Source organism: Mirounga angustirostris, unplaced genomic scaffold (assembly GCF_029215605.1).
Source record: "Mirounga angustirostris isolate CCGP_5_RB_7025 unplaced genomic scaffold, mMirAng1.0.hap1 SCAF_4, whole genome shotgun sequence".
NCBI classification, from domain to species: Eukaryota; Metazoa; Chordata; class Mammalia; order Carnivora; family Phocidae; genus Mirounga; species Mirounga angustirostris.
Window position 1 is genome coordinate 85639424 of NW_026991712.1, and position 131049 is coordinate 85770472.

General features: G+C 43.3%; 2 protein-coding genes, 9 non-coding genes and 1 pseudogene across 11 annotated transcripts; 6 read left to right on the plus strand and 6 right to left on the minus strand.

Annotated features, from left to right (window-relative positions):
* Positions 1–4653: 4653 nt before the first annotated feature.
* On the plus strand, positions 4654–13884 carry LOC123860264 (neuroblastoma breakpoint family member 6-like protein). Its single transcript, XM_045899024.1, has 5 exons — positions 4654–4831; positions 6942–7041; positions 9423–9658; positions 12894–12945; positions 13659–13884. The coding sequence occupies exons 1-5, from the start codon at positions 4654–4656 to the stop codon at positions 13882–13884; spliced, it is 792 nt and encodes a 263-aa protein (XP_045754980.1).
* Positions 13885–15466: 1582 nt separating this feature from the next.
* LOC123860262 (thymidylate synthase-like) lies at positions 15467–77750 on the plus strand (annotated as a pseudogene).
* Positions 37312–37384, plus strand: TRNAV-CAC (transfer RNA valine (anticodon CAC)). The gene has a single exon. It is a non-coding gene; the product is annotated as a tRNA-Val (tRNA).
* On the minus strand, positions 39218–39291 carry TRNAN-GUU (transfer RNA asparagine (anticodon GUU)). Its single transcript has one exon. It is a non-coding gene; the product is annotated as a tRNA-Asn (tRNA).
* On the plus strand, positions 45010–45083 carry TRNAN-GUU (transfer RNA asparagine (anticodon GUU)). The gene has a single exon. It is a non-coding gene; the product is annotated as a tRNA-Asn (tRNA).
* On the minus strand, positions 47897–47969 carry TRNAV-CAC (transfer RNA valine (anticodon CAC)). The gene has a single exon. It is a non-coding gene; the product is annotated as a tRNA-Val (tRNA).
* Positions 51709–51780, plus strand: TRNAE-UUC (transfer RNA glutamic acid (anticodon UUC)). Its single transcript has one exon. It is a non-coding gene; the product is annotated as a tRNA-Glu (tRNA).
* Positions 77751–78951: 1201 nt separating the features above from the next.
* LOC135364034 (myomegalin-like) lies at positions 78952–88665 on the minus strand. The gene is made up of 5 exons (XM_064587513.1): positions 88390–88665; positions 87067–87118; positions 85995–86239; positions 79474–79611; positions 78952–79061 (listed from the first exon to the last, which is right to left on the minus strand). The coding sequence occupies exons 1-5, from the start codon at positions 88565–88567 to the stop codon at positions 78952–78954; spliced, it is 723 nt and encodes a 240-aa protein (XP_064443583.1). The 5' UTR covers positions 88568–88665.
* Positions 88666–114045: 25380 nt separating this feature from the next.
* On the minus strand, positions 114046–114119 carry TRNAN-GUU (transfer RNA asparagine (anticodon GUU)). The gene has a single exon. It is a non-coding gene; the product is annotated as a tRNA-Asn (tRNA).
* A 2064-nt stretch (positions 114120–116183) lies between these two features.
* Positions 116184–116255, minus strand: TRNAH-GUG (transfer RNA histidin (anticodon GUG)). Its single transcript has one exon. It is a non-coding gene; the product is annotated as a tRNA-His (tRNA).
* Positions 116256–122792: 6537 nt separating this feature from the next.
* On the plus strand, positions 122793–122864 carry TRNAE-UUC (transfer RNA glutamic acid (anticodon UUC)). Its single transcript has one exon. It is a non-coding gene; the product is annotated as a tRNA-Glu (tRNA).
* A 6163-nt stretch (positions 122865–129027) lies between these two features.
* On the minus strand, positions 129028–129098 carry TRNAG-CCC (transfer RNA glycine (anticodon CCC)). Its single transcript has one exon. It is a non-coding gene; the product is annotated as a tRNA-Gly (tRNA).
* Positions 129099–131049: the final 1951 nt, after the last annotated feature.

Here is a 131049-nt window from a genome sequence, read left to right on the forward strand (position 1 = left end):
CAGCGGGTGCGGGCTGCGGGGGCCGCGAGGGCAGCGGGTGCGGGGGCCGCCAGGGCAGCGGGTGCGGGGGTCGCGAGTTCGCCGCCCGCGTCGGCGCGCATCGCGCACTTGCGCGTCGCCCGCCCGACTCACTGAATCGACGCCGCCCGGAGCTGGTCCGCAGGCCGCGCGCAGGGGTGCGGGGCTCGCACCGGCGAGAGGGGCCGCGCCGAGGGGGCCCGGCGCGGCCCCTGCCCCTCGAGGCCGGGCCCGGAAGGGGGGAGTTGGGCGCGCAGAGCGCAGGGGGAGTGTCCACGGCGGCCCAGGCCCGGTCCCGAGGTTAAAGGTCCCAAAGCCTGAAGTGTTAGCGGAGCGGGGGTCGCGGGTGGAGTCCTTCTCCCCGCCTGTACCGGGAGGGTCGTTTGCCGAAAGCGCGCAGCAAGGAGAAGCGTGGCTCCAAGGCCGCGGCCGACGAAAGAAGACGCACGAGCTTCTGACAGGGCGGCTGTGTGGCGGGAGAGAGGCCGGCGTCCAAGAGGACAGTTCGGCCCGAGCGTGCAGAGCATCGGCGGCGGTAGGGTGGAAGCGCAGGGCGGCGGGTCGTAGGGGGAAGGCCCCGGGTCCAGTTCGGGGCCGCCGAACCTTCCCGACAGCGGTCTCGGGCCGCGCCGCCTCGGTTGCTGCGTCCCCCGGAGTCCACTGGTGATGTTGGGGACCCCGGGTCTCACGGGCGCCTCTCCTCGGCAACCCCTCCCACTCTTTGCTGAGGAAAGGAGTTGATGAAAACAGGCCTAAACAAACGATTTGACTCCAAGAGCCTTTTCCAGAGTCTCCTCCTGCAGTCCTCCAGAGCCAGCGACTGTCATGACCCTCCCCCACATGACCCCCATGACCAAAAGTCTTGCTTAGGGGAATGTAAAATAAGCAGGGGTGATAATGCTTCTCTTGTACGTGCTGCTCTCTACTTGGGGCTCACTCTTGTCCTTAATTTTACCAAGACCACCAAAGTCGAGGGCCTACTTCCACTTCCACAGAAAAGTCTGAGGCCTTCTCTGTAGCTTCCCTCATCATGTTCACGCTAATTCTTCCACACAAACCTTTCCTTTCCTTAGGCGGCTAATGCCTCCCCAGTCACCAGGGTGTCTGCTGGTCTCCAGTTTCCCTCCTTCCTGGACCTTCATTTCTTGATCCTCACTCCAGAGTGAGACGCTGCTCAGTGGTCAGACCAAGACCCAGCATGCTAATCAGTGACCTGACGACGCCTAAAATTCCAGACATCTGCCCACGGAAAGATCAGAAGTAGCAATGGCTTTGGTTTCAAGTATTCAAAATGACCCACCATACTCACCTGTCCTTTTAAAGACAGAGAGCTCTGAAAAATCCCTTGTTTGGAGCCTGTTCTGCTTTGGAATTAACCTAAGGGGTATAGTTGCCCTTTTTCCTTTTTAGCGTTGCCTCCTGAGACCCACAACCCTGTAATAACCTGTCCTGCTAGTGCAATAGATAATCCAACAGAGAGCACTGGACACGAAAAAGTGCAAGGAAAACCCTCCTTTGACCAGCAATGGAACCCAGACCTCCCACAAGGAAGGCCAGAATTCTGCTACTGAACCACTGATGCTTGTTTCTCAACTGCTGGAGTAGGTCTAATCAGAACGAGTCTCTGGAAGGACTTTGAAAAAGCAATTCTAAAACAGCTTTACACAGCTGTTCTCTTTGGAAAACAGCACATAGAAAACACTTGCAGCAAAGACTTGCAGAGGGGATTTATGTAAAGTAGCACTATAAAGTAATGGCACTCAAATCAAAATATCTGATTTGAAAGAGCCTAATTCTGGTGGGGCGGGAATCTTCCCAAGTAGATAGTAGACTTCTAGAAAAATATCAGAAAATGGGGCACCTCGTTGGCTCAGTTGGTAGAATATGCAACTCAATTTCAGTGTTGTGAGTTTGAGCCCTATGTTAGGTGTAGAGATTACTAAAAATCTTTTTTTTTTTTTTTTTGACAGAGAGACCCAGTGAGAGAGGGAACACAAGCAGGGGGAGTGGGAGAAAGAGAAGCAAGCAGGCTTCCTGCAGAGCAGAGAGCCTGATGCGGGACTTGATTCCAGGACCCCGAGATCATAACCTGAGCCAAAGGCAGACGCTTAATGACTGAGCCACCCAGGCGCCCGAGATTACTAAAAATCTTTAAAAAAAAAAATTAGTTCAGACTCTTGTGTCTGGTCCTAAATCTAGTGTGGACCTATGGAAAGCTAATTTCCTCCCTGGCTGAAGCAAACTCTGCCCTTCCATTGCTTGGTGCCTCCCAAACCCTTTCCTCCCATTTTTTTTCACCAGTTCATTATACAGTGAAAGTTCAAGAGGCTGGCTCTTTGCGTACCCGCTGAGTTACTCAGGAAAATTGGGGTGATAATTGAGTTTCTCACCTCTGAAGCTTCTTTTGAGTGTCTAGAAAAGACCAAGGAAAAAATAGCCCAGCTTTTAAACTGTGATGTCTTGCAGAGACCTATACAGGATGGATAAAAAGTGAAAATTCCAAGATTTCTTTCCTTCATCACATCATCTTGGCCACAGAAGGCAGTCAGTGAAAAACAATTTGACATTTCATGTAGACACTAGAATATCACTTCTTCAACCAATTTAAAAGCATCCCCCTGCCCTTTGTCTTTGTATGAGAGTCATATCTTCACTTACAGTGCCTTACAATTAGCCTGGTACAGACTTGTACTATTCTTTTTTTTTTTTTTTTTTTGAAGATTCTATTCATTTATTTGACAGAGAGGGAGAGGGAATACAAGCAGTGGGAGTGGGAGAGGGAGAAGCAGGCTTCCCGCTGAGCAGGGAGCCCGATGCCTGGCTCTCTGCTGGGCTCCATGTGGGGCTTGATCCCAGGACCCCGGGATCATGACCTGAACCGAAGGCAGACGCTTAACGACTGAGCCACCCAGGTGCCCCTAGACTTGTACTATTCTTAATATATAGCCCTTTTCTGTCTAACACACTGCCATAGCTGGAACTTACTTTTATACCCAATTTGAGAGGATTTGAATCCATTGTAATTGGTTGTATTTAGTGTTGGTTAGAGATTGCTGACAGTTGTTTTCACTTCCACCACCTCATTGTGTGATTTCTGTTGTTAAAAAAAAATTTCTCCCTGCCGGAGTCCTGAGATCGAGTCCCACATTGGGCTCCTAAGGAGCCTGCTTCTCCCTCTGCCTGCCGCTCCCCCTGCTTGTGCTCTCTCTGTCAGATAAATAAATAAAATCTTAAAAAAAAAAAAAAAAGAATAACATTAGTTTATAAGTCATCCCAAGGTGGCCACTACATGTATTCAAAGACATATACAAAAACTCTTTCAGGGGCGCCTGGGTGGCTCAGATGATTAAGCATCTGCCTTTGGCTCAGGTCATGGTCCCGGGGTCCAGGGACCGAGCCCTGCGTTGGGCTCCCTGCTCAGCAAGAGCCTGCTTCTCCCTCTCCCTCTGCCTGCCGCTCTGCCTGCTTGTGCTCTCTCCCTGTTTCTCTATCAAATAAATAAATAAAATCTTAAAAAAAAAAAACTAAAAAACTCTTTCAATGACTTTGACAAATGGGAAAGATACCCTGTGGAGCTAGAAAGAATTTTGTAAGTGACAATCACAATATATGTATATAGAGATTAAAACACAAAGCGATCCACACATACAGGAGGAGGGCGGGGCTAGGAAATAGGGATGTCAAACTCGACTTCCAAGTTTAATGAAAAGCCAATATATTTCCTCAATGAGGGAAAAGAAGCAGACATAACCCTGGGCTATGGCAAGAAGAAAATTCAGACACAGGATAGAAATCTTTATAAATTAATTATTCACACACTGAATATTATACTCAGAATTTTTCTTATAATATTAAACTGATGTGGAATAAAACTAGAGAACCAAAGAAGAACACCAAGACTACCAAAAAGTTTTAAATTTTTCCTGACGGAAAAGTGAAGTGACTTCATGACAGTCCTTAAGACAATGAAAGAATCTGGGAAAATATTGATTCCTTCATGTTTTCTATGCACTTACAAGAATAAACAATGAAAAATATGCTTAAATTTTAGAAAGAGGTGTGGTATCAGCACATGGGCACACAAATACTGAGAGTGGCTGCTGGGGGCTTGGGGGGACTTCACAACAGACCAGGTGACCTTGTGTATCAGCGAGGCCTCAGCAACTGGAAGACAGGGGCTCCTAAGATTCCATGACACCCCCCCACTTTCCAGTTCTGTTATTGTGACTCCAAACAGTTACCTGGCAGGCTGGGTACTCCATCTGGCACTCTTGCCAGAGCCTGAGTTGCAGGCAGTGCCCCAGGCTCTGAGCTCTGGTATCTTCTACCTTGTTTTTGTGGTTAAGAATTCTTACAGTTGTGGAATGCTGAAGAAGTTTGGCCCCAAAGTAAGTATGAATTACATCTGCAAACTTTAGACCTGTTTAAGTCCATTTTTTCCCCACCTAATGAAATTTTGAGGTATAATTTACAAACTATAAAACTCACTTATTAGGATTGTACAGTTCAATGATTTTTAGTAATTTACCAGGCAGTGCAGCCATCACCATAATCTATTCACTTGTTTCTAATTATTTATTGGGTTTCTGCTCCCCAGGTCCTGGCTCTACTTCTTCTACCACCACAAGCTTCAGCATGGCAGAATCTCCCACCACTTTCTCTGATCCGAGGACAGAAATGAGCGTCCTGGAAACCAACCAGTACTTGTGCTCCCAGCTGGAAAAAAACAAACAGAACTTCCGAGACCTCATGGAGAAATTCCTCACATCCAAGGCTACTGCTTACATCCTGGCCAACCAGCTGCAGAAATACAGTAAGCCCTATGGGTTCACAGTCACCAGAGTGATAAATGATTGTCTAACTTCCCTATGAGAAACTAAACACTCTCCAAACTTTATTCTTCTCTCTCCATCAAAATATATCTCGTCCTGACTATACTCCTGGAAAGGTAGAAGTGGGTATTTTACCCTCAATTTGCAAAAGATGGAGACACTGAGGCACAAAGGAGTAAAGTTTACAGTGAGAGGTAGGGAGGCAGAGAGGCTAAAACCCTGGTTCAGACACTGAACTATCTTTTCTCTCTCAGGAACATGTGTCAGATTCTAGAAACATATAGTATCACTTTTATTAAGTACCCTTTGCAAAGCATTGTGCTAGCTGCCCTGGGAGTGTACTAGTATTCTCTACCTGCCTTATAGGAGCTTAAAGCTGTCTGTTCCCCGCTGAACCGCAGATACCTGGAGATCAGAACATCGATTGCAGACGCAGAGGGAAGTCCTGATGCCTGGAGCAAGATTTTTTTTCCCATATGAGTTTTAAGAAGCTGTTCCTCACACTCTGGTGAGATTGAAAGTATTTCCAGGAAAATCAGAGACTCTGTAACACCTTTTCGATCTCTCCCTGAATATGAACTTTGCAGACAGCAAGCTAGTCCAGGATCTGGGCTTTGAGACGTGGAGCCAAAATGAGAATGGAGGAGCTGACCCTTCCCTCTCCATGCTCAGCTCTCACATTTGGAAATCCTTGGACAATCCCAAACCTGTGGGTAATGGGGGGGCCAGAGGGGAGGCGGCAGGAAGCTGTAGTGACTGAAGGAATCATGATGTAAGTGAGGACACATAAGAGACAGGAATATTAGAGGAGGATTCTTGCTGATATTGAAGTAGAGTTTGCTTTCAAATTTCTACAGTTATTTTTCAATAAATCAATGGGGGATAAAATTTGCTATCCAACTTACTAGACATGGAGAAAAAAGCTAAAAAGCCTACTTTTTCAAGAAGGAAAGGGGCTTCTGGGTGGTTCAGTTGGTTAAGTGACTGCCTTCAGCTCAGGTCATGATCCCAGGGTCCTGGGATTGAGCCCCTCATCAAGCCCCGCATTGAGCCCCACATCGAGCTCCCTGCTCCCTGGGATCAAGCCCCGCATCGGGCTCCCTGCTCCTCAGGGAGCCTGCTTCTCCTTCTCCCTCTGCCTGCCACTCCCCCTGATTGTGCTCTCTTTCTATCAAATAAATAAATAAAATCTTAAAAATAAAGAAGGAAAAGATGAGCTTTGGGATGTGGAAATATAAGGGTTTTTTTTTTTTTTTTTTTACATCGCTCATTAAAATCACAATTGTAAGACAAATTTTTTGAAGCTAAAGAAGAAAAGAGATATCACCCTAGATCTTAGTATAAAGATAATACAGTGCAGTGATTAAGAGCATGTATCCTGGGCCAGACTTCTGGGGTCAAATCCAAGTTATCCTCTTTGTACCTCAGTTTCCTCATCTGTAATGGTAATAATAATATTTACCTTTTTAGCTAGTGGTGATGATTACATGATAATAATTCTTGAAAATCTACTAGAACAATGCCATGGAAGCACTATGTATTAGTTCTCCTCTATTCTAACACAACACCTGGTAGCATTCGAACATATATCTTTCAGATTTTTTTCCCCTCCTTATACATATTACACAGTTGTATCCAAATAAACTTGGAAATTTTTGAAATATTGGGGGGATTATTGAAACTCTCAACATGGGAGAACTATCAGTCCTACAAACTTTGGCGCCTTCTCCAACACACAGGAAATCACTACTTTATGTCCCAGGTTAATGCTTTACCTAAGAGGCTACAAGGCTTGGTAAAGTGGCCCAAGATTTGGAGTCAGACCTCAGGGGATATGAATTCTGACTTGTCTCCTTCCAGTTCAATTATCTTGAGTAAGTTACCTGCCCATGAGCTTCTCTTTCCTCATATCTAAAATGGCATGTAATCTGGGAGATTGAGGAATGAGATGTGGAGCTCCCAGCATGGAGCCTGGTTGCCAGGGTTCCATTTGTCCTTGGGATGGACCTGGACCCTGCCTCCTCCTTTGAAGGCAGCGAGCACAGCAGCTTGTCCAGCATTCCCCTGAGGCAGGTGTGTCTGTTTTCTCAGAGAGTGAAGAGTACAAAGGCCTCATCGAATCCGTGCTGGAGGAAGAAGTACAGTTTGACAGGCAACTGGCAGAGAAGATGAGACCAGCTACAAGGCTTGGGTAAGTAGGTACCTGTGTGGGAATGTGTGAATTACTGTTTGAAGTGGGGCAGCCCAGGCTGCTAGTATAAAGAGCGCATTTGTCCAAGGAGAGGGATAGAAAAGTACGTGGCAGGCACAGAACTAGGTAAAGACAACTGGCGGGGCTGTGGGAATTAGGGGGTAGTGTAGTTAGGTCTCTGGGGTTCTCCCTTAAATATCATAGGAATAAAATGGAGACAGACACCTGAGATGGAGTACTAGCAATGTGGCTTCTAGCTGTGTGACCTTGGGCAAATTTACTTAACTTTCTTTTTTTAAAAGATTTGATTTATTTATTTGACACAGAACCAGAGAGAGAGAGAGACAGAGCAAGCACAAGCGGGGGAACGGCAGGCAGGGGAGAAGCAGGCTCTCTGCTGAGCAAGGAGCCCGATGTGGGGCTTGATCCCAGGACCCTGGGGCTCGATCCCAGGACCCTGGGATCATGACCCGAGCCGAAGGCAGCCGCTTAACCAACTGAGCCACCCAGGCGCCCCAAATTTACTTAACTTTCCTGAATCTTAGTTACCTCAACTGAGGTACAACTTCATCTGTAAAATGAAAATACTAACAGTATCATAAACCCTCAGAGGGCTATGAAGATTAAATGCATTAATACAAGTTAGAACCATCTCTGACACATATGAAGCTCTCAACAAATAGTTTCTGTAATTATTATACTTTTATTTATTTATTTACTTATTTATTTTTTAAAAGATTTTATTTATTTATTTCACAGAAAGACACAGCGAGAGAGGGAACACAAGCAGGGGGAGTAGGAGAGGGAGAAGCAGGCCTCCCGCCAAGCAGGGAGCCCGATGCGGGGCTTGACGCGGGGCTCGATCCCAGCACCCTGGGACCATGACCTGAGCTAAAGGCAGACGCTTAACAACTGAGCCATCCAGGCACCTCTATACTTTTATTTTTTTATAGGTGTGGTGGTTGTCATTAATGAACTAACATTTTCTACTACAAGAAATATTTTCCAAGCTTTCCAAAGTGCCTTTTCATGACAAAAATGTTTCTCCTTCTCAATCTTGATTTTTTTTTTTTTCTAAGTATTATGCTATGTGGAGTATTAACTGGTAGGGCTATTGGGTATATAGATAATCAAGCAGCTGTTGTCTGGAAAATAGTTTATTAATAATTTAGTACTGAGGACTAGCATTGTTTATCCTCAGAGAGTTTCAAATATAGGGTAGATTGTGGCATTCAAGATGTCTTTTAACCCTTTGTTGAAATGAAATCTGAGAAGCTCAAATATGTAAAATCTAAAGCAGAGATACTTGATTGAAGGAAGCCTAGGTCTAGAGCCTCTGTTGTTCTCTAGTCTATGTCTTCACCAGCTCTGACACTTTACAGGAGCTCTATGGAATAGAGTTTGAAAGACAGTCTGTAGACTATCACTTAGTAGGACAGCAGGGAGGAGATTCAGGCATCAGATGAGGTAGATGACTATAAATGTCTAGTCCAGCTTTGGGATTATGTGGTTCTATGTGGTATTAACTGAATACCTACTTGTGTATGTACACTCCGTTGGGTACTGTAAGTTGCATAATATGTGGCACTATCTCCAGCCTCAGGTGGCTCAGTTGGTTAAGCGGCTGCCTTCGGCTCGGGTCATGATCCCAGGGTCCTGGGATCGAGCCCCAGGGTCCTGGGATCAAGCCCCACATCGGGCTCCTTGCTCAGCAGAGAGCCTGCTTCTCCCCTGCCTGCCGTTCCCCTGCTTGTGCTTGCTCTGTCTCTCTCTCTCTCTGGTTCTGTGTCAAATAAATAAATCAAATCTTTTAAAAAAAGAAAGCTCACAGAGAGCTTTCTGAGGCTCACATTTTAGATTGGAATCCATGCAAAATATTTGTATAGTCATTAGAAAATGGTGAAAACCCACTTAGAATGATGTAATTGTTGTAACTCAGAACTTTATTTACTCTTTAGTGTCTCCTTACGGATTATGGCTTATTTGCATGTCACCGAAAAGAATGCTATGCTTCTTGACCCTTTCATTGATTTTTCTTTTCATTCTTTGAATCAACACCACGTGTACCCACCCAACACTTCTATATCTGGCTTGTGCATATGTGCATGCCACTTTCTGCATAATGCTTGATGATATATAATCCATGGAAGTGGATGTGGGCTGAATTGAGGAACTGAAGGGGCATCTTTTCAAAGTAAAGTTAATAAAAAACAAAGAACCAAACCCAATGCTGTTTCCTCATTCCCTCTGCCACAGGCAAGTCATACAACCTGTGTAAAAATTCAACTTGGGAAGTTCCTTAGGGGCATTCTACGAGATGTCTCTGCTGAAACTCCCATAACCTATGCACTGTTACATTTTACTTGTTTTTCTTACTTTAGGAAATATGATCCCCTAATTCAGGCTCAGGCACAAGAACTGACCCACTTACGACAGAGGATACAGGAAGGGAAAGGTGTCTGTTATCTTTTCATTCAGCATACAAAGAGCACGGTCAAGTCTTTTGAAGGCCTCCTCAGGAGCACTGACATTGCCCGCTACCAGGGACAGAGATTCTGTGAACAACTGGCCCAAGGAAGCCAGCTGGCAGAGAACCTTGCCAGCAAACTCACCACTGGTAAGTTGGCTTACAGGCCATGGAGACCCTTAGGTCCTCACAAAGATCCTAGCCTCACGTAAGTCTCCAGGACTTATGCTTCCAGGACTCTACGAGTGACTTTTTAGCCAGATGTCCTACTGTTTTGTGCCCTTCTCAGCCTATTGATAGTGATACTATCAGGTGGAAATACCTACCATCGTTGCTCACCTGGGCCCAAGGGGAGCCCCCACAGACATTTCCCCTTTCTTCTAAGGATAATTGATTTACAGTAAAATGGCTCCCTGTAGTGTCAGTGCTGTGAGCTTTGAGAAATGCATATAGGGTGGTGTAAGCACCACCACAATCAAGATACAGAATAGTTCCATCACCACTAAAAGTTCCTTTGTGCCTCTATGTAGTCAACCATTGTCTCCCGCCCCAGTTTCTGGAAGCCACTGGATCTGTTTTCTGTTCCTACAGATTTTCCATGTCCAGAATGTATCAGTAGTTTGTTTCTTTTTCTACTGTTGAGTACTATTCCATTATATGGATATACTACTTTTATTTATCTATTTACCCATTGAAGGACATTTGGATTATTTCCAGTTCGGGGCAATTATGAATAATAGCTAGAAAGATTCACACACAGGTTTTTGTGTGAAAATACATTTTCACTTCACTTCACTTCAATTGGGTAAATATGTAAGAGTGGGATTGCTGGGTCACGTGGTATGTGAAGAGGAAACTGCCACACTGTTTTCCAGTGTGGCTATACCATTTCAGATTCCCACTGGCGATGTGTGAAAATTTCAATTGTTCCCCAATATCAACTTTTGATAATTTCAGGTTGTTGTTCTTTTGCTTTTTGTCTTTTTAGCAATTTTAATAAGCATGGGGGCAGGGAAGGCATTGTGGTTTAATTTACATTTCCTTAATGACTAATGATTTTAAGGATCTTTTCAAATACCTGTTGACTCTCCTTATATCTTTGGTGAAGCCAGTGTTCAAACATTTTGTCATTTTAAAATTGAGTTGTTTGTTTTCTTATTATCAAGTCTTAAGGGTTCTTTACATTTCTGCATACAAGTCCTTTATGAGATATTAAATTTGCAAATATTTTCTCCTGGACTATGGCTTATCTTTTCATTCTCTTCACAGTGTCTTTCAGAGAGCAGAATTTCTTAATTTTAATGAAGTCCAACTTACAGATGATGCTTTTGTAGTTATATCTAAGAACTCTTTTCCTAAAACAAGATCCTTTGCCTTTCCATATAAATTTTACAATCAGCTTGCCATTATCTGTTAAAAAAAAAAAAAAAAAGCAACAGCAACAAAATCCTCTTGGGATTTTGAGTGGCATTGCTTTGAATTTATGAAAAATTTGAGGAGAATTGACATTTTTAATAATACTGAGTTTTCTGGGGGCACTTAAGTGGCTCAGTTGGTTGAGTGTCTGACTCTTGGTTTTGTCTCAGGTCATGATCTCAGGGTCCTGGGATTGAGCCCTGTGTGGGTTCTCTCCCTCTGCCCCTCCCCTACTCTCTCTCAAATAAATAAATCTTAAAATAATATTGAGTTTCCTAATTAATGATCATAGTGCCATATTAGGCTGAGGAAGTTCCCTTTTTAATTTTTTTTGTTTTATTTATTCATATTTGAATGAACAAACAAATCTTTTGTTTTTTGTTTTATGATGGTGACTGCTGACAACAGGGAGAAAAAATTATGTCTCCTAATGCAAACATGAGGAGTCATGGTCCAACCAAGAAATGTTTCCACCTTATTTGAGGAAGTTCCTTTTTATTCCTTATTTTCTGAGAGTTTTATTTTGAATAGATGTCAAATTCTATCAAATGCTTTTTATTCATTTATTGAAATGCTTGAATATTATATCGTAAGACCCTGGGTCCTGTTAAAACCCTCCAGAAATTATTTTTTTTTAAGATTTTATTTATTTATTTGACAGAGAGAGACATAGCAAAAGAGGGAACACAAGCAGGGGGTGTGGGAGAAGGAGAAGCAGGCTTCCCGCTGAGCAGGGAGCCCAACCTGGGGCTTGATCCCAGAACCCTGGGATCATGACCTGAGCCGAAGGCAGACACTTAACGACTGAGCCACCCAGGCACGCCTGGAAATTATTTTTTAGCAGGCAATCAACCCCATTAGGGTCAGATTCCCAAGTTCTGTCTCACCTTCTATAGGCAGTGGTTCCAATATCAGGTGAGCGTTCAGTACCTTTGATATGCTGTTGTTTGGGTTGGTCCGGCAAATATGTTACTCAGGTTTAGTCTGGAGTAGATGGTGGTTTATGTGGTAATTCAGTTATTTAATCCTTTGTCATGATCTGTTGGGCCAATTCCACACATATTCGGTTTGGGGATGAGTCCTGGTACTTTTGTCAGCTCATAGACCGTTTTCCAGCCTCTCTTCTCTCTGGTATTTCTTCTATACTTTCAAGTTCCCAAGGGTCCCTTTTCCAAGTTCCTCTGTTTAGAAAGATTGAGTTTTCTCAGAGATTTCTCTTCTCACACTGCATTGCAGTTCTGCATGACTGGGGCTACTTTGAGAGCAAGGAGGCAAGAGAATTGAGAAATAGAAAATAAAAGGGAGCACTCTTCACACTTTTTAGGCAAGAGGTTCCTTTTTCCTGGTTCTTTTGATGAGAGAAATTCTCTTTTGTGGTTCAGGTCACTGTCCAGTTGCCTTGACAATACAGTTCAGCAACTGTGCTTGTCTCTAGGTGGGGTCAGGAAAAAAAAGGGGGAAAAAAAAAGAGGGAAGATTCTCTTCACACACTCTGGCATGCACAAGTGCCTTTGTCAAGTCATTTGGTTAGAAAGGTTAAGTGGGTTCTCCTGAAGTTGTTGCTTCTCAGAGACTGCAGTGGGTTCTTTATGAGAGCCTAAAAGGACATACAACCATGGTCTAGCCACCAGCTATGTGGCAAAAATGAAGATTACAGCTGCAGAAGTCCAGAAGGCGGCTGAATGTGTATTCTGTGCACTGGACAGAAGACATTTTCAACTTTTTGCCTTGACTTGGTAGTAGATGTCATGGTGATGATCTGCCACACCAGGAAGAGACCGTCCGGTGTTGCTCAGGAAAGCTTGCCAGGCTACTTCTCTGAAGACACAACCTAAGCCCTCTCTCTCAGAGTATTCTGAACAAACATGCAGAGTATTACGCCTCCGATCATATAGGCCCTCATATTTGTAATGTGTGAAATGGGACCTGCTCAATTTCTGACTAACTGTTTCTATTTTTTGGTTTGTAGAAAATTACAATGATAAGAAGGATGAAGATGGACAGGAGCCCCTGGCACCCAGGTAACTGAATGCTGAAAGGGCCAGTAATGGAATGGTGAAGTCTAGAGAAGATTCCAGAAGCAAGACACCAAGAGGCCAAAGTCCCAGATCCAGGAAAAAAAACTCAGAAACTGCTGATTTTACCTATTTCATTCATTCATTCATTCATTCATTCATTCATTCATCATACAATGACGTGTCTGTCCTTTTAAACAATGTTGTCTGTTTTCTGTGCAGTTCTTGTATTGGTTACCATTTCCTAGTAATTCATCAAGGTTAATTAGCTAGAGTCAGTCTGACATAAAGGCCAGAGATCCCTGGTTTCTGTAGTCTAAAAACCTGTATGGTAAAAACAAAACAAAAAAAACCCAGAGTGAGACATTGTCTCAGGAGCCACTAATTCAGTGGACCACTTCATATTTTTTAAACAAAAGTTGTCCACAGCATTTTAAGGTCTCTGTGTGTCATAAGTGTTTTTGAGAGTAGTTGAGTCTACTTCCTGATCCACGTTATGTGGCCAGCACACTGAGCAGCTGCTGCTCCCTTTTACCAAACTCTAGGCACAGTAACCCTAGTCACAAGTGGATTGATATGCTTTCTCTCTCATCCAGATGGCCTTTTTGGTTTCTGGGGTCTCTTCCAGGAGCTTGAGATAGGACCAGCTGTGAAGCTGTGGTTCCAGGTTGCCTTAGTTTAATCTCCTGTCTTACCTCCCTTCCCTGCCCCCACCCCAGGCTCTGCAGGGAGCTCCAGGAGGAAGAAGAGAATGAAGTCTCAGAAGACTCACTAGATGAACGGTATTTGACTCATTCCAGTCACTGTGACTCTCACCAGCCTCCCAGCAGCAGTGCTTTCCCCTCTGATGTGCAGGAAGCCAGCTCTGTTGCAGAAGTCACCAGTGAGTACTCCCATTATAAAGAGAATAAAACTCCACCAACACTGGAAAAATGTGGAGAATAAAGCTCCAGTAGCTTCTACATGCTTACCACCTCTGTCTAGGCTGAATGAGATCATCTCTGCAGGCAGGCCCTAAAGATTAACCTTGAAAAAGTGACCAGGCTGAACACAGCTCTGGGACCAAGTTTCAAGTACAGGTCCCTGGTGGGTCAGGTAATTTGCATTGTTCCTGGTCCATACCTCACCTCAGTCACTCTAGTCCCCACTGGCATGTGCAAGCGGATGGACTCCAGGCAAGTCAGATTGAGAGTGAAGGGATCATGGCAGACTCTCTGCTACCACTTCAGCATGTATACAGAATCTAATAGACCTCCTCTAAGATGAAGCATCTTAGCTTTCTGGGAATGTTCTTGCTAATTATAGTTCCTGAACAGTGTCCCTTAAGCTTTTCTAACTGCCTGAGAAATACTAGCAGTCTTGCCCATATTTTTGGAGGTGCATTATCATGGTTCCAGTCTCCAGTCTTCATCTCCCCTCAGATGACTTGCTTCCTTACAAGGTTCCATCTTAGTACCAGAACATCAGGTGGTTTCCCTAAGGACAAGGCTCAGCTCTTGGCAACCCTTGGGTAAATGGCTAGGGTTCCCATCCTTTGTGTGGTACCATTTTTAAAAAATGTCTGTGGGTTTAGTCTCAGTGCTTTAAGAGCCCCTAGGAGTAGAAGCCTCACTGGTGTGTGTGTGTGTGTGTAGATTAAAACCCCAACCTTCATCTCCTTTCCCTTTGTTTGACTTTCCTTTGGGGATAAAAGTTTGGATTGTTAGAGAATTATATGTCTTATGTCCTCTTGTAGGCATGAGAAAGAAACTTTTTAAGATTTTATGTATTTATCTTTATTTGAGAGAGAGAGAGCACGCAGGGGGAGGAGCAGAGGGAGAGGGACAAACAGACTTTGTCCTCACCACTGAGCCCTATGAGGGTCTCGATCTCACCACCCTGAGATCATGACCTGAGAGGAAATCAAGAGTCAGATGCTCAACCAACTGAGCTACCCAGGCATCCTAAGAAAGAGACTATCTTAATCCAGTCAGTGTTAGCTGAGTTTTTAAATAGTGATGTAAGCTATGTCAGGTTTTGTCTTTTTGCCAATGGTGGGTGCTTTTTATTACCCAGGCAGTCCCCTTACAAAGGCTTCCTCATTCCTATTTCCCATTTCACCTTGAGATGTAGAGGGAGGTCTTTGTCATCTATTAAAGATGTCCAGTCATAAATCATGTGGGAGAGGTATTTAGTAGAGACATTAACTAGTACCTGAAAGTCTTAAATAAGAAGTGGCCACACCTCTCCCAGTGCTAGATAAGCCCTACTCAGAAGGCTTATTTGGTATTTTCCCACCTTGTGTCAACCTCCTTTATACTTCCCTTATCCTTGTGTGAGAGGTGGTCCTGTGGAGTTTGCTTAGCACTGGAACATGCTTTGTTTGAAGGCCTTTAAGGGCTGTTAAAGGAAGTCCCCTGGTGTTCCCTGATGAAAGAGGAAGTTGGCAGAAGAATGGCGAAAGGCAGGAATCTTGCTGAGAGGCCCTTGGCCACCCCATTAGTGATAAGAATTCTCCATCTTCTACCTCATTCCCTGTCCTGGTGGAATGGCTGCAGAAGATGAGATCCAGAGCCTGCACCGGCACCTGAAGGAAATTATTTTCATCAATGACTGCCTTCAAGAAAAGCTGCAACATCATCTCAGCGTTTCTGACCAAGGAAACGGTAGGGGCGGCCCAAGTCTGCCTGCTTCTGGCAATATGTATCTTTCTAAGGACTTGTGTGTTTCAGGGCTTCACAGATTATAAGAACTTAATATACCTTACTTCACTTACTCTTAGAAATGGCCCAACTAGGGAGAATAGGGCAGGTATGAATAGTCCTACTTTTTTTTTTTTTTTTAAAGATTCCATTTATTTATTTGACAGAGAGAGAGAGACACAGCGAAAGAGGGAACACAAGCAGGGGGAGTGGGAGAGGGAGAAGCAGGCTTCCCGCTGAGCCGGGAGCCCGATGCGGGGCTCGATCCCAGGACCCTGGGATCATGACCTGAGCCGAAGGCAGACGCTTAACGACTGAGCCACCCAGGCACCCCTGAATAGTCCTGCTTTTTAGATGAATAAATAAGCTCAGATAGAGGTTTGCCCCAAGGTTGAGCTATCCCTCTATCTTCGAGTTGTCTGACGTCCAAAGCCCTTCTTGTGACTCCTCTGCTGTATGCTTTCTGCTGCTCCTCTCCTCTTGCGTGGTAGTCATTCAGTAGAACTCAGGTTGCTGAGTACCACGTTCAGCAGAGCGAGGGTCCCTGCTGCTGCCATCCTCATCCCCCTCTCTAATGTCTTGGTTACTCTTCATTGTCCCCAACGTGGTTCTTCTCCCCACATCCTCCTCCTGGATTGCACTCACACAGAGGCCATCATTCCTCAGTCTTGGGCTGGGCCAGAACAGTGACTGGGTCTCTTTCCACATCAAAGCAGCAGCTATGTCATGAGAAAAGTCTCCTTCATAATTTCAGCCATTGGATGTGATAATACTAATGAATGAGCTGGCATTTGTTAAGGGCCTTGTGAAAATTAAGCTTCTGTCCCATTACACTAAAGTCCCAACCTTTGAGTACCCAGGGTTTTCTTCTGGGCTGAGAAAGAAGGGGAAAAGGAATTGCAGAAAGCATTATCTCAAGTGAATGTGTTTAAGTTGCCTAAACTGTAATTATTTCCTGGAATAGGATGCACGTCTAACCTCAACAGGCAGAGCTTGGAGTCTATTGCCCAGCTGTACAATGAAAACAGAGGTATCAGGGAAGAAAGTCTGAGCCTTCTGGCTCACCTGAATCGTATTTCCAGAGGTAAGTGGTCAAAACCCCCAAGAGAAGGTCACTCTCAGAGCCTTCTTTTCTCTTGCCATACCCAGCTATAAAAACAAAAGGTGATGGGGAGGCCACAGCTACCCAAAACCTCCTGACTCCTAACTCTCCATGTAGAGAGGGCTACCTCGTAGGTGCTCCCTCTACAGGTCCCCAGTCTCCAGGCTCCAGGAAGGAGTACCTCTGGGAAATCCACCCTTCAGGTACAAACCACAGCCCACGGATGCAAGCCTGAGAAGAAAAGAACAATCCTCAAAGGTGAGAAGACATAAGAGAACAATTATTTTAATTGAGTAAAATTTGCCAAGATTAGATAAACTCTGTCTTAGAATGCTGAAAGAACAAGCAAACAGAATTTAGATTCTAGGTCAGTAGTCTTTGAGGAAATGTGAGGACCAGAAAGGTACCATGAGCTTAAAAGGAGCAAAACCCCAATTTTCAAACTGATGAAAATAAAGTACTAAAAAATTGAAATAAGTATAGCTTATATTGATCCTTGGCAAAATACAAATTTATTGCAATCAAACTATAATATTCCAATCGCCTTATGGTTCCCAGCTCTTCCTATTGAGAAAAGCCAAACCAAACCAAATTGCCTTCAGATTGGCAAAAATATTTACAAACCTGCAAAATATCTTCAGCCTATCCCCTATATACACCAGACTCAGCATTTACTGAGTTTTTGCTGTGTGCAATGCCCACCCCAATAGACATCCCTGCCTGATCTGGTAGGTGCCATTAAGAAAGGTCACCTAAGATTCCTTTTACCTTTTTTTTTTTTTTAAGGTTTTTATTTATTTATTTATTTGACAGAGAGAAAGCATAAGCAGGGGGAGCTTCAGAGGGATAGGGAGAAGCAGGCTCCCCACCAAGCAGGGAGCCCAACGTGGGGGCTTGATCCCAGGACCCCGGGATCATGACCTGAGCCAAAGGCAGAAGTTTAACCAACTGAACCACCCAGGCGCTCCTACCTTCTTCTTCTTCTTCTTCTTTTTTTTTAAGATTTTATTTATTTATTTGAGAGAGAGTGAGAAAGAGAGCACAAGTGGGGGGAGGGGCAGAGGGAGAGGGAGAAGCAGACTCCCTACTGACCCACTGAGCAGGGAGCCCCACGTGGGGCTCAGTTGCAAGACCCTGGGATCATGACCTGAGCCGAAGGCAGATGCTTAACCGACTGAGCCACCCAGGCACCCCTTCTTTTACCTTCTTGTACCTACGTTGCTTTTGTTTCCAAGGACTCTTCTAAATAGGACTGTCCTCAGATTACTCGAACCAGTTGCCTGGTGGCTCAGAGAATGGAAGGACCTGAGAGTTTATGTCAGTCCTACAGCACCCAGTGACCCTACCTGTAAATCATTATCCATGATTGACAGGTACAGGCATAGGAAAGCCCAGCTACTTGACTTGAGGGAGCCTTTGTGGTGAATTAGCTTTCGGAAAAGGGAATCTAGAGGTGAACTTAGTAAAGACCCAGGTAGATAAACAGAAGGAAATCGTTGCCTTGGAAATCCAATTGAGAAAGAGAGATTCACCTCAGATCGTAAGAAGGAAGATTAAAATCTTTAGGTCCTGGGGCGCCTGGGTGGCTCACTTGGTTAAGCAACTGCCTTTGGCTCAGGTCATGATCCTGGAGTCCTAGGATCAAGTCCCGCATCGGGCTCCCTGCTCGGTGGGGAGTCTGCTTTTCCCTCTGACCCTATCCCCTCTCATGCTCTCTCTATCTCATTGTCTCTCTCAAATAAATAAATAAAATCTTTAAAAAAGAAAAATCTTTAGGTCCAATGGGAAAGAAGCCCATGGTGGGACAGCTAGAGAGAAACAAAGAGAACCATGGGAAATAGGGCAGGTCTCCTAAGTAGTTTTAAATCTGGCTGTCATTATAAGAACCTGGTAAGGTTTTGCCTAACACAAATGCCTAGATATCACAGCCAGAGATTCTGATTAAAATGGTTTTACATGTGTTTGGGGTATTCATTTTTAAAAAGCTCCTAGGTGAGGGACACCTGGGTGGCTCAGATGGTTAAGCATTTGCCTTCAGCTCAGGTCATGATCTCAGTGTCCTGGGATCGAGTCCTGCATTGGGCTCCCTGCTGAGAGGGAGCCTGCTTCTCCTTCTCCCTCTGCCCCTGCTGCTCCCCCTGCCCCTGCTGCTCCCCCTGCTTGTGCTCTCTCTTTCTCTCTCTCTCTGACAAATAAATAAATAAAATCTTTAAAAAAATTTAAAAAAGAAAATAAAAGCTCCTAGGTGATTCAAATATGTGGCTACCAATGAGAAGGACCATCAATCTACCAAGATCTCAGCTCACCAATATAGAAGTATCTCAAATGTGCAGTTACTTATGAAAGGCCGACACTAGCCATTGATGGGATTTGCATTCCTCTCTCAACAGTCTTGTTTGTATAGCATGGAAAAAAGAGAAAAGGAGAGGTAGATGGATGGATTAGATCTATAACCAGTCTATCTGGAGCAGTTTCTCAGATTTTTTTGACCACAAGACACAGTAAAAAATACAATTCTTTGTAACCCGATGTTATGTTTAAAACAAACAAAAAACCTTACTATATGTAATAGGTCCTATGTAGTATTTTCCTTCCTGATTCTTTAAGTAAAACCTGTAGTAAACAGTCTACTATATTGATTTCACAACCCACTAGTGGTTCCTGATCGCAATTTGAAAAATTTTGCTTTTGATTAGTCTTTTCATTAAACAAAATCTTAAAAGAGTATTGGGAGCAAAATTTTTCCTCCACCTATTTAGGTTTGAATGATCCAGGACCTTTGAATTAACTAATGATAGATAAACTAACGATAGATAAACAGGAGAAAAGACAAGATTCCTTTACATATGCATGTGGGAGTTGCTTTGTAATGAGTAACTCCCAGAATACCCAGAGGTAAAAGTTTGTATACCAACTTAACAAAGGGTTTCAGGGCTTCAGTGAAAGAGTATGGAAAATTCTATCGGACTTTTGATGCTATTGGTAATGGACAGTCTGTATCCATGCAGCTGAATTCTCAGGAAACTCCCTTGGAAGGGGTGGGAGGGCAGGTTTCATGTGGCACCTGTGTTTTTGGGATGTTCTGCTCTAGTCAGATAAAGGAAATTCAGATAAGATTTTATTTTATTTTTAATTTTTAAAAAAATTTATTTATTTATTTATTTGACAGAGACACAGTGAGAGAGGGAACACAAGCAGGGGGAGTGGGAGAGGAGAAGCAGGCCTCCTGCAGAGCAGGGAGCCCAACGTGGGGCTCAATCCCAGGACGCTGGGATCATGACCGGAGCCGAAGGCAGATGCTTAACGACTGAGCCACCCAGGTGTCCCCAGATAAGATTTTAGATGTTTCCCCCATCAAAATACCATCCACTTTTTTCAAAGAAATGGAACAAATAATCCTAAAATTTGTATGGAACCAGAAAAGACCCCGCATAGCCAGAGGAATGTTGAAAAAGAAAAGCAAAGCTGGCGGCATCACAATTCCGGACTTCCAGCTCTATTACAAAGCTGTCATCATCAAGACAGTATGGTACTGGCACAAAAACAGGCACATAGATCAATGGAACAGAATAGAGAGCCCAGAAATGGACCCTCAACTCTATGGTCAACTAATCTTTGACAAAGCAGGAAAGAATGTCCAGTGGAAAAAAGACAGTCTCTTCAACAAATGGTGTTGGGAAAATTGGACAGCCACATGCAGAAGAATGAAACTGGACCATTTCCTTACACCACACACAAAAATAGACTCCAAATAGTTGAAAGACCTCAATGTGAGACAGGAGTCCATCAAAATCCTAAAGGAGAACACAGGCAGCAACCTCTTCGACCTCAGCCGCAGCAACTTCTTCCTAGAAACATCGCCAAAGGCAAGGGAAGCAAGGGCAAAAATGAACTATTGGGACTTCATCAAGATAAAAAGCTTTTGCAAAGCAAAGGAAACAGTCAACAAAACCAAAAGACAAGCGACAGAATGGGAGTAGATATTTGCAAATGACATATCAGATAAAGGGCTAGTATCCAAAATCTATAAAGAACTCATCAAACTCACCACCCAAAGAACAAAGAATCCAATCAAGAAATGGGCAGAAGACATGAGCAGACATTTTTCCAAAGAAGACATCTAAATGGCCAACAGACACATGAAAAAGTGCTCAATATCGCTCAGCATCAGGGAAATCCAAATCAAAACCTCAATGAGATACCACCTCACACCAGTCAGAATGGCTAAAATTAACAAGTCAGGAAACGACAGATGTTGGCGGGGATGCGGAGAAAGGGGAACCCTCCTACACTGTTGGTGGGAATGCAAGCTGGGGCAGCCACTCTGGAAAACTGTATGGAGGTTCCTCAAAAAGTTGAAAATAGAGCTACCATATGATCCAGCAATTGCACTACTGGGTATTTACCGCAAAGATACAAAAGTAGGGATCCGAAAGGGTACGTGCACCCCGATGTTTATAGCAGCAATGTCCACAATAGCCAAACTGTGGAAAGAGCCAAGATGTCCATCGACAGATGAATGGATAAAGAAGATGTGGTATATATATAATGGAATATTATGCAGCCATCAAAAGGAATGAGATCTTGCCATTTGCAACGACGTGGATGGAACTGGAGGGTATTATGCTGAGCGAAATAAGTGAAACAGAGAAAAACATGTATCATATGACCTCACTTATATGAGGAATTCTTGATCTCAGGAAACAAACTGAGGGTTGCTGGAGTGGGGGGTGGGGGGGGAGGGATGGGGTGACTGGGTGATGGACACTGTGGAGGGTATGTGCTCTGGTAAGCGCTGTGAATTGTGCAAGACTGTTGAATCTCAGATCTGTACCTCTGAAACAAATAATGCAATATATGTTAAGAAAGAAAAAAAAGAAGAAGAAGAATGTAGCAGGAGGGGAAGAATGAAGGGGGGGGAATCGGAGGGGTAGACGAACCATGAGAGACGATGGACTCTGAAAAACAAACTGAGGGTTCTAGAGGGGAGGGGGGTGGGAGGATGGGTTAGCCTGGTGGTGGGTATTGAGGAGGGCACGTTCTGCATGGAGCACTGGGTGTTGTGCACAAACAATGAATCATGGAACACTACATCTAAAACTAATGATGTAATGTATGGGGATTAACATAACAATAAAAAATTTTAAAAAAAAGATTTTAGATGTTTTAACTTGAAAATAATCTTCACACCAAATCTATGATACCTTCAAAAGCTTTTAGATATTACTGTCCTAAAGAGAATATAACAGCAAAAAATTCTAAAACTTTAGAATTTAGAACTGAGCACCTGGGTGGCTCAGTTGGTTAAGCATCTCCCTTCTGCTCAGGGCATGATCCCAGGGTCTTGGGATCGAGCCTCGAATCGGGCTCCCTGCTCAGCAGGAAGCCTGCTTCATCATTTCCCACTGCTTGTGTTCCCTCTCTCGATGTTTCTGTCAAATAAATGAATAAAATCTTTTAAAAAATAAAAATAAAAAATAAAACTTTAGGAAACAAATTTATATTTATATTTGCCTTCCCTATACTGAAGTGAAATACTTAAAAATAAAATCTTCCTCCCCCAAAAAAGTCAAATAAATAAATAAAACCTTTAAAAAAAAATTTTCCCAAAGAAGTAGTTTGGAAAGAATTAGGTGATAAGGAACACCTAGGAATGAGAAATTATTTTTTTCAGTTTTTACTTAGGAACTCTGTTAGTTGATCCAGTGGAAATATTCCTACAAATGTTCCTAAGTAGCAACTGTGTGTTGCCGTGTGAACTGGAGAGACCTCTGGCCCTGGTGCTTCCACCCAGCCAGACCCGAAGGAGTTACTGAAGGTTCTTGGTCTTGTCACGAGAAGAAATTCAAAGATAGACATGCAGCGCAGTAGATGAATAAAGCAGCAGGAAAAGTTCATTAAAGCAAAAAAGTACACTCAAGATGTGAGAGCAGGCAAGCTCAAGAGAGATATGAGAGCAGCATTCCCTGGGGGTTGGGTGTCTTATATTCACAGTTGTTAACTAGGGGGCGGGAAGCAGTGTTTTGGCTTTTTCTTCCCAATTTGGTCAGGGGTTTCCTGTGATAGCATCTGCCATCTTGGCTGGTCTGGTTTGATCCAGCTTCTTGTGGAGTGCTCCAGGGACAGGCCTTTGACCTTCCCAGTATCTGCCCATGACTTCCTCATTGTTGACCTTCAGGTATCCTGTCAGAACCTAACTGTCTACGCTAACAACCTGATGTAGAATTAACATTATAAGATATTGGTCTCTAAAGGGTGTAAATGGATCAGTCCCGGGTTTAACTTTGCTCTTTATTTGCTAATTTTCTCTTTTCTCTTTCTAATGATTCCTTTCTTTCTCTGTAATCTCTTAAGAAGAATACTTAAAAGAGACTTCCTATAAGGTCTTATTCCTGTCCCAGCCAATACAGTGTCGGAGCCTGTTGGCTTCCTCCAGACTGGAGCCTTTCCTCTCCCTTTGCTTAAACTTTGTGACACAGTGAAAAGGCTCAGGGCATGGATTTTAGTCTCAGGATTTTCATTTATAGGTCTTGTGGCTTTAGTTAATACTTTGCCTGTTGATACCACTGTTTCCTCATGGCCAAAGATGGAACTGTACTTGGATGGTAAATTAATTCCAGTACCAATTCCAACTTTGCGGGGGGGGGGGGGGTGTTTCCCACACCAACAAGCAAATTTTGGGACACCACCTGGATGTCCTACAATTCAACTCAATTCTGACATTACCTACTAGGTTTACCTAGTAGAAGATAGCATCAGATTCCAGAGGTTAAGGGTTCAGTCCTGTGAGACTGTCCCCCACCCTGGCTCCCAGTTCAGATGCTAGCAGCAAATCTAGGTTGTCACCTCTATATCTGAGTATAATTCAGAGTTTCCTGAGAACCCCCTCCTAGGGTTTGATTAATTTGCTAGAGTGGCTCAGAGAACTCAGAGAAACATTTTACTTACTAGATTACTGGTTTATTTTTTCCATGTATATATGTGTGCACGTATGTATGTGATCTCTGCACCCAGTTTGGGGCTGGAACTCATGACCCAAAGATCAAGAGTCACATGCTCTACTGGCTGAGCCAGCCAGGAGCCCTGATTTCTGGTTTATTTTAAAAGGATATAACTCAGGAACAGCCAGAAGGAAGAGATGCATAGGGCAAGTCATGGGGAAAGGGTGCAGAGCTTCCATGCTCTTTCTGGGAGCTCCACTGTCCCAGCACTTCTATGTGTTCACCAACCCAGAAGCTCTCTGAACCCGCATCTTTCAGGTTTTTAATGGAGGCTTCATTACATAGGCATGATTGAATAAGTCATTGGTAGTTGATGACTGAAGTCAACTTCAGCCCCTTTCTCATCCCCAGAGGTCAGGGGGATAAGACTAAAAGTTCCAGCTCTCCAAATCATATGGTTGGTTCCCCAGGTAATCACATTCCTTCCTTCCAGGACTTTCCAAAAGTCACCTCATTAACATAACAAAAGACTGATTCCAAGCATTTTAGGAGTTCTGCCAGAAACTGGAACAAAGACCAAATTTACATTTCTTATTATAAATCACAATATTACAGATGGTGTCTAAGGACCTTGCTGGTTTTCAAATTCTAGGACTCTTCCCTTGGCACCACCCTCCTATTAAAAAAAAAAAAAAAAAGGACATGTATTTAGGAGCAGGATTTCCATGCAAAATACGCTCTCATTTCTAGAACAGACTGCTTCTGAATGTGCATGTTTGAAGCAACGCACATCTCCTGGGAGGTGTGAAAGGCCTTCCTTTTTCTCCAGAAGAGTAGAATGTAGAGTAAACTGATCCCAAGGGAGGAGGTGGTAGGGATTCGGCTAACCCACTTGCAGCGGCTTTGAGCAGGGCTATTAGCATTATGAGGTGGTGGGGCCCTGTATTCCACACCACAGGGCACATGGTATATTTCAGAGGCCTTTCCGTCTAATCTGCTAGTATAACTCTTTCCAGACTGTAGTTTACCACCATGACTTATCCACTTTTCAGGTTGCACTCAGCCTCTTTTCTTTCTTAGCTGTCACTTCAGCCTCAGGTATCAGCAGAACCAACAGAAGATTCTCATTTAATCTAGTTTTTTGTCTTTTCTTCTATTTCAGGTAAGAACTAATAGTGGAAATATGAAAAGTTCTTATTTCAACAAAGCTTAGTCATAAATAGTTCCCCCATTGATGAGAAAAGCTAAGACAACAAAACAGTGAAATTCCCAAATCTGAAAGCAAGAAGGCTTCATCTCTAAGAATCAAATTTCACAGCCACTCTGGATTTTTACTCCAAATGGATAGTTTGATAGCAGAAATCACAGCTCTTCAGCCTGCAAATTTGACAACTACGTAAGAGACACCAATACCTAGATTCACGGATGATCTTGAGATGCCTAACCCTTTTTTCTCCCCACCCCCATCCTGTGGATAACTGGAGTCAGCAGCAGCTGGAAGAAAATGTCAAGGACTTGGGTCAAGAATAAGTCAGAATAATGTCATGGCAGACTATTCATCCGCTCTTCAGCACATGTCCATTTCCTTGAAGGATGAAAGTTTAGAAATCTCAAAGAATAAAGTTTATTTTATATACATTCTGTTGCCTGTCATTTTTTTTTTAACAAATCAAAATTACAAAGTTTTCTTTCTCCAGCTAACAACAGGAAACTCAATATGTCCACTATATTTATATCCCAGAGTGACAGCAACCAAGTCTGGGTGCATCACTTCATTCCAAAATTAAATGTTATTGAACACCTGGTATTAAATACAAAAATTACGTTGTGTCTCACACTCTGGGAACTGAGATAACTCAGGCAAAAAAATCTGCCTTCACAGGCATCTGTAAGCAGAGCAGCAGTCTCAAACATGTCTACCTGTGGGGGACCCAAAAAAAGGATGATTGAATCACTGCCAGAGAAGGATCCTGAGGGTTTTTGTGCACTCTTGTACTTCCTGTATAGGTCTAGCAAAAGTTGCATCCTAGAGGTCTCTGTTTAGAATACACAGGGAGAAATAGTGTATCTGCAGGAACTGGTAGGTTTCAGATAACTCCATTCTCATTTGGAATTTTTTTTCTGAGAATAATTTCTGAAAATAAGTACCCATTGATTTGTCTTTTGCAATTAAATATAAAAGCCAGACATCTTATTCTGAAGCTTTGAAACATACGAAGTAGCCTCAAACTTACCAGATTTCCAGGCTTGAAGGCTGATAATGTAAGAAGGACAAATCCTAGATGTCAGGAAAGGATCCTTTGATGGGTGTATACAGCAAACTAGTGATTTAACCTTTTCTTGTACTGGTAGGTAGTATGGAGGACTGCCATACTCTCCTGCAAGCAGGAGACACATAGAGGGCCAATTTTTAGTCCAGGACTCAGATAGCTGTTCAGTCTCACATATTTTACAATCAATGTCCCTCAAAATTATTTACTTTGAAACATTTCAAACCTCCAGAAAAGTTGGGGCGCCTGGGTGGCTCAGTTGGTTAAGTGACTGACTGCCTTCGGCTCAGGTCATGATCCTGGAGCCCCGGGATCGAGTCCCACATTGGGCTTCCTGCTCAGCAAGGAATCAGCTTCTCCCTCTGACCCTCCTTTCTCTCATGCTCTTTGTCTCTCATTCTCTCTCTCTCAAATAAGTAAAATCTTAAAAAAAAATTAAAAAACAAAAACAAACCTCCAGAAAAGTTGAAAGAATACAATTATCACCTTTATTCTGTTCATCTCAATTCAACAATTAACGTTCATTTCTCCTTTTCTCTGTCTACATAGACCCACACCTGCATTCTTATTACTTTAGTAAATGCAAGCCCACTTCGCCCCTAAATACTTCAGCACGTATTTCCTGATATTAAGAGTATTATATATATAACCATAATACAATTCAGTTATCAAATCTAAGAACAATATTAAATCAATAACATCTAATATATGCTGCATAAATTTTCCCATTGTTTAAAAAACGTCATAGGTATATACACATGTATGTATATAGATAGAGATGCATTTAATATCTGTGTCTATATCATATATATTTGAGAGAGATTAAGGATTAGCAGTGTGTTGTGATACTGATATTTCCCCAGGCTCTAATTAAAGTTCCTAAATTTCACTTCAGTCCTTATTACCTGGAACTCTCTCCTGATATCTTTGTTTTTGTTGTTTCTGATGATACTACATTTTTAAAGAGGACGGGCTAGTTATCTTGTTCAAGATCCTACTTTCTGACCAAACAACATTTTTTAAAAGAACAACACATAAGTATTTGTGTTTCCTATTGCATGCTGTCAAGAAGCAAACTGTCCAAGAACAAAGCTACACAATACTGTGAACATTTTTATGTTGAAAATATTAAAGGAAATGCAGCATCTGCCAGCAGGGTTAGTACTCTGTGTTGTGGCAGCAGTAACCTTGGTTCCAATCCCAAACCGTAGTGCCTGGCATCTATCTTGACAGGGACTGATTCTTTCAGTTTGCTTTTAATCCCAGCACTGACTGTGACCCTGTTTTGCCGCCAGAGATTTACTGCTGACTTGCCAGCACAATGTGGTCAGAAGGGAAGGAAAACCCACAGTAAGCACTCCTAGCACCAAGTGTTTGGGAAACTTGGACATGCCCCATCTATGAACATGTGCAGAAACTACTCCAAAGTGCTTCCTCTCAAGGAGACTTGTCTGTAATTTCCACTGCTGAAACTGTGCCGTCATAGCTGTTTTTCTGGTTGAGATATTTAAAATAGTGGAGGCTTTTTAGGAGAAATGAGGATGACCTTAGTATATTTTAAATAAAATCCAAACTCCTGTAGCCATAGGTCTACACAGGTTTATCTCCATTCCCCATCAATATGGACACTAGTTGTTCTAGCACCATTTATTGAACCTCATTGAATTGAAATTTTTACTGAAAACCAGTTGACCAAATAGTTGTCAGTTTTAGGACTCTCAATTCAGCCTGTTTATTGGTGTATCCTGCTGCCACTAGCAATTTGCCTTGCCTGCCATAGCTTATAATAAGTCTTTTTTAAAGATTTGTTTGAGAGCGAGAGCAGGGGTAGGGGCAAAGGGAGAGGGAGAAAATTTCAAGCAGACTCCCAGCTGAGCATGGAGCCTGCTGCCAAGGGGCTCCATCCCATGACCCCTGAGAGATCATGACCTGAACCAAAACCAAGAGTCGGATGCTCAAGCGACTGAGCGCTCCAGGCGCCCCAGTAAGTCTTAAATCAAGTAGTGTAAGTCCTCTAGTTCTCTTCTTTTTCAACAGCTCAATTTTGAAAAATGTGAAACTCTATGTAAACAATTACATAGATTAAGATGTGTTGTCATTTTCATCCTTTTCATTTCAGTGTAGGACACATGCCCACCTATGTATTGGTTGACCCCTGTGGTCCAAGGTTCTCTATTGTACCCTCTAGGAAAAATAAATCTCCTATTGTCTGCAGGCTGAGGAAGAGGCAGAATGTCTGCAACACTCAGCAGAGTCTGGATTTTTCCTGAACAACAACAACAAAAATTTAGATCACTTTCTGGCCTTTGATCTTAGGAAATGTTTGCTTTACTTCTTTCTGAAAAATTTCCAACTGTGAAATAAAGCCTTGTGTTATTTATAATTTTTCTTTGTAGGAAAATAGAGTCCTATGGAAGATCCCTAATTTGTTAACCTGATTGTAAGATCTGATGTTGCAAATTGGAGATTAAGGAAGACTTGACTTTTCTCTGCTTATGAAAGAAGATGGGAGAGAGGCAAAGATGTGAAGTGGGAAGAATAATCTGGAACCTGAACACTAATGTTAGGATTTGGCAGTGAATGTCAGAGTTTGGAAAAGGGAAGTGACTGGATGGGTATATCTAGGGGAAAAAAAAAAAAAAACTTTAGTGGAAACAACAGATAGCTGGGGCGCCTGGCTGGCTCAGCTGGTAGAGCATGTGACCCTTGATCTCAGGGTTGTGAGTTCAAGCCCTGTGTTGGGCATGAAGCCTACTTAAAAAACAAACAAACATATTTAAAGTCCCTTTTATGACATTGCTTATTTGCTAATATATAATTCTTTTCTATCTTTGTAAATGTGGTATAGTTGAGCTTGATGTGTTACAGGTTTTTTTTAGAATGTATATTTTTATTTTTTTTAAAGTATGCTCTATGCCCAATGTGGAACTTGAACTCACGACCCTGAGATCAAGAGTGGCATGGTTTACTGACTGAGCTAACCAGGCACCCCAGGAATGTATATATTTTTTTAAATGACTATTCAGATATTCATCTGTGAACCTCTTAACCACATACATGGCCCTATCAGCTGTGCACTGAGAGTAAAATGGGCCCAACCTGGAGATCTACCTGGGAAAGTGCAATTAAAATTAAGGAGAGGGGTTGTGACTGTCTCAGAAATAGTAGCTTTCCGGGCGCCTGGGTGGCTCAGTTGGTTGAGCGGCTGCCTTCTGCTCAGGTCATGATCCTGGAGTCCCGGTGTCGAGTCCCGCATCGGGCTCCCTGCTCAGCGAGGAGCCTGCTTCTCTCTCTGACCCTCCCCCCTCTCATGTACTCTCTCTCATTCTCGCTCTCTCAAATAAATAAATAAATCTTTGGAAAAATAAAAAAGAAATAGTAGCTTTCCCTAATGTAGCAGTTTTCCTTCACACCTGATCCTTTCTTCTTTATTTTTTAAAAAGTTTAAGTAATCTCTACACACAACATGGGGCTCGAACTCACAACCCAGAGATCAAGAGTCCCATGTGCCTCCGACTGAGCCAGCAAGGCACCTCCTTTCTTCTTTAAATAAGGGCAAATGAAAAATAGAAGTACTCAGTTGCACCCTTGAAATCCAAAGAAATCTGGCTGAGGAAGTTCAAGGCAAGATTAGAGATTGCCTCCTCACTGGTAACCTGGCCAAGGCTGTTTCCCTTACTTTGGCAAGGAGACTCAACTCACTTTCACCAGCCATGGGAAGACAAGGATCCGGATGAGGCTGACTTAGGGTAACTTTAGATCCTGAAATCTCACTGGATTTCTTCCCTTCTCTTTGAACTACCTCTGGCCTACCTAACGGGAGGGATTCACTGCCTTTCTTTCTGGTCAGCACTCTTTTGGGGTCCCTCATGGACATGTGCGAGGTAGGCAGCTGGCTTCTATGTGTCTCTCCCAGTCTGGTTGTTTTTCAATGACCAGAAATGACCCACGACATAACTCCCTGCCTGTGGGACCAAAAGGATCTGGACACCAGCGCAAGCTGTAGACACTACGTACAATTAACTCCCGGGTGCCCGAAGTGCACCGCTCGCTTGCTCCCTGGATTTCCGGTAAAGAAGAAAATACTATCTCAAAATCTTCTCTGCAGGCTAAACTGAATGAAGTGTGAGGTTCCAAAAAGGTCAAGAAGAACCTTACTGAGTCGACCCAAACCCCAGCCTGGCCTTCCAGGACAGGCTTGAATGAGGCTGATTTTAGGATAAACCCAAAGAAAAGGAGCAATGGTAGCACAACCCGAGGATAGGGAGACTAAAGACCCAAATCATAACCTCTGAATGAGGTAAGAGCCATGAGTTGAATCGGTTTCCCACATTTATGAAGAGACTCATTAGCCCAACTTCAGGGACCAGGACGGCAGGGAGAGCGCACATCAGTGGTTCTCAACAGAGGACGGTCTTGCCCACCCCCACCCCCTTGCCCACTAGGACATTTGGCAATGTCTGAAAACTTTTTGCTTGTCACGACGTGAGGGTGTGTTTGGCTTCTACTGGCATGTGGTCCGCAGACGCCTGCGAAGCCCCAGCCTACAGTGCAGCCAAATAGCACACAATGCACGGGAAATCCCTCCGCAACGAAGATCTACCGTATCAGTATCAGTGGTGCGAGGTTGAGAACCCCTGGTGTAGATCAGTGTCCACACTCTATTTACTAGACAACACTAATGACTGACTTACGGATATGCAGTCTGAGGAAAACTGGTTTGTCAGGGAGAACTCTATAAGATTTTGGTCTGGGCACACGGAAGGGTGGAGATCGCATTAACTAAGGCGGGAGAACTGCGGGGGCCGCAGGTTGTAGGCGGGAATAGACCCCGGGTCCGGTTCCGGGCCGCCGAGCCTTGCTGAAAGCGGTCTCGGTCGGCGCCGCCTTCGTTGCTGCGTCTCCCGGAGTCCACCGGGTGATGTTGGGGACCCAGGGGTCTCACGCCGGGCGCCTCCCCTCCCTCGTGTCCGCACGCGGCCGCCTCGCGAAGGCGCGTCCTCAGGGCAGCTCCGCGGCGCGGCCGGGCGGGGCCTCAGCCAAACGCTCTGGGACTTGCGGCCGTGGCGGGGCTCGGGGCGCGTCTTTGGCTTCTCCCAGCGCTCAGTGCGTCGCCGGAGGGCTTGCTTTTGGGGGAAAGCAGGGAAGGACTAGTCCTCTGGATCTTCCCCGGAAGGAAGGGCGGCAGCCCCAAGGGTGGGTGAGTAGTCGGAGCTTCTCGGTGCGCAGTTCTAACGGAGCTACAGTGAGTCGGAGCTGCGAGAAAACGAAGTAACACGTGGTGCCCTGGTGACGTAGTGGCTGGGACTTGGTGCTTTTTCCTCACCTTGGCTTGGGCTACATTCTTGGTCAGGTCACGTTTTGGCCACGTCTCCCTTCGCGCAGGAATTCTCTTTATCCCTGGGTCCTTGGTGTGTTGCCAAAGACGCATGCAGAAGAGGCTCCGCAGCGAGTCCCAAAGCTCCGGTGAAGAAGGGGAAGTAATGGCGGTCCGCTGGTGGCTTCTCAGACTCATGCTGGGCAGCCAGCTCCTCACGCTCGCCACAGGGGGCCTCTTACTTGCGCGCGCCCTCTTTTTCCCGTTCTGATCCTATCTCCATTTCACACACGGGCTGGAGTGGCTGTAATAAGCCGCTTGTCCAAACTTACACAGCCAAGCGCAGAGATGCAATCTCGCCCTGGGTTCAGGCCCGGACCACGCTCTTGCTGTCGCCGCCCCTGAGGCGCTCGCTCTGCGGACGGTGACAGTCACAGCCTCTGTGCTTTCCTCTGGAAACGGGCTGGTCCGCTCAGCCTCTTTGGTTCTCTTTGCGTGTAAACTGCTTTTTGGGCGTATGGAGGAGGTGGCTGCCGGAGATCCGGACAGGAAGGGAGGGAGGTGAGCTGTGGGTGAGGTGCTCGCTCTCCCAGATGAAGCGCTGCAGTTGTCCGCAGGTCTTACCCTCTCCCAAAACGGGACACAACTTCTGTAGGCTCTAGCCAACAATGGGAGGGTTTTTGTGTGCTAAATCTATATTTCTCAACAAATTTAGATATCATTTTTTTTCTGCCTTATTCTCTTTCCTCTTCTTGAACTCTAAATATGTTAGAACTTTTGATATTGCCCTATAGGTTGCTAAGGTTCTGTTTATTTTTTTCTCAATTCTTTCTCTTTGTGCTTCAGGTGGGATGATTTCTGTTTCTCTCTCTTGAAATTCACTGAATTTTTGTCATTTCCATTACGCAATTAAATCCATCAGTGATTGTTTTTTGAGAACTCTTTCCAATTTCCAATTTTACATTTTGGTCCTTCATTTACTCTATTTCCGGATAATTTTTTCTAACTTTTTATTTATTATGGTTATATTTTTCCTTTACAATCTTGAAATAGTTATAGTTGTGGCTTAGTATTTCTTGCCTCCTAGTTTCAACATTTGGGTGATGTCTAGGTCAGTCTCCCATGATTGTCTTATCTTGAGCATGGGTAGAGTAGTATCAGAGTAATGTATTAGAGCATTTTGAGTTGTATTACGGATACCGTGAATGGTACACATACAGATTCTGGATTGCTATGTATTACAAAAGCACTGAATTTTTATAAAAGCAGGTCTGGTTGATATCAAACTGCAAATTCTCTCCCTTGCAATGGATGACAGGTGAAATCTCAGTTGTCACTTCAGCTTTTGCTGAACTACTTGGAGGCTGCCCAACATGCATTATGCAGGAGTCAGCCAGAAACTTGGGCAGAATTTTACAAACAACTTAGAACTTCCTTTCGGTGGCTTTTTTCTTTATGAGATTCCTCTCTACCTCTTGGTTTTTTTCAACTGTCATGCTTGCCCAAGCATTGTCCTCTGCTCCTTTAATCCAGTAAGACAGTTTGGTTTTGTACTGGAATTTAGCTGACCCAAATAGGGCAGACCAAGGTGTGCTCTCAGCCAGAATTTTGCAAAGTGGAAAACTCACCATGTCAATTTTACCTTGTGTCTGCCTGCTTTTGTTCAGCATCCCCAGCACCTTGAGGTAATATTTTATTTATTTTTAAATATTTTATTTATTTGACAGAGAGAGACACAGCAAGAGAAGGAACACAAGCAGGGGGAGTGGGAGAGGCAGAAGCAGGCTTCCTCCGGAGCCCGATGCGGGGCTCGATCCCAGGATCCTGGGACCATGACCCGAGCAGACACTTAATGACTGAGCCCCCCAGGTGCCCAAAGATAATATTTTAGAAACATATATTGTCCCCAGTTTATAATTGTTATCTGTAGGAGTACTCTGAAAAGAAGTAAGCAGCCATTACCAGTTTAACTTATTGTCTCAGTAATGGCAGCCTAGCAAATTGGGCTTGAATCTCTGCATGGTTGTCTAAGCTTGGCACAAGCTGCTTCATGGATTTCTAAAGTCACCCCTGCCCCAAGTCTGAAAAGGAGATATGACAAAAACCAGGGTGTATGGAGAAAGATAAATAGGGGACACGAGTAAGGGGATTGGTCTGTCCAGAGGGTGAGGAGCTGGATCACCAGCAGCACTCTTGAGAAGGGACTAGAGTAGACCATCATCACTTTTCTTCCTTCATCAGTTTTAGGGCTTCACAAATTGCAAGGAGACCAAACCCTTCTACATCTACCCCCTTATGGTATACCGCCGAGCTCCTCTGTACACAAAGGATATTGCTCCTGCATGCTGAGACTTTACAAGAAAGCACATTCCCTAGCCAGAAATTGAGCCTGGGCTGCAGAAGTGAAAGCCTTGAATCCTAACCACTAGACCACCAGGGAATTGACCTCTAGGTCTTCTGCCCTCTGATGATAGCTCCATTGGAATGGTATTCCAGCTGGTTTCTTCCCCCTATCCTTCCCTGTCTTGCCTGCCCCTCCAGGGATGGTCTAAAAGGTCCTACCCTCCAAATTTTCTCTAAGAAGCAAGCCCACAGGCGATGCACCAGGTGCCCTGTCCCCCAAGTAGCAGGCTGCCTAGGCAGCCAGATGTACAAATCAAGGAAGGAATTTGCACCTCTTCGCTACAGACCTGGAGATGAGCCTTTTCACTGCGACAAGGAAGAGACCAGATTGCTGGGAAGAAGTGGGAGGGGAGGCTCTCAGGGTGAGGAGAAGCTGAGCGCTGAGACCCAAGGGATCAACAACAACAGGATTCAGACGCATGCAGGAATGGAGATAGGGTGGATGAAGAACTCTTTCAGCAAGGTCCTGAACAGAACTCCCATGTTCTTCCTAACACATTTTGTACCTTACAGTGTTTCCTTGTCAGTTGGAATCCCTTGTTCCCATCCTTTCAATGCTCTGAGCAAAAAAACTTAAGAGTTCTTTTTGACTCCAGTATTTTGCTCAACCCCCACATCTAATTAGTCAGGAATTCATGTTTTCCCATCAGTCTGTCGACCTCAGAGTCGTGGACCTGGGGCAGCGAAGGAACTGGGAAAAAGAGACAACAGTGTAGCGAGGCACAGGGGACCCCGAGCAAACAGCCCGAGGTGCCGAGGTTTATTTTCCATAATCTAATATACCTTCTACAATGATATAGCTCTATAATGATTTACAGCAGGGGCTTAATAAGGCACATTCTTCCACGTACACAGGGTTAGTCAAGTGAAGCAATGGGAGTGGAGAAGGAGTAAAGAAATCTGTAACTGGCTGTGATCAATTAATTGTAAACACCATTGTACTCAGACCTTAACACAGGATAAGAGAACTAAGAAGGGAATGCACAGTGTGCTGTTTACATCTGGCTTCCTATCTACGAAACATCTTCTGCTGTGTACTTTAGAACAGAGCACATACATCCCAAGGGCATTCACTCTGATCCTTTCGGGTTATTTTTAACCCTGCAATCTCGAGTTTTCTCAGAGATCTTGGAGTCTGAACGAATATGCACCAGTGGTAGTTGTGGTGTTCTGTTTCCCACATCAGTCAAGTATGAATTTTAGTCTACACTATCCTCCTCTTTCTTGATCTCTGAATTAGAGCAAACAACTCTCTTGATAAAAGTGGAGAAATCAATTTAAACAAGTGATCCTTGGCTCGCTCAAGGTCTTCGGTTCCAGACACTTAGTCGCAGGATGGTTGGGTAATGTGGTTGATGTTTGGGTCTGAGAGTGAACAGTCAAGAAAGAATTCTTGAGACGTTTTCAGTGCAAAAAGGTGGTTTTATTAACGCACAGGCATAGGACTTGTGGGCAGAAAAAGTTGCATTATAACTGTGAGGAGTGACTGATAATATAGGTTTTTTTGTTTGTTTGTTTGTTTGTTTTTTAATCCTGTGAAGGGGAAGGTGATGTTAGGGCTCCAGGAAATTGAGTCTATAGGTTCCTGGAGGTCTGGCTATTATTAAGATCGTGTTTTTCTTTTAAAGTTGTAACAAACTTTAGTTTGTTGTAACATCAGTTTCTTGTAACAAACTGATGGAGTTTCATGTCCTGCATGACTGTGATCTTTATCAGTTGACCATTTGTTTTCTCTTTGTTCTTGGGCAGTCATTAGTGCTTGAGGAATGTCCCACATATCCCTCCTTGGGATGTGCCAGTTTGCCTTTTCCCCTCAGCTTGCCTTTTGTTATCTCATCAGTGGGGCTGGCTTGTTTTCTCACCTTTTCTTTGGCTCTGTCCTCAACTTCAGCCTCTTATTGGCCTGTCCCCTCTTTGTGCCTCCTCTCCTCTAGCGGAGTCAGGAACCCCACACATGTCTGTTCAGCCTGCAGGGTGGCATTTTAGTGGAATATGACAGGATCCTGAGAGGCGCAGGTACACTCGAAATGAGTTTATGGTTTCCCCAGTGACCGCAGTCCTTCACACTCCTGTAAAGTAAAGGCAACTGCTCCCTTTGTTCTGTCCAGGAGGGACCCCAAAGTGTCCTACAAACAGAAAAATGATGGATGGATCTTCTTCTCTGACTGGGCAGGGAAAGAGGGAGATAGATCAAGAAGGGAAAGAAAGGGGGGAAATTTCATGAAATTTCCTGACCTAAAGCTACCTAGAAGTCTGCCTTATCTGGAACTGCCCTCTGTCACTGATGAGAGTGATATGGTCCATTACTGCCCTGGTCTCCAGTTTGAGCCAGAGTTGAAAAAGGCCAACCACCTCGGCCTGGTGTCTAATAAACCCATTAGATCTTTCAGTTACTCAGTTGCATTTTTGCTCTTCAGCAGAGGCAAACCTGAAAAAATTTTCAGACATTACCTTTCTCTGAAAACTATCCTTACCTTTTGGGGCGCCTGGGTGGCTCAGTCGTTGGGCGTCTGCCTTCCGCTTGGTCGTGATCCCGGGGTCCTGGGATCGAGCCCCGCGTTGGGCTCCCTGCTCCGCGGGGAGCCTACTTCTCTCTCTGCCACTCCCCCTGCTTGTGTTCCCTCTCTCGCTGTGTCTTTCTCTATCAAATAAATAAATAAAATCTTAAAACAAAAAACTATCCTTACCTCTTTGCTAAAATTTACACTCCAAGACCTGTTAAGCAGGAAAACTAAAAAGGCAAATAAAAAGATGTTTTGGGTGTTGCAGAAGCTGAAATAAAACTGTCCCTAAAAAAGAATCTCAAGACCAATGAGAGAAATCCTGTGATCATGAAATCTGCATGGGCTGTCCCCAGGTCCTCCACATTCAGGCAAATCCTGAAACCTTTGTGGTTTATATTCCGCCTGGTAGCCCGATCTTCAAGTGAATTTAATACAGGCCAGAAAACATAGTTTGGCCTATGTTGGACATCTTCAAACAGACAAATGCCCTAAGAACGTCAACTTCTGCTCCGGAACCTGCTAAAAGATGAAAGCTGTGATTAAAATGTTGGACTTAAATTAGTCGACTAGAATAAGTGACAGCGGCAGGAATCAGAAGGACCTCCTCTGCCGAGAGGACGGCGGAGAAGCGCAGAGCCCAAGCGCCCGCGAAGGAAGAGCGCGCGGGTGAGGCGCCGCGGGGCAGGCGGGAGGCCGGGGAGGGCGCGTCCTCCGGTTCCTGGGACGATTCCCGGCGCCGAGCCGCGGCCACGAGCCGAGAGCACCGACCGCGCCCGCGGTGAAAGGGGCCGCCGACAGCCCGGGAGAGCGGGTGACCCCACGGCCGGGCGGCGGGGGCGCCTGGGGGCTCAGACGCCCCCGACCGGCCGCCTCCGGGAGCTGGGGAGTCGGCGGGGCGCCTTCTGCACCGGGGCCGTCGTTCCGGAGCTGGAACCCGTGCGCTCGGTGCGGATCCCGGAGCCAGACTGCCGAGGGCCCCCGGGTCTTCGCCTCCTGGGGGGAGACGCGGAAGCCGAAGCCGGCGCCGCGCGGGGGCTGCGGTCCCTTTCCCTGAGGCGTCGCGGGGGCTCCCAGGGGCCTTTCGCGCTTGGAAAGAAGTTGGTGGCACGACCGAAGGTGTTCAGGGTTCCGGCCCGAGGCCCGCCACCCGTCCCGTTTCCGTAGTGTAGTGGTTATCACGTTCGCCTCACACGCGAAAGGTCCCCGGTTCGAAACCGGGCGGAAACAGCCTTTTTCCCTCAAAGTTAATCCTCCTAACGGAAGGATAAAAGGCGACGTTGGGTAACGATAGCTGCACCTGTGATTCTCAGGAACCTTAAGAGAAGTGCCATTACTACCCAACGGGCCCACTATCTATGAGTCAGTATTCGTTTCTCTTCTCGTAGGCCGGTTGAAGAGGCCATAAAGTTACAGGGTTCCCCCCGGAAGCGCCCAGCAATCCCCACTTCAGGTTGGATTTTATATCAGGAAATCCCTTACAATTCCCTTTGTTATCTTCTAGCACTTGAATCTTCTCTGCAGGCTGACTTGGGAAAACGATTATGTTATCTCAAGTGTTTCCTAAGGGTACTGCTCTGCTTCCCTCACTCTGGAGCAAAATTGCAAAACAGGTTAATTTCCATGACAAAGCCAAAGTAAATACATCTAAATCCCTATCTGGATCTCAAGCCAAGGATTTGTGGAATCAATATTCCATATCCATACCAATTAAAAGTATATATTTTTGTATTTTACCACAATTTAAAAAATAACAGCCAAGGACACTATGTATATTTTTCAAAGACATGATCTTATTTACATATACAAAGAGATACTGGAATAAAAAGACATATGGTGAACCCCAGAGAGTGTAAACTTCTGGGGGTGGAAAAGGGAATGGGTGTGGATAAACAGAAAATAACTGAAAGACAAATATGAAAGAACCTTGTTAGAGCATCCATGTTAATGTTTCCTGAACTAAGAAACATAATACTTAATCTTACTTACCCAGGATCTAAAAAAATATATTAACTAATCAGGGAAGTGGAATTTTTAAAATGCCATAGAAAAACAGAATTTTATCTAAGTAAACCAGTCTAGTGAAAAACATAAGGAAAATATTTTTTTAAATACATGATATGGTGGAAATGAGACCAGCTATGTCAGGAATCCCTAACACAAAGACTAAATACTGCTAATTATAATGGATTCAAGTCTTCTCAGGGTATGTATAAAAGTAAATTCCAGTTACAGCAGTGTAGTAGACAGAAAAGGGATAAATATTAAGAGTAGTACAAATCTGTACCAAGCTACGCATAAAAGAACTAAAAAGGGGGAAAATACTGTTTCAGGATTTCTTTTCCTTTAGTGCCCACAGGTCTTGGTCACACCGCTTCTAAGAATGAAGAGGTAGACCAGACAAAGAGTGGTGGGCAGCAAAGCATAGTTTATTGAGCAAGAGTATAAAGCTCCTGGGGGCGGGGGGGGGGGGGGGGGGGGCAAGTGTGTTTCCTTTGGAGTTTCTAAGTTTAGGGGGTTTTATGAGCTCTTTTGCAGAACTATCTTAAGCAATCAGGGTGTGCTGAGTGGTGCCAATCAGGGCTCTGGTCAGACATCTGCCTACCTATTAGGTTAATGTCTCTGTACTGATGGTCTTTTTTGCTGACATCTGGGAGCTTATGTCTTAACTGCCCCCTGCCCGTGATCTTGACAAATGCTTTGTGGTTAATTGTCTTATTTTAGGACCTTTTGCAGAAGTCATTTCTGCAAGGGCTGCAAAGCAGACTGTCCTATCTAAGCTGCAAAACAGGATGTTAGTGCTCTCTTTATTTTAGCTGTCCTGACTCCATGTTTTCTCGTTGGGGACCCTGGCCCTGACTACCTAACTGTCCAACTAACTCCTGATACACAGAGGGCTAAATAAGCACTAATACACACGATATGGAGAGTGAGGCAGAGAACAACACTGATTGTTCTTGCTTTCCCGTAAAGGAGGTGCACAGGACAGAATGGTAATAAGTGAGGTCTCGACCTTTCTGAAGGAAAGGCCACACAACAAAGACTTTCTAAGTGCAAACACCACGTCCCTGGGTGGGCTCGAACCACCAACCTTTCGGTTAACAGCCGAACGCGCTAACCGATTGCGCCACAGAGACTACAGGAGCCTGTGCTCTCCTCCCAACAGAGAGCAAGCACGCGCTCAACGCCAAGGGGAGCCACCGCCTTTGCAGGACCACCGTTCAGGCTCCAAAGCTTCCGAACACCCAGGAGGAGGAGTCGACGCGACGTGTTCCTTGCGTTTGAACCCCCTGCGTTGGACGATTCCGAACTGCTGGTCACTGTGGTGGGAACCAGAAAGATAAAGGGAAGGGGGCTGTCGGGGTAAGGGCGGGGGGAGAGGGGAGAAGCGGGAAAGAGATCAAGGGAAAAGAGGAAACGTGAAAAGGAGCGAAAGAAAGAAGTATGGATGAGACGAAGAGACTGCTAGGAAATCTGTGAAGAGGCACCGGCCCGGATCTGAGATATGAAAGTTGTTTTATTATGTAGCAGAATGGAGAGGAAGGGAGAAGAGCATGAAAGAGAACGGCACGAACATCTATCTGTAGGTGTCCAAGAATAAAACAGCAAAAGAAGTATGAATATTTTTACATCAAAAAATTATGGTAAGTGCAGTGGCTCCCAGCAGGACCGTGGTGCATCGTCACTGTATAGTGGTTAGTTCCCTTGTGGCTGGAGCAACCTCTGTTCAAACCAAGTACAGTTGGGTAGTGTCTGACCAGTCTTTTGGGGTTGCTCTTAATCCCAGCACCAGCTGTGCACCTTAGTTAGCAGCAGTCGGAACAGAGGATACACGCTGGCCCCACAGTGGAAGCGGTCAGAAGAGGAGTAAATCCCAGTGCACAAACCTTCCGGTGGCCGGCCAAGTTTCCTTGTCTCCCTACTGAGCAGAAAATATCCCCAAAGATGAAATACCGCCTTTCAAAGGGACTGGCCTATAGCTTTCACTAATGAAATAGTGTCCTCATAGCCTTTTTTCTGGTAAAGATATTTCAAGTATCAGTGTGCGTGTGGGAGGAAGGGGTAACACTAAATGAGAACCAGTTTTTGAGTTTACAATAAAATGCAAACAAGATGTCATGGTCTACCCTGGCTTGTCTCCATCTGCGTTCCGCTAGGTTTTATGGGAACAGTAAATTATTGAACTATAGTTCACACAGAGTCAAAATCACAAATCTTTAGTGCACACTTGGTTGAATGTGGGCAAATGTAATCATCACCCAAATCAAGTTATGAAAAATTGCCATCATCCCCGCAGTGTATGTTGAGCCCCTTTCCAGGTAATTCATAACCTATCTCACTTAGTTAATTATTAGTTTGAGGTCTATTTGCTATAGGTTACTACTGCTTATTCTTGAAATTCAAATAAATGAATGCTTATTTTTTTGCATTTGCCTTTTTTATGCAACATTATGTTCATTAAATATATCCATATTGACATGTACATCACTTCTTGATTTTGGTATTATTGGAGTAACTTTGGTGTTGTTTGGTATTAATTAGTGTTATTGATGAATATTCTTAGTGTTTTGATGAATATTCTGTACCAGTCTTTCTGTGTACTTGTGCATTGATAGATGTACTGCAATTGCTGAGTCATGGAGTAGGTATGAGTTTAACTTTATTAGAAATTACCAACAGTCCTCGAGAATAGTTTTGAACCAGTAACTACAGTTGCAATTGCTCCACATTCTTATCAGCATTTGGTGTACTAATTCTTTTAAATACAGCCATGCTGGAGGGTGGGTAATATTATCTCCTTATATTTTAATTTGTATTTCCCAAATAAGTAAAAATATCAAGAATATTTTTAAAAAATAGGCTCCACACTTTGAGCTCACAGCCTCGAGATCAAGATCTGAGGTGAGCTCAAGGGTTGGACACTTAACCAACTAAGCCACCCAGGCACCCTCAAGAATGTTTCTTGTAACTTTTGGTCATTAAGATATCTTACTTTATGAAGAAATCTATTCGAATATTTTGCCTACTTTCATTTGGTTTAGTTTTTTTAAATTACTGACTTATAAAAATTCTTCACATATTTGAATAATTGAGACATTTTAAAGTAATATAGCTAATATGTTTTCTCAGTTTGTGACTTAACTTTTGACTTTCACATGGTGATTTTTTGTGAGTACAGGTGTTCAGTTTGGATGAAATCTTTTTAGCTTCATTTTTTCTTTTATATTTATGGCTTTTTATGTTCTATAAAAAATCTTTGTGCCAAATATTGTGAGTGTATTCTCCCAAATTCTCTATGAGCTCTAGACTTTTAGTTTTAATGAAAAAATCTGTGACATATTCTCAAAATCAAAATATTCTTGGGTGCTATCAATGACAATGCATAGAAAATACTTCTAAAATGCTCCTAGTAGAATCCATTAGGTTCCCATACTTGTGGGAATGATGGTATTAGCATACTCCATGATCACAGGAAATTCAGAAATTATCGTTCAAACCTGTCAAGTGCTGAGTGAAAATGACTCTTGGAAATCTTTACAACACAGTTTCCCCTTATTTGCAATGGGTGTTTACTGGATCTAGGGACAGTCTGCATAGATAACTTGCACTGGTATTTTCTGAATTACATTCTTCCCAAGGCTATCTCCAGTGATTCCTCTGTAGTATTTGGCTTCCTTTAGATGGTATTTTACTTTATTTTATTTTTTAGATGGCATTTTATTTTATTTTTTAGATGGCATTTTATTTTATTTCTTAGAAGGCATTTTAAAAAGCCCTATCTGAGAACGTATCATGCAAACACACACACACACACTCATACACACACAAACTCACATTTGTCATGTTTGAACACTTACCTCTCTCACACATTCCCCTTCCTCTCCCATCCAGGGCAGGGACCTGACCCACAATCTATCAAGAACCAATTCTAGAAGGTCCTGGGGTGGATCCAGGATCCCACGGGATTGATAATTCTACCAGTTCCGTGTATCTCCTACTCCAGACCTTGATGACAAGCATTTGCAGCTACCTCACGCCTACTTTATAAGGTGCCTGCGGGCACCGGGTTCCCAACTCCAAGCCACAGGAGCCAAAGGCCTCTGCAGTGCTGGTGTTTGTGTGGGAACACCGAGGCTGGTTGGGTCAGGCGCGTTTCTCCCTCCTGGTGCCGCTTTCAGCCCTGCTTGGGAAATCGGGTCCCCACTCTCATCCTCCTGGCTCTCCTATTTCGTGACCGAAGTGTCTGGATGTAACTGCTTCTTGCACCACACCTCCTGTCCGTCCAAAAGGTGCCAGGGGGACACTCTGCTCATTCCCTACAGCCGGAAGTGGCTGTGGCAGCTCCCGCGCCGGGACCCCGCCCATCGAGCTCGGCACCAGGCCGGGAACTTCTCGCAGGCTGGCGGGCGGGCACCACAGAAGAAAGGCCACGCGGCGCATATTGGTGGGAAAGCATGGGGGACGTCGCCCGAAGGCCTCCCGCTCCATATTCCCTTTGGGGCCAAGTCGGAAGGAGGCACCCCTTCCAGGAACATGGGGGCCCGAGACCAGCCTTCGCGTTCAGGCTCCCGGGTCCAGCGCGCGCTCTCCGTCCCTGCCGCGGCTAGTCAGCTGTTCCTCGCCTCTCACCCGGCTTCTTCCTCTCCCTCCTCGTCTTCCACTCCCGCTGTGTTCCTGGCGACAGGAAGCCGCCACCCCACTACCCACCCGCGGAAATGACCCGGCCTCCTCTCCTGTGCTTGCGGAGGGAGCTGGATCCACGTTTGCCAAACAATGAGAGGAGAGAGAACCTGCGGCAGCAGGCCACCTGTTCCTGTGCGGGTGCTCCTGGCTCAGCCCTTCGACGGGCCCGGCTCAGCGGCCTGGAATCGTTGCTCCTCCTTGAGGGGCCAGAGACGTGCGCGGCTCACGGAGCTGGCCAAGTTAGTGTCCCTCCCACGGCGGAGCAGCAGTATCCTGTGGGGGCCGCTCTTACCCAGAAGAGACACCTGACAGCTGGTCCAGCAGGAGCCCAAACTCTGCACACGGGACCACTTCTTAACGTCGCTTCCGTCGGCCCATCCATCCCTGGGAGGGCCTTCGAGAGAGGGGGAATGATGGAGGAGGACGCACTCTTCAGCGGCAATAAAAATTCCACTTTTCTCTGACTTGCCTCACTGCTCCTCTCCACTCTTCCGTTCTAGCCCCTCTAGGGTATAAGAACGGTGCTCTTGCTTTCCTTGCAGAATTTGTGTGTGTGTGTGTGTTTTGTTTTTTTGGTCCATGGCTCCCTTTCCTCCAATGGACATTTATTCACATATCCACAAATTACTAGTAGAATGGCATTTGTATGAGTCTTTCCTCAAATGCTGCAGATCAAAATTACTCAAATATCTATCATTTGTCTTTAGTTTTACGATGATGTGATACTTATCATTACACCATTATCAACACCAAAATTAAAGTATGACAAAGGCAATAACATATATAAAAATCATAATGTTGCTAGATAATGGCTAGATAGAAAAAGTGTATATTCATTCCCGTGAATTTGAAGAAAGGACAAGCTGGAAAGTGTATCAAAGGACCATACATGCTTGGATGATAGAAAATTTGTCTTGATCCTGGTGATGATTGCACATTTCAATATTTAAATAACTGTCCCTTAATTATTTGGGCATTTTGTTCTGTGAATACACATAACTGTTTTCCTTTTTAGGATAAAACTCAACTATCCAATGTTAGAGAATCCAGCGTAGACCAGGACCAGTCCGGAGTGTATTGCAAACTCTTTAAAATCTGCTCTTTTTGTGTACAAAAGTCTCACTAATGTGTGAAATATTTCCACCAGAAAAACCCCCGACATGACTAGACCATTTCCTTAGGGGAAGCTACACACAGGGCTTATTGAGAGCTCGCACCTCATCTTTAGATATTTTCTGTTAAATGGTGAAATGTGGAGCATGCCAGGGGTTTCTACATATAGCTTAGTGCACTATTGGGTTTTCCTCTCTTCTCCTGACCGTATTGCACTGATGGCCGGCGAAAAGCGTGGCTCTCTGCCTTCAGGTAAGGAGAGGGGCCCATGCGGCTTCAAACACAAAGAAAAACTGAATCCTTGCCGTGACTCGGATTCGAACCGAGGTTGCTGTGGCCACAACGCAGAGTACTAATCACTATACGATCACGGCGCGCCACGGCCCCGGGGGCAGGCTCACGCCTTGCTCTACTAATTTTAACAAATACATTCCAGTTATTGCGCTGCTTTGTTCTCGGACAACTGCAAAGTACTCGTGCTGTTTCCCTCCCCATTCTGACGCATTTATCATCTCCACTGCATCCAGCCCGTGCATCTGTACAGGTCTCCTGGGAAGTATCTTTGCAGCGTCCATGCCGCCCCCATTTCTTTCCCTCCTCCTTACACTTCCTCTTTTGATCCCCGCACCCTCCACTCCAGCTGGCTCCCACCCCACCGACCGCAGCCGAGCGGAGCTCCTGCAGCGCAGACAGGCGGGTGAAGGCGAAGCAAATGGAAGAGCCATCACGCGAGCCCACGAGGCGTTCTGCTTCTCTTGGGCCCCTCTTGCCTCAGGCCCGGGGGATGACGGCCCTGGGTGTGTGTGTGGGGGGGGGGGGCGCTGGCATCTGAAGCGGGTATGGAACGAGGTGTGGGGAGGCTGTTCGGCTGGCTGCCCTTCTGCCTTTGGAATCGCCCAACGCACGGGTTTCAAACGCGACGAACACGCCGTATCAACTCCTCTCGGGTTTTCCGAGACTTTGGAGACTTAACGGCTGTCCTGCAAAGGTGGGTGGCTCCCCCTAGCGTTGAGTGCGTGTGCTTGCTCTCTGTTGGATGGTGACATGCGCCTCCACGAGTCTCTGTGGCGCAATCGGTTAGCGCGTTCGGCTGTTAACCGAAAGGTTGGTGGTTCGAGCCCACCCAGGGACGCGGTGCTATTTTTTTTAGAGTGTTACAGTGTCTACAGTTGTTTCTACCCTGTGCATCCTCTCACCTAAAGGGAGAGAAATGCCTCTATCACCCTGCGGTCCTTAAGTGTTTTGTGTACAAGAGAAGGACCTAAACCAAGATCGTCACGGATCCTCGGATCCTTGAAGAGCTGGAGGAAATCAGGTCACCAGGAATCCTCAAGAGTAGAATCATCATCGTTACCTTCTGAATTCCTTTTAACAATGAAGTTTCTTTGTGTTAGTATTTATTTAACCCTTTCCATATACTTTTGAAATTAAGTTGGTTTTATGCTATTAGTATTATAAGTAATACTGCAGTCAAATGCCTAACCAACTGAACCACCCAGGCACCCCTGTTATTTTTCTCTTAATTAAAAATTGTCCAGGCAAAGATTATAGTTAATTCAATTTAATATCACTCAAAGAATTTAACAATAGATCTTAAAATCTCAAAGGGAGCTGACACATAATACAGAAATATATGTTGGAATCATATATTAGATGATACCTAAAACATTTACTGAAAGTTGTGAGTGGAATAATTTTTTTAATTTTTAAAAATTTTTAAAAGATTTTTATTTATTTGAGAGAGAGAGAGTGAGAGAACAAAAGGGGAGAGGGTCAGAGGGAGAAGCAGACTCCCCGCTGAGCAGGGAGCCTGATGCGGGATCATGACCTGAGCTGAAGGCAGTTGCTTAGCCAACTGAGCCACCCAGGCGCCCCGTGAGTGGAATAATTAAGTCATGATGATTTCTACAATTTTAAAAACTTAATCTTCACTTAAAAGATATTATATGGTATATGTTAGGTATATGGTATTAATTTACCAGAACACATAATTTTAAATTATATAAAGTTAGTTATTGGAATTAAAGTTTGTCAATGACCAGTAAAACCAGGATAGGTAATTTAGGATGTTCAGTGTCATTAGGATTTTGAAGAGAAAATTAATCCAAGACTTGTACAAACTAGAATACTATGCTACCAATGTTTTCTAAATTGTTAGAAAATCAGGAAGACAATATAAAGTTTTTAGACCAAAATGATTAAATCAGTCTGATGCACACAAGGAGTTCTCTTTAGAAACATGACATGACATAAAACATTTTCTATGCCATAATATGTCGATTATTAAAATTCTTTTTAAATAAAGATTTATGTATTTGAGAGAGCAAGAGCATGGAGCAGGGGAAGGCGTAGAGGGAGAGAATCTCAAGCAGACTCCCCACTGAGCAGTGGAGCCCAACATGGGGCTCAATCTTATGACCCTGAAATCATGACCCTGGGATCATGACCCTGAGACCATGACCTGAGCCAAAATCAAGAGTCAGTTGCTGAACCGACTGAAGTACCCAGGCACCCCTCAATTACTAAAACTAATTTGTTAAAAGTATTTGAAATTCATCCTTACTATCATCTCGAATTTTTTCCCTTGTACCTAGCACTGAGACCACTAATTTATCCACAGCTAAACCTTTTTTCCCCTTCTGAGTTACAGAATCAGCAAGAAAGCAAATGCAAGTATAAAACCTCATCAATAGCATCCTTGGACATCCATGACCTCTGGGGTCATGAAAATTAAAGCTGTCACTACCCCACTTCAGGGAGAGACACAATTGAACACACACCAATCAGGATCTGTCTGCTTGGACTCAGACTGCCGCCAGGACTAGGTCAAGGCCAGGACAAGACATAATATCTCACCTCTCCCTGCTCTGGGAGATGCTTTGGACCCTCAGTCCAGGCCTCACTGGAGTTTAGAGATTCAGTGCAGAGGCTCTCCGAACCTGGACCTGGGGAAACCCTAACCCTAACCCTCAGGGGGTTAAAATTCCCCTTTGAGATTTTAAGAAGAGGCTTCTTCAGGCTGGGAAGTTGGGAAAAGAGTTTCCTGGACTTGGGTAGTGGCTGTGAAAGAGGGGAATGCTAGCCACTAGACTATCAGACCACGCTAGATCTCTGCTTTGGCCTTTGCAGTAAAAGTTAGATTTGCCAGAGGTACAGAGCAAAAGTGGGGGGCGATTCCCAGAGGCCCAAGGCTCCCAGCCCTTGCCCCGCTGCTCATCACCTCTCCCAGCCTCAGAGGCGCTTTGGGCTCTGAGGTCTGGCCCCAAGGTAACTGGCCTGTGCTACGTTCTAGTTGAGCTTTAGCCCTGTGTGTGGCAGAGCCAAGGCCACGCTCTCTGTCCGAGCCTCGGTCTCCTGGTGAGTGCGGGGCCGACTTGGCTCGCCGCGGGTGGGGTCCCTCTACTTCGGGACCCGCCAGCTAGCTCAGGGGCTCTCCTGATGCTGGCACCTGCGGGCTCCCTAGGAGGAGCCTGAAACTCTTCCTCTACGAGTCCCAGGCGCGGTTGGTTTTCCTTTGCTCTGTGGGGCAAACGCACCCGTTGCGCCGGCGTGCTGGGGTCGGGAAAGCCACGTGTGCCCCACAGGGGAGCCTGGGTTGGTGTTCAGAGGCACGGGGCCCGTCCGCCCGGGCAGCGGATTGAGGTACCAGGGGAGCAGCTTAGGGGCTTTCTGGAGGTAGAGGAAACCTGAAGTGGGCCTGGTGCCGGGAGCCCTTGGGGGCCTGACGAACTGGCTGTGCGCTGCTCTCCGCTGAGACTCGCCGCGGACGAGCGAGGCCGGGCTGTGAAGTGCCGAGCAGGCTTTCAGGAAGCAAGGCAACTGCAGTCTTGCTTTGTGTTTGCTTTTCTGAATGGAAAACGGGGCTGCGCCCGCCTCGGCCGCCTCGGCTCAAAGGCTCCTCCTTTCTGTTTTCACCAACAATAGAAGTGGGGGCAAAAGGGAAGCTGTTTCCGCCCGGTTTCGAACCGGGGACCTTTCGCGTGTGAGGCGAACGTGATAACCACTACACTACGGAAACGGGACGGGTGGCGGGCCTCGGGCCGGAACCCTGAACACCTTCGGTCGTGCCACCAACTTCTTTCCAAGCGCGAAAGGCCCCTGGGAGCCCCCGCGACGCCTCAGGGAAAGGGACCGCAGCCCCCGCGCGGCGCCGGCTTCGGCTTCCGCGTCTCCCCCCAGGAGGCGAAGACCCGGGGGCCCTCGGCAGTCTGGCTCCGGGATCCGCACCGAGCGCACGGGTTCCAGCTCCGGAACGACGGCCCCGGTGCAGAAGGCGCCCCGCCGACTCCCCAGCTCCCGGAGGCGGCCGGTCGGGGGCGTCTGAGCCCCCAGGCGCCCCCGCCGCCCGGCCGTGGGGTCACCCGCTCTCCCGGGCTGTCGGCGGCCCCTTTCACCGCGGGCGCGGTCGGTGCTCTCGGCTCGTGGCCGCGGCTCGGCGCCGGGAATCGTCCCAGGAACCGGAGGACGCGCCCTCCCCGGCCTCCCGCCTGCCCCGCCGCGCCTCACCCGCGCGCTCTTCCTTCGCGGGCGCTTGGGCTCTGCGCTTCTCCGCCGTCCTCTCGGCAGAGGAGGTCCTTCTGATTCCTGCCGCTGTCACTTATTCTAGTCGACTAATTTAAGTCCAACATTTTAATCATCCCTGTATGCTTTAGGCAGTATCATAGCAAAGGCTACGTGTTAGGACATTTGACTGTTTTAAAATATCGAACACCATACAGGCCAACTCACGATTCCTGGCCAGTACTGCATTCGTTTGAAGACCTGATAGAGTATACATCTATTTAGGACCCAGGGGGAGTCCACTCAAATTTCAGGATTGTTCGATTTCTCCCTAATTGGTTTTGAGACTCATTTTGAAGAGCAGTTTTTTTTTTTTTTTTTTAATTTAAATTTTAGTTAACATACAGTGCAGTACTGGTTTCTGGAGTAGATTTCAGTGAATCATGACTTACATAGAACCCCCAATGCTCATCACAAATGTCCTCTTTAAGACCCATCACCCATCTGGCTCATCCCCCATGCACCCATCAACCCTCAGTTCCTTCTCTGTCCTTAGGGTTTGTTTCCTCTCTTCTTTTGTCCCCCCTTCCCATATGTTCATCTGTTTTCTTTCTTAAATTCCACATATGAGTGAGATTATATGGTATTTGTCTTTCTCTGACTGACTTATTTAGTATAATACACATAGCTGCAAAGTTGCAAATGGCAAGATTTCGTTTTTTGATGGCTGAGTAATATTCCATTGTATTCTACATCTTTATCCATTCAACAATCCATGGACATTTGGGCTCTCTCCATTGTTTGGTTATTGTTGATAATGCTGCTATAAACATTGGGGTTCATGTACCCCTTTGAATCTGTATTTTTGTATCCTTTGGGTAAATACCTAATAGTGCAGTTGCTGGATCCTAGGGTAGTTCTATTTGTAACTTTCTGGGTAAACTCCAAACTGTTCTCCAGAGTGGCTGCACCAGTTTGCATTCCCACCAACAGTGCAGTAGGGTTCCCCTTTCTCCACATCCTCAGCAACACCTGTTGTTTCCTGTGTTGTTAATTTTAGCCATTCTGACACGTGTGAGGTGGTATCTCATCCTGGTTTTGATTTGTATTTCCCAGATAATCAGTGATGCTAAGCATCTTTTCATGTGTCTGTTAGCCATCTGGATGTTTTCTTTGGAAAAAAAAAGTCTATTCATGTCTTCTGCCCATTTCTTAACTGGATTATTTGTTTTTGGGGTGTTGAGTTTGAGAAGTTCTTTATAGACTTTGGATAATAACCCTTCATCAGATATGTCATTTGCAAATATCTTCTTCCAATCTGTAGGCTGCCTTTTAGTTTTGTTGATTGTTTCCTTCGCTGTGCAGAAACTTTATATCTTGATGAAGTCCCAATAGTTCATTTTTGCTTTTGTTTCCTTTGCCTCTGGCAATGTGTCTAGTAACGAGTTACCACTGCTGAGGTCAAAAAGGTTTCTGCCTGTATTCTCCTCGAGGATTTTGACGGTTTCCTGTCATTTGGGTCTTTCAACCATTTTGAATTTATTTTTGTGTATGGTATAAGAAAGTGGTCCCGTTTCATTCTTCTGCACATTGCTGTCCAGTTTTCCCAACACCATTTGTTGAAGAACAGTTTTGTTTTACCTTCTATAATGCCTGAAACTTCTTTTATTTGCCTTTTATAGTTTTCCTGTTCAACAGGTCACAGAGTGCAATTTTTAACTTAGGAGGGACAAAGAGGCGAAGGCGGTTTTCACAGAAAGCCTGTGTCTGGAGGGGTTCTCATTTTTACCTCAGAGCGAAGTGCCAACAGGCAGAAATACTGAGAAAGATTTTAATGCGCATGCTCTCTCTCTCTCTCGTTTTCCTTTAGAAGTAAAGCTTAAAACGTTTGGGGGAAGAAATGTGCCATTTTCTCCAGCAGTTGCTCCTCTTAGCCGATGGTTACTGAGTTTCCTTCACGCTCGAAGTCCAAGCGCTCCCACCCTGAGAAAGTGCGGGCAGCACACCCACTGGACACAAAGCCTCAGTGCTGCTCTGTCTTGTTCTGCTTTGCCTCAGAATGCAGTTGAGGATGTGACTGGACTGCATCATCTTCACCAGCGACCGGAGGGCTTAGCTCCAAAAGATGTGGCCTTCAAAGAAGCATTCCATCATGAAATTTCATTAGTATTTTCCCCCTTTCCTGCCCTCCAAATTCTATTCCCCCCCCTCCCCCCCCGGCAGAGGCGGTGGAGAGGATTCACCGTCTTTCGGTCGCGTCGGGGGACCCTTTGCGGTTGCGCGCGGACAGGAGAAAGGAGTAGTTGTCCCCTCCCCTACAGGAGCGGGAAGGGCAGTCAGCGCTCGAGGACCACAGGCTACCACACGCGCCCCACGCCGGGTTCCCGCACACCCAGTCGAGCGCTCGCTCCTTCGAGCTTCTGCGTAGGCCGCAACGGAAGGCGCGGGGGAGTCCAGACCCGGCGAGAGAAGCCGCGCTGAGGCGCCCCGGCCCTGACCTCCGGCCCTCGAGGGCGGGCCTGGAAGCGGGACAGAGCTTTCCCCGACCTCCCAAGAAAAAGCGCCAGGGCGCTCAATCCCACGATCCCGCGACTTCAGGGTGACGGAGCCAGTGTGCCTTGTATCGGCAGGGTCGTTTGCCGAAAGCGCGCAGCAAGGAGAAGCGTGGCTCCAAGGCCGCGGCCGACGAAAGAAGACGCACGAGCTTCTGACAGGGCGGCTGTGTGGCGGGAGAGAGGCCGGCGTCCAAGAGGACAGTTCGGCCCGAGCGTGCAGAGCATCGGCGGCGGTAGGGTGGAAGCGCAGGGCGGCGGGTCGTAGGGGGAAGGCCCCGGGTCCAGTTCGGGGCCGCCGAACCTTCCCGACAGCGGTCTCGGGCCGCGCCGCCTCGGTTGCTGCGTCCCCCGGAGTCCACTGGTGATGTTGGGGACCCCGGGGTCTCACGCCGGGCGCCTCCCCTCCCCCGTCCTCCCCGCGACGTCGTGTCCGCACGCGGCCCCCTCGCAAAGGCAGCTCTGAGCGGCGGCCGGGCCGGGCGACTGGTGCCGGCGCTCGTGGACCTGGCGGGCCTCGGGGCGGGACCTGTCCCGCCGAACTCTCGGTATTCCTGTGGGGCTCTTTTTATTGAGAGAGCAGGGAGGGAATGGCCTTAGGGGACAATTCCTGAGAGGGGTGTGGGTCACCCAGAAGAACGAGCAGACAGGAAACCGCTTAACGCAGAGGGTACTTGTATCTCTTAAAAATAACAGGCAAGCGGCTCCCTGGTGGTCTAGTGGCTAGGATTCGGCGCTTTCACCGCCGCGGCCCGGGTTCGATTCCCGGTCAGGGAATGTTGTTTTGCACTCAGTCCCTAAATGCCGAGGAGGTCAGGCCCCAGGGTCCGTAGGAACTCCCACGCCGGGAGAGGAGAGCTGGGTGAGCCCGAACAGAGACTCCTCTCACCTCAGAAACCTAAGGTTTCACTTTCAGAATCTCCATCTAAAGAGAACTTGGAACTTCCAGTCACTTCTTTAAAAAAAAAAAACAAACAAACCACAAACAACCAACACACTTTGAAACATACAGAACAAGTTGCAGTAGTGGTAACGTCCTGTATCCCTCAGCTAAGTGCACCAGTTAGCATTTGCCCACATTTACTTTCTCTCTCTCCATATAAATGTTTGAAAGTACCCTGCAGACATCTCAAGGTAACTGGCTGGGCCACTGTTGCTCCTTTCCTTGGGCGATGTCCATCAAAACCAGCCTCTGCAGGACCTTGCCTCCAAGGCCAGGGGAGGACATTGTCCTCTGGAGGAGGCCCCTCTTGTCCCTTCAGGAACCAGACCCCTGTTGCCTTCAGGCTGTTAGAGAAGCTTCAGGCAGGCCGAGTGTTACTTGCCTCTCCCAGATGGTGCAGGCCAGGTGTGCCCTGTGCTTGTAGGAACACGTTGAGGTTGTCATGCCCCCAGCACCACCTGCCCTCTGGACTCCTTCTGGTGGCTTTGGTAGGCAGTGGGTCCAGGGTCAGCCTGAGCTCTAGAACCCCCCACCCCAGGAGAGACCCTTCAGGGAGGTGCAGCTGCCCCCTTAGCTCCTGCCCTCCTGACTCTCCGTGCCCTGCAGGGATCTTAGAGGGTCCTGGCCCAGCAAAAAGTGAAGAATCCTTTCCTGTGGTGGGAGGATGAGGGCAGCAGGTGGAAAATTCTTCAACGGGAAGGGGGAAGTTTTCAAGAGCTTTCCAGAGTTGTCTGTGTTGATGCTGTCAGGTAGGTGGCTGTCCTGTGATGATGGTGCTTCGTCTTACCTTGTCCTGGCCTTGAGCTGGTCCTGGCTCCAGTCTGAGTCCAAGCCGACACAGGCAACTTGTAGTTTGTACTCAATTGTGCCTCTCCCCGAAGTGGGGTAGTGCCTGAGCTTCTATTTTCAGAATCCTAGAGGAGGATAAGGATGCTTTTGGTATTTTTTCCTTACATTTCTGTAGAGATCCTTGAGAAAATGGATACATGAAGGTCTTTCACATAAGTAGTTACTGCCTGCTTTCTCTCTGGATACTTTCTTGTAAGGAGAACCAACCAAGGGAAGAACATTCATTTGACTTAAGGATGCTTCTGTCTGTTATGCTTTCCTTAATTCTGAGAAAAATATCTCATTTGGTGACCTCTGGGTCAGCATAAATACACGCATACATATGCACATTTATACATATATACAAGGCAAGAAAATAGATGCTTGCAGGTATTGGAAAGCTAGAAATACAGTTGCACCCTTATAAAACATCATTATCTACATCAAAACAAATAATACAAAGTCAAAAGAGAAAGTAGAGCCAACATGGTAGTCTGTTTCCTGGACTTTGGCCCTGCACTTGGTAGTGGCCTGTGATATGAGTAATTAACACTTGGTCTCATGGCTGGTCTTCTGTCCAATTCAAGCATCTAATCAAGGACTGACTTGGGTGGAATGTTCACCATTTTAAGAAAGCCAAATGCCCTGAGACCTTCAGCCTTGGCTATGGAGCTGTTTAAAACATGAAGGCCTGATTAAAGTGTTTGACTTAAAATTTGATAAAAACAAAACAAAACAAAACAAAAAACAAAAAAACCACAAAGTGACAGAAGCCAAAGGGATCCTCTATTTCTGAAAGAAAGGCAAGGCAGAGTCATTGCAGCTTGATAGGAATGACCTGGCAGAGCAATGTAATGAAAGGGAAGAGAAAGACAGGGAGGGAAGGAGTCCCACTGCTCTTGGCTTGCAAGGAGCTCTCCCAAGCCTCAGAGCATGCAAGTCCCCCAGCTTCTGAAGCTTCCAGTAGCTCCAACGTCCAAAGGATAAAAACTTTCAAATTCTGTTTTGTTCCAAATTGGGAGTCCTGACTGAAATGTGGGTTTCCGAATCCAGGATGTGAAAATACTGGGCCCTTGCTTCCAGGGAAAGACAATATAGCCCCTAAGCGGGGGCCTCTGCAGTACTGAGCTCTCATTTGGCTGAAGCACTGCCTTAGTTCTTTCTGAAGACATTGCTTCTGGTTGAATTTTGCATATCACATGCCTTAAATTTGGACACAGCACAAAGCTCTGTATTCAGGAAGGGGTAGAGACACTAGAGTGGAGAGGTTGCCTCATATGTGAAAAATGAAACTAATAGGGCGCCTGGGTGGCTCAGTTGCTTAAGCGACTGCCTGCGGCTCAGGTCATGATCCTGGAGTCCCTGCATCGAGTCCCTGGATCAAGTCCCTGCATCAAGTCCCTGCATGGAGTCCCGCCCCGTCGCTGCTCGGCAGGGAGTCTGCTTCTCCCTCTGACCCTCCCCCCTCTCATGTGCTTGCTCTCTCTCATTCTCTCTTTCTCAAATAAATAAATAAACTCTTAAAAAAAAAAAAAGAAAAACGAAACTAATATAACACCCTATGTTAGTTATATTTGAATGAAAAAAGAAAAAAAATGTCCTTTCAGAAACTGGATAGAATATTTTTTTGAAAGACTTTAATGTGCTCTTTTCTGAAGAGTCTTGCTTGAAAATGCAAGAAATATAAAAGACATCATTTGCGTCCTTGGAGGACCCCAAAGGAACCCTGTAGATAGGTCTAAACTCACTGAAGTAAGCAAGAGTTGGAAACAAGTTTTGAGCACACCAAGCCTGCCTTCCAAGGAAGGATACACAGTTACAAAGCGCCAAATTCTGGCAATACAAGAAAACTACTTTGTAGACAAGTTTTACCTTTATTTCTAGAGCTCCAGATTAAAATATTTCAGTTACATCCACTAATACTCCACTGGTTCGTTAGAGATTGATTGATTGATTGATTGATTGAAGTGAGGGAGAGCTGGCCAGCACAAGGCGGACTGAGGGCTGGGGGGGAGGAGCAGAGGGAGAGGGAGAGAAAATCTTAAACAGACTCCACCCTGAGCGTGGAGCCTGAGTCAGGGCTGGATCCCATGATCCAGAGACTAAGACCTGAGTGGAAACCAAGAGTCAGCAGCCCAATGACTGCGTAACCCAAGCACCCCTAGGGCTTTTTGTTATCTGATTTAAACTTTTTTTTAAACTTATTTTATTTAAATTCAATTAGTTAACATATAGTGATCATTAGTTTCAGATGTAAAGTTCAGTAATTCATCAGTTGCATATAACAACCAGTTCTCATTACATCAAGTGCCTTCCTTAATGCCCATCACCCAGTTACCCCATCCCCCCACCCCCTCCCCTCCAGCAACTCTCAGTTTGTTCTCTATAGTTAAGAGTCTCTCATGGTTTTTCTCCCTCTCTGATTTCGTATTATTTATTTTCCCCTCCCTTCCACTATGATCCTGTTTTGTTTCTTAAATTCCACGTATGAATGAAACCATATAATTGTCTTTCTCTGATTGACTTATTTTGCTCAGCCTAATACCTTCCGGTTCCTTCCATGTTGATCTAAATGGTAAGATTTCATCCTTTTTGATGGCTGAGTAATATATATATATATACCATCTTCTTTATCCACTCATCTGTCGGTGGGCATCTGGGCTCTTTCCATAGTTTGACTATTATGGACATTGCTGCTATAAACATTGGGGTGCAGGTGCCCCTTCGGATCACTGCATTTGTATCTTTGGGGTAAATACCCAGTAGTGCAATTGCTGGGTCATAGGGTAGCTCTATTTTTAAATTCTTGAAAAACTGGTCAGTGCAAATGCCTGATCCAATATATGGGCAGGAGGGAGTAAGGTGTGTGTGTATGTAGGCACAAGAAAGTAACACGGTAGCAGAGATCCAATTTGCTGAAGTTCCCAGTCCTATTTCTTTGTGAGGTGCCATTGTTCTATTATATTTAACATTGTTGTGGTGACATTCTTGGTTAGAACTGAATTATAGTAAGTGAAGTGGTTCTAGAAGAACATACATTTATATAATCCAGAATTTGTTCTGGATTATCTGGAATTGGGTCTTAGACCTGATTAGATTTGAAGGTATTAAGGATCCTGATGTCAGGGGACATCATCAGTTTGTTGTAGGAATTCTCTGCCTTTACTGCCCGCAGTTCTTGGTCACGCCATTTCCAAGAATGAAGAGGTAGACCAGACAAAGAGTGGTGGGCAGCAAAGTAGTTTATTGAGCAAGAGTATAAAGCTCCTGGAGAGGGAGGGAGCCTGAGAGGGTTGCCTTCGGAGTTCCCAAGTTTAGGGGTTTTTATAAGCTCTTCTGCGGAACTATCTTAAGCAATCAGGGTGTGCTGAGTGGTGCCAATCAGGGCTCTGGTCATGTATCTGTCTGCCGATTAGGTTAATGTCTCTGTGCTGATAGTCTTTTTTGCTGACATCTGGGGACTTATGTCTTAACTGCCCCTTGCCTATGACATTGACAAATGCTTTGTGGTTAATTGACTTATTTTAGTACCTTTTGCAGAAGTCATTTTTTGCAAAGGTTGCAAAGCAGAATGCTGGTGTGGTCCTATCTAAGCTGTAAAACAGGATGTTAGTGCTGTTTTATTTTTGCTGTCCTGACTCCATATTTTCTTGTTGGGGACGCTGGCCCTGACTACCTAACTGTCCAACTAACCCCTAACAAGTTCATGGCATGCAGTAGCAAGACATTTACTCAAGAGGCTCTCACTGTTCACTTGCTTGGTTGACTGAAAACTTGCACTAAAAAGTGGCCTATTGTAAATGAAGTTCAAGTGCCAGAACCTCTTTGGTATATTACAGAGGAAAGTATGCAAAGGCTTAGGGAGATCAGGATGCTAGAGTGGATTTATCATGTAAGACAAGCTCATTCACCCTTATCTATATCCTCTAGAAAGATCAAGAATAACACTATTTTGAAGAAGGCTGTGGGAAGTACATTCAAGAAGGCTTTCTCTGCATCCTCCAAGGACTCTGTGGTGGCTGTTTTGGGAAGGACAGTGGGAACTGCTGCCATTGAACCGTGATCCCTGAAATTAATGGAGATAATAGGAGATGGAGTTGAGAGTGTCACGTGACAATTAATTCCCAAAGACAAGGTGATCACAGTTAATACAATGGATACCAGACCTGAAGAACTAATCAGAATGGCTCAGCACTCTTTGTTGTTAACTCATCAGTGTCCCTAGATCTGAAAGAGATGGGTAGTCTATTAGAGTTTTACTTGATCTGTAAAAGCAGAAACATTTTTGTTCTAGTGAACATAAGTCTGACTTGAATCACAATAGCCACACATCCTCATCAAATTCACAATAGTAGAGCCCTTTGAATGAAGGGAAGATAGGTTCCCTCAAAGAAAGCTGCTATTTATATGGCTAAAAATGAATACTCTCAGACCTTTAGTCAAATAGCATGTTCATGCTAGAGTGATCTGAGTAGAATGCTCTATTAGTAAAAGTTCACTTTATAACAGATTATTTGACAATTGTACCATAATAAATATTACTTGACCTTAGCTATTATTGGTTATGCTTAGTTGCTAAAAAATACTATATAAGGATTATCATTAGGGTTGATTATCAGTCAAATCAGAATGAGGCAAGTTTAGGGCGCCTGTGTGGCTCAGTTGTTAAGCGTCTGCTTTGACCTAAAGTCACAATCCCAGGGTCCTGGGATCAAGCCCCGCATCAGGCTCCCTGCTCAGTGGGAAGCCTGCTTCTCCCTCTCCCACTCCCCCTGCTTGTATTCCCTCTCTCTGTGAAATAAATAAATAAAGTCTTTAAAAAAAAAAGAATGAGGCAAGTTTAGAATTTGAACATTTATTTGACTGTCATGAGATTTACCTTTAGTAGGAAGCCAAAATAGAGTATCTAACTCTATTTAATTTAATATCTATTTGCATATTTAAGCAGAATTTAACAATTTTATAGGAGCATACATTGAAATTATTTATAACAACATTTGGTTTTTTTTTTTTAAAGATTTTACTTATTTATTTGACAGAGAGAGACACAACGAGAGAGGCAACACAAGCAGGGGGAGTGGGAGAGGGAGAAGCAGGCTCTCTGCTGAACAGGGAGCCCAATGTGGGGCTTGATCCCAGAACCCTGGGATCATGACCTGAGCCCAAGACAGATGCTTAAGGGCTGAGCCACCCAGGCACCCCAACATTTGGTATTTTTAATTTTAGTCATTCCAGATAGGTGTGGAGTGATATCTCATTGTGGTTTTAATTTGCCTTTACCTAATGGCTAGTGATGTTGAATGGCTTTTACATGTGCTTATTTGAAGTCTTTATATCCTTTCAGGTGAAATATCTGTTCTTATCTTTTTCCATTTTCTAATTGGGTTGTTTGTTATTTTACTACTGAGTTTTGAAATTCTTTTTATATTCTAGACACTAGTCCTTTGTGGATATATGATTTGCAAATATTTTCTCCTTGTCTTTTCATTCTCTTAACAAAGTCTATTGTAGGGGCGCCTGGGTGGCTCAGTCATTAGCGTCTGCCTTCGGCTCAGGTCATGGTCTCAGGGTCCTGGGATGGTGTCAGGGTCCTGGAATCAAGCTCCGTGTCGGGCTCCCTGCTCAGTGGGAAGCCTGCTTCTCCCTCTCCCACTCCCCCTGCTTGTTTTCCCTCTCTCGCTGTCTCTCTCTGTCAAATAAATAAATAAATAAATAAAATCTTAGGAAAAACAACAACAACAACAAAAAACCCCCAAAGTCTATTGTAGAGCATCGGTTTTTAGTTTTTATATGGTCCAATCTATCAATCTTTCCTTTTATGGATCATGCTTTTGGTGCCAAGATTAATAATTCTTTGCCTAGTCCTAAACCTTGAACATTTTCTCCTACTTTTCTATAAAAGTTTTATAATTTTACATTTTGCTTTTAAGCATGTGCTCTATCTTGAATTACTTTTGTTTAAGGTGTGAGGTTTAAGGCGAGGCACATTTTTTGCCAATAGATGTCCAATTGCTCCAGCATCATTTGTTGAAAAAGGCTATCCTTCCTCCATTGAATTGCTCTTGCACCTTTATAAAAAATCAGTTGGACATAATTGTGTGGGTCTATTTGTGAGTTCTCTATTCTGTTCCATTGATCTATCTTTCTATCCCTTCACCAATACCACACTGTATTGCTTACTATAACTTTATAACCCTATATAATAACCTACCTAATCAGCTAAAATGATTCCTCCCAGTTTTTTCTTCTTTTTCAAGACAATTTTAGCTATTTAGGAGTCTGTTATTTCCATATAAGTTTTATAATATGCCTATCTATATCTATAAAATATTTTGCTGGGATTTTGATAGGAATTACACTAAACCTATAGATCAGTTTGGGGAGAGTTGACATCGTTACTATCTTGAGATGTCCAATCATGAATACAGTATATCTCTCCATTTATTTAGGTTTTTAAAATTTCTTTCATCAGTATCTTATAATTTTCAGCATACAAATCCTTTATTTGCTTTCTTAGATTTATATCTAAGTATTTAATTTTCTTTGGAGCAATTTTAAATTGTATTGTTTTTAAATTTCAATTAAATTCAATTAAATAATTTCCATGTATTCTTTGTTAGTGTATAGAAATGCAGTTGATTTTTATTTATTTTTTTTGTGAGAGAGAGAGCATGAGCAAGCACAAGGGGGGGCAGAGGGGAGGAGGGGTGGAGGGGCAGAGGGAGAAGCATGCTCCCCACTGAGCAGGGAGCCCAATATGGGACTCTATCCCAGGACCCTGGGATCATGACCCGAGCCGAAGTCAGACGTTTAACCAACTGAGTCACCCAGGCATCTGAAATGCAGTTGATTTTTGTGTGTTGATCTCATATCCCACAATCTTGTTGAACTCATTTATTAGTTCTAGGTTTGTTTTTTCCTAGGAATTTTCTGTATAGACAGTTATGTCGTCTGCAAATAGGGACAGTTTTCTTTCTTTCTTATTAATCTATATGCCTTTTATTTCTTTATTCTTGCCTTAGTGCAGTGGCCAGAACTTGCAATATGATATTGAATAAAAGTCCTGAGAGCAGACATCATTTTCTTGTTCCTAATCTTTGGGGGAAAGTGATGAGATAACAAAAGGCAAGCTGAGGGTAAAGGGCAAACTGACACTCCACATACCACCTCCCCCTCTCAAGGTGGGAGTGGGATAGATGTGACATTTTTCAGCCACTCACAACTGCCCAAGAACAAAGGAAGGAAAAAGCAAATGGTCAACTGATAAAGATCACAGTCATACAGGACCTAAAACTCCATCAGTTTGTAACTGTCTTAATGATTTACAAGAAAAGCACAATCTTGAGAACAGTCAGACCTCCAGGAACCTATAGACTCAATTTCCTGGAGCCCTAATGTCACCTTCCCCCTCCATAGGATAAAAAACCCTATATAATCAGTTACTTCTCACACTTAAAATGCATCTTTCTCTGCCCAATGGGTCTTATCCCCGTGCATTAACAAAACCACCTTTTTGCATTGAAAACATCTCAAGAATTCTTACTTGACATTTCACTCTCGGACCCAAACACCAAATTATATCAGAAAGCATTCAGTATTTCACCACTAAGTATGTTAGCTGTAGGTTTTTTGGAAATGCTCTTTATTAAATTGAGGAAGTGCCTCTTTAGTCCTATTTATCCGAGAGTTTTATTCATGAATGGTATTGGATTTTATTGAATACTTGTTCTGCGTCAGTTGGTGTAATAGTATGTTGTGTCTTCTTTAGCCTGTTTGATGAAGTTTTAGAATGTAAGTGAGGTCCGGAGCCGACGACCAAGAAAGAATTCTTAAGACGTCTCTTGTGCAAAAAGGTGGTTTTATTAAAGCACGGGGACAGGACCCGTGGGCAGAAAGAGCTGCTGCCCTGTGGTCTTGAGGAGTGGCTGATTATATACTCAGGAGTTGGGGAGGTGAGGACAAAGGGGGTGTCCTGAAGGACTGTCATATGCTAAGGACTCTCTGGATACTGGAGGCCTGGTTATTGTCAAGCCAAGGCTATTCTCCCCTCTAATGAGGCACTAACAGGAAGACAGTTGGGACCTTCCTGCAGGGATGCTACATTCTTCCTATCACATGTCCTTGTCAATGGGCTTTAGGTTTAGAAGAAATTCAATTTTATTTACATTTCCTTCTGGAAGCTATTGCTAAGGTTTTTGTAAGTAAACTGAGGGAGACTCCTGTCCTGCAAAAGACTGTGATCTCTATCAGTTAACCATTTGTTTTTCCTTTAGGGCAGCCCAGAGTGCCTGAGGAATGTTACATATATCCCAAAGGGGGGGTGGTGGTTTGTAGGGTGCCAGCTTCTGCTTTGTCCTCAGCTTGCCTTCTGCTCCCTCATCATGTTGATACAGTGAATTATGTAGAGGCCGCTTTAGACAACAGACTTGAGCAATGGAAACTTGATTACGGCAAAAGGGCCCGCAGCAACCACCTGGCTGAATACAGACAGACCCATCTAACTAACAGACAGGTACTAACTAACCAATGGCCTACTTACAACTAGGCACAGTAACCATAAAGGGGAAAATTCCATTCGTCACCATACCTCCTCATCTTCCCTCTTTAAAAACAGTGGCCTTGTGGCAGATGGCCTCTCCTTTGCTGTCTTGCCCACGGCTCCCTGGTGGTATATTCAATAAATTTCTATCTCCTTTGTTCTGCCTTGGGTGAATCCACCGGCTTCCACCTGATCATCGCCCCACATCTGGGGGCTCCCATCTGATCAAAAGAGAGACACCACAAATTATATCAATTAATTTTTTAGTATTGAACCAACCTTGCACACTTGGAATAAATCCCACTTTGTCGTGATGTATAATTCTTTTTATACATTGCAGGATTCAATCTGCTCATATTTTGCTGCTGATTCAATCTGCTAATATTTTTGCATTTAAATTCATGAGGGCTATTGGTTTATAGTTTTCTTTTGTACTATCTTTGCCTGGTTTAGGTATCAGGGTAATATTAGCCTCATAAAATGAGTTGGAAGGTGCTCCTTTCTCTTGTATACTCCAGATTAGATTGTGGAAAATTAATGTACTTCTTTAAATGTTTCATAGACTTTTCCAGTGAAACCATCTGGGCCTGGAGATTTCTTTATTGGGAGTTATTCAACTACAAAATAAATTCTTCAATCTTTACAGGATTTTCAGATTGTCTATTTTATCTTGGTTGAGTTTTGCTAGTTATTGAGAAATTAGCCCAATGCTTCTAAATTTTTGAAGGTGTTTTTTGTTATTCATAACAAGCCTCAGGGCTGGTTGCCAGGGGAACTAATTGTGATTAGAAGGTTGGAACTTTCAGTCCTACCCTCCTACCCCTGGGGAGGGGAGAGGGACTGGAGGTTGAATCAATCACCCACAACCAATGATTTACTCAATCTTGCCTATGTAATGAAGCTTCCATCAAAAATCCCTGACCTACAGGGTTCAGCGAGCTTCCAAGGTGGTGAACACATGGAGGTGCTGGGAGAGTGGCAAGCCCAGAGAGGGCATGGAAGCTCTGCACCCCTTTCCACATACCTTGCCCTATGCGTCCCTTCCATCTGGTTGTTTCTGAGTTATATATATATATTTTTATAACAAACCAGTAACCTAGTAAGTAAACTGTTTTCTGTGAGACACTCTAGCAAGCTAATTGAACCCAAGGAAGGGGTTCTGGGAACCTCTGGTTTATAGCTGGTGGGAAGCACGGGTAATAACCTGGACTGGTGATTGGCATCTGAAATGGGAGGGAGGCAATCTGGTGGGACTGAACTCTTAACCTGTGGGATCTAACACTATCTCCAGGTAGACAGTGTCAGAATTGAGTTACATTGTAGGACACCTAAGTGGTGTTGCAGAGTTACTTGATGTATGGAAAATTCATATAGCTGGTGTCAGAAGTGAAGTAATGTTGTAATACTAAGGCTAGAGGAGAGAAACCAGGGATGTTTTTCTTTTACAACAAGTTCACTGGGGGTAAGTTACTCTCCTAGTTTTCACTGCTTCACTCAGGATGCTCTTTGAGGAGTCTGATGATGATATAGGCATTCTTCAGTGTCCCCTGATTTTTTGAACCCAGCCCAAAGAACATCTTTAGTCTCTCTACCATTGGCTACCACATGCTCTGCCATTATCTTGACTTTCTTCGGATAATTTTCACCCTCCAAACTTGCTGACTTTCTTCCACTTGTTCTCTTAGTTCTGGACTCTCAGGGTATTGGCTCAGCTCAGGTTCTTAGAGGAAACACACACAGTAGAAGCCACAGTCAGGTCCCAGCTGCAGTTCCGAGGGCATGTTTAATAAACATTTCGGTGCCCCATGTCCTCAAAGAAAACAGAGTGGGAAAAGACCTCGAAGAGCAAAAACAATAACCTTATTTTACTGATGAGGAAGCACATAACACACCCCCAAGGAACCCACATCTAAATTTCAGGGGACCTTGGTCAAACATAGGTATTTCTGCTGGGAAAACAAAGAGTCTTTCCTTGGACAATTCTTTCATCACAATTCTATAGTCCTATTATTTATACTCAGCCAGTTTTCAATTGTGGCTGATACAATGGGATCAAGGAACACAAGTATCAAGTAAAATTCATCACAGCCATAATTAAAATGTAGTGATGCACTTGTCTATAAGACGTCGGGCTCCTGTGCCAGAAGATCCTCTTCCTGAGAGCAGGCCCTCTGTCTGCCTTGTTCACCCCATCTCCCCAGTGCCTCCACAAGAAACTGTCACATAAAACATTCAGTAAATATTTGTGGAATGGATAAATAACAGTTATAAGGAATAACTAACTTTTACTGATGTTGTCCAGTCCTAATCATATTTCCAAACAAATGCTGTCCTGGGTCTATGCTGAAGAAATAAAAGCATGGCCTTAGGAAAAGCAGTCCAAGATTTGATATTTTCATTTATTTATTATTATTTTTAAAGTAAGCTCTACACCCAACATGGGGCTTGAACTCACAACCCTGAGATCAAGAGTCACGTGCTCTACTGACTTCGCTAGCCAAACAGGCACCCCATAAAGCAGTCCAAAATTTCAATACCAGCTTCATCACATATCACATATGCTTTAATGGGTGATTTCACTCTCTTCTTTCAGCCTGTTCTGCTCACATTTAAAATAGAGAAGGAAGCATTAACCAAGAGAGTTTCTGGATGTTCAAATTAACATCAGCAGAGAAAGCTCCCAATCCCAGCATCATAGTCATTGGTGCACTTGTTAAAAGTATCTGGGGAATATATGAAAAATCCACAGTTAACATCATACTCAATGGTGAAAAACAGAACTTTTCCTCTAAGATGAGGAATAAGACAAGGGTGTCCACTCTTACCACTTTTATTTAACATAGTACTGGAAGTCCTAGCCACAGCAATCAGACAAGAAAAAGACATAAAAGGCATCCAAATTGGTCAGGAAGAATTAAAATTTTCACTGTTTGCAGATGACATGATACTGTATATAGAAAACCCTAAAGACTCCATCAAAAAACTACTGGAACTCAGTTGGGGTGCCTGGGTGGCTCAGTCATTAAGCATCTGCCTTCGGCTCAGGTCATGATCCCAGGGTCCTGGGATCGAGCCCTGCATCGGGCTCCCTGCATCGGGCTCCCTGCTCGGCAGGAAGCCTGCTTCTCCCTCTGCCACTCCCTCTGCTTGTGTTCCCTCTCTCGCTGTGTCTCTCTCTGTCAAATAAATAAATAAAATCTTAAAAAGAAAAAGAAAAAGAAAAAACTACTGGAACTCAGTAAAGTTGGAGGATACAAAATTAATATACAGAAATCTGTTGCATTTCTATACACTAATAATGAAGTAGCAGAAAGAAAAATTAAGAAAACAATTCCATTTACAATTGCACTAAAAAAAAAAAAAAAATACCGAGGGTTAAACTTAACCAAGGAGGCGAAATACCTATGCTCCAAAAACTATAAAATGTTGATGAAAGAAATTGAGGATGACACAAACAAATGGAAAAATATTCCATGCTCATGGATTAGGAGAATAACTATTGTTAAAATGTCCGTACTACCCAAATCAATATACAGATTTAATGCAATCCCTATCAAAATATCAACAACATTTTTCACAGAACTAAAATAAATAATTCTAAAATTTGTATGGAAACATAAAACACCCTGAATAGCCAAAGCGATCTTGAAAAAGAACAAAACTGGAGGTATTGCAATCCCAGATTTCAAGATATACTACAAAGCTGTAGTAACCAAAACAATGTGGTACTGGAACAAAAATAGATACATAGATCAATAGAACAGAATAGAGAATCCAGAAATAGGCTCATGCTTTTTTTTTTTAAAGTAGGCTCCATGCCCAGTGTGGAGCCCAGTGCAGGGCTTGAACTCATGACCCAGAGATCAAGACCTAAGCTGAGATCAAGAGTCAGATGCTTAACTAACTGAGCCACACAGGCACCCCTAAACTCATGCTTTTATGGTCAAGTAATCTATAACAAAGGAGGCAAGAATATACAGGGAGAAAAAAAACCAAACTCTTCAATATATGGTGTTGGGAAAATTGGACAGCTACATGCAAAAGAATGAAACTGGACTGCTTTCTTATACCCTACACAAAAATACTCAAAATGGATACAGTATTTCTTTCTTTTTTTTTTAAAGATTTTATTTATTTATTTGAGAGAGAGAATGTGAGAGAGAGAGAGAGAGAGAGAGAGAGCGAGCATGAGATGGGGGAGGGTCAGAGGGAGAAGCAGACTCCCCGCTGAGCAGGGAGCCCGATGCGGGACTCGATCCCGGGACTCCAGGATCATGACCCGAGCCGAAGGCAGTCGCTCAACCAACTGAGCCACCCAGGCTCCCCAGTTCTAGGCTTTCTGCTAAGCCACCTCAGTGACCTGAAAGAAATCATGACTGATAAAAAGTCAAAAAAGAGGATCTCAGAGGACGATGAGATCATAAGGGCAGCCCCTTATGGGAGATAGAACAAAGGCATGATCAATGTCAGATCTTTTAACATGGGGGAAACGTACCAACTAATTATGGAGAGGACGTTGCCATGGAGAAAGAGAGGAGGGTGAGGACCATCCAGAGGAGTGTGAGAAGAAAGAAAAAAGTGGATTAAATGAAGATGGAAACAAATGGTGTTTTAATTGGGTGGGGAGGAGGATATTTACTGTTGAGATAGTCTCAGGAGAATCCTATGCGTAATCAGAAGCTTCATTAGCAACCAGGAGAATTGAGAGTGCTTGATCACAGAGAGGGAGGCTCAGTGTGCCAGAGCTTAATGCCTGAGGCATTGCTTGTAGGAGGGCATTGCTTGTAGGCCAAGCTCCAACAAAATTCCCAGTTAACTGTCTGGAGTTACAAGCATAGAAATAGAATATAAGGAGAGCTTCCTACCCAGAGAGGCTCTGCCCTTTGGTTGTCTAGCCAAACCAACACCCAATGCAGCCTGCTCTAAAAGTCTACACTCTGGGCATTGCCTATTTTAGCAGCCATTTGCAGTCTTTTTATACCTTTCTGCCAAAACTGCCAACCAACCACCTTTAAAAACCTAAAATACTGCTGCTTGTTCAATCCTCCTTATATAAGTACAATATCAAGGCATACATATTCCCATCCCCCTACCTTTATTGAGGACTGTCGTAAAGTCGTTTCTTATCCTCCCCGTTTAAAGATTTTATTTATTTATTTGAGAGAGAGTGAGAGAGAGAGAGAGAGCATGAGCAGAGGGAGAGGGAGAAGCAGACTCCCCTGCTGAGCAGGGAGCCTGATGCGATGCAAGGCTCAATCCCAGGACCCTGGGATCATGACCTGAGCCGAAGGCAGATGCTTAACCGACTGGGCCACCCAGACACCCCTCCTCATTCCTTTCTAATTAAAATAGATTTTATGGCTCTTTCTCAAATAAAAAATCAAAGAGTTCTGGATATTTCTTTTTCTTCTTTGAGTCCTCTCCAGTTTTCAAATGGTCACATTCTTCAAAAAAAAATAGTAACTAAAACAAATGTAGTATTCTACTGAGGTATAACTAATTAATTTGGTAGAAGGGTTTCTCCCCCTGACTTTTGATATTCTTCTTAATATACTCCAATACCATTTTCCTTTTCCTCACAGTGGAATATATTGATGTTTCATTTAAATTGAGGTCAGTTTTGACCTCCTAATGTCTCATCTCTCACTACCACCTCTGCCTGTGGGATGCTTTTGTTTTTGCCTTTTTTTTTTTTTTTGGTACGAATATTATTTTTATACTTGTTGGTTTTACATTTCATTCTGGCTGCATAAGGTCAGTTTACAATAAGTTTCCTTGAATATAGAAGTGGACACCCATTTTGATGATGATTTGCACATCTGATGATTTTCTTTTATTCTTTTATTCAAGTTACCAGTACACTGAACATGAGAGAGCTCAGGAAGAATCTTGACTGACTGGCTGGAGGTTGCCATTCATGGGCTGTATATGGCCCATGAATGTGACCTTTCTATAGAGCATGGTAAAAACTGGCCCTTAGGTATTTGGTGGGTAATCCATGACCTGCACATGCAGTGGTGTTAAGTGGTGTTGCGGCTGAGATCGTCAAGGGATGCTCAAGTGTGGCACAGGAGGGACCTATCTGACCCACCTTGTGTCTCCATTCTAACTGAGGTTGAAGCATGAGACTGAGGAGGATGCCTTGGAGCATCTATCTCTATGGTTCTGCTGCTAGGCTGCTGGTACCACATGTTTGATCCCAGGTACCTCCACATGTGCAGCAAAATGTTTATGAAAAAGTGAAGGAAGAAAGACCAGGGAAAATCACTTTTGAAAGTTGTTGTCTTACTTACTCTACTCTGCTCTACATCTAGCTACACAGTGCTATTGCACTGTGAAATGTCTCAAACACATTTCTGAACTCTCTTCTCCAGTAACTATGGGACCTGCCATTGTGTTGGAAAAAGACATTCTAATCGAGTCTTTTGTTTTAAAAACTATCAAGTCCTAGTTAAAACCCTGTGCCTACATGATGCCCCTCAGTGATGAGTTATTGACAATGACAATAAGAATAATCACAATAATAGATTTATTGAGCAATTGTGTACCAGGTACTATGCTAAGCCCAGTACAAACATTAACTCATTTAAATCTCCCATTAACGTTTTTTTAAAAAAAGATTTATTTATTTATTTGAGAGAGAGAGTGTGAGCAGGGGGAGGGGCAGAGGGAGAAGGAGAGAGAGAATCCTCAGGCAGACTCCCCACTCATCAAGGAGCCTGATGTAGGGCTTGATCTCATGACCCTGAGATCATGACCTGAGCTGAAACCAAGAGTTGGATGCTCAAGCGACTAGGCCACCCAGGTGCCCTGAAATCTCCTATTAACTTTTGAGGAAGTGTTATTATTATGCATAGTATACCAGAAAAGAAGCTGAAGATTAGGGAGACCAAATAATCTTTTTGCTCAGGTGCTCAGGTTTTGAGGGTGCAACAGGGAATTGCACCCAGACTATCTATCTCTAAATACTAAGGAGCATCTCCCTGCCCAGAAGATAATGTCTAACTTTAATGATGACTGCCACTTTTAAAGTACTCTTTGTATACATGCCTTTGACTTCGATCAACTGAAAGTAGATCCAGATTTTTAAAATATTCTTTATATTTAATCTATTAGAATATTAATACTGGAAGTATACCAAATCCATCTTCTCAAGCTCTCCCATTTTAAGATGAGAGAATGTAGGTCTATTTTTTTTTAAAGTGGCATATAATGCTGTTTTTGATAATATATTAGAAATGCTTCTCTTGAGTATAAAAATAACAGTAGATGATCAGCAATCAAATACAGTAGTTTAACATTTGTATTTAATGTTTGATTACAAATAGTATTGCCAACTGTTAATTCAGTTGATCCCCCTCATGATGAAGTGATTTTATGAAGCTGTTTGCTTAAAGCTGACAGCCAGTGAGTGGTGTTGGCATTATCAAGGTATGTATGTACGTATGTATGTATGTATGTATGTATGTATTATTGTTTTTAGTTTCAGAGGTAGAGTTTGGTGATTCATCAATTGCATATAACACCCAGTACTCATTACATCACATGCCCTCCTTAATGCTCATCACCTAGTTTCCCCATCCCTCCACCCACCTCCCCTCCAGCAACCCCCAGTTTGTTTGAGAGGGAGACAAACCATAAGACTCTTAACTATAGGAAACAAACTGAGGGTTGCATTACCAAGGTATTTAGACTGAGATCCTCAGAGCCTGGCTCCCCGATGCTTTGTCTCTTGTTCACTTATGCTGGAGTTACTCCTGTCCTATAGCAGCTACGGCCATTAGTCACCAGGCCACATCCCAAATGGCTCTGTCTTAGAATGGGCATCTGTTCATCCTTCGGGTCCCTCTCTCACTCAAGACTGTCAAGGAAATAAGAGGAAAAGGAACAGAGAGACCTGTTCAAGAGGCAGAAGTAGACCTATTTAAGGCAACAAACTTCAGTTAGGAGGACTTAAAAAAAAGCTTTTCAAGCATGAGAAGTGATGTTCATGCAGAAATTTAAGGAAGGACCAGGTACTAGCTCGGACTCTTCACAGGAGAAAAGATGTCTGGGAAGAAAGGAGGAGAGAGCCTGTGTGGAGGAGGTGAGATGTGTTGGTTTGGAAGCTACCATCTGTCAGCCTCAAACACTGGTTTTGGAGGACCTGCAAACCAGCTGTTCCTGTCAGAGTGTGCTGATGGGGGCACTGGAAGGCAGGAAAATGAGAGGGATTTGCTACTTCCGTCTTCTCACCGTTCATTTTCTACATTACTTCAGCAACGGTTCTTCAGCTTGTCAGTTGTTTCTGGGAGTTACAGTTGGTCCCAGATTCTAGTTTTCCCCCCAGTTCCCAAAACGATGTTTGGTGTGCCCCTTCAGAGATACTAGCATCAGCAGCCCCGCACCTCCTGCTTGGAGTCGCAGTGGCAGGACCCCTCTTGAGAGCTCCCGAGGCACTGGCACCAGCACCAGTTTGGCAGTGTCCCCTCCTTAGAGGTCTGGATCTCAGCTCTGTGAGGGGACTTGCTCAGGCTCTGGAGGCACTACAAAAGGTGGACGTCCCCTCCTCCTCAGGTGCAAGCTTTGCAGGGTCCCTCCCTCTAACTCTTGAAGAGTTAGCCAGCTACTTACCTTCCGCCCAAAGAAGGCATTTGGATCTGAAGGAGTGGGTCCCAAAAGGGGACATGTTAAAGGGGACATGGCTGGTCTAATCTCAGAAAATAGTTCCTTTAGTTTGTCATTGCCCTAATCCCGGGGGCCTCAGCTCCTCTGATTACCTCTGGTAATGGCAATAGCTAGATAGTGTCTTTACTTCAGAGCTCTAGGTTCCAGCTGGGGCCTCTCTTCCAAGTGTCCAGACTTCACAGACCCAGGATATTCTTCTGGTTTTCCAGCCCTAGGTATGGTAACTATTTCCTGCTCTTTTTATCTGTGTTAACGTGGTGTTTGCTTTTTGAATGTTGAGCTTTCACTAAATGTTGAATCCATCTCACATGCCAAATTATCTGGTGTGGTTTCTGTTTTCCAGACTACTCATCTCAGTAGTCACTGCCTGGGCCAAAGCTGTGCAACTCGAGGACTGATCACTTGAGCTCTTCCCACTGGATTGTTTAGCTGTCTCCTACTTTCTTTCTTTTTTTTTTAAGATTTTATTTATTTGAGAGCGAGTGAGAGAGAGAGAGAGCATGAGTGGGGGGAGGAACAGAGGGAGGAGGAGAATCAGGCTCCCCACTGAGCAGGGAGTCCGATGTGGGACTTGATCCTGGAACCCCAGGATCATGACCTGAGCCAAAGGCAGACGCCCAACCGACTGAGCCACCCAGGTGCCCTGTCTCCTACTTTCTTATGGAGCAGAAGAAGAGGCATCCCCAGGAAACCCTATCCACCCAATTTTCCAAGATAGCTATCATTGGAAAAACAAAACAAAACACATAAACAAGCTATTTCTGTGGGAGAACAGACAATAACAATCTACATTCTATTTTTGACAATTCTGAGTGGTGCATGTGTGGTCAGTCTAGAAGTGACTGCTCTACAGCACTGGGCAGGTGGAGAGGCCTGCATGCCCTCCCTGGGTGAGGGTGCTCCTGTGAGTACTCTAGGATCGCTGTCCTTGACTTCAGCTCTGAGGGCTGGGGCATTGACCCTAAGCTGGAAAGATAAGCCAGCAGCCCCTCTTTGGTGATGGATGAGAGCTCTGTTTCCATCCTGGCTGCCAAATTCTGAGATTCGACAAGGCCTTGCTCTTAGTGCTTCATCTGCTGGTCTATAAAGGGCTCACATCCTGACTTTGGGGGCAGTGGTTGGTCAGACTCCCATTCCTCCCCAGCCCCCAACCTTTAACATAGGAACTTCCACGGAGAAATAGCCCTGTTGTGATGGCACACAGGTCCTCTTGGAGTTGCTTAGTGAGCACTTCTCACCAGCTAGGTCCCAGACACAACCAGTTCCCAGCCAACCCATCAAGGACTCCAAGGATTCCATCTTCCCTTTGGTGTTTCATTTAAGAGGCAGGGAGAAGAACTTATCATTTTTTTGTCCAATGTACAAATGCTCCTCAAACTGTAGCTACAAAGGGTAAAAAGGTAAAAGGTTGGCAGAAGAGAGCAAAGAACAGGAGTGTGCGGGCTGAAGATGAGTTAGAGAAAGAGAGAGAGAGAGGAAGGGAGTTGGAGCAGGGGTTGGGAAGCTTTTATATAAAATATCATCTCTGGGGCGCCTGGGTGGCTCCGTTGGTTAAGCAACTGCCTTCGGCTCAGGTCATGATCCTGGAGTCCCGGGATCAAGTCCCACATTGGGCTCGCTGCTCAGCGGGAGTCTGCTTCTCCCTCTGACCCTACCCCTCTCAAGCTCTCTCTCTCATTCTCTCTCTCAAATAAATAAATAAAATCTTAAAAAAAAAAATCATCTCTTTTCAGATCCAAATGACATTTTTGCTGTCAAGGCCCACAGGAGACCACCAGAACCCAAAGAGCAGTATTCCTCCTGGACCTTGGAAGCCCAGGATCTGGGTCTGGCACTGACTTTCTTGCTGTGTCTGTTGTGTGCATCCCCCTGCTAGATCCTATGGTTCAGCTCTGTTCTACTAGCCTCTTCTTGGCCTGCAGCTGCTTTTGGAAGTAAGGGCAGAGGAGCAGTGACTCCCTTCAGGATGGTTTCTGGGCAGCTTCTAAACATGCATCTCTTTTGCTGTCCAGCTCTACTTTCTTCCTTTCCCCAAGGATGCTCCCCCAGGTTACAGGGACAATAGGGAAGACAGAACCTCCCTGGTTTGCTGACACGATCTCACTATCCTGAGGCCCGATTCTGGCCTCCCTGCACCCATGGAGCTGACTATTGGGAACTGTGAGCTGTTACCCCTATCAACTGGGGTCAGAAGGCCTTAATTTATTCTCAGCCCTGCCACCATTGTCTTTGTACCTCAACTTCCTCTGCTATAAAGTGGGCCCAATTATGACTCCTTTATTTCCCACCACCAAGTGCTTAAAGTGTCCCTGACTTCCTCTGGGATTTACAATGACAAACTAAAGGAACTATTTTCTGAGATTAGACCAGCCATGTCCCCTTTAACATGTCCCCTTTTGGGACCCACTCCTACAATGGGTTGATGATCTCTCTCTAGCACTCCTCTTCTAGAGTCCTCATGCTCCAGAGCAGCTCCGGTGTAGTCAGGACTCAAATGGAGTGGCCCAAGATTTTCCTCATTTCCTCCTCTGACCTTTCCTCTTCCATCTTCAACGTTGGTTGTAGTCCTTCAGATACATAGCCTTCAGCGCTCTGCTCCAAATGACAAGCATGATTCATCCATTTGTCATTGCTCTGTAGTATCCACTACTGGAATATACCACAATTTATCCTTTGTACTATTGATGGGCTCTCATGTAGATTCTAATTTTTTAAAGATTTTAATTAATTAATTAATTAATTAAGAGAGTGTGGGGAGGTGCAGAGGGAAAGAATCTCAAGCAGACAGAGCCTGGCATGGGGCTCGATCTCACAACCCTGAGATCATGACCTGAGCCGAAATCAAGAGCCGGACACTTAACTGACTGAGCCACCCAGGCGCCTCTGCAGATTCTAATTTTTGACCTTAACCCACGGTGCTACTATGACTGTTCTACTAAATGTCATCTGATGAAGATAGTATGATTTTCCATTGGAAGCCCCTTCCAGCTGTTTTCTGTGGTATTTTGATATGTCCCCACATTCTTTGAAGTCTTCCTTGACTACAGTCTAGACAAAGCCCATCTTGACAATGATCTAACTGAACAGCCCCAGGGTCAGGTGAAGGCTGAAAGCAGTGTTCACTGACCCTGTGACAATTTTCCCACCATGTAGCCAGCAGACCAACACCACACAGTGGTGTTGTCATACTGATCCCTGAGGGGATCCAGGTAGCAAGACAGTAGGCCCATTTGGGGGCTACCTGATTCATTCATAGGGGGCGGGTTTTCTTTACCTTGAGTTGATCATTTGAAGACAGAAGTTGATGTAAAAAGCTTCTGCTATAGCCAGTCCAAGTTTACCTGAGCCTCATTAAAAAGCAGGATCACAAATTATGTCTGCAGACTAAGTGCATTTTGCTTAGCATTGGCTAATGATAATCCAGAAGTGGAAAATTGCTTCCTAACTTTCCACCGACCCCAAAAGGACATAGCTGTGACTACTTCTTCTGGGCCACCCTATAGGTTTGTGGAGATGAGGCCCAGATTCTGCTTATGAGATTGGTAGTTCTAAAAGTTGAGAGAATATCAGACTCATACTTCTTGATGCTTTAGAGAGTAAGATTGTGTTTGTTTGTTGCCTGGCTTCTAGAAATCTGAATTCACAGGACTAGAGTGTAAGGCAGCATCTGCTGAGGTTTGATTTGCAGACAGACAATGGAAGAAACCTAAATAGGAGTCTTTTAGTCTTTATCCTACAGATGGATGACTGGAGTGAGAGCCATGCAGTCCTAAACCAAGAACACAGTGAGAATCCATAGAAGACAGGTGACGTGGTGAGGAGCAGCCTGGAATGGGAAAGCAGGACCAGTGAAGCAGAGGCTAAGTTCCCTCCTGGGATGCAGGACTCAGGGCTCACCACCAAGAGTTGGTGATATCCCTGCTCAGTTCTACCGACTGGAGAGCCAAATCCCTCCCACCTCCTCCTCAGCTGCCAGTTTACTCTCCAGACCCTTCTTTCCTAAAGAAAGTGATGGCCTCCTCTCTTTTTCAGGAGGAAGAGAGGTGCTTAATCTTGAATATGCACATATATGAACAGCTTGTTAAATTTTACAGTGAACACACCTTCTAACTAGATTTCCCTTTCCATTTAAAGAGAAGGGAGAGGGGTCAATGAAGAGCCCAAGAATGTAAAAGCTAGTGCACCTTCAGAATCAAATAAGTCCTGTTCCATCGTTCACAGAATAGGGCACAGTGGTTCGAGGAGGCTGAGGGAGTAGCTAAGGACACACAACCATTTGGTGAGAAAGGAGAATCTGGTGGGAGAGAGATGAAAGGTTCCAATCTGGAAGGAGCCAACAGTCATCAGAGGCTGATGGGCCACCTTTGTGGAGACAAGAAATAAGGCTTCACAGAAGTCTTATTTTTCTGAAGAGGTTCAGGAAAGAAAGGAACCGTCAGAGAAAGCAAAAAAGAATTGGCAAACAAATTAGCTAAACCATGACTACCACATTTTTACCTGGAGATCACCATTCTCCAAAGGGACTTTGCATTTCATTACACTGTAGGAACATTCTAAGAATATCATGAAAAGCTTCAGCTGTTGCACTTTAAGCCATTTCTCTCTCCTATCGTCCTTGGAATTACTCATCAGAGAATGGTTTCCTCTTAGTTTCTTAATTTCTTATGGCAGGATAAAGGATAGCATATTGATAAGAATGTTTTTATATGTTTTAATTCCTATTTAGAGGATTGTAGAGGCCAGTAAGACCTAATACTTCTCTTTTAAAATATGCCTAAAGAAAACATTTTAAATCCATGTTTTTCAAGCTATGTTCTCAATTCATGGGTGGATCAGGAAATCAACTTAGTATGGAAATTATGAAAGTGCATTGTATGTAGTAAGGGTAAGTATAATTTTGCAAAATTTTAACTATTTTACATGTTGTATGAACAGAGTCACAGTGTGGTATGTGTTTCTTATTGTGGGTTGTGGTCAGGAAAATTTAAGCAACATGGCTCTAGAAGGAGGATATCTGTGTGGGAAACACAACTGACATGATTCATCTGTTGCTTTTCCACTGATCCTTGTTCCAGATTCTATAACCATCACTCCTGACGGGCAAATGCAAATTGCATAAATGGCCTGATTTTCAGCGTTGCTGTGAAGGAGATGCACATTTTGGGACAGTTTGTAGCTGGTTTATCTGTAATGTTAGGCAATTCTTATTCCTGGCTGTTTGTTAGAATCATCTGTCCAGAATTTAAAACTCTCAAGGCCAAGCTCCATCCCAGATCAAATAAGTCTCAATTTCTAATAAGGTTTGATAACCATTTTTAAAGCTCCTCAGGTGAATGTAAGGTGCAGCCAAAATTGAGAACCTAAATTCCTTAATCTCACCTTTCCTTGGATGTGCCTTCTTTCCCACTAAAGCACAAAGATAATGCTCTGCCTTCTGACAACAAATCATTCTCTCCCTTAGGACCATGACTGTCTTAATAATTATTATTTTACCTTCCTGCATCTCTGTGCATTTTTTTTAAAGATTTTATTTATTTGACAGGAAGAGAGAGCACAAGCAGGGGGAGCGGTAGGCAGAGGGAGAGGAAGAAGCAGACTCCCCCCTGAGCAAGGAGCCCTGGGATCATAACCCCAGCCAAAGGCAAACACTTAACTGAGCCACCCATCTGACTGAGCCACCCAGGTGCCCCTCTTTGTGCGTTTTTATAAAACTGGCCCATGGACTCCCTTTATCCAAGCTAAATTATAGCTAACTCCCCTATCTTTCATGCCTTCAAGATTCATTGAGTTGCATTTTGCCATACTGAAAACTTGATATAACAAAGGCAAAGTAAAAAAGAATGATAATGAGACAGTGCATAGAGCAGTAAGGAGACAAGGAGGGGGATGGTTGGGGTGGAGATGGAAAGTAGAAGGACACAAACGTGGGTATGGGCAAATTGTGGGATATTCATATAATAAATAGTACTCAACCATAAAAAGAAACTAATGACTAATACATGCAACAACAAGGAAGAATTTCAGAAGTGTTATGATGAGCTAAAAAAGCAGGTCGCAAAGCAATAAATAGTTTATGGCTCCCTGGATATGTAGTGGGTGGAAGGCAGGCTCCGTGACTCTGGCTGGTGGACTGGTCTCAGTCCTTGACTTCTTCAAAATAGCATGTGACCTGATCATTGTACTAGTACAACTAAGTAGAATTGCAATCTGGTCCCAAATTTGACATGGCATGTGTTTTCCAAAGCACTTCTCTCTCATTTATTCATTCTTCTGTTGTTTCTCATTGCCTCCATTGCTCTCCTTTCCCTGAATCCACAGTTACCCATTTTACAGGCGGTTCAGACACACCTGAGCTAGTTTTCTCCCTGTCATTGTACCCTCTGACCTCAAAGGTCGCTGAACCTGTAGCAGCCCAGGTGGAGTGTTGGAAGCCCACCTCTTCCCCGTTCCATTTTCTTGGCATTCATTGAGAATGAACCTCTTGAGGCTCTCCTCTTGAATGCTGGTCTTCAGTTGTCCATTATTCTTCGAGGGAACTTTCCCATGTGTATACTTTTTCCTGAAAGCCCAGAGTTAAAGTCTTTGTTGGCTCTCCCTGGGAGAGAGGAACAGACTATTAGAGGTAAGGAGACCTCAGGCATCTGATGTTCTAGGTCTTGAAACCCTGCCCTCTGCATCTATTTCTGGACTGGCTTCCCTCCAGTGCATCCTCTAAAGTCCTCCAGGTGAAGACAGCTTTCAAGGAGGCTAGAGGATGCACCTGGGAGACCAGTGACTGCATAGGTCCATAAACCCGGTGCTAAGGAGAAAACTAACTCCAGGTCAGGCTTTCATTGGAGGTGTTTTGGAACCAAATACAAAAATAAGAATTCAGATTCTTCAGGTCAAGGAGTAGACCAACTGCAGAAGGCTACTGACGCAATCCAAACCAACCCTGGTGACAGAAGAATCATCCTGTGTGGTTGGAATCCAAAGGCTCTTCCTCTCCTGACCCTGCCTCCACACCACGCCCTGTGCCGGTTCTATGCGGTGAATGGTGAGCTGTCCTGCCAGGTTTGCCACAGGTCGCAAGCCATGGGCCTGGGTGTGCCCTTCATCACCAGCTGTGTAGGCCCTGCTCACCTACACAGTCTCACACATCACAGGCCTGAAGCCAGCTAACTTCATAATTACTTTGGGAGATGCACATATTTACCTGAATCACATCGAGCTGCCGAAAACCTCAAAATGCTTCTAAAAGTTGAGACAATCGATGCCTCAAGGCTGAAGACTTTCAGATTGAGGAGTATAATTCTCACCCTACTATTAAAATGGAAATGGCTATTTAATGAAGTACTTCTAAGGAGGGGTTTGAAGGATCATCAGTCTTTAGGGGTTGGACTGAATGCCCAGGTGAAAGCTCGTTTGCCCTCAAGAAGAAGGAACTAGGTCAAAAATCTATTGGTGACCAGCAGTTACTGTTCATTAACTTTTAAGGATGTTGCCCCTGGCACACATAACCTTGCCGGTTCGCTTAGTAACAAAAGGCCTTGAGTTTGGTTAGCTCACCAAGGATGTGTGAAAATGCCGAGACTGGGAATAAAGTCAGGAGAATGAAAATTTATATACTCTTAAGAATGTGTGCATGCATTTCAATCCCACATTTTTATAAAGAAGGTCAGTGAATTTCAAGAATTACATATAAGCTATTTCTCCAAATTTGAGCAAACTGAGTAAACCAGCAGTCATAATAATGTACAGTTGTACTCATAAACATTTAAAGTTATATTTGCTTTATGTGTTGCTGTAATAAAGAAGTGTTCTGCAAATAATAATAATAATAATAATAATAATAATAATAATAATAATAATAAAGAAATAGCTAATAGAGAAAACCCATTTTTCCTTTAACCTTTTCTATGAATTTCTGGCCATTATGGGTTTTATTCTTTCCTCACAAATTTTACTCTATATAGGCATTCAATACACGTAAACAATAATTTTTAAGTAAGAATTTATTAATTTGATCCATTCATTTAAAAGTCGATGTCGATGCCTCCAAGTTCATAGCCAAGAATGCTGTTGGATAGGGCTGGAAAAGTTCTGGAGAACATTCTTCTAGACCGTCCAGACATCATATGTCACAAGATGTCCTGAGCAGAGCCGGAAGAGTGACTCTGAGCGTATGAATGAGGGGTTGCCAGGGAGACACCTGGAGCGGACCGTGTGATGCCTAGGGAGGGAGAGACAGAGCACCAGTGATGTCTGCAGGGACGTAGAGAACTCTTCACTGACTACTCGAAACAAACTGACATTCCTTTCCCTCCTTATTCACACTCAGCTGGAAGTGGGAAAGGGAGGGAGAGAGCACCAAGCTGCTATCCAGTTCACAGCTAGTGACTCCTGGTTATCTGCAAAGCTGGAGCAAGGGACCAATATATGAGATGTGAATTTCCCAGAGCCGTTCGCTCCTACATTGCTAGGGATGTGTCGATGGGAGGTCCGGACCTTCTAAGCAGCAGCCTTATCCAAATTGAGAATAACTATTACAATTTTGGCCCATGTGGGTCCGGGCAATTTTTGTACTTTCCACCCTCTTCTCTTTGTCTCTGCAACTGGGTACTGCTGTGGAAAGGGGGGACACGGAAGTGACCAGATTTGGGGTTTGCCCTGTGTAAGCCTGAAAACTCCAGTTTGCATTCCCAAAGGCCCTTCTCTTGTGGTAGAGCTGAGGCACAGACTCCGGGTTCTACCCATGGAAGCCAGATGTGGATACTGTCAGAGGGAGTTAAAAAACCCAGACAAGTCATACCTTTGGGAAACAGATGCTCTCAAAGATACACTTCACTGCAACCACCAAAGTTAGAGGCTTAGCCAGAAAACCTGGGGGCTTCATGCACTGGCACAACAACGTGGTGTGGCCGAGTCACACTACAGCGGGCCAAACACTCATGTGCAATGGCTGCAGCTGTGGGACAGTCTTGCCCATGAATTAGCTGCTACTGGCATGTTGTAGGGCCCTGGCCGCCATTCTTCTGAGCTTGGCAAAGGAGAAGGGATGTGCAAGTATTGGTCTCCGAGTGACAGCATCATGTGGAAAGTCTGGGAATATGGACCTTTCACATATGGGCAGTAGAAGGTGGTATCCAGGGCATGCGGCAGTGGTAAGAAAGTGGGATGTGGTCCTCCCTCTGCTGAAGGGGGCATCCTGGACATCTCGGTTCTACCGCGTGCCAGGCAGGCCATAAGCCAGGTGCATCAGCAGGTAGTGTCAGGAGTTACAAGAATGGCACTGTGTCAGACAGCCCTGAGCATGAGACCTAGGCCTGCCTGGGGCAGAACACTCAGTGCCTTCATTATAAAGTGGGGACAACAGAGCATGCCCTGCTTCCCTCTCAGGGCAGATTGTGAGGAAGGCTAGTATTGCATGCACACTGACGAGCCTTTTAACTGGGAATCTATGTGCCCTTTGAGACTCTAGCTGTGGGCAGAACCAGTTTTTTGCCTTTCCTACTTTTTCCTTTGTCAGCACAGCTGAGCACGTGTTCCAGCCTCTCCTGCAGGCGGTCGTTGAGGCAGATGGACTCCTCCAGGCGCTGGCGCAGGTTCTGGATCTCCACAAGATTCTTTTCCAGTAGGTCAGCCCCTGTTGCTTCCCACCAAGACACGGGAGAGGTAAGGGTGGGGGAAGCCAACCACTCGTGGGCAGCTATGGAGCCCACCCAGAACTTCTGTGCAAGATCCCTGCCCATCCCTGTACTTCTGTCAACTTCTTTCTCTCACCTGGGCACCCAGGAAGCACCAGGCAACTTTGTTTAAAGAGCTCCTGGGCTTTCAAATACAAGATGGCCCTCTGTAAGGAAACCCCACAGGGCCTCCTCCCAGATAGAGGCCGAGTACATCTGAGGGAGATGGACACTGGGCTGGAAAACAAGGGTTAAAATCTGCTACAGGCCTCCAGGTAGGATTGGCCTAACAGTGAGAAAGTTAGTCTACCTCCTTTGGTAGCAATCCAGAGGGCCTCTCTCTCTAACCTCATACCTATCCTACCTGATGATCCATGACTGAAAATCTTTAACATCCACCCGCCAATAGAAAGGTAAGGTAAATGCATATGAAATTAAATCAGGCAGTGAATAATATGTGATACTGAGTGTTTTCTTTAACCACTTTTGGTGAAGAGTGACAAGGAAGGGCCTGGGGAGTTGTTAGGACCTGAAGGAAGAACAGGAGAGAAGGTGGCACCTCTGAGGAAGGCAAGGGATGCACAAAGGGAAGGGGAAAGAGACCAAGAATGGGCTTCACCTATCAGGACACCTTGCTTAGGGCCAGGTTTTTCTCTGACAATTTCACATGTCTTATTGTTATACTGTCTGGGTCCTAGAAACTGAGGTGCTTCAAGCCATTCCTCTTCATGGCTGCATCTCTAGTCACTGGTGGCCAGGATGCCTGGCTCTAAACTCAATAGCAAAGTTTGAGTGGCAAGACTGACTTATAGTTGCATACAAAGAGCGTGTGAGTGTGTACCTATAGAAATAGTCTCCCATCCTACAATAAATAGCTCTTGACCTAAGGAAGACCTTTCCCATGTAAGCCTGAGCTGGGAATTCTAAGAACAGTCTCAACCTAGGCCTAGGAAGATTATAGCACAGAGAAAAGGGAACACATGAATGTGAAGCAACTCATCCTCTCTGTGGAATACCTCAGAATGCCCCCAACTTCCTGTATTCTCCTGCTCAGAGGGAATCCCTCTGTAGGGGGAATGGGAGAGGCACTTGGAAAGGACCAGCACTGGGCTGGCATCTCATTTGCTGGCTGAGCCACAGGATACTGCCCCCTTCGTCTCACCCAGTTCTGTGAATCAGGATCTAACAGAGAAATAAAAAAAAAATCCTTGGGCCCGCAAAGAATGTGTTCATTCCCATCAATGGGCTCTACTTCACCATCTGCTCCTTTGTGTTTACCAGAGGGTTTGGAGTTGGGCCGGTACAAAGAGGAGAAGGAGGATAGGTGCCCAGACGCATTCATTTTCTGAGGCCTCATCTCGTCCCATGGGCCACAGTTGCCCCAGTGCCCTGGGTCTGCTGTCCTGCTCAGTTGTGTGGTGCCACTCAGAGGATGGGAGGGCTGGGCAGATCTGGCATCTGGATGGTTGCTGAGCAATGAAGCTGAATCAGCAAGAGTGGCTGGGGTGACATCTGTCCAGAAAGGAACGTGAGGGAGAAACCAATGGGAAGTCAGAAATGAAGTGTTTTAAAGATAATTATACTGGGTTGAATAGTGTCCTCCAAAAAGTCATGTCCACCTGGAGCCTCACAATGTTACCTTATTTGAAAATGGGGTCTTTGCAGATGTAATGAGTTAGGATGAGATGATACTGGATTAGGGTGGACCTTCATCTAATATGACTAATGTCCTTATAAGAATAGGAGAGGAAACACAGATAAAGAGACACACAGCGGGAGAAGACCCCATGACGAGGGAGTCAGGAGGCAGACACTGGAGTGATCCATCTACAAGCCAAGGGAGGCTCCCAGAGACCACTAAACTAGGAAGAGGCAAGGAAAATGGAGCATGGCCCTGATAACACTTGATTTCAGACTTCTAGCCTCCAGAACTTGGACAGAACAAACATCTGTTGTTTTAAAACACACAGTCTGTGAAACTTTGTTACAGCAGCCTTAAAAAATGAATACAGTAATCCATGGAATGAAGACTAAAGCAGATATCAGAGACCGCAAGCACAGGTAGTGATTTCTCTGACATCTGCCATAGCAACATTTTTCTTTCTTTTTTTTTTTTTTTTTAAGACTTTTATTTATTTGTCAGAGAGAGAGAGAGAGCACAAGCAGGGGGACCAGCAGAGGGAGAGGGAGAAGCAGGCTCCTCATTGAGCAAGGAGCCCAATGTGGGACTTGATCCCAGGACCCTGGGATCATGACCTGAGCCGAAGGCAGACGCTTAACGGCTGAGCCACCCAGGCATCCCCGCCACAGCAACATTTTTCAAGATACGTCTCCATTGGCAAGGGAAACAAAAGCAAAATTAAACTATTGGGACTACATCAAAATAAAAAGCTTTTGTGCAGTGAAGGAAACCTTCAACAAAACAAGAAGACAACATACTGAATGAGAATATTTTGCAAATGATGTATCCAATAAGGGGTTAATATCCACATATATAAAGAACTTATATAACTCAACACCAAAACTCCCCAAATAATCCAATAAAAAAATGGGCAGGGGACACAAATAGATGTTTTTTTCAAAGAACACATACAGATGGCCAACAGATTCATGAAAAGATGTTCAATATCACTCATCATCAGGGAAAGGCAAATCAAAACCACAATGAGATATCACCTCCTACCTGCCAGAATAGCTAGAATAAAAAGCACAAGAAATAAGTGTTGGTGAGTGGGAATGTGGAGAAAAAGGAACCCTCATGCACTGTTGGTGGGAATGTAAGCTGGTACAGCCACTGTGGAAAACAGTATGGAGGTTCCTCAAAAAATTAAAAATATAACTACCAGTATGATCCAGTAATTCTACTTCTGGGTATTTATCCAAAGAAAACAAAAACACAAACTTGAAAATATATATGCACCCCTATGTTTACTGCAGCATTATTTACAATTGCCAAATTATGGAAGCAAGTGTCTACCCATAGACGAATCGATAAAGAAGATGTGGTATTTATATACAATGAAACACTACTCAGCCATAGAAAAGAACAAAATCTTGCCAGTTGTGACAATATGGAAGGAGCTAAGTGGAATCAGTCAGAGAAAGACAAATACTATATGATTTCACTCTTATGTGGAATTTAAGAAACAAATGAACAGAAAAAGAGATAAACAAAAAACCAGACTCTTAAATATGGAGAACAAACTGGTGGTTGCCAGAGGAGAGGTGGGTGGGGGGATGGGTGAAATAGGTGAAGGGGATTAAGAGTAAACTTATCATGATGAGCGCTGAGTACGGAATTGTTTTTTGTTTTTGTTTTTTAAGAGAGAAAGAGAGAGAGTGAGCATGGGGGAAGGGCAGAGGAAAAGGAGGAGAGAATCTTAAGCAAACTCCATGCCAAGCATGGAGACCGATGTGGGGGTCAATCTCATGACCCTGAGATCATGACCCGAGCTGAAACCAAGAGTCGTACACTCAACTGACTGAGCCACCCAGGAGCCTCATAGAATTGTTGAATCACTCTCTTGTACACCTGAAACTAATATAACTCTGTATGCTAACTATACTTGAATTAAAAAAAAAGGAAAAACAAAGAAGGAGTGGTTGGATGTAGTATCTGAGGGTTACAGTGCATGCACAAGAAAACTACAAGTGCTCTTCTCCTGGATCCCTCCATGATTCCCAATGCTGGAATGATCCGAGAGGTATTGCAGAAGTGTCTCCTCCAGGAGCAGAACTCACTGCCAATCTTAGAAATCATGAGATTAAGGAGATGAAGCGTTTTGCTGGTCTGTGAACAGGTAATATACTCACCAAACAGTCGATGCCCTTCATGAGACTATTCTGTATTGGGGGTTGTTGGAGGAGGAAGAGAAAGGGAAAATGGCTTCCATTAATAGCCAATGTACAAAGAACTTAAACAGGGTAGGGTGACACTCCTGGTTCCTCCCACTCCTCCTGCCTCCTACTCTGGATGCCTACTGAGGCTGAGGGAGTCTCGGAGGAAGGCAAGTGGTGATTTGGATCCCACCCAGAATGGCTCACGAAACTGTAAAAATAATTCTTAAGTATAGTTTAGATTGTCTAACTCCTGTCCAAAGAATGCCTGGGTTATTCCTGCATGGGGGATTGTAGAACCAAAAATCATAGCATCAATTATGCTATGAGAACCTGGCTATGCCTTTTGCTGTCTCCCTTTGCGAAAAAACCCCACTTGGGTGGCAGGGCCATAATTCAGCTAAAAATATGAGTCAGCTCCCTTTCAAGGATTATTATCAAGGGCCACAGAGTAGACAAGTTTCTCCAATGAGCAGGTAAGAGTGAAGTCCTTATTTCCCTTCAACCAAGTCAAGTTCCTCTAGGGAACTGTGCACTTAAATCAATATCCAATGGGTCTTCTCCTTCCTTTATGGATGGTATTACCTAATACCAGATGTAATTAGCATCACTGTGGAATAAAGAGGAAGGTAAACTACATAAGCCTTCATCACAATGCCCAGCAATGTAAGAACTCAACCAAAAGGTGATTCCCAGCCCCTTCCAAAGCTCCTTTACCCCCCTCTCCAGAAAACCAGCTTACTCTCAACCAAGGCCATAGGAGTAACAGCAATCAGCATTCTCATGTCTCCCCTGGCCACACAACACAGAAAACATGCCCTACACTGTACACAGAAAGCAACGGAGAACAGCCCCTTGTGAGGAGAATTTTGCCTCACAGGGAAGCTGCCACACCAGTCACACTTTTTGTTAACTACTCTAGAAGTTTTGGCTCAAAAAGCAAAGGAGGAGCAAGTGATAAGCCATTGCCCCTCTGAGAGGATATTGACTTCAGATGGAAAAAAGGGCTTCAGTCTCCCTCAGAAAAGCTAGAGGTGGCAGAAAATAAAGCTGATGCCATCTCAGAGGCCACATCTCAAGTGTGACCATTCCTACAAGTCGTGGCAGGAACTGCAGCTGAGGGGAAGTGGAGTCTGCCCTTCTACTGTCTCTCAGGGTAGCAATGAGGGGGAATCAAGTGCCTTTGGGCAACTGAGTTCATGGATGTAGGTAAAACCCCATTGACCCCTTGGAGGAGATCACGCACATATCAAGGACAGCCCATTTATTTATAAATTCTTGGGTGAAAGTGCAGTGTGTATAGGGTCTTGTCTCACGTGCAGAGGCTAGACCTTTGTCACAAAGAGTGGAGTGGGGACAACACTGGCTCCAGAAACCCAGCAAAAGAGGTGTGGGAAGAGGTGATTCCCTCCCTGCTCTGTCCCTGGCTGTTCACGCTGCAGTGCAGTGGGTGGTCTGACCTTTTGAGTCATGCAGGCTCCCAGTGAATGGCACCGCCAAGCTGGGCGCTCTTCAGTAAGTTCCCTGACTTCGCTGAGCCTCAGTGTACTTGGCTGTGTTGTAAAATTGGGACACCAGCACCTACGAGGTGGATGCTTGTGCCAATTAAATGAGGCAAGAGATGTAAAATAGTCAATAATGTGAGCATTAAGTATGTGCTCAATCCATGTGAATTTCCTCTCTTTCCTTGGTTTCTATAATTCTCAGGGAAACACTATGCTGCTCTCATCCTCAGGGTAAAATGAGAAACAGGAATAGTACCAGGTCAAACCCATTATGGCTCATTCATTGCCTAAAACAGTCAATTCAGGGAAAAAAAAAAAATCATATATACCCAGAGACAAAGGATGGTTTCTCGGTGTTGTCTACACCAGGATTTGATTGCTATAGTTCCTTAAAAATAGAAATGTTTTTTCTCGGGAGGGAAGTTAAAGAGAAAACTGAGCAGGAGAAAATGAGGGTTTGATTTTAAATGTACTGTCCTCCACCTACCTCCCACCACGGCTACCCAAGGGCTCTCCTTGGGGGACTCTGGGGGAGGGGCAGGCTGGTGATGGATTCAGCCTGAACCCGAGACACATCCCAGCTAATGAGGGTTGAGGACATTACAGTTGAATTATTAGAATGATGGATGGGATCTGCAAACCCACAAATGAGAAAGAATATGTAGTGGTAAACAGAAAATAGGAACCATGACTGTTTACCCCAAGGATTTCAAGATCAGAGGCCCAGTGTTAATGATGTTCATGCCCGTGACCTGCAAGATGACATGACTGGGTTGCAGTAATGAGGAAGTGTTTGCCCCTTCCCCTTCCCAACTCATGACTCCTCCCCTCAAGTCCAACACCATGTCCGTGCCAGAGGGGGTCTGGTGGCTGAGGCCGTGTGGGTCTAGGAATGGAAAAGAGCTACCTGACCCCCTTGGGGCCTATGCTTGGCACTGAGTCCCGGGCCCAGGCTCTACCAGGGACACCACAGTGGATCTGCAGGGCCTGGTTGCAAAGATACCTACTTTTGGTGTAGACAAAGGAGCAAGCACCTAGCAACTGGACACGGTAAGGGCACTCACTGGCCACATCCACTGAAGGGCGTTCTTCTTGTTCTTCATGAAGCAGGGAGGTGCTGCTGGAGGACAGATGGGTGGCAGACTGGCCATGGTTGCTGGAGTGGATCTGAGGCAGAGTGTGGGGCTGGGCCTCCTGCCTGGTCCTTAGGATTTCTGTCACTTTACCCTTCTTATGCATCTCCCTTAAGAGACTGGTGGGGTAAGAAAGAGGAAAAATAAAGGTCACCTGAATGACATGGCTGTAATGATCTGGCGGCTCACAGGACAAGCGCCAGAAGTCAAGGAGACTGTTCCTTCGGAGGAGAAGCCGAACAGTTGGTTTCTGTCTGGGGGTGGAGAGCGGGGGCTAGGGGAGAACAACGGCTGCCCAGTGCCTTGGCCACAGACATCCTGAGGAAGAGAGAAGACCCATTCAGCCCTTTCAATAATGCTCCTGGCTCCTTCACAAGACAACCAGATGTCCTTGAGAGTTCAGCATACTCCGTGAACATGATGCGTTCAGTAGTATTTGCTGTGGCCTATTTAAAACTGCTTCCCGAGGCAATGTGGCCTCCCAGGTGTCTTGTAGTTTCTAGACCTCCTTCCTGAAGTCCTGTCATACAGTATAAATCTTTTTCTTTTCTTTTTTTGCGAGGAAAATTTGTGGATATTTAACATCTGCCAGCACCTCTGGGGTCACCATTGAAGAAACCAGATACAATCTCACTCTGGTCTTTAAAGATCTAGGGGAAATCAGAGGGGGCCCCTGGGGATACAGGAGACTCCTAAGACTGAATAGAGCAGCTAGTATTGCTTAGTTGGTGAACTAATATGAGAATGGGACCAAAATAATAATAAATTAAAAAAAATAGGAAACAAGACCACTTCATCACTAGGGACACATACTGATTTGATGTTATAATCAGCCATTTTGCTTTTTGTGGGGTGTGAAACCTCCTGCTTCTTTGAGCTTCTGTCCCTTGCTTCTAAATCCTTCATCACATTATATGTTTCACAGCCCCTGAAAGTTGGGAGTTACCTGAGGGTCCGCAGCATCTGTGTTGCTTGATTCTTCTCACTTGTACAGTTACCTGAAAACCAGATTCGAAAAGAACGAGTTATAATTTAAGTAGGTCTCATTCCCCAGATTACAGACAGACACTGAATTTTCTCTGGGATCAGATGTGACTACTTGATTTTCCAGTCCGGGATGCTCTGAATTTTCTCAGGAGACGTTGGATTGAGACTTTGGAGAATTTGCCTGGCAGGCTTTCCTGAGGCTGCTACAGAGATCATCATCTCTACTTGCTCTGTCCTGGGTCAGAATCAAAAGCTAAAAATGTCTCTTTTCTTACAGGCCATGAGACACTTGTCTCAACCGGAGCCTCCAAGTCCTGCCACAAAGCTGGTTCCCGGTCCCACATCTGTATGCCCTTATCACAGCTTTCATGCAGAACCTACTCTTGTCTCTGTAGAGGTGACAGACTTCCCTGTCCTACCTCTCAGGTAGGCCACAGAGTGGCCTCAAGCCTGCTCTTACTATGTGCCCTCAGGTGCTCTTTTTTTTTTTTTTAAGATTTTATTTATTTATTTGAGAGAGAATGAGAGACAGAGAGCATGAGAGGGAAGAGGGTCAGAGGGAGAAGCAGACCCCCTGCTGAGCAGGGAGCCTGATGTGGGACTCGATCCCAGGACTCCAGGATCATGACCCGAGCCGAAGGCAGTCGCTCAACCAACTGAGCCACCCAGGCGCCCCTAGGGAATATTCTATGAAAAAGGCACCTGAAATAACTAACTTTCCCACCACCGGTAGTAGTATATACAGTGTCTAAACCATGCCTAAATCAGCATGATTCTTTTATCATTTTTTTGAAATGCACTGATTAACATTGCTGATTTGATCCTTAGAACAATCATGCTGGTATTATTTGACCTAATTTTTTTAGGTGAGGAAACCTAAATCAAGAGAAGCATGAACGTGGCCAGAGTTAGTGAGGAACACATACAGGCTAGGGCCAGGGTCTCCAGATCCTAATTCAGGGCTCTTGTTCACAGCAACCAGCTGCCCCCATTAGTTTCAGATAAAAGCTATCACCGCCCCCCCTCCCCGAGATGCCTTTTGCCCTAGCGACCATATTCCCTGAGAGATAAAGGAGCTGGCCATCATCCTGGCATCCCCATTCCTGTGTGCTTCTCCTCTTTGTTCCTCACCAGCCAGTTCTGACTCCACCATGGTTCCAAGATGGTGACTACAAAGCAGGACGTCAGATTGAAAAGTCACTTGTAGGTGAGTGTGGGCTTGTCTGAGCCTTGGGTCCTTGGGAGGGGCTAGAGGTCCTCCTGAGCCCTGGGGCCAGCTTACCTGTGCTGAATTTGCTGGTAAGGATCTCTGCCAGTTGGCTCCCCTTGGTCAGCTGCTCACGGAAGTGCTGTTCCATGTAGCGGTCAACTCTACTGCTGCTAAGGAGCTCCTCAAAGGTTCTCACCGTATTCCTGACATGCTGGATGAGAAGGGAAGAGAAAGCTCTCCCCATCCTCATCTTTTGCCTCAGGTGGGTCAGCTCTCGAGCCTGATCCTGGATCAAGGAATGGTATTTCCTAAAGTGGAAAAGAAACAGTAAGTAGGGAAAGAGGTGACTGATAGGGTATGGTACTTCAGCAGAAGGCACTTACAGAACTTCACCCCAAAATCCCCTACACTGAATTATATAGCGCATGTTTTGTGACCCGAATCTGGTAAAGGGAATGAAGGAAGGGACACAAAGCTTTCTTCTGCTTGGAAGACCCCTTCTAAACATGTCTTTCCCCAGCCCTGTACTTCTGAAAATGGAACCAGACTTTCTTCTCTAGTTCTGCTTTAAAATCTGCTCCTGGTTGCTCTCTTCAGTTTATAAACCATCTCAATATGGTAAACAAAGCCAGGCATTAATTGGAAAGTTGAAAGGAAAACCATCATGTGAGAAAAGAAACCACTGTTCTAGGCAGCAGCATTCTTCTCTCACCAGGATGGACCTATCTGTGTTGTTCCTGTAGATAGCCAAGGCTCCACTGGTGAGACATCTTCAAGCTCCTTTAATTTAACCATTGTATTCTGCCACTTCTGTATGCTCCAGTGTAATGAACCAGCACAGTGTTTTGCTCATAGAGTTCAGAAGAATGATCTGAAAAATGATCTCCAAAAAATGATGTGAACTAATTTAGTGTCCCATAATATCCTGGCCAACATGGCGACTATTTGTTACAGAGGAGAGTGGAAGTGGAGGTTTTGGGTCATCTTGTTCCTGAGAGAGGCAACGCGGCTGGATGGATGAAGCAGGAAGCAACAGGCCCAGATTGTAGCCCCAGTGTGTTCTCTCTACCTTCCCAATGCAAACTTGGGAAGTCATTTTCTACTTTGTGCCTCAGTTTCTTCATCTCCAAAGTGAGGGTAAAATGACTACTTTGCCTTTTTAGAAATGTGATCAGGATTGAACTTTATTTTAAAAGTTGGGATGAGTAGAGCAATGCCAGTAAAGCATTTGTCTTATCAGAAAGAAGACAGATCATCACTCATGACTGGTAATGGTGAATTCATCCCACCAACTTGACATTCCTCTGTGCTTCTGTAGGTGTGCCAGAGTGGAACCCATGGCTTCCGATTTCACCAGTTTCTCTTGGAGACTTTGAGCCAGCAGGGAGCACAAGGGCTAGTTGTTTCCTGAGAAGCTGAAATTTGTCTGAGGCCCCAAGGCACTGGTCTAGAACAGGTAATTCAGGCCTTAGAAAGAGCCAGAATGGAGATCAGGACAGGTCATTCCCCAGGTAGCATCAGATCCTATTTGAACCTTTTAGACCATGCTATACTTTATTCATATTTCTGACCAATATTTCTCATATCATAGGCGGCTGCCGGTTCCTAGACTAAGCTCTTCCAGAGCTGGGAGTATTTTAGTCATCTTATGTACACAGCCAAACCCAAAAGAGGCTCTCAGTAAACATTTTTTCCAATTATGGGAAACAGAATCCTTACAAACCTCCACTAATCTCTCACCGTGTTCCTGTCTTAAATGTCCTCTCAGGGAAATGTAATGGCTAACTTTCATGCTAAGGCTCCTACTCAAGAGATTCCTAATGTACCAAAACTTTAAATAAACTCCATAAAATGGCCAAGGGATAGATACTAAACCTTTTGATAAAGGCATTTTCCTGAATTTCCACAATCTATGGCCCACTGTACATACAAATCAGATTACTTAAGACAATTTGTGTAATAGGCAAAAAATTGTATCACAAAAGTGGCACCAAGAAGGATGCAAATTTATCATAAAAAGAGGACTTTGGAAGGCACATGTGACTGGATGGTCCTTCCTGAATCCTTCAATTACCACTCTTGCAAGCACTTCAAGTGACTACCCGCCATGGAACTGACTAAATGTCTCAAATTAAGAAAAAATAATCGTGGGTGATTGTTCTAAACTAGCATGATGAGTTTAAATTAATGTTTAACCTGTCAATCATATAACCTGGGTAAAATCATTAAACTAACCCTAGGGGCTGCTCCTCCATATCTGGACCATTTGAACATTTTCAAGTATACTTTTTTTTTTTTTAAAGATTTTATTTATTTATTTGAGAGAGAGAGAATGAGAGACAGAGAGCATGAGAGGGAGGAGGGTCAGAGGGAGAAGCAGACTCCCCGCCGAGCAGAGAGCCCGATGCGGGACTCGATCCTGGGACTCCAGGATCATGACCTGAGCCGAAGGCAGTCGCCCAACCAACTGAGCCACCCAGGCGCCCCCAAGTATACTTTTTCAATTGTCTCCTTCTATGGGCTATCAATATGTACTTGTGGTGGTATATTTATTTTCTAGATGGGTAGAAGCATTCCCATGTGGGCAAGCTTATGACACCACAGTAGCAGAGAAATTACTAGAAAATGTTTTCCATTTTGGGGAATCTCAAATGAAATCTCAAGTGATAAAGGGCTCATTTTACCTGGACAGATTATAAAACAATTAAACAAGGTTATTCAAACATTATGGCACTATCATTGTCTCTATCATCCTCGGTCTTTAGGGGAGGCTGAATGTACCAATGATATTCTAAGATTAAAACTGGCAAACGTGACTGAAACCACAGGAGTACCTTGGCCTAAAGTGTTACCCTTAGCCCTTAAGACAAAGAAGTCGACATCTTTTGGGAAACATAAATTAACACCTTATGAATTTATCACTAGGCAATCCATGCCTTTGATGATAGAACCCCATGCACATCCTGCTCTTGTAAATTCTATTATGACCCAATACTTTAAAGTATGGATGCAATATTCAAAAGCTTATATTGAACAGGTCAAGGAGGCTTTTAGAGACCCTCTGCCTGTTGAAAACTTCATAGTTCCTACACTGGAACCTAGAGACTGTGTGTTCTGAAAGAGATATCAGTGAAAAATAGCACATATACCTCGAGGAAAAGGGCTCTACCAGGTTCTATTTTTTCACACAGCAGTTAAATTATAGGGTATTGAACTTCGGGTCCATGTCCCTCTACTAAAGAGAACCCCCCTGCTCCTCAATTCTTGGACTTGTCAACCTATGGCTAACTTAAAATTAAGGATTTCCAGGAAAAACAAACAAACAAACTTCCCTTGAAGCAGAAAACAAGGCAAAATGGATAGCTTACACCGAAGACCACAGAAAAAGATTCTGCTAGATCCCTTATCTTTTTCCAGGACTCATTTTTATAACAATTAATGTGATATTACTGCTTTACAAACTAACACAAAACATTCACAGTCATGTTCCTTTTTCTGTTAGGGATTTTCTCTACCCACTAAGGCCTACCATTCAATGCACACCCTCCTTTACTAAGCAAAATGATTGTTGGTTATGTACCCACTTAAATGCTCAGGAAGACTCCAGTTAATATTAGAACCAGCTCCTATACATGCTTGGATGACAGGAAAATGGCTTTACAAAAAGGTTTGGTAACCATCTCTTGGCCATTTAATACTTATGGCCAACTAATCTGGTACTGGGAGGAAGCTTGAAAGCCATAGGATAGCCCATAACCACTGCAAACTTCATTTCTGGGAATCTGTCCCTATACATAGAAAACCTTGTACAGAAATGGTACTGGACCTAATTTAAGGCAGGTTCTAGACTTGCTTCATAATCACACACTTTGGTTTGATTCAAATGATGGAGATTGGGCTTCTATATATAACAACACAGATTTTAAAATAGATAACGACAATGATACTTTGATTATGCTATTAGGAAAATTACTGAATCCAAACTTAACTTGGCTTATTCTGCAAAAAAATAAATATTACCTTGGGTCACTTCTTGCATATGTCTCTGAAAATCATGGATGAAGAATTCAAGCTGTCCCCCCACACTGGCATGAGGTGGTAACTTTTAACCAACCCTCAATCATTAGGAAAACTCTAATGATATAATCATTGAAAATAACAAACAACCTCTGCATTCTCACTATATAAGCTGTCTTATAACAATATACCTCTGAGCCTCATTCCACTGTCAATTTGAGAGCTCCCAGGTGTAAACTATTTTTATGTGCACAAAAAACTCTGACTAATATTTTAGTGATCTAGTGGTTTCAATCTTGCTATTTCTAGATTTTTGACACTTAATTCCCTGTAACTTCTTTCACAACAACTTTGGTTACCTCCCATCATCTCTCCCCTAAGAGTAAGAACTCTCTTTTTCCAACCAAGAAGATGCTCCTCCCATCTGCTCTTTCAGCTCTGAGATCTCAGGATATAATGTTGGCACAGTGTTTCTTGCAAAGAATACATACATGCACGCATGCACACACGGACATAGCTGTGCATCAGGGGCCACGGCTTGGTCCTGGCTGCAATTACTAAGTTAACCGACCTTTTAACGTCCCAGTCCATCAAGATGTAGAAAATACTAGTGCAGGAAGAGGCCTCATCTTATTTTACAGATGAAGACACTGAGACCCACAAAGAGTAAGAAATATATCTGATATATGTGAATAATATCTCAATAAAGCTGGAGTGGGGAGAAATATACCTGAGCTCCCATCATTATTTGGTGGAAAAACCATTATTAAAAATTTTGGCTCCCAAGATGTCCATCGACAGATGAATAGATAAAGAAGATGTAGTATATATATATATGTATATATATACAATGGAATATTATGCAGCCATCAAAAAGAATGAAATCTTGCCATTTGCAACAATATGGATAAAACTGGAGGGTATTATGCTGAGCGAAATAAGTCAATCAGAGAAAGACATGTATCATATGACCTCACTGATATGAGGAATTCTTTATTTTATTTATTTATTTATTTATTTATTTATTTATTTATTCTTATGTTAATCCCCATACATTACATCATTAGTTTTAGATGTAGTGTTCCATGATTCATTGTTTGTGCATAACACCCAGTGCTCCATGCAGAATGTGCCCTCCTCAATACCCACCACCAGGCTAACCCATCCTCCCACCCGATATGAGGAATTCTTAATCTCAGGAAACAAACTGAGGGTTGCTTGAGTGGTGGGGTGGGGTGGGAAGGATGGGGTGACTGGGTGATAGACACTGGGGAGGGTATGTGCTCTGGTAAGCGCAGTGAATTGTGCAAGACTGTTGAGTCTCAGATCTGTACCTCTGAAGCAAATAATACATTATATGTTTAAAAAAAAAAAAGAAGAAGAAGATAGCAGGAGGGGAAGAATGAAGGGGGGGAAATCAGAGGGGGAGACGAACCATGAGAGACTATGGGCTCTGAAAAACAAACCAAGGGTTCTAGAGGGGAGGGGGTGGGAGGATGGGTTAGCCTGGTGATGGGTATTAAAGAGGGCACGTTCTGCATGGAGCACTGGGTGTTATAAGCAAACAATGAATCATGGAACACTACATCAAAAACTAATGATGTAATGTATGGGGATTAACATAACATAATAAAAAAAATAGTTTAGTGATAAAAAAATTTTGGGCTCCAAACTCTCACTCTAGTGTTCTTTATCAGTACCATCAGTATCCTCTTGCTCTGAGTTTCAGGGGTCTCTGAGATAAACAAGGCTATTCTACTTTTAAGACAAGGCCTTTTTCTGGAATACATTTATTATTCTGGATTCTAATAGGTCTATTATTTATTCTCAGCCAGTTTCCCAATAATAAATAATATTTATCACAATGACAGTTAAGATGTATTTAGGTAGGGGCACCTGGGTGGCTCAGTCAGTTAAACATCTGACTTTTGATTTTGGTTCAGGTCATGATCTCAGGGTCATGAGATTGAGCCCTGCATTGGGCTCCACTCTGAGCACGGAACCTGCTTAAGATTCTCTCTCTCTCCCTCTCCTTCTGCCCCGACCCCCACCCCCTGCTCATGCATCCTCTCTCTAAAAAAAAAAATTTTTTAAGGTAATTTTATTTAAAAAATATGGTTATTTGAAAAGTTCAATAAAATCAATAAGCCTCTAGCCAGACTAAGAAAAAAAGAGAGAATACACAAATTACTAATACCAGAAATAAAAGAGAGGATCACTATAGAGCTGATGGATACTAAAAGGATAATAAAGAAATATTATGAACAACTCTATGCCCACAAATTTGATAACCTAGAGGAAATGGTCCAGTTCCTTGAAAAACATAATCTGCCAAAGTGCATACAGGAAGAAATAAACAATCTGAATAGACCTATGTCTATTAGAGACACTGAATCAATAATTATTAACCTTCCCAGGATGCCTGGGTGGCTCAGTCGGTTAAACATCGGACTCTTGATCTTAGCTCAGGTCTTGATCTGAGGGTCGTGAGTTCAAGCCCCGCGTTGGACTCCATGCTGGGTATGGAGCTTACTTTAAAAAATAAATAAAAATTAAAAAAAATAATTAATAACCTTCCAAAACAGAAAGCACCAAGTCCAGATGAGCTCACAGTAAATTCTACCAAACGTTTAAGAAAAAAATTATACCAATTCTCTACAGTCTTTCTACAGAAGATGGAAGCAGAGGGGATACTTTCCAACTCATTCTATGAGGTTAACATTGCCCTAATATCAAAACCAGATGAAGAAAAAAAAAACTCTTATAGAACAATATAATCTCATGAACACAGATACAAAAATCTTCAGCAAAACATTAGTAAATTGAATCCAACAATGTGTAAGATGAATTATACAACACACCAAGTGAGATTTATTCCAGATAATGTAGAGCTGATTTCAATATTTGAAAATCAACCGATGTAATTCATCACATCAACAGGCTAATGAAGAAAAATCACATGGTCATATTAAGAGATGCAGAAAAAGCATTTGACAAAATCCAACACCCATTCATGATTAAAAAAAAAAAAATAGAAAACCTTTTGGCAAACTAGGAATACAGGGGGAAATTTCCTCAACTTGATAAAAAAATATTTACAAAAAACATACAGCTAGCATCATACTTAGTGGTAAGAAACTAGAAGTTTTACACTCAGATCAGAAACAAGGTGAGTGTCCCCTCTCACTACTCCTTTTAAACATTACATTGGAAGTCCTAGATTATGCAATAAGACAAAAAAAAAAAAAAGGAAATAAAAGGTTTATAGATTGGAAAGGAAGAAATAAAACTGTCTTTGTTTGCAAATGACACAATTGTTTACGCAGAAAATCTGAAAGGATTGACAACTCTTGGAACTATAAAGTGATTAAAAAGTCAGGTTGCAGAATACAAGGTTAATATACAAAAATCAGTTGCTTTCCTATCTACCAGCAATGATCAAGTGGAATTTGAAATTGGAAACAATACCATTTACATTAGCATCTCCCAAATGGCATACTTATTTAAAAATCTAGTAAAATATGTACAAGATCTATATAAGGAAAATGACAAAACTCCGATGAAAGAAAATTAAAAAGAACTAAGTAAGTGGAGAGATATTCCATGTTCACAGGTAGGAAGATTCAATATTGTCAGATGTCAGTTCTTCCCAACTTCATCCAAAGTTTCAAAGCAATCCCAAATCAAAATCCCAGCAAGTTATTTTGTGGATATTGACAAACCGATTCTAAGGTTTATGGAGAGGCAAAAGAACCAGAATAGCCAAAGAGAAGAACAAATTCAGAGGACTGACACTACTGACTTCAAGACTTACTATAAAGTTATTAGTAATCAAGAAAGTGTGATATTGGTAAAAGAATGAACAAACCAGTGGAACAGAATAGACAGCCCAGAAACAGACCCACAAAAATATAGTTGATCTTTGAAAAAGGAGCAAAGGCAACACAAAAATTAGCTCAAAATACATCACAGACCTAAATGTTAAACACATAATATAAACCTCCTAGAAGATAAAAAAGCACAAAGTTTAAATGATCTTGAGTTTGGTGAGGACTTTTTAGATACAAATACCAAAAGCACAATCCACAGAAGAAACAATAATCTGGACTTGATTATAATTAAAAACTTTGGCTCTGCAAAAGGCATGGTCAAGAGAATAAGAATCACAAACATGGAGAAAATATTTACAAAAGACATATCTGATAAAAGACTATTAGCAAAAATATACAAAGAACTCCCCAAACTCAACAAAAAGAAAATGAATGGGGCACCTGGGTGGCTCAGTCAGTTAAGCATCTGCATTTGGCTCAGGTCATGACCTCAGAGTCCTGGGATTGAGCCCTGCATTGGGCTCCTTGCTCAACGGGCAGCCGGGGAGCCTCCTTCTCCTTCTCCCTCTGCCCCTCCCCCCCACTCATGTTCTCTCTCTCTCTCAAATAAATAAAAAAAATCTTTTAAATAAAGAAAATGAACAATCCAATCAAATAATGGGAAAAAGACCTGAGCAGACATCAAAGAAGATACACAAATGGTAAATAAGCATATGAAAAGATGCTCAACATCACAGGTCATTATGGAATTGTAAAGTAAAACAATGAGATACCACTACATATTAGAATGGTAAAAATCTGGAACATTGATAACACCGTATACTAGTGAGGATGTGGAACAACAGCTTCCCTCATCATTGCTGGTGGGAATGCAGAATGCTACAGCCAGATTGTAACAAATATACCACTCTGGGACAGCATGTTGATATCGAGGGCAGAGGCTATGCATGGGCAGGGATGGGGCAGGGACAGGGGATACAGGGAAACTTTGTAGCTTCCATTCAATTTTGTTCTGAATTTAAAACTGCTCTAAAAACGAAGTCTTTTTTTTTAAAGAATATTCATATGAATATAAAATTTTTAAAATGTATTTGACAAAGCGGGTGTAGGCTTTGTGAATTAAGAATCCAAGATTCTAATATTACTTCTGCCAAAGGCTGCAACTTTGATCAAGCAACTGTATCTTTGGGCCTGAATGTTCTCTGGTCAGAAATGAGGAGACAAAACGAACTGATTCTAAGATTATTTTAGCTCTAACATTCTGCTCTGGGTCAGTGAAATTTAAGTGGTACATATTGACAGTGACCCAGTGGAGCATGAAGCAGAATTTTATCACCTTCAGAGGTGTGCCCCAACTTCTAAGCAAGTTAGTTATGATGTGGTATGTCAGTAACTGGTGTTCACAGGTAAATGTATAATGGATTAACTCCATATCAATGCCTTCAAAAAGTTGTAAGCAAACAGCCATTAAAAACACTGATAAATGTAGCCAATAGGCTGTTATTTGGCAATTTTGTAAGCTTATTTTAAGAACTGAGCTTATCAAAATTGCCATTCCAGAAACCAGGGACAATCTGATTGTCCTGAAATCTCCTGAAGTAACAGGAGATTCTTAGGTGCTCTTATCGATGCAGAAAAGAGACATTACTAATGTGACTGGAAGAGTTCTATGAAATCCCAAACACCACGAAGATGATATATTTGATGAATATATGCATTGTTATTTAGAATAAAACCAAATTTCTCTGAATATAAAAGTAACTGATAATAAAAACACTCTAGGTTTTTCTCTAAAGAATTTCCAGGAATGTCTTATGAGAAAGCCCTATAATTAAACTACAGAGCCTGGATGCAGACCCCGAAAGCTGCTGTGAGAGCCCTGATTTAATTCTGACAGTGGAATCTCTTACCTGCTGTGGGACACAGAGGACGACCCTGCCTCCTCGGGCTGAGTCTGCTGCCCATCCACTCTCCTCTCAGCAGGTCCCCTCTCTAGGGGCTGCTGCATTCCAGCTTTTAGTTGGAGCATTTTTTCATGAAGAATCCTCTTCCTGCTTCCTTTAAAAGGAAAGATTGAAGAGAAATATGTCTGTGTCTCCAAAATGTCCAAGGCTTCCTCCAAAGCTACCTAGAGGAATCAAAACAAAATTATGGTTTATAGAGTGGATTACTAAATAGGATCCCATGGGAGTATAAAGGAAGGGGGGGAACCTACCAAGAGGTAAAGAATGAAACCTACAATGTGCCCCCTTGAAGAGCCACGAGGGCCGTGGTGACCCATTGGGTTGGAGGAAGGATACAGCAAGTAGAGGGAGATGGTGTTATGAGGCAGAAGAGGAGGGTCTAGAGGTCTTTTAGGTTAAAACAAACAAACAAGTAAACAATGAAATAAACAAATGAGGGGCACCTGGGTGGCTCAGTCGGTTAAGTGTGCCTTCGGCTCAGATCATGTTCTCAGGGTCCTGGGATGGAGTCCCACATCAGGCTCTCCGCTCAGCGGGGAGTCTTCTTCTCCCTCTCACTCTCCCTCTGTGCTCCCCTCCCCCTCCCTCAAACAAATAAAATCTCAAAAAAAGAAATAAACAAATGAAGTCAAATGGGCTTTAAACTGCAGTAAGAGTATTTTTTTAAGATTTTATTTATTTATTCAGACAGCATGCGTGCATGCGCGCAGACGCACATGAGTCAGGGGAGGGGTAGAGGGAGAGGGAGAAAGAGAATCTCAAGCAGGCTCCGTGCAGAGCACAGAGCCCAACATGGGCCTCAATCCCATGACCCTGAGGTCATGGCCTGAGCCAAAATCGAGTCATCCACTTAACTGACTGAACCACTCAGATGCCCCAAGAGTTGAGTATTTTTATTCTTACAGTTCAGATGAAGTTTCCTGGGCGTGTTCCGTCAGAAATCAGAAAGCCTTTTTATCACCCACAGGTTTTGAGAGTCATGAAGGCAGAAGCAAAGTTTGAGATACCAGAGCTCAAATCCGAAGTCATTGGGACATCAACAATAGTGCCATGGGAAGCAATCAGGGTTCCATGTCTCAAGTTGTAATCACAGAATTAGAATGTTGGTTGCTACAGAACCTGAGAAAGCTCTGCCTTCTGAGGGCCTGCCATATGCAACACAAGGCTGCCTGTTTCTTCCTAAATCTCTATCAATGGAGACCCCCTCTCTTACCAGTCAGGTTTTTTTTTAAAGCTTTTATTTATCTGAGAGAGAGAAAGAGAGCAACAGAGCAAGAGATGGAGCATGAGCAGGGGGAGAGGCAGAGGGTGAAGCAGGCTTCCCGCTGAGCAGGGATCCTGATTAATGGCTCAATCCCTGGACCCCGGGGTCATGACCTGAGCCGAAGGTAGATGCTTTAACCCTGAGCTACCCAGGCACCCCTCTTACCAGCCAGTTTTAATATCTGGGTACTCTTTTATTGATACTACCAATCAAAATTTTTAAAGTAATCTCTACACCCAATGTGGGGCTCAAACTCACCACCCCAAGATCAAGAGTCTCAATCTTGCTTTTGTACAGAAAAAATCAAAACAATATTTTCTCAACATCTTTATTTTCTTGAAGATAGTTGCAATAAAAACAATTCTTCTGGCTTTTCCTTCATCAATTTTTTTAAAGCCTCTAGTGATTCTATTTTTTTTTTAGGGGAAGGGGGGCAGAGGGAGAAAGAGAATCTTAAGTAGGCTCCACACCCAGCACAAAGCCTGATGCAGGGCGTAATCTCACGACGCTGAAATCATGACCTGAGTCGAAATCAAGAGTTGCACACTTAACCGACTGAGCCACCCAGGCACCTCAAAGCCTCTAGTGATTCTTACTGTTCCTCTTTGGGAACTGTCCGGATTTTACCCCCTAGACCCTTTCAAGAGCATAGTGACCAAAAACTAGAGTATAATGACTAATAAATTTAACATAATGATGTCTTGCTTTTTCACTCCATAGTAATTAATATATCTCAATGCAATGCTGAATTTCTTTCCCTTGCATTAGGAAAACTTGTAGGGGGTTCATTTAATAAGAAGTCATCTTAACCTTTCAAACTCTCTATTTCACCCAACTTGTAGATTATTGTTTTTGCACTGCTTAAAAAAAAAAAAAATCTCAGTCAACATTATATTCTGCTAATGTCTGTTTTGCATTTCATTCTGGCTCTACAAGTTACTTTCCACTTTGTCAAAGTCCTTAAAATGATTTATCTCTTTGAATATGGATACTCAATGTGGTACTGATTTATAAATCTAACTGATTTATTTATTCTTTCACTCAGGTCTCAACAGTTACCTGGGCTGCCAAAAAGCCATTGAAAATGGCCTATGACAGAGTCCAGTAAAATCTAGATGATGGAATGGAGGGGATGGATGGCAAGTACAAGCAATAGTTTGGTCACAGCAGCTGAGACCGTGAAGAGAATCACAAACATAACACAAACACAACACAAACACAAACATTGCTTCCCACCTCCTGGGCCTCCATTTCACTGGTGTGTTGGTAAGTGTTTAACAACAAGTACTCTAGGGGATAAAACTCTGATTTGTAGCATTTGCCTATCTCTGTGGGGTAAATACTGTCACCATGGCCAATTTTAAGCTACCAATGAGACATTACTGAATATGTTGGGATATGATGTAGTATTTTTACTATATAAATATAAGTACCAGCTTATATCCATTAGGATGGTTCCTATTTAAAAAACCAAAATAACAAAATAACAAGTGTTGTCAAGGATGTGGAGAAATTGGAACACTTGTGCACTGTTGGGAATGTAAAATGGTGTGGCCCCTATGGAAAACTGTAGTAACAGTTCCTCAAAAAATTAAAAACAGAATTATCATACAATCCAGCAATTCTACTTTTGGGTATATACCCAAAAGAATTGAAAGGAGGGACTCAGAGATATTTTTACACCCATGTTCATGACAACATTATTTCCTGAAACTAAGCAACTGTGGCATGTTTAACCACAATTAAAAAAAAATACAATACACATAAATAACCTCGAGAGCATAGATAATAGTAAAACGTAACATAATTAGGAAGTGATGTGTTTTGGGTATTTTTTATTTTGTTTTTGATATTTATTTATTTATTTTAAGATTTTATTTATTTGAGAGAGAGAGAATGAGAGAGAGAGCACATGAGAGGGGGAGGGTCAGAGGGAGAAGCTGACTCCCCGCCGAGCAGGGATCCCGATGTGGGACTCGATCCCAGGACTCCAGGATCATGACCTGAGCTGAAGGCAGTCGCTTAACCAACTGAGCCACCCGGGGGCCCTGATATAATTTATTTGTTAAGTTGATATACTTTAACTTTTAATAATGGCAGATTCCTGTGGATTTAACAGCCAACTTTGAGAGCTGGTGCTAGCTGGCTCCCTACTACTACTGACAGATTCGCATCTAGGGTTTAAGAGCCTAAGACTTGGGTGGGATGCCCTGGTTTACTGTCTCTATGGCTCTGCTGTCAGGCTTGCTTAGGCCAGTAGTAGAACCTGTTGGTGTGACCATGGCCATCTCCACACATCTTTCAAAGGATTTGGAAGAAGATGAAGAAAGGTAGTTTGGAAAAACTAATTTTGAAAGTTGTTATTGCTGCCTAATCCTTCTCCTAACTCCTTATAGACTGTGTAATGATATTGCTGTGTAGTGTTAGTAGGACTGTAAGCTAGCACAACCACTTTGGGAAGATTTTTGGGAGTTCTTCCTAAAGTTAAACATACACCTGTCCTATGACCCAGCAATAGTACTCCTATTTATTTCCCAAGAGAAATGAATGGATATAGCCAAAAAGATTTCTACAAAATGATTACAGCAGTGTTATTCATACTAGGCAAAAACTAGAAACAACCCAAATGTCTATCAACAGGGGAACTGATACATTTTTATATTCTGTATATTCAGCAATACACATGACCAAATGACATATGCTCACAATAACATGGATAAATCCCTCCAAAACAGTATGTTCAGCAACGGATGCCTCTGCAAAAGGACGTTTTTGAATATCTAAAACAGCTTTAAAAAAAAGATTTATTCATTCATTTGAGAGAGAGAGAGAGAGAAGGGGAGGGGCAGAGGGATGGGAGAGAGAGAACAGGGTCTATGCCCAGCCCAGAGCCTGATGCGGGGCTCGATCTCACAACCCTACATCATGACCCTAAGATCATGACCTGAGCAGAAATCAAGAGTCAGATCTTAACTGACTGGACCACCCAGACGCCCCTGAAACATAGTTATTTTAATGTTCCTGTGTGTTACTCATGTATGATTCCGGTTACATAAAGTCCCAGAACAGGTGGAAGAGGCAAAAGTAAGTTATAGTCTAGAAATCAGAAGAGTGGTAGCTTCTTTGAAGTATTATGGCTGGAAACTTACATGAGGGAAACTTCCTGAGTTGATGTTCTATAAAGCTTGGTCCGGCTGATGGTTATAAGGGTGTATACATTTGTCGAGATTTATCAAATTGTACACTTTATATAGGTGCATTATGTGTAAATCATAGCACAGTAACATATTGTGAGCATAAAAACAAGATTGATTATATTTTTAAATTGTTGAAATTATACAAAAATAATTGTTCAGCTTTTAGTTTCCTCCTGATACCTATTTTTTTTTTACTTTTATGTCTTCTGTAAAATCTAAACAAAAGACTCTAATATAAATTAGAACTTTCATATTTTCTAGACTATGTTAGTGTTGGAGTAGGCAGTTATGTTCTCACAGGATACCTGGAGGCCAGCAAGGAGTAAGTCAGGTCAGAGGCCTGTCCTGGCAGCACTCCACTGAAGCAAGATCAAACCAGACAGGCCCAAGAGGGTGGGTGCCAGGACAGGAAACCCCTGACCAAATAAGGATGAAAAGATGAGAAACCCGATTTCGAAGCAATCCCCGCCCCAAGTAATGAATATTCCATCCCCTACTTAACAACTGTCAATAAAAGATTGAAACCAAATCCCCAGGGTGCAGAGCTGGAGCCCTCTCCCTCTCTCGCCTTCCCTCTCCCTCTCTTTCTCTCTCTCTAGCTCACCTGCTCTCCTATCTTGAGAGTGTATTTTTCACTTTAATAAACTTTCCTGCTTGTGTTACTCATCTGCTGTGTTGCATGTCAGTCCTTGAATTCTTTCTTGAGACAAGACCAAGAACCTTCAGCGACACATTTGGGTTGAGCTGGATCAAGGCCCCAGGGTCCCAGGGTCTCCCCAATTCATTTGGCAGCACTAGGACTTTACTGATACTAATTCCATTTACTCTCCTGACTTTAGAGTTTTTGTCATTAATTTTATTTCAAAATATATTTAAATTACACAGACATTATTATTATTGCTTGGGACAATAATATTTATTTGACTTGCTCACATACTTAACATATCCATTGCTCTTCATTCCTTCTTTCATTTCCGTATTTCCCTTCGGATCACTTCCGCCTGATCTTTCATTTCCATATTTCCCTTCGGATCACTTCCGCCTGAGGAACTCTTTTGTATTTCCTTTTCTGAAGGTATTCGGCTTATCTGGAAAGGGCTTTATTTCACCTTTACTTTAAAAGATATTTTGTTAGGGATTAAATGTAGATTGAAAATTATAGTATTTTAGCCCTTTAATAATGAATATAACGTAAGTTGTTTTCTTCCAGATGTTCCTATGACTTTTCTGTTTGCTTTTGATTAAAGAGAACAAAACAAGTTCTTTTGTTTTTAATCTTGTTTGAAATTGATAGAATTTCTTGTACATTTGGCTTGATAGCTCATCAGTTATTTTTTAATTGACCATCACATTTTACAAAATTGATTTTAATCCAATTCCCATCTCCTAATGGAAATACAGGTACATTCGCTCTTTAAAAACATGACATGTACTTTTTTAAAACTCTTCTCTCTGAAGTTCCCTTCCTTTCAGCTCTTATACATACTTCAACTAGATATTTTATACTTATTATTTTTCAATTACTAATTCCTCTTCAACTGGGTCCAAACTGCTGTTAAAACCATATGTTGCTTTTTAAAATTCGTTATGACATATTTCTGTTCTAGGATTTCCATTTGAGTTTTCAATAGATTCCTAAGCTCCAGTGTAAATTTCCGTCTTGTCATCTATGTCCTTGAAACCCTAAAACGTATATATTTTAGTGTTCCTATCTGAGAAGTCCAATAGCTCAATCATGTTGTGAGTCAGTTTCTATTGTTTGCTTCCCCCCGCCCCCCCCCCCCGCCCCCGCTCTTATTTCTTTGTATCCCTGGAAAATGTGATTGAATGATGGGCCTAATGTGTGAAAAACTATGGAGGCTTTGGATAATGTTATCTTTTGGGAGAGACAGAGAGGCAAATCATCTCAATGCATCTCATGATTAAGCTGTTTCAGTTTGTTTGCACTGATTGGAAGTCTCAGTCTCTATCTGGTTTTGCCTGCATTCTGAGGCAGTAGATCTTTAGGGCTGCTGTCTGAGAGGTACATTCTCTTTGGAGGGTCCTGAACTTCTATTTATATCTATTTCCTCTGCACCATGGTACCACTGAAACTGCTCTTCTTTCAGCCCTACTCAGCTTGCCTTCATAGCTTCTTCCCTGCAGGTAGCTAAATTTGCAAATGCCTTGAGGGTGTGAAAATTAGAAATGGGAAACGTCCAGATTCAGCCTCCTGGAGTGGAGAGATTCGTTAGGGGTAGATATCACACCCTACTAAATTGCCGACCCAAGAGGAAGAGAAAGACCTCGCAAGTGGCTATTACTTTACTCTCCCAGCAGGAGGAAGAGTAGAAAGATAGACTTTCCTCCTCCCCCAGCAGAAGTACAGCCAAAGCGAAACAGTCACAACTCAGCCAATGAAAAGCCACTATACTTCGAAATCCCAGTTTACTGCAATAGACCTTTTTGTTTAGAACATCTACCCAACTTCCTCTTTTACTTATGAAAGACGGTTCTGCTTCTTTGTTGGGGGGACTTGCCAGTGGTTTTGCTATTGCTTGCTTGTGGATTGCAACTTTCTTCTATTCTCCAATAAACCCATCTTTTGTTGGTAAAATAACTGGCAGTTTTATTTTTAAGGTTAACAAGGGCAAAACCTTTACCAAGCATCCAGCTGACATCCCAGGGCGCTCCAGGATCTTGACTCCTCAAGTCCAAATACCTGGACAGCCCTACAAGTCTTCCCAGTGCCCTCTCTATGCTTCCCCCCACGGATTATTTAAAGTGCTGCTATTTTTTTCTGATTCTTAGTAGCTGCTTTCTCCCCAGCTTCTCAGTCTCTGATTCCTGCCCCGGCCAATGCCTTGAGGGGAAAAGGCAGAGAATTAGTTTCATTCCAATGAGCACCTCTCTCTCTTGCTGGCTCTGTGTCCTAGCTGACAGGTGGCCTTCCACAGACTTCAAACAATTCCTTTAAACCAGATTTTATCTACTTTTTTGCAGTGTATGCGCTGGTTTGCTACAGATACGCCTCATCACTGAAAGAGGAAATCTACAAATTCTAGGTAAATTAAATTTTCCTCTTTTGATTTCTTAAAAACAACAAAAACAGATTACTGGTACATACTTGGACTTTTCTTAAAGTATTTGAGGTAAGTCTGTTATAGTAAAATAACATTAAAATATTTTAAAAAGAAGTTAAATTGTAAATGTAAATTGGCATAAAGTATAATAGGTAATTTAATTCTCATTGCAGCAATTCAAAGTAAATACTCTCTCTATTATTATTAGAGGAGGAAGCTGAAATGTAAAAAACTCAAAATTTGACTGACAGGCCAGAGCTAGTGGAAGAGGCAAGATCAAGCCAAAGTCCCCAAATTCATGTTCTGTGAGACTTAAGATAGATGTTGGATTACAGTGCATGACAACACTGAAATGGGCTTTCACAGCTGGAGAGGAAGATGAGAGAATATTTTCCATCAGTCTCTGGTCAGGACCCTTCAGGGGTCTTTGCTGGGGAGGCAGAGGGGTTAGCATTGAAGCAGAGCTCATGAGCTTCCACAAGCATTCCTTTGTGGGCAGGGGCAGCTTTTAGAGTAACCTAGAGCAACGCTGGGGCTGGACTGATCAATGCAAGACCCTGGTCATGCCTGGTTTACCACTGCCCTGCAGTAGCCAGGGCATGGAATGGTTCCCCTTTACCAGCCCGGGGAAAACAGAAAAGTCCCCCTCTCCATTATAGCTCAGGGACCACTTAGTGATCAGTATAGACCCCAAAGCTGCTGATACTAGGGATGAACTAAATCAACTAAAATGAGTTTAATGGTGAGTGAGAAGTCAGGACTTTGAAATAAAAATCTTATGTGCAACTGACTAAACTCATGAGCTAGGTCTGCAGTTTCCAAAATGGTGGCCACTAGAAACATGTGGCAATTGAACATTTGAAATGTGGCTAGTGCTGAGAAACTGAATTTTATTTAGTTCATAATAATTAATTTAAATTTAAATAGCCACATGGGGCTAGTGGCTACAGTGCAGGACAGCACAGGTTACAGAATAACCATATTACCATAAAATCATTTGCTTTATTTCCCTGTAGCAATAAACAGATTTAATAAGATCTCACACTCCAGAACAATTCTGAATGGCCTTCTCTCCTTGCCTTGATACAACAGAATGTCAGTTCAGCCCCAGGGGCCATCTCTCCTGCTGCCTCTGCTTCATTAGATCCACACACCTTCCCCAAGGGACTGGGAGCCCCAGCCAGTCCTGCTCTCTCACAGGTGGGGTCTCGGTCCCTTGGCTAGTCACAGGTTCTACCCAGGTGGTGGCTTCACACCTTCCTCCGAACTAACTGATTTATATCGATGCAGCACTATGTTGGCCCAAGTGTGAGGTGGTGGTCATTGCAGTTTTCTTGTTTTTGAAGGCCCCTGGGAAAAGAGAGTGCAAATCCAGGCTCTGGTTGGTGGGAGACCACATAAAACTAGGCAATCTATGTTAATTAGGTGACTTAAGAATAAGACAGTCATGTCAGCCATTGTGGGTCAGTGGTAGAATTTTTGTCCCATGGCCAGAACACTGGATTTGATTCCCAAGAAGGGTGTTTACTGCATTTTGCAAAGCTAATCTCTCTATTGCACAGATAAGATTGCAGTGTAAGAATGGAAGTCACAGAACTAATGTCCTTAGAGGACAGAGGAGGATGAAGCTTTGTGGTAGGACTTGAATGGTGATGGAGAAACAACCTTTAACAGGAGCCAAATGGCTGAGCCCAGGGAAGCTCTAGCACCTCAGGGGTTTTGACTCTACATACTATTTCCTCTTCATTCCCCAAGTCCCTTCTGTGAGCAAAAGAGTATCCTGGAGCAAAGTAAAAGCAAAATGGGTCTCTAAGACCCCTCAGAGGCAGGGGTTGAGGTAGGAGGAGCAGAATGCGGAAGCAGAGGTTTAAACACAGAATTACAATGGATTTGTTAACCATACCAATAAAGACTGGAACTGTCTTTATTTAAGGACTAAGTTGTCTTCCAGAGTGGTTCAGGGGCTAAACTTTCCATGGAAGTGTGTCAATCTCAGAATATGATGTATATACAGAGATTAATATAAAATTATATTTAAATAGTAGTAGTAAGTAAGGGACTGTGAATGAGTTATCTCACATGAGTTTACTCAAAAAAGGGAGACAGTCATCAGAATGTTGTCAAATAAGTAGAAAGCCAAAAGTATGAAGACACCCAAAATATCATAATAAATACTTGGAACATATTTTGTGTTCTGGGAGGTTATTAATTGATTCAATTTCTTTAATAGATATATGTCTATTCAGATTATCTATTTCTCCTTGTGTGTGTTTGGTAGATTATGTCTTTCAAGGAAGTGGTCCATTTCACCTGAGGTATCACATTTGTGGCCATGGAGTTTTTCATAATATTTCTTTATTACCCTTTAATGTCCATGGGATCAGTACTGATGGCCTCTTTCATTTCTTAGATTAGGAATTTGTGCCTTTTCTCTTTCTTTTATTGGTTAGCTTGGTTAGAGGTTTATTAATTTTATTGATCTTTTCAAAGAGCCAGCTTTTGGCTTTGTTGTTTTTCTCTACTATTTTCCCGTTTTCAATTTCATTGACTTCTGCTCTAATGTTTATTATTTCTTTTCTTCTGCTTACCTACAATTTAATTTGTTCTTCTTTCTCTAGTTTCCTAAGGTGAACCTACTTTGCATCCTAGCCTAGGCTTTCCCAGGAGAATAAATTTCATTATCAGTTTGGCAAACCTTAGCTAATTAAGCAGTCTTTTAATTATTTCTATTCAGTTACAAGAAATGTAAAGTACACTCAGTGTGCAGTTAAGAGTTCCTTTATTAATGTAAACCCACCTGAGTAACCACTACCCAGACTAAGGTACATTTCCAGCTTCCTCATGCCTCTTCCCAGGCAACATTCCACAGAGTTAGCCTTCCTTAAATTTCTATTACCATTTAGTTTTGCTTGTTCTTTGCCTTCACACAAATGGAATCAGAAAGTAAATACTCTGGGGCTGTGTGTGTGTGTGTGTGTGTGCGCGCGCACGCGTGCGCGCGCCCACACGCAGGGGATAATCTGACTTCATTCACTCTAAACTATGGTATAGATTTATCCATATTTTTTCCATAGGTTTTTATTGTTGTGTGTATTCCATCATATGATTATATCACAATTTATTTAGTCTGCTCTTGTTGCACATTTGATTTGTTTCCAAATTAGAGTCATTTGGAATAAAGCAATTATAAACATTATTGACATGCTTTTTGGTGAACATATGCATACCTTTCTCCAAAGCAGTGTTCTCCAATAGAAATTTAATGCTAGCCACAAAGTAATTTTATATTTTCTAATAGGCACATTAAAAAAGTAAAAAGAAATAGTGAAATAATTTTTTAAAAGATTTTATTTATTAGAGAGAGAGAAAGAGAGAGAGCGTGAGAGCATGAGTGGGGGAGGGGCAGAGAGAGAGGGAGAGGGAGAAGCAGACTCCCCACTGAACAGGGAGCCGCAACGAAGGGCTCCCTCCCAGGACCCTGGGATCATGACCTGAGTCAAAGGCAGATGCTTAACCACCTGAGCCACCCAGGCACCACTAAGTGAAATAATTTTAATAATATATTTTATTTAGCTTGATATATCCAAAATTTTACCATTTCAACATGTGTCACTGACTTATCAGGTTAGCAGTATGGTTCCAAGCTATTTAGCTAAAATTGGAATTGTTGGGTCACAGGATATATACATATATGCTTATTTCCCTATCTATATTTATAGCTATTCTATATTTATATTTACGGTCACTTTAAGTGGATATTGTCAAATAATTTTCCAAAATTGTTGTACCAAATTACACTCCCATTCAAAGTGAACAAGACAATTATCAGTACATAATTCACTCTCATAAACTGCTGATCTTTAAACAAAGTCTCTCTCCAAAAAATTATATTAAAACAAAATAGGTGAGGGGAGAAAAGACAACACAATCAGAGAATAATGGATCTCTCTCTCTTTCCCTTCTTTCTATTCCATAAGCTGATATTCTGGAATCTGTAAAAGGACAAGCTAAGCAATCTGCCCTGGGAGCAATTTCACTGGGTCATGAAGGAAGCCAATTTCAGTGATTTGGAGGTTTTCTGAATAGAATTGGAAGTTTAGCTAAACACTGTACATGACAAGTTATCGCTACCAGTGTCCATCTGTTGAAGTCAGATTTGTATCTTTTCCTCTTCAGAATTTTTAAGCTGTCAGTGTTTGGTCAAAATTCTGCTTCAAATGGAGCCAATTTCACCATGAGAGCCTCAGTTTCTTTTTGATACATCAATTGGATGTTACCACAGGATAATGGTTCTGTACCAACATTTAAACACATGAATATTATTGGAAGCAGGGCAAAAAAAAGTATGAGTATAAACACAAATATCCTAAGAAGTGTTGAATGCACTTCATACCCAGTTTCTAGTCAGTATAGGCCTAAACAGGACAATAAGGCTCAAGAATCACTTTGATCAACCTTAGCTAACAGGTGAACTTTTTAATTGACTGATTGATATCTTAAAAGTCCTCACTTCAAAAAGGTAAAATAGCTTTTTTATGGCTGGCCAGTAAATTAAAAGGTAATTTTACTGTTCTGGACTATTCTAATTAATAGAATAGTCTTGCTAATCTGTGGAGTATCTAAAGCTTAAGCTGTTTTGTTATTTGAACCAAAGTCAGTGATAAGTTTAAATCACATGTTCTAGTTTAAGAACAACAAGCCAGAATAGAAATTCTCATACATTACATACTGGTAAAATTCTTAGCATGTTAGGTTCTTTTTTTTTTTTTTAAGATTTTATTTATTTATTTGACAGAGAGAGACACAGCGAGAGAGGGAACACAAGCAGGGAGAGTGGGAGAGGGAGAAGCAGGCTTCCCGCCGAGGAGGGAGCCCGATGTAGGGCTCGGTCCCAGGACCCTGGGATCATGACCTGAGCCACTTAACGACTGAACCACAGGCGCCCCCGCATGTTAGGTTCTTATTAAGATATGAGCAATTGCCTTTTTTTTTTTTTGTAGTAGTAGTAGTTAGAATGGCCACATGACCATGGTCCAGGCAGCATTTTGATATGAGCAGGGGAAAGTCATTTGATTACTCCGAAATAATAATGTCAGGGAATCACATAGAAAAAGCACAAAATAATTACCTATCAAAGTTGAAAGGAGGGCGCCTGGGTGGCTCAGTTGGTTAAGCAACTGCCTTCGGCTCAGGTCATGATCCCAGAGTCCTGGGATTGAGTCCCGCATCGGGCTCCCTGCTTGGCGGGGAGTCCGCTTCTCCCTCTGACCCTACCCTCTCTTGTGCTCTCTCTCTCTCACTTTCTCTCTCAAATAAATAAATAAAATCTTTAAAAAAAAAAAGTTGGAAGGAGCCAAATACTCTCTGAAAATTTAAGCATAAATAGTAAAATTTCTTTTTTTTTGGTTGAAATACTTTGAAATACTTAATTTCTCTTATTTTCAATTCATATAAGTGATTATTAGGATCCAAAAACCCATCTGGGCAGTACCTCCTTTGAATTGTTAGAGACCTAATCTGTCTATACCCTCTAGAAGAAAACAAATTATACCAATTAGTTTCCTTAGAAAACAATTTATAATTATACAATGGAAAAATCTCCTAAAACTACTGGGAATTCTAAAAGAACTAATTGTAGAAAGCAATAACACCATTGAAAGGAAAAGAGGCAATGGCATTTATTAAAAATGCTTATCAGTGAGGAAAATAAAAGGAAATAACTATGTACCATTAAGTGTATGGAGAAGACACACTGCTGGAAATCTGAGTAATTTTGTGATAGCCTTTGCAGTGCAGTAGGGCCTTCTCAGAGTCTTTTGCATTATGCTCACTGAATTTTATTGGTTTTTAAAAATCCATTTTAAGAGGATTTTTTTTCTTTTTTTAATAAAAGGATGAACTAGTTAACCGTTCAGGAAATTATTAAATCTTGGTTTATATAAATGTCAGAAGCCCTATTTGTTGACTTAATTGCCTAATTGTAATTAGATAAATATCATTTTCCTCCTTTCTTTAGCCTGATTTGTTTTTTTTTTTTTAAAGATTTTATTTATTTATTTGACAGAGAGAGAGATAGCGAGAGCAGGAACACAAGCAGGGGGAGTGGGAGAGGGAGAAGCAGGCTTCCTGCCGAGCAGGGAGCCCAATGTGGGACTTGATCCCAGGACCCTGGGATCATGACCTGAGCCGAAGGCAGACGCTTAACGACTGAGCCACCCAGGCGCCCTAGCCTGATTTAATTGTGAAATTAAATAGATAGATAGAATAATTGTGAAATTATTCTATCATTTAAGTAACTTCAGTATAGACTACATAAACAGACTAATGGATACCAGAAATTCAGTTTCCTTTCTTTTCTACGATCCCCATTATGTAAAGCAATTTATTAAAGTCAAGAGTTCTTAGGGGAGAATCACCATCTGTTGAGATTATTCTTGTTATAGATAGTATTCCACTTTTGGACCCATAGAATTTTATCTAGTGTTGGATCAGATGTGAACAAATTCTCAACACTGTAGACTCAAACACCAGAAAATACCAAAAACTTCAGGACAAAGAGCCAATCATAAAGGATTCACAGAATAGATTGTCATCTACCATCCAACAGAGAATGGATCCTTATGAACCATCACCCAACAGAGATCATCTCTGGATGTTCATTTCATAAAAGCAAAACCAGAATTCCACACTGATACCACTGATGGGAGAAAATAATTGACAATGTACAAATGAGAAAGAAAAAGTATTGTCCAAGGATTACACATAGTATGTAAAAGTCATAGAGCTCAATTTCTGCTCCTGAGGTTCAACAGAAAAATCAAGGGAACATGAAACAATGACTCTAACACAAGGTGCCCCTGTCAGATGCAGAATTCTCTTGGCCACAATGATGTGTCTCAGTATGTGACTTTTTGTGGAAATAGCTGCCAAAAACTGTTAAGGAATAATATAGCATGAGTGATGGTTAATTTTATGTGTCAATTTGGCTAGGTCACAGCACCCAGATATTTGACCAAACAATATTCTAGATGTTCTGGTAAAGGCATTTTTAGATGAGATTAACATTTAAATCAGTAGACTTTGACCAAAGCAGATTGCCCTCCATAATGTGGAGTGGGCTTCACCCAATCAGTTAAAGGCCTTGGTAAAGAAAGAACCTTCCTGAAAGAAGAGAAAATTTTGTCAGCAGAACGCCTTTGGAGTCAAACCATCCATCTATCTTATCTTTCAGTCTGTCTATCTATCTATCTATCTATCTATCTATCTATCTATCTATCTATCTATCTACTACCTACCTATCTATCTATCTGAAGTGCTAAGGATGAATTAGTATGTTGTGTATATTAGTTCTATATTGATTCTGTTTATCTGGAGAAGCCTAATACAGACAACATACTAATTCACCCTTGCTATTTATAGAGAGAGAGGAAGAGGGACAAATGTCTGGGACCAGTGAGTTTTTTCTCCCTGGGTAAGCTGCTTGGCACAAAGCTATTAAAGAGGCCCCCACTGGCCAGGCTTCTCTGCACATGGTTGACAGGTCTCCACAGAAATCAATTACAGTTATATAAAAATATCTTGGCAGTTTAGTTAAGGAGTAGATGCAGAGATATCCTACTGATTAATGCCCACCATGTCATCTGTTGTATCTCCCTGTTAAGTCAGGAAGACAACACTCCCCTTATTAGATGATCAAAGATAAGTGTACAGAAAGTGTGTTGTACTAGCGAGGAAAATTATTCTCTAGTAAGAAAAATAAATTGAACTATAAATTGGTACCACTACAATGGATGGCAAATTTACAGGATTTATTATTTACATTAAAAAATATACTGTAACTACTATGACAGAGCAATAGGACTCTATCCTATAGAAATACTTCTGTAAATGGCAAAAGATATGGGTACATAGATGATGACTGTAGGATTATTTGATTATCATAAGACCAACTTATTTTTTAAAATAACACATAAAAGGTTAAGTAATGTTACAAAGAAATGCCTTCATCAAAAATAATGTGGAAGATAATGATAATGATGCTCATGATTCTACTGATAGCATTATTGATTGAGCAATTACCAGATCCAGACACATCCCACAAGATGCTATTACACAGTTGAAAAATTGAGGTACATAAAATTTGTTACTAGCCCAAAGAAACAAGATTCCATTCCACAATACACGCTCTTGAGGACAGATTACATCAAGCCTCTCTTGTTCCTTGTTTCTTGGAACTTCCGCGTCTCCTAACTACGTTTCTTCCTGGCAGATCTTCTGGGAGGTCAGGGAGCTCAAGAAGGGGCCCTTATATCACTTGAAGAGAGGGAAGTGAGGTATCTTGGTCTTTGCCAAGGCGAATCCGCGAGAACCAAACCGATGTAAAAAGGTCCACACCGTCCCTGGGTGGGCTCGAACCACCAACCTTTCGGTTAACAGCCGAACGCGCTAACCGATTGCGCCACAGAGACACGACGTGCTCTTTTTCTTCTTTGTAATAGAGAGTGATCCCTCACTAAATGCAAATGGCTACCAAGCTCTGCTGTGTGATTGGGCAGGCTCCAAAGCCTTAGAAAACCGAAGAGATTAGAGTGACAAATCAAGCTTTTCGTCGCGTTTGAAACCGATGCATTAGGGGATTCTGAAACTGGGGCACCCAAATGGCCTCGCCCCACCTTGCCCCTCACCAACCTCAGAAGCCAGAACCTCCGGAAACACCCGGGGCGGCGACCCCACCACCCCTCTACCCACTAGGCTGAGGTGAGGGGGCCCAAGGGAAGCTGAATGCCCAGGGCATTCAATTAGGACTTGCTGAATTAATGCATTTGAGAATCTGAACTACAAAGGGACAAAGGCTAGACCATATATATATGTGTAGTATGTTATGTATACATACACACACATATATGTATATGTGTGTGTGTGTATATATATACACATATATATATATAAACTCCGATAAACTCTGGTCCTCCACCTGCAGCCACCTCCCAGGAAGCAGCCTCCTAGAAGTCGGCAGATTTGTAAGAAGTCAGGCTTTTAACTCTAGTAAAAATCCAAGAAGCTAAAAAATAAACTTGTGGAACAACTGGCTCAAAATGGCCAGAATCTGATAATAACTTACAGCTTCCCTAATTTTTATCCCCACTGCAACTTAGGAACAACCAGAGAAAGTCAAATATGCACCCTAACCAGTCATACAGGACGCTCAACTTCTAGTTACCCACCTACAGCTTTCCCATGCCAACAGCCTCCAAAGAAGGTACACCTTAACTCTTCCCTTTTTCCTACTATAAAGCTTTCCCACTCCTCCTGCAGCTTTTGTCTCTTTTAAAATGCAAGTGACCGTGGCTGACGCCCTTGCTTCAGCAAGTTCTGTATAAATAGTCTTTGCTTTTCTCCTTTGGTTAAACTTTTAATCCTCTGGAGAACTCTGAGAGCTGAAATAGAAAAATGTTTTTAAAAGGGGGAAGTTCTTTTCAAAATGTTTTATTGTGGTCAATTGATTCCGAAGCCTGCAGTGTCCCATGGGCTGGGCAACAGAGGGACCTACAGTGTACCATCTGTGCAGCTTAAGCTCCGAGCTCTCAATTCAAACGCGTTTTCCATCTTCAGTGGCGTTGATGGGGTCAGTGTGAGGGAGCAGGAAAAGGGTTGGGGCCAAAAGGGAACCTTCAGGAGAATGGAAAGAAGTAGGAGAGGCATGGTTGAGGACAAGGAGACCTCCCAAGAGGCTGGTGGAGATGCACTGGCCAGATCCTGAGAGATGAGAATTGTTTTTTTTATTTTGTATCAGAATGGGGGGGGGGGGACAAATGGAGAGAGGAGACCTGAGAGAAAAGTGCAAGAACCTGTAGTTGTTCAAGAACAAAGAAACTGTTGTGAATGTTTTTGCATCAAAAATATTAAAGGACACACACCAATTGCAGGCAGCCTCATGGTGTGCTATGGCGGTATAGTGGTTAAACACCCTGTACTATACTTGCCGCGAGCGGGGTTCGAATCCGGGTCACAGCAGTATCTGGTCTCCAGCAAGGCTCATTAGGCTGTGTGCTTAAGGTTGTGCTTTGCATTCTATGTGAATTAGACTTCAATATGTACTATTAGCATAAAAATTGGGTTAGAGGAGTAGAGAAGGGCACTGAGTTTAGGTTTTATTAGATTTTATTGTAAAATACCCTGTTGAATACAAACTCATAAAAACCTTATTGTCATAGTGTCTAAAAAGGCCCCATCAACATCTGAAATCTCTCAACCAGAAAAATGGTTATGCCTACACCGTTACATAAGTGGAAACTACAGATGGCACTTTAATCTTTTGGGATAGTTCTGCTCATGCTCAGATATAGGGCACGGTTCTGAAGACCGAATACCTGACCCCAGCTTAGTGCACGGGTGGGTTTCCTCCCGTTCTCCTGACTGCAAAGTATTAGGGGGCCACCGCAAACCCTGATCTTAGGCCACAAAAAGTAGTGAGGGGATTAAAACCAAGGCTAAAACACTTTACCAATTTTGTCAAGAAAGATGCCAGATACTGCCGTGACTCGGATTCGAACCGAGGTTGCTGCGGCCACAACGCAGAGTACTAACCACTATACGATCACGGCGTGCCATAGACCTGCTGGCACTTGGTGTGCCTCCTTTAATATTTTTGATGTAAAAACATCCGCACCTAGATAAAGCTATACAAAATTTCCATCAGACCAGAAACATCAGTACAGCCCTTTTCAACCAATTCCCACCTACTTACTTCGCTTAAGCAAACCATTCTGATTTCTTTTTGTTGTTTTGAAAGGCTTGATTTACATTTTAGCAACAAGTTAGATAAGTAATTTTGTTAACTGGCAATCAAGATTTTGAGCCCAAGAGAAAAGAAAAAATTACAAGGCCCCAAACAGGCATAATCATTGTTATTTTTTTAATTAATTAATTTTATTATTTTTTTTAAGTAATCTCTACACCAAACATGGGGCTGGAACTCACGACCCCAAGATGAAGAGTCAGACGCTCTACTGACTGAGCCAGCCAGGCGTCGCAAATCACTGTTATTTTTAAAGCATTTTTTAAAAAGATTTATTTATTTTAGAGAGAGAGCAAGTAAGGGGGGGGGGGTAGGGCAGAGGGAGAGAGAATCCTGAAGCAGAATTCCGGCTGAGTGTGGAGCCCAACTTGGGACTCGCTCCCTGAACCCTTAGATCATGACCAGAGCCAAAATCAAGAAATGGCCCCTCAACCCATGAAGCCACCCAGACATCATACTGTTATTTTCAAATGAACATTTTACATATGTAAAATAAATAAATCCAGTTACAATCTACTATAGCACTGTGAACTGAACTGATTTAAAAGCAACATCACCCAAAGTTCCATGATTATGCATAGTATCCAGGTTTTTATCTTTAATACCATTCCCTACAAAATGAATCAAGATTTCTTTAAGAAATGACTACTTTCAAGAATGGTGCCGGGGAATTACAGAGTGACCATGGGAAAGCTTGGATCAGAAGGCAGTGATTCATTAACAATCCACTAGGATCTTTAAAAAAACACAGCCAGCTTGAAGGAATTCCCACTGGCATGAGTTTGTGCAGGGGTCAGTAAACTATGGCCTGCTGACCAAATCCCACTCAGAGCTTGTTTAGTAAATAAAGTTTTATTGGAACACAACCATACTACTCATTTATGTATTATCTATGGCTGCTTTTGTGTTACAATGGCAGAGTTGAGCAATTTCAACAGAGACCATATGGCCTACAAAGCCTAAAATATTTACTATTGGGCACTTCACAAAAAAAAGTTCGCTGACCCCAGTCTAGTGGATTGAAAGACTGAATTAATGAATATTGGAGTCAATGAAGTAATTTGCATGCTGAAGTATTTAGGTTCAATGATCGTGATATAACTTACTTTAAAATGGTTCAACAAAAACATATAATTAAGTAGATATAAATGGTTCTGATTTCTATCTCCACAGGTTAGTGTTGACTGTTTTTGAAATTCACAAAAGTGAATATATTTTTTTGTGTGTGCCTGGCTTTTTTTTCCCCCATGCAACATAATGTTTTTGAGATGCATCCGTGCTGTTGAGTGTACTATTACAGTGTTCTTGATGAGTGTTATTCCTGTGTGTGACCATATAGCTGTTGATGGATACTTGGATAATTTCTAGTTTTGGCCATTGTGAACAAAGCCCTTATACATGTGCATTCATTTTTCAAGTATAAACTTTGTAGTGGAATTGCTGGGTCATGGGATGGGTGTAAATTTAACTTTATTAGGAACTGCCAAACAGTTTTCCAGAATGTGTGTTTTTACCTTGTTAACAGCAACAAGGTATAGATACTCTATATTCTTGTCAGCACTTGGTGTTCTTCCTATTTAAAAGTTTACTGATTCTTGTGAGTGCATAAAGGTATCTCACTGTGGTTTTAATTTGTGCGTCCCTAATAAATAATGATATAAGCATCTTTCCTTATGTCTTTTGTCCATTTAGAAATTATCTTTTGTGAATAAAGCCTATTCTGGTGTTTTGCTAATTTTTAATGTTTTGGCTTTTATTATTGATTTCTAAAAAGTTCTCTGTCCATTCAATATTTAAGTCACGTTCAGATAAGAATACTGCAAATATCTTTTCCTACTCTATGGATTGCCTTTTTCCTTTCTTATGGTGATTTTTGATGAACAGAAGTTTTTAATTTTGATGGTATCTGATTTATTTTTCTTTTATTGTTAAGGTGTCTTACTCTGAGACATTTCTCCTGCCCAACACTGTAAACAAATTTTTCTACATTTTCTTCTAGAAACTTTAATGTTTTAGTTTTTAGCTTTAAAATTTGTGATTAATTTCCTGACCTCAGCACAATACTTAACACTTTGGCGAAAGAATCTTTGACTTGCTTGCAGATCACCAACCTCCCAGAAATTTTTATAACCTTTGATGTAAAAACATTCATAATAGTTTCCTGCTCTGCTCTTTGTTGACTACAGATCTTTGTGTTTCTATCCCTCACTCCTCCTTTTGCCCTCTCTTTCCTTTTCTCTTCTCTTCTCACCCACACATCTGAGAAAACCAGAAATACCTAAAACTGAGAAGAAAGATCTGATCAATCTGTGCGCAGGAGCACAGGCTCTGGTTTGTAAATCTGATTCTGCCCTTGTGTGCCTTGGAGAAGTAACTTAAACTTTATGTGCCTCAATTCTTTCTTCTGTAAAATGGGGATAATAAGAGTAGATACTTCATTCTGTCGTTGTTGGCTGTGCCTGAATTTAGTAGCTACTCAATAATATCATAATCAGTAGAATTATCATCCTCATTATCATTATCCTCTGCATTATTTTTGAAAATCATTGTGCTGATATTTTGCACTTTAGTTTTGCTTCTAGAAATTCTTGGAATTATGGAGTATGTATGCTGCTGTATTCTGGATAATGTCTCTGATTTTTATTTATATTGTGGAGTTTATCAAAAGTTCATGCCTTTTTATTGATGAATAGTATCCCATTATATGGGTATACCACAATCTGTTTACCAGTGTCCTGATAATGGACACTTGAGTAGTTTCTAGTTTGGGCTATTGTGAATAAAAACACTATGATCATTCTTTTTACAATTTTTTTGGTTTGGACATATGTTTTCAGTTCTCTTGGAAGAATATCTAGGTGAAGAATTTATGGGAATAAAGGGATGTTGGTGTATATTTATGTTTAAATGTATAATAAACTGTAAAACCAAAATGGTTATAACACATTCCCACTAAAAATGTGTGAGAGTTCTGGTTGTTCCACATCTTCACCAAGATTTGGTGCTTTCAGGCTTTCTATTTTAGCCATGCTACTGGGTGCAGTGGTATCTCAATGCAGTTTTAATATCTATTTCCCTAACAACTAATGATATTGAGCACTCTTTTATGTGCTTACTGGCCATATTTTTCTCTCTGAAGTGTCTGTTTAAGCTTTTGCCCATTTTAAAAAATGGGTGTTTCAGTTTTTAATATTGATTATAGGAGGTCATTCTAAATTCTGGAGATAGGGTCTTTGTCAGATATGTTTTGTGAATATTTTTTCCCAGTCTGTGATTTGCCTTTTCACTGAATGGTATCTTTAATGAGAAGACATTTTTGATATTTTTGATATTTTATAATTTTAATATTTTAAGTATGAATATTATTAAAGTCTAATTTAATATCAGACTAATATTAGTTTAATGTTTTAAAATATAATTTATCATTTTAATATTTAATATTGTTAAAGTCTAACTTATCATTTCTCTTTTTACTTTTTTTTGTGTAATATTTACTTTGCTTACCACCAGGTCAAAAGGATATTCTCATGTATTTTCTTCTAAAACTCTATAGTTGTAGTGTGTATCATTTGGTCTATGATCCAACTCAAATTAGCTTTCACATATATTGTAAGCTAGGGATTATAGGTTTTTTCACTATGTAGTTATCTAGTTGTTCCAAAGCTATTTGTTGAAATGATAGTCCTTTCCCCATTGAATTGCTTTAGTGTCTCTTTTTGGAAAATAATTTGACCAGAGGTGGGTCTATTTTAGGTGTCTCAATTCAGTTCTATTTATATATACATGTATCTTTCTGCCACTCCCACACTCCTGTTTATAGTAATAAACAGCTTAATAGTAAGTCTTCAAGTCTTTCAGGTTTAACTTTTTCACACAGCTCAATAAATTTTGAAATGTGTACATACTAAAGTAGCCACCATACAAATCAAGATCTGTGGTCCCTTAACATCTCTCATTTCATTGTAAGACATATGCCCTCACATATTATGTCTGATCCCTTGGCAAAGATCCTCTATTGCAGCTTCCAGAAAAAATAAATCTCCAGTTAACTTTAGAGCTGATGGAGAGATGAAATGTCTGCAACACTCAACCATGAATCAAGATTTTTATTGAAAAAAAAAAAAAGTTCATTTTCCAGGCCTTTGGCTAGAACAAAATTTTCTATTATTTATGACCATGAATACAACATTTGGTTTGGAATTCTCTGTTCTCTGTAGGGAGATAAAGTCCAGGGAGGGCCTCTAACTTACTGGACAGATAGTTGACTGTGAGGTTGAAGTTGGAGGCTGAGTAAGAATTGACTTTTATTGTATTAGAAAAGATGAGGGGGAGATGCTGAGAAAAGGTGTAAGGAAGAGTAGGTTGGAACTAGAAAGTCGAATTTTGGGTCTTGCAGTGATTGTCAGATTTTGTAGAAAGAGGAGTTAGAGGTTACCTATCCAAGGGGCGGGAACGTTAGTGGAAACAACCAATATTTAAAGGCCATTTTATGATGCTTTCTCATTTATACATCATCTTTCTTTCCCATTTTTGTAAAAACGGTATGCTTCAAGTGCTTGTTCTGACTTTTAAAATGTGTATCTAAATTAATAACTATGAAATTAAACTATCACGAACGTCCTCAATTCATCTTAAATTCAACCAACAGTGCATTTAAAATAAAATGGGCCCAGCCTAAGAGACAAACCCACCTGGCTGAAGTGCAGTTCCTGGGTAAGTGTGATTCTCAACTGTAGTTGCTTTCTCTCGTTTCCCCCAACCCTGGAAGACCTCATTCAAAAAGCACCAGAAACCGTTTCCTTTGCTAAGAGATTTTAAAGTACTTTTACTTCAGGTAAGTGCATTAAAAAATAAACTTAACCAGTTGCATCCTTGGAATCCACAGAAAGCCCAGGGGGAGACGTTCAAATGCCACAGGAACAGGGGTGCTTACTCACTGGTAGCCAGGCTAAGGCTTTGGCTCCCACTGAAGATGGGAGCTCGACTCACCTTCACCAGCGCCAGGACCCCGATTTCATCTTCATGCGGTTTTCAGATGAGCAAAATCGCACGGAGTTCTTCCCTTCCCTTGGCTCTATTTCCACCTCTCCCTCTCTGTCTCTTCCAGAGCGTTCTGGGAACCTAATACTGGGCAGGACCGAAAGGGGAGGCTGCCCTTCTCCTGCCGGTCCCTCCCGCCTGGGCGTCTTGGCAGCTCAGTCGGGCCGGGACGTTAGGGCCCGCGAGGGCAGCGGGTGCGGGCTGCGGGGGCCGCGAGGGCAGCGGGTGCGGGCTGCGGGGGCCGCGAGGGCAGCGGGTGCGGGCTGCGGGGGCCGCGAGGGCAGCGGGTGCGGGCTGCGGGGGCCGCCAGGGCAGCGGGTGCGGGGGCCGCCAGGGCAGCGGGTGCGGGGGTCGCGAGTTCGCCGCCCGCGTCGGCGCGCATCGCGCACTTGCGCGTCGCCCGCCCGACTCACTGAATCGACGCCGCCCGGAGCTGGTCCGCAGGCCGCGCGCAGGGGTGCGGGGCTCGCACCGGCGAGAGGGGCCGCGCCGAGGGGGCCCGGCGCGGCCCCTGCCCCTCGAGGCCGGGCCCGGAAGGGGGGAGTTGGGCGCGCAGAGCGCAGGGGGAGTGTCCACGGCGGCCCAGGCCCGGTCCCGAGGTTAAAGGTCCCAAAGCCTGAAGTGTTAGCGGAGCGGGGGTCGCGGGTGGAGTCCTTCTCCCCGCCTGTACCGGGAGGGTCGTTTGCCGAAAGCGCGCAGCAAGGAGAAGCGTGGCTCCAAGGCCGCGGCCGACGAAAGAAGACGCACGAGCTTCTGACAGGGCGGCTGTGTGGCGGGAGAGAGGCCGGCGTCCAAGAGGACAGTTCGGCCCGAGCGTGCAGAGCATCGGCGGCGGTAGGGTGGAAGCGCAGGGCGGCGGGTCGTAGGGGGAAGGCCCCGGGTCCAGTTCGGGGCCGCCGAACCTTCCCGACAGCGGTCTCGGGCCGCGCCGCCTCGGTTGCTGCGTCCCCCGGAGTCCACTGGTGATGTTGGGGACCCCGGGGTCTCACGCCGGGCGCCTCCCCTCCCCCGTCCTCCCCGCGACGTCGTGTCCGCACGCGGCCCCCTCGCAAAGGCAGCTCTGAGCGGCGGCCGGGCCGGGCGACTGGTGCCGGCGCTCGTGGACCTGGCGGGCCTCGGGGCGGGACCTGTCCCGCCGAACTCTCGGTATTCCTGTGGGGCTCTTTTTATTGAGAGAGCAGGGAGGGAATGGCCTTAGGGGACAATTCCTGAGAGGGGTGTGGGTCACCCAGAAGAACGAGCAGACAGGAAACCGCTTAACGCAGAGGGTACTTGTATCTCTTAAAAATAACAGGCAAGCGGCTCCCTGGTGGTCTAGTGGCTAGGATTCGGCGCTTTCACCGCCGCGGCCCGGGTTCGATTCCCGGTCGGGGAAGGGCTTGTTTGTGAGCACTGAGCTCTGTATGTTTTGCTGTGGTTTGGTTTGGTTTGTTTTTCCCTTTCCCAAGACTGGAGGGAAAATAGAGTTAACTATTTATTGAGGATACATTCCAGATAGAAGAACTGCTAGGTGAAATGGAGCGTGAATTTCAAACTCTCCTATACACTACCCACCAACCTATAAGCACCAATTAATTGCCCCAACCTGTATGAGACGTCATTCCCCCCCACACATTTAAAACTAACACTGTAAATTATCAGTCTTTTAAATATAATCTCAAACTTTATTTACCACCAGTCAACCTCTTCATAGTTAATTTTCCCATAGACTTTGAGTCCACAAGGGACAAATAAACTGGAAGAACTGCCTAGTATCTCCGCGATCTTGAACTGAAGACTCCATGTTCTGCTCTGGTGTTCACCTTTTCTTCCACTTAAGATTAGTTGCAGTAAAAATGTAAGCCTGGCCTTTTTGCTTGCAGTGGTCTCCCCAATTCTAAATTTTGTGGATATGGAGCTGTTGCTTGAATAGTTTCATGGGCATACTTCACCTTTAGGAACTTCGGGAACGTGGTGCACAGGAGGGTCCCTAAATCCATCTTTGGAAGTGTTGGCAGAAATAAATGAGCACAAGAAATGAAGGTAACAGTTTCTGAAGACCTAACAGTGGTTGGAAGCAGAGCAGATTTTGAAAAACCAGAGAGAAGTTGTTTCACTAATTTAATTTTCATTTTGACCGCCACTTTATTTTTTTTAAAGGAAGGTAAGAGTTAGGGGCACCAGGGTGGCTCAGTTGGTTAAGCATCCCCCTCTTGATTTCTGCTTGGGTCATGATCTCAGGGTGGTGGGATCCAGCCCTGCCTAGGGCTACATGCTGGGCCTGGAGCCTGACTAAGATTCTCTCTCTCCCTCCTCCTCTGTCCTTCCTATTGCTCACCCCCAACTCCCTGCTCCAGCTGTCTCTCTAAAAAAAATTAAAAAGATGAAGAAGGAAGATAAAAGTTATTTTATTTTTTGTTTGTTTATTTTTTTAAATTTAAATTCAATTAGCCAACATACTAGTTTAGATGTAGAGTTCAATAATTCATCTGTTGCTCATCACACCACCTGCCCTCTTTAATGCCCATCACCCAATTACCCCATCCCCCCACCCACTTCCCCTCCAGCAACCCTCAGTTTGTTTCCTATAGTAAAGAGTCTCTCATGGTTTGTCTCCCTCTCTGATAACTTCCCACTCAGTTTTCCCTCCGTTCCCCTATGATCCTCTGCACTATTTCTTATATGCCACATATGAGCGAAATCATATAATTGTTTTTCTCTGATTGACTTATTTCACTCAATATAATACCCTCCAGGGCGCCTGGGTGGCTCAGTTAGTTAAGCGACTGCCTTCGGCTCAGGTCATGATCCTGGAGTCCCGCGATCGAGTCCCGCGATCGAGTCCCGCGATCGAGTCCCGCGATCGAGTCCCGCGATCGAGTCCCGCATCGGGCTCCCTGCTCGGCAGGGAGTCTGCTTCTCCTTCTGACCTCCTCCCTCTCATGCTCTCTGTCTCTCATTCTCTGTCTCAAATAAATAAATAAAATCTTTAAAATATATATATATATATAATACTCTCCAGTTCCATCCACGTCAATGTAAATGGTAAGTATTCATCCTTTCTATTTATTTTTTTAGTAATTTTGACACCGCGTGTGGGGCTCAAACTGAGGACCCTGAGGTCAAGAGTCACTTACTTTTCTGGCTGAGCCAACCAGGGGCCCCCACTTTATCTGTTTTGATGAGAACATTAGTGGAGGGAATTTCCTTTAATGGATAAGTAATTTTTCTATATTTTTATTTCTCTAAAGGAAATTTAGTGATATAAAAGTTAATATAATAAATTATAATAAAATAATAAAAATAAGATTTAATAATAAAATTTCATATCTTACATTATTCACATTGCTATAGTTGGCTTATGCTGTCATGTGTTGCACACTATGTAACACTACCTGATGAGTTATGTTCAACTATGCAGTAATACATACCATAATGCAGCTATTTATAATTCAAAAAATGAAGTATAATGGGAAGGTGTAACCTCTTAGTGTAGCCGTGAGATTAACTGAATTTATGCCATGTTCTCACATACTTTAGAGGACTACACTATAATAGTAAAATGGCCTATGTTGGCCAGTTGTTGCCCATTTCCTGGCCCAGTATGATACACAGGAGCGACCATGGTGGGGGGGGGGATGGCTTTTTGAAGGACTTATCTAATATATCTCTCTTATTGTTACTTGGAATGAGATCAGAAAAGCAAAGGGAAATATTCATGTAGAAAAGGGGAAATTATCTGCTTTCTCTCTTTCCCCACTCTTAATTCCAAGTGGAGGAGCAAACACTCTCTTCATTCTTCACATACCAGGACAGATATTGAGCTTCCTTTTCTACTGGTTGAGGACACACTATAATAAATAATAAATTTATAATATAATAAAACATCATAGAAAAGGGTGTGGTTACTGCTGCCCTTTTTCTACCTGAGCATCAAAACTGTCAGCTGGTTGGTGACAAGGGGCGCTTCCAGCCCTGCATCTATCTGCCTTTTTTTTCTGTCACTCTCCTCTCAGAGGACTTGTACCATCGGATTCATTTGGGGAAGTTTGGTTAAGGTTATTTTGTGCTTAGAAGGAAAATCCTCTAAGACCTTGAATTGACCAGTTTACTTAGATTCCCTCTACTGTGACACAAGCCCTACAAATAGCAAATTGTGATTATATACATGTTGCCACTTTTCTTTGTGTGCATATCTCCTTCAGGAACCCTTGCACCCACCAGGGAACCGAGGTTATTGGCAGAATGAGATTTGGGAATTCCTTGGTCTTCTGGCCAAATACGGCCAGTTAGCGCTCTAATTTCATCATTTTTGAAATTATACTCACCATATTTTAAATAGTGTTTATTTTGGAGAGTTCAGTTTGGAGGCGATGGAGATCATTACTTTAATGTTATTTTGGTACTTTTCAAATTTTAACCAGAGTGTAGATTTCTCATCAAAAAGTATGGAGGCCAGAGGACAGTGGAAGAACAATTTTTACTGTAAAACAAAAAGGTCAAACTTTGACAGGACTTACAAGTTTAGCGTGCAGTGGTGGCTTCTGTATCAGAAATAGAGTTCTTTGTGAGAAAAAACAGGTTTTTTGTTTGTTTGATTTTTTCCTTTTGGCTGCCAGAAGGATTGAGCATTGCCAGAAGGATTTATCTACATAGTCCCAAGAAACTTCACTTGGTAAGCAAGCTACTGAAAATTGGTGAGGTTTATCAGTCACTCTTGCTGGCAGAGATCTGTTAGCACTGCAGTCAGAGCTGTTTAGATTAAAATTTTTGACTTGCCAATCAATAGGACATTATCTATACAGTCAAACTTTGGACATCAGAGGGTTTAGGCACTCATGCTAAATTTTGAGCCATCCACTGGTGGTAAATGTCAGGCGAGTTTGTCCCATTTGCACTTACATAGGTCAGTGCCCTGAAGAATCTCCTCTAACACTTTAAGAGCATTCGTAGTATAAACATGCAACTCATTGATTTCAATTATACATTTCACAACTATACATTAATTTGGCACAGAGCCCTTTCTCTTTAACTTCTTTTTCTCTTTATCACAAGTTTTACCCACACTCTGTCAGTTGAATTTACACTCTCTCTCAGGAACACAGACCAAGGAGTTGAACACTTGCCCTTGACAGGTTACACAGCAGCCAGGAGACCATTATATCTCCTTGACAAAGAGCTCAGGAAGAGCAAGGAGGTGTGACTAGTCTGTGAGGCCCCTTGGAGCAGTGGGGAGTCTTCTTATTACCTGAGGTCAGGATAAGGGGAAGAAATGGATGGAGTGGGGGCCATGGAGAGAGCAGTACCACACAACACAGCCATGTACTTGTTTTTGGTTTTAAGAGGTCATCCACTCAGTCTCAACGAACTTTTAGCAACAGCGAAAGCACCATTTAGGTGGCTGCTTTCAATCCTTCCTTGTCACTGCTGAACCTCCAATTGTCCATGAACAAATGGACAATCAAAAGGCCCTTACTCCCCTGGCTCATAACCACCACTTAGGGGAAATCATCCTGGGAAGCCTTCTCATATTCCCTAACCTGGCCCATGTACTCCCTTCTGTCTTTTCTCTGAGAAAGCACTGTGACCTTCCTGGCCCCACATTGAATACCACATTTGTCAAGCAGTATAGCAGTCCCTAGGCCGTGGTATATTGGCAGCTGCTAGGTGTGCTTGTCACACTTCTGTAGAATTGACTAGTAAGGAGACAAAACCTCCAATGAGCTGAGGTAGTTCTTACTTAGACACACAGCATAAACAAGTGTAGCATGTTGTCAGCTCCCCACATCCATAATCCCACAGCGTGACACCACACTGGAAGGATCAGATGACAAGAAAACCCAAGTGGTGGCTTGCTCTGTCATGAAGGAGCCAATTCCATATTGCTACCAAGTCGTTTTATAGCTTGTAGTTACATCCTAGGGGGTAGAGGCAAGGTGGAAATTTCCAGGTCTCACCAGAACCAGGGAGACAGGTGAGAAACTGCCTACTTGTAGCCTGCCCCAGGACAGGCAGTCTACCACAGGAGATTAATCCATACAGTATCCATCCAATAGCACCTCGCAGGACTGTCTATCTTTCCATGTTCCAAGGGGGTATTCAGCCAAGAATTGGGTCAAACACAGTTGAACCTTGCCTCTGTGGCCCATGTACAGAAGTACAAGGTCACCCAGAGTGCATAGCAGAGCCATTCTCCTATACCTTGAACATTGAAAAGGAGGTTGGCTGGATATAATATCTGTGATTTGCACTTTCTTTACATAAGTTTCTTGAAAATGCTGCTTCACTGTTGCCTTGCTTTCTATGCTGGTGCTCATCTAATTCTGTTGCATTTGTAACTTATTTCATAGTTTTACCTGGACAACCTCAAGATGTTTTCTTTACCTTTAAAGTCTAATAGGTTTACTGTGGTATTGTTTTGAAGTTGATCATCCAGGGTCAATCTCAGGTACCTGAGGAGCCCTTTCAGTGTGCCTCATCACCTAGGTAACGTATCATTTTCCTTTTTATAATAAGATCAAGGCCCCTAGATTGTTCTCTCTAAAGCCTGACTTCTGTTTAGAGAAAAATCTTAAAAAATGAGAAATTATATATCACATTACAGTGTTTATTCAACAAATACAGAGACTCCCTAACAAGTTAAAATAGTAAAACCACCCTGATGATTTCAACACAGTCTTGCCAGGTAAGGACTTAAAAAAAATCACCATCAGTTTACAATAGAATGTAGGAAGACATAATGCCAGAATAAGAAAGCCCTCGAGCATGAATAAATTATTAACCTAGAAATGTTGCTGACTTGAAAATAGGTTTTAAAAACTTAAATTTTAAGCTATTCTTAGATGAAAATGAATCACCCGGAGGGTCTAACGCAGTCACGCCCTACTACCCTCAAATCGGAATCCTTTCCAAGGAGCTTCCAAGAGCTAGAACACAAACCCCGGCCAAAGGTTCCCAGAGTCCTTAGCTCCCTTTCCCTTTTTACAAATACACTCTTGGGGCTAACACCTGCTGAGGCGCATCGCGCGGCCCCCGCGAGAGGTGCCCGTTGAGGCGGAACCGCGAGGCGCCGGCGGGAGGAGCGCAGGCCGCGGCGGCGGACCCCGCGGACCGACTCGGTTGCTGGAGTGCGGTGCGGCGGCGCGAGCGAGGGGTCTCTGGCCCCAGCTCCCCTCGCGTCCACGCGGGTCCCTCTCCACCAGCCTCCGCCTTCCTTGGGCCGCCGACGCCGCCCCGGCCACCGGGGTGTCTGCCGGGCTCCGTGGTGAGACGCGGCCCCGCGGCCGACCCAAGGTCCAGCACGGGCCTCCGTGACCTGGTGGCTCTTTGGGTCCCGTGGGTCCTCCAGGGGAAAGGCTGAAAGTAACTGGGGTCTTAGGTCCAAATAGTCTAAACCGCAAAGCCCGCGGAGACACTCCCCCTTTCAAAGACAGTGGTTGTTGAATGCAAGCACTGCAGGAGTAGCAACCAAAACTCCTAAACCATGCTATTTGCCTATGCAGTTACTTTTGTGGGATAAAAATATGAAAACCCCAGAAAAATGAAAGCAGAAGACCGGATGCATTGGCCGGGAATCGAACCCGGGTCTCCCGCGTGGGAGGCGAGAATTCTACCATTGAACCACCAATGCCTGCTTCGCTGACCTCCTACAGGTGGGATCTAGGCGAAGTATCCAAAAAGGTTTGACAATAGTTCAAAACAGGCTTTTTAGAGTGCTGGCTAATACCTAATAAAGGCACCCAAACCAAAGGTTTTTATAGGAAACTTACACTAGGCAAAACTATAAATATCAAAATACCTGATTTGTCTGATCAAACTCTTAACTCTTAAAAGGGCTCTTTCCAACTGCGTAACAGACTCCAATAGAAAAACATAAGAAATTCATCTAGGTTCCTTGTTTCTGTTCCTAAATCTTCAATTGTCAACCTCAAACTGTTGTCTTAGTGGTTCTGGGAAGGTAACCTAACTTGTAGGTTAGGTGAGTAAAATTCTAATCCAGGGAAGAAATAAGAATTGGAACCAGAATTAGTATCAGATGGAAAAGAGGGGAAAGAACAGAATCAAGTTCAATAGAATGAAGAAATAAATTCTGGTCCATGGAGTTAGTTCTTTGTAACTTTAAAAATTTTTCTATTTTATTTTTTTGGTAAAAGAGTAATGATCAATCTTGTAATCATTATAATGTGTCTGTTTTTTTTAAGGTGTATAAAACATTTGAACGGATATATGATATGAAAAGATTAAGTTTGGGAATCAGTGTTTGGGAGAATCCAATTTCCCAAATGAATAGGCTTTGATTTACTAGCTGTATGATGAGTAGACTATTTTAAAGAAATACTTTAACGTTGAAATATTAACATAGAGGTCTTTTGTTGAAGTTCAAATAATGGAGGATTTCTGTCTTCAGTTTTCCCTGGGGAAATTAAACTGAAGAAGGGAACCTGGAGAGCTCACCCACATGTTGGGACTAGGAGTCATTATGACTTTTTGAAGGACAAGAGCCACAGAGATGGAATGATGCCTCTCTTGAAAGCAAGCTAAGTGGAGGCTGAGTCAAACTTGAGCTCAATAAGGAATACCACCATCATCTCAACCTTGAAGAGCTTTGGCTCGGTCTGCCCTCTTCGCAACACCCAAGACACACACCAGCTCTGGCCACCACGCTTTCAATTACACCTACCTCAACCAGATGTACATTTATTCCCATATCTCTTTTGAAACTACAAACCTGCACTTCCAACTCACAATTCCAAATTCACAAGTCAATGCCTCACCCACGTCTCAGAGTCACACGTGCTAAAACTCGACGTACCAGTGAGTTCCCTGTTCGCCTCACACACCACCGCCCACCGTACCGCAACACTCTCAGATCAGACCCGGGCACAGCCTCTCCCAAAAAGTGGTAGTGCACTGTCTTGGTTTCAGATGATCACTAAAACAATACCCAAATCTGTTCCTAGCCCTGCCTAGTACACTTAACCTCACCACCGAGCATCCTGTTGCCCAAACCAGATCTTGCTATTCTTTTTGGATAAATTTTCTCATCCTCCCAACACAGAAACTTGTTTCCAGTATAATTAATAAATAGTGGTTAAATTTACTGGACTTTCTACAGACTCACTGCCACTTCATTACTAAACTCTTCCGTCTATCACCTCTTACCTCCATTAATATAAGTAAATAAATAATATATAAATAAATAACATAATATAAGTAGATAAAAAGCTGGTTCTCTTACAGTCAGTCTAGTCTACTTCAATCCATTTGCCACATTGCATTCTGACTGATCATTCCATGGTGTAAAGCTGGACATACCTATAGCCTAAATCCACATCAACCACCACAGCAGCCAACCAACAGCAATCCTCTCTTCCTTGGTCATTGGAGGCCCAGAGACCATAGGAAGTGTTGGAAAGAAGTGCAGTGGATAACCCCTGGAGCTAGTGCGTTGGGGACTTGTGCTGGCTTTGAAACACATGTACATATTGGAGAAGCACAAGTCTCTGACAGGTATTGGTAATAAGGAAGCAAGAACAAAATGAGTCACTGTGTTGGTAAACCTGACTTTCTAACTTTTCAAT

What these genes read in the sequence shown, in the direction of transcription:
- LOC123860264 (XM_045899024.1), top strand. Translation starts at nt 4,654, where the DNA reads ATGGCAGAATCTCCCACCACTTTCTCTGATCCGAGGACAGAAATGAGC. An exon ending in CAACCAGCTGCAGAAATACA is followed by an intron (nt 4,832 to 6,941) that starts GTAAGCCCTATG and finishes CTGTTTTCTCAG; the next exon opens with AGAGTGAAGAGTACAAAGGC. An exon ending in AGACCAGCTACAAGGCTTGG is followed by an intron (nt 7,042 to 9,422) that starts GTAAGTAGGTAC and finishes TTCTTACTTTAG; the next exon opens with GAAATATGATCCCCTAATTC.
- LOC135364034 (XM_064587513.1), bottom strand. Translation starts at nt 88,567, where the DNA reads ATGAGGATGGGGAGAGCTTTCTCTTCCCTTCTCATCCAGCATGTCAGG. An exon ending in TACCAGCAAATTCAGCACAG is followed by an intron (nt 87,119 to 88,389) that starts GTAAGCTGGCCC and finishes TCTGGTTTTCAG; the next exon opens with GTAACTGTACAAGTGAGAAG. An exon ending in CAGATGCTGCGGACCCTCAG is followed by an intron (nt 86,240 to 87,066) that starts GTAACTCCCAAC and finishes TTACCCCACCAG; the next exon opens with TCTCTTAAGGGAGATGCATA.